Source organism: Carassius gibelio, chromosome B8, assembly GCF_023724105.1.
Source record: "Carassius gibelio isolate Cgi1373 ecotype wild population from Czech Republic chromosome B8, carGib1.2-hapl.c, whole genome shotgun sequence".
NCBI lineage: Eukaryota > Metazoa > Chordata > Actinopteri > Cypriniformes > Cyprinidae > Carassius > Carassius gibelio.
The window spans coordinates 26,216,300-26,360,478 of NC_068403.1; the positions used below are offsets into that span (position 1 = coordinate 26,216,300).

The 144,179-nt window shown below is 37.0% G+C and overlaps 5 protein-coding genes and 3 long non-coding RNA genes across 23 annotated transcripts; 4 read left to right on the forward strand and 4 right to left on the reverse strand.

The window, feature by feature from the left end:
* Positions 1-9,471: 9,471 nt before the first annotated feature.
* On the reverse strand, positions 9,472-12,482 carry LOC127963629 (nuclear factor 7, ovary-like). The gene is made up of 6 exons (XM_052563641.1): positions 11,742-12,482; positions 11,564-11,659; positions 10,518-10,748; positions 10,414-10,436; positions 10,215-10,333; positions 9,472-10,000 (listed from the first exon to the last, which is right to left on the reverse strand). Exons 1-6 carry the CDS (start codon positions 12,129-12,131, stop codon positions 9,501-9,503), a joined length of 1,359 nt encoding a protein of 452 aa, XP_052419601.1. The 5' UTR covers positions 12,132-12,482; the 3' UTR covers positions 9,472-9,500.
* Positions 12,483-24,006: 11,524 nt separating this feature from the next.
* Positions 24,007-27,838, reverse strand: LOC127963113 (uncharacterized). The gene is made up of 2 exons (XM_052562825.1): positions 25,484-27,838; positions 24,007-25,373 (listed from the first exon to the last, which is right to left on the reverse strand). Exons 1-2 carry the CDS (start codon positions 25,857-25,859, stop codon positions 24,424-24,426), a joined length of 1,326 nt encoding a protein of 441 aa, XP_052418785.1. The 5' UTR covers positions 25,860-27,838; the 3' UTR covers positions 24,007-24,423.
* Positions 27,839-28,526: 688 nt separating this feature from the next.
* On the forward strand, positions 28,527-31,459 carry LOC127963430 (uncharacterized). 3 transcript variants are annotated; one of them, XR_008154814.1, is made up of 4 exons: positions 28,527-28,772; positions 29,280-29,350; positions 29,535-29,647; positions 30,604-31,459. It is a non-coding gene; the product is annotated as an uncharacterized LOC127963430 (long non-coding RNA). The 3 variants fall into 3 exon arrangements; XR_008154812.1 differs by having other exon boundaries at positions 28,527-28,701; positions 29,006-29,350; XR_008154813.1 differs by having other exon boundaries at positions 28,527-28,701.
* Positions 31,460-34,806: 3,347 nt separating this feature from the next.
* LOC127963432 (uncharacterized protein KIAA2013 homolog) lies at positions 34,807-46,318 on the reverse strand. 8 transcript variants are annotated; one of them, XM_052563349.1, is made up of 9 exons: positions 44,610-46,316; positions 41,670-42,523; positions 37,514-39,627; positions 37,373-37,419; positions 36,557-36,627; positions 36,260-36,372; positions 35,220-35,328; positions 34,985-35,074; positions 34,807-34,870 (listed from the first exon to the last, which is right to left on the reverse strand). In XM_052563349.1, the coding sequence occupies exons 1-3, from the start codon at positions 45,592-45,594 to the stop codon at positions 39,610-39,612; spliced, it is 1,857 nt and encodes a 618-aa protein (XP_052419309.1). In that variant the 5' UTR covers positions 45,595-46,316; the 3' UTR covers positions 34,807-34,870; positions 34,985-35,074; positions 35,220-35,328; positions 36,260-36,372; positions 36,557-36,627; positions 37,373-37,419; positions 37,514-39,609. The 8 variants fall into 8 exon arrangements, with proteins under 8 accessions (XP_052419309.1, XP_052419310.1, XP_052419306.1 ...); XM_052563350.1 differs by having other exon boundaries at positions 37,367-37,419; XM_052563346.1 differs by having other exon boundaries at positions 36,557-36,901; positions 37,367-37,419.
* Positions 46,319-47,538: 1,220 nt separating this feature from the next.
* Positions 47,539-64,396, forward strand: LOC127964026 (procollagen-lysine,2-oxoglutarate 5-dioxygenase 1). Of its 2 annotated transcripts, none has more exons than XR_008154982.1 (19): positions 47,539-47,766; positions 48,569-48,660; positions 49,544-49,677; positions 49,775-49,938; positions 51,125-51,237; positions 51,421-51,484; positions 53,455-53,552; positions 53,649-53,750; positions 54,041-54,172; positions 56,639-56,760; positions 56,908-57,012; positions 57,642-57,767; positions 60,356-60,497; positions 60,586-60,699; positions 60,802-60,867; positions 61,182-61,207; positions 61,988-62,092; positions 62,182-62,328; positions 62,676-62,801. XR_008154982.1 is itself a non-coding variant. In XM_052564164.1 (19 exons), the coding sequence occupies exons 1-19, from the start codon at positions 47,682-47,684 to the stop codon at positions 63,934-63,936; spliced, it is 2,193 nt and encodes a 730-aa protein (XP_052420124.1). In that variant the 5' UTR covers positions 47,542-47,681; the 3' UTR covers positions 63,937-64,396. The 2 variants fall into 2 exon arrangements, 1 of the variants encoding a protein (XP_052420124.1); XM_052564164.1 differs by lacking the exon at positions 61,182-61,207 and adding an exon at positions 63,781-64,396 and having other exon boundaries at positions 47,542-47,766.
* Positions 64,397-64,991: 595 nt separating this feature from the next.
* Positions 64,992-89,872, forward strand: LOC127963673 (mitofusin-2). 2 transcript variants are annotated; one of them, XM_052563697.1, is made up of 18 exons: positions 64,992-65,385; positions 71,976-72,154; positions 73,296-73,431; positions 73,568-73,730; positions 77,573-77,697; positions 78,006-78,114; positions 78,341-78,448; positions 79,017-79,170; positions 80,597-80,664; positions 81,522-81,643; positions 84,017-84,143; positions 84,635-84,739; positions 85,724-85,826; positions 85,903-86,123; positions 87,134-87,289; positions 87,374-87,570; positions 87,701-87,835; positions 89,015-89,872. In XM_052563697.1, exons 2-18 carry the CDS (start codon positions 71,980-71,982, stop codon positions 89,082-89,084), a joined length of 2,274 nt encoding a protein of 757 aa, XP_052419657.1. In that variant the 5' UTR covers positions 64,992-65,385; positions 71,976-71,979; the 3' UTR covers positions 89,085-89,872. The 2 variants fall into 2 exon arrangements, with proteins under 2 accessions (XP_052419657.1, XP_052419658.1); XM_052563698.1 differs by lacking the exon at positions 64,992-65,385 and adding an exon at positions 66,031-66,396.
* A 9,305-nt stretch (positions 89,873-99,177) lies between these two features.
* LOC127962983 (uncharacterized) lies at positions 99,178-114,255 on the forward strand. Of its 4 annotated transcripts, XR_008154712.1 has the most exons (7): positions 99,178-99,394; positions 111,720-111,931; positions 112,057-112,140; positions 112,809-112,913; positions 113,000-113,096; positions 113,231-113,610; positions 113,699-114,255. It is a non-coding gene; the product is annotated as an uncharacterized LOC127962983 (long non-coding RNA). The 4 variants fall into 4 exon arrangements; XR_008154711.1 differs by lacking the exon at positions 99,178-99,394 and having other exon boundaries at positions 111,350-111,931; XR_008154713.1 differs by lacking the exon at positions 99,178-99,394 and having other exon boundaries at positions 111,350-111,931; positions 112,813-112,913.
* A 2,177-nt stretch (positions 114,256-116,432) lies between these two features.
* LOC127963872 (uncharacterized) lies at positions 116,433-119,177 on the reverse strand. 2 transcript variants are annotated; one of them, XR_008154929.1, is made up of 4 exons: positions 119,163-119,177; positions 117,944-118,155; positions 117,735-117,818; positions 116,433-117,087 (listed from the first exon to the last, which is right to left on the reverse strand). It is a non-coding gene; the product is annotated as an uncharacterized LOC127963872 (long non-coding RNA). The 2 variants fall into 2 exon arrangements; XR_008154928.1 differs by having other exon boundaries at positions 116,847-117,087; positions 117,944-118,040; positions 119,153-119,171.
* Positions 119,178-144,179: the final 25,002 nt, after the last annotated feature.

Consider the following 144,179-nt stretch of genomic DNA (forward strand, 5'->3'; position numbering starts at 1 on the left):
ATAGCAGCGTCAGGATGTTTGTTGATGTTGCCGCTGAGCGCATCGTGAAGCTCAGACAAAGCCAAGCCAGTGTCTGATTGTGGAGGGATGTAAACAGCAGTTATGATGATCGATGAAAACTCCCGAGGCAGATAGAATGGGCGGCAAATAATGGATAAAAGTTCCAGATGAGGCGAGCAGGAGCGCGACAGAGTGGAGATATTCCTGGGGTCACACCATTTCTTGTTAATCATGAAACAAACTCCTCCGCCTTTGGATTTGCCGGCCTCGGCTGTCCTGTCCATCCGTAAAACAGAGAAGTTTTCAGACGGCGTTACAGCAGCGTCCAGGACCAAGGGCGTGAGCCACGTTTCAGACAAACAAAGGATGTTACAGTCCCTAATGTCCCGTTGGAAACTTATCCTGGCTCTAAGATCGTCCATCTTATTCTCCAGAGACTGGACATTGGCGAGCAAAATGCTCGGTAAAGGAGGGCTGTGTGCTCTTTTCCTCAGTCTGTTGCGAATCCCAGCACGTTTCCCGCGGTGTTTCTTGATCCGTCGCCTTGGGTGGTTATTCAGGTGGCCATTGTTCATCTCGGCGTTCTGGAGAATCTCAGATGGCCACGATGGGTTGGAGGATAAAGTGTCCTGAAACAGGTCAGTGAAGCGGTGTCCAATGTCCAAAAGTGTTTCCTTTTCGTATATGATCAGTGCAGAGGTAATGTGTGTAAAAAGAGAAAGCAAAAGTAGGTAAAAAAGTAAATAAAAACATAATCTAAGCGGAGCGACCTGGACGGCGACCGTTTTGCACAGATATTCATTGCAGCCCACTTTGTTATTGTTCATTGACTTGAAGGGGCTGATGTCCTATTTGCAAAGTTTACAGTAGTAATAGTATGTAGACATTTCCATTTTATTTATTCTAATTTTATCTACTTTAAATATTTTTGGTTCTCTATCAAAATGTTCTTGTGTGATAACAATGTTCTTGTGTGGAAGTGTTTGTAGTAAAAGCTGTTTTGCACAGAAATTCATTGCAGCCGGCTTTGTTTTTGATGTTTATTTGTGAGTAGGTATTGTATGAATAACATAAGTCAGCGTAGCTTTGTTCATTCTTAAGCCAGACAAGAGGTGTGCAGCTATACAGCCAGGACAGACAGAAGGCCATTACTGAATCCATAAATGCAAAATACAGATATTAACTTAAAAGTAAAGCATTCTTGGTGTTTTTGTCATGTTGCAATAGCCTGTTTACACTGATTATATACCAAAATCAAAGTTGATATTGTATGCTAATAAATAGAGTTGTCATAATAACATATTACATGCTTTGAATTCCTTATATATAGCTATGCAGTGTTCTAAGCAGCTTGGATGGGTCGCTGTACGTGATGCAACATTTATTATAACCAGAGACTTAATATAATAAAGAGACTTGAGACTTGACTTGGACTCTAGCTCAGAGACTTGAGACTTGACTTGGACTCTAGCTCAGAGACTTGAGACTTGACTTGGACTCTAGCTCAGAGACTTGAGACTTGACTTGGACTCTAGCTCAGAGACTTGAGACTTGACTTGGACTCTAGCTCAGAGACTTGTGAGCATCTCTGGTTGGTACCTGACACTCCATTTCCTTAAATAATTCAGTCTCATTTGTGTTCATTAAATCAGATGCTGTAGTCATCTGTGTCACTTTCTTTTGGCTTATAACTACTTCCTGTGGAATTCCCAGCAAACTGGTTGCACACAAAATTTTGATGTAATTTTTGTCTGCTGAATGAAAAATTAATGGGTTTTCTGTTGATTCCCATTTGCTTTGTTCTGCCCTTTTCATCATTGGTCCTAAATCTTTCGCTTCCCAATTTTTTCCTACATAAACAGCAATATGCAGGACAGAGTTATTTACATTGAACCATTTTTTGACAAATTTATCTTCTGGTATGTTTAAAGCTGCTCCCTGTTTACCTATGATGATGTGCTGGGAGACTATCTCAATCCGCTGTCCTTTTGTTCCTTTTTGCCATTTCTGTTCTATATTTTCATCCCTTTCTTGATCATACATCATTGTGCAATGAAATTCAGACTTTGATAGCTGTGCTTCAGGTGTCTGTGCTTCAATAAACTTTCCCCATTTATTGACTGTCTGTCTCACATCTTGTTCTATCCGTCCTATCCAATAAACATTTGCTTTTGGCTTTGCAACCATCATTTGTGTTTCTGTTCCTATTGCATCAATATATATCCCTTCTGGAGAACACAAAATTTGTAGTCCTTATTTACATAATGCATCTCTTCCTAGCAAAATAATAGGAGTTTGATTTGATACCAGAATGGGCATTGTTATACTTTGATCTTTTGTTTGTAGACACACTGGAGCTGTTATGGGAATCAATTGCATTTTTCCCGAGAATCCTATTGTCTTTGCAAATTTTCCAGACAAGGGGAGATGTGAAGCATATTTAAATTAAGGCACATTAGATTTGCCCCCGTATCTACCATAACTGGAGTATTTTTTCCCTCTATTTTAATCTGCATAATAGGCTCTTGATCAGCTTTTGTTTATAAAATTGGAAGCTGACTCTCCACTTTAGAATTCTCTGGGCACCCCTAATAGCCTGGATTGGGACCTCCCCAAGGGTTTACTGGGCCCTGCACTGTACCCTGAGTAGGCTGTTGCCAGCTCACCTCCCTTCCACCATGAGGTTGCTGTGGCCATAGACGAGTTGGACAGTCAGCTTTATTGTGCCCGGGCTGTCCACAGGCCCAGCACAAACCTGGAGGCCTGCCTCTGCCTCTGCCTCTCTGGCTTTGCTGTAAGGGGTTTTTTCTCCATCCCATTGGTCCTGGCTGTTGAGTATAAACATTTATTATGGGCACAGAGTTCAAGTGTTCATTTGGAGGGACTGCTGTAAGTGGGCTTGACTGAAGAGTAGGTTGCAATTACTGGAGGCATTATAGTCATTTGTTCTGCTGCTGCATTTGTTACTGTAGCTTGAATATTTTTCTTTGTGAGTTCTTCAAGCTGTAATTGAGTTGGTTTACGTTGTAACTCTTTCTCTTGACTTTTAAGTTTTTGTTAATTTTTTCTGTGTTGTTCCACTGCATGCGACACATGGTCACAAAACTCTTTGTGTGTTTTAGAAGTTAAACCGACCACATCCTCCAGCTTGCTTTTTACCGCTGACGGCATAGCATCAATCACAGCTTGTCTAAACAAGGTTGCCATTAATGGGTCTCCCTCGGGATCCCCCTCAGTTTCTTGTGTCCACCTTTTCAGCTGTTTCTGAACATATGTGGTTGGATTGTCCCCCACCTCTTCTCCCTTCAGTGATTTAGGATTCAGTCTGATCGGATACTCCGCACGCAATGCCTGCCATACTGCTGGGCGGAATGCATCAAAAACAATCCCATCCATATTGTGAGAGTTCACTGCTCTGTTTAGAGTCGTTGTAAGAAGAATTTCATCCATCTTTGTCCCTCCAATAATTTTAGCCAGCAGAGCTTTAACATCTCCCACTGGCAATAGCTTTCCCATTGTTTCCTCCTCAAACATCCTAATGAATTTACCCGCCCCCTCATGAATATCAGGAAGGCGAGTGACAAGCCCCTCGAGGTCCTGTGTAGCCCAGGGGACATACTGTCCCTGCTCACCCTTGATTAAAATTGGGAGCTGTGCGGCCAGTGGTCTAAGTGTCCATTTTTCTCTGCCCTGTTTCCATTTAACGTTATCAAATAACTCCTCTGCCTGATTCTCATCCTCACTACCATAGAACAACTTACTCTTTCCTCTCTCCAACTTATTTACCTCTCTGATCTTTTTCCCTGATTCTCTAATTTTCTCTTCCATTTCTTCTTCCAAAGCCTGTACTTGTGCTACAATATATCTATCTTTCCTCCTCTTTTTTTCTAATCCTACCAGGTTTTATCTTCCTGATTAGCTTTCATTTTTATAATGCTGTACGTGCTTGCCTGTAACAATCAAGATGCAAACTTTCTGCACTTTCCTTTCTGGGTTGCCTCTGTGTTTTTACAGCTGGTTCCTCTTTATCTTCCATCTCTATCTGCCCTTCTAACTCTAGTTCTCCTGTTACTTCCACTGTTCCCTTGAGTATTGGGAACTCTCCTTGTATTGGCAAATATGGGAGAGGCTCTGAAAATAACTTTTCTTTTCTCATGTTATATTTCTTTGCCCCCTTCAGGACTTTCCTAGCCCGTTTTATACTCTTAAACATATCCTCACCTTCTTTTTCAAAACAGAGCAATTACTTATTTCTCTTTTCCCCTCTTTGTTTCTCTTTTTTGTCTTTTCATACTGATGCTTTTAGTTTTATAGTTTTTTTTATCAGAGTTTCCATTTCCTCACACAATGCTACATCAAATGTCCCTTCCTTTGGCCATTTTGTCATCATATTTTTTGTTCTCTTCTGCCATTTTTTTAGATTTTGTTTATTTGCTCTTTAAACAGTGGATATTTTAATCCAATTATTTCCACTGGTGTGGCTGCCATATCTTTATTTATATTATTACCACCAAAAATCAACTTGGTTACCATCTCTTCTTTTCCATTCACTTAATTTAACAATTTTTTTACCAATTTCACCCTACTTTTTATTCTTTACTATGTGTCATACCTTTTTGAATTTAGTTTTTTTATTTTGTCTCATGCATTTACACTTTTTTATTTATATTATTATTTGACTGTCTATTTTATTTACCCTATTTTTTTATCACTTTTTAGATAACTATTTCTAACAACAATTCTTTATTTTTATTTTTTACTTCTCTTTCCTTTTTTTGTTCACCCATGTAATTCAACTTTAATGTGGAAACTTCATCCCTTGCTCTCACTCCCACTGCACTGGGCTCAGAAAATTTTCTCCCCTTTCACACAGACATGCAAAATGCAAAAATCTATTATAGATCTTGGTTCAAACTTTATTGATACTATTTTCCTAAACTCATTCACACTTTCTACACTCTTTATTGAGCCAGAGTGCTTATTCTTCCATAGTTTTCCCTTTATCTAAGGGATAATCAGTCATTAATTTTCTTTTTTTTATCAAGGCTCATCATACATTCATCCCTCTCAAGTGGATCTGAGTTGAGTCCAATTCTGCCAGGTCATACCAAAGTGATGGTCCAGGAATGGTGCTCAACCCTTACCCACCCAATACGGAATGTATTTGTTCATACATTCATCATCGTTCACACATTCATTCGTCCCGACACAGTTACAAACACCGCTCTTCCTATAGAGTCCTTAAGGGCCCACCTATTCTGACCTTTGAGAACTTTCACTTTATACTCTTTCAAAGCGGTATCCGTGGGGCTTTTCCTCGCGATTCCTTAACTAATCTGCTCCTCCGTTTATTACTGTCCTTCCTAGGCCCAGTTCTCCAATAAACACAGACCATTGCATACAATGTCTTTCTGCCTACACCATCTTTGTTCTAAATCAAGGTTACCTTCCAAGGCTTTCCTATTAATAAACCAAATATGTGCATGCAGTTATTTCTTCTGGAGTAAAACCCCTTTTTTAATTTAGATATCCTATTATTTTTCTAAATTTGGAAGAGCAGATTTTAAGTGTCCTTACCACTCAGAACTGACCTCAACCAACATTTTTATAAGCAAAAATGCTTACCTTATTTTATGGTGGCCACCCGGTTGTGTTGAGCGGCTGTCAACTCTGCTGCCCTTTTCTGTCCCATCTGGGGTGCCAAATCTGTAGTGTCGTCTGCCGGTTCTCAGAAGAATCACACTCAGTCAGGGATTTTTCTCTCAGAAGAAAATACTTTATTTTAAGCTAAATAAAGTGAGAGTCCTTGCAAGGAGATCTCTCGAATGTTATTTGGTATCTCCTTATATACACTATATGGGGCGGTTCCACATAGTCAAACTTTTCCTTATGATTACAATTTTAATACCTCCCTAGAGAGGAGAGGCCCCCTGCTTGATTTATTCTAAAGAAAGGCCCTGTATGTATGTCTGACCATATGTTTCTCATCAGTTTTGTACATTCCAGCACGTAGGCAACTTTCTATTACCTATAGAATATAATAGAATAATACTAGCAGCCGAAATGGCTAGATTCACATTGATTATATACTTGATTAATTAAATCTTACTAATAAAAATCTTCCACACTGGGTGAATATTATATACTTGTAATTCACACAACATATGCACTAGATGGCACTGTAACAATGTTCGTTGTGTAGGAAGGAAGACGGCAGGGTCGGCTGTGACTACTGATTGCTTTATTTATAATTTCAAAACAAAAAGTGGGCAAAACAGGCATCAACAAAGGACAAAACAATCAACATAAACTCAGTCCAAATGTAGCAGCCAGCAGTCCTTCTCTCTCTCCCCTGCTCCTGTTTCTCCTGGTGTTTTATACTCTCTCCACGCCAATTAATGCAACAAGAGACAGGAGACAGTTCATTATTTGCGCTTTACCCACTCACTCACCGTGCATCTCCTGATGCTCTCCCCCACTGCAGGGTTCGCTAAACCATGCCCCCCTTGCCACATACCCCCACCGGCCGACACCCGACTGCAGCAAACCCCCCCCCCCCCCCCACCCCATTCCGGGAGAGGAAATCGGCCACAGCCATCTGGACACCCGGCCTGTGGACCACCTTGAACTTAAAAGGCTGTAAAGATAGATAACAACGGTTGATCCATGCATTGGTATCCTTCATGCGGTGGAGCCACTACAGGGGAGCATGGTCCGAACAGAGGGTGAATTCCCATCCCAGGAGATAATAGCAGAGGGTGAGGATGGCCCACTTGATGGCCAAACACTCCTTCTCTACGGTGTTGTACTTAGTCTCTCTCTTAGAGAGCTTGTGACTAATATGCAGCTCCGGCCATTCCTCCCCCTCTATCTCCTGGGACAGGACAGGACAGCACCCAGCCCCCTGTCAAATGCGTCCGTCTGCAAAAAAAAAAGGTAGAGAGAAATCAGGAGAGTGAAGCAACGGCCCACCACATAGAGCAGCCTTCACCTGAGTAAACGCCTGCTGGCATGGCTCCGTCCACTGACCCGTATCTGGTGCTTCCTTTTTTGTGAGATCAGTCAAGGGGCTGGTGAGGAATAATTAGGCACAAACCTTCTATAATATCGCGCCAGCCCCAAGAACTGTCTCACCTCCTTTTTGGTCTTGGGACACGGACAGGTCGCAACCGCTGAAGTCTTATCAATTTGGGGACACACCTGTCCATGTCCCAAGTGAAAACCTAGATACTCTACCTCCACGTGCCCAATCGCACACTTTTTCGGGTTGGCCATGAGCCCAGCCCCTTTCAGCGAACTCAGTACCGCTCTCACATGCTGCTTATGCCGCTGCAAGTCATTACTTAATATAATGATATCATCTAGATAAGCAGCAGCATATGCACCATGGGGCCGCAACAACCTGTTCATCAATCGCTGAAAAGTAGCTGGTGCGCCAAACAGCCCGGAAGGCAGTGTAACAAATTGGTGTAACCCAAACGTCGTCGTGAAAGCTGTTTTTTCTCTGGATAATGGAGACAAGAGGATCTGCCAATAACCCTTTGTTAAGTCCAAAAACGAGCCACTTTGCCACTTTGCAAGTAATTTTGAACTTGACGTTGGGAGTAATACAGGCACTTTATCTCCCAGTGCAAATTTATGCAAATTGGTTCCCCTGTTATACAGCCGGCTCTGTTTGTTCTGGTCCTGTAACAAATTCTCCATAGAAGAGCCATCCCAAAGTGTGGAGTTTTGTTCTCAGGTCCATCACAGACTGAATTTCGTTGTTAGATTGAGAAAGTCTGTCTTCCCAAGTCTCTCTTATGACGTCCAGCACCCCCCTTGGCTGGTGACCATAGAGCAACTCTAAGGGGGAAAACCCCATTGAGGCTTGTGGGACCTCTCGCACAGCGAGAATGAATTTACGAATCATTGTCTTAAGTGTGCGATTAAAACGTTCGACCAGCCCGTCCGTTTGAGGGTGAAAGACGCTGGTTCCAATTAATTTAATTCCCAATAATACGTAAAGTTTGCGTAATGACCGTGACATAAGAGAGAGAGAGAGAGAAGCTGATGGAAGAGGTTTGCCGACCCCGGGGCATGCCACCATATGCTCTGTGGAGAGGCAGACAGAAGGATGGTGAGGTTTAAGGAGTGAGACATGGAATGTGGGGTGGATCTGATACTCAGGGGAAAGGTTGAGTTTGAAGGTGACCGGGTTGATCTGCTCTGCGATGTTGAATGGGCCAATGAATCTGGGACTTAATTTGCGGCATGGTAGGTGCAGGCGGATGTCACGGGTTGACAGCCAGACCTTCTGTCCAGGTTGGTATGCTGGGGCGTCAGAGCGGCGAAGGTCGGCTGTAATCCTGCCCCTACTTAGGGCCCATTGTAGCTGGTGGTGGGCCGTGTCCCAGACAGTGGCTGGTTGCCGAGCACGCACTGGAATAAAGTGAGTCCGGTGGAAGGTTGACGTAGGGAGTTCTGCGCATACTTGGCCCACCCTAGGAACTGGTTCCAAGAGTGCTGGTGGCCATGGCAGAAGGTACGCAGGAAGCGGCCGATCTCCTGTATCTTCTTCTCCGTCTGCTCGTTGGACTGGGGATGGTATCCAGAGGACAGGCTGACGGCCACAGCTCTCCAAAAGCGGGAGATGAACTGGGGGCTTCTGTCGGAGATGATTTCCTCGGGAATGCCAAAGTAACGGAAAGTGTGGTTAAACATGTTATGATGACCCCGGGGATCCACAATAGAGGCAGAGATTCTGGGCCAGCCGTCTTTGCCATTCCATCTCCAGGACCAGCGAGCATTGGAGTAAGAATCCGCTGCAATCCTCCGCCGAACCAGAGAAGGGTGCCGGCTTGACCATGGGGCTGGCATGCACGACGGGTGAAGAAGTGGTGGTGTTGTTACAGGAAGTGCTCGTAGGTGATGGGGATGCTGGAAGGTAAGTGAGGGTGCAACACAAAGCATCAACAATGTCTTGGAAGGGGTCCGTGAGGCTCATGCTTGTGCTGATCGGTCTTGGTCCAAACTTCTGTTACGGTACAGGAGGGACAGGAGACTGTAATAACAGGAGAACACAGTTTATTTAGGCACAAGCCGAGGAGCAGGTAGTGAATGTGAGGATATGGTGCTGGAGGCTGGAGAATTGAAGGGATCCGGAGGTTGTGAGCATGAGACGCTGGAGGTAGTGTACACACACACGCACACGATGGAGACTGGGAGACGCTGGAGAGAGGTAAGCAGAGTAATGAGTTAGTCCTTAGAGTAAGCAGGTAGGTATTGACCTAATTGCGAATGGGACCGGATGGTTACTGAGTGCATGTTTTTTATGGGAGTGGCTTGATTGCAGGTGGATGAGGAGCAGGTGGGTATGATAAGTATTCTGGTGAGGGTGTGCGCTGTGATAGGTTGGTGTTGGAGCCTGGCGTGTCTGTTACATAAGGTGGCACAAGTATATGCATTTAAATTTATTAATTAACAAGATCGGATGATGCTTCAGTGATTTTTATTTTTTTTTACAGTTTAACTGGTAAAATCTGGAGACAGTTAAGTTCATCAAGATTACAGAAAAATGGAAAGATGACGTCAGTGAAGGTGGTTGTAAATGTGTGTATATGCGTGTCAGTTACAGGATCAGAGAATGATACTGTTCCTCCATCATAGTCCAGATCAACTCTCACACACTTAAGCTCCTGTTTAACAGGAAAACCAGGCCCGAGCAGTCTGTATGGATCATACTGCACACACCAGACATTAGAGTTACAGAAATCACGTCCTTTCCTTTGGTTTAATTCTGTAGTTACTCCAAGACTCCAGCATTCACTCTCTTCAACCTTGACTTCCCAGAAGTGCATTCCTGAGTTAAAACCCTCTGAACCCAGAACACACCCACAGATGTCAAATCTCTCTTGATTATCAGGAAGCTGTTGTTTATCCCAAATGTATTTGACACGCGTCAGATCATTAGACAGGATGAGATGTGGATTAGCCGTGTTTGGATCCAGAGTCACAGGAGCTGATGAGACAAAACCAACAAGTGCTTTTATTTTTTTTATTATGATGCTCATATAATGATAAAGAGTGAACTGTACAAATTATTATTATGAATATGCCACTCGACATCAAACATCTTCCTCTCACTGTGCAAAAATCAATGCGAATTTTTTTAGTCTCCCCTCATGCATCATTTCCAGTGTGTGTGCAACAGGATAGATTGCTTCCAGACTCACTCTTTTGGACAGAGTTCAGCATTTTCTTCCAGACTCTGTATGGCAGGTTGCCCAAGTAACGGGGCACATAAATTAAAACTCCAGAAGGCATCTGTGGATCTGGCTGTGAGATCTGGACTCTGGAAGAAGATTCAAGGGTCAGAACTGCAGTTGCTTTGGCTTAAGAAGCAGAGAAAACAAACACCAGCAGATCACTCACCTTTCCATCGTGACTGGAAACTTCTGCAGAACAAACATACAATTTATCATCAACAGGTCCATCATTCATCAATGAATCAGTCAACGAATTATCTGAATTCAGACCTTTAGAAAGCAGACGTCATTAGCCTTCATTGTCTCCTCCAAATCTCTGATAGTGTGTGAAAGAGCTGAGATTTGTCTGTTCATATCATCCAGCTTTTCCTTCATATTCTGCTTCTTCTGGTCCTCTTCCTCCCTCAGTGCAATAATTGTAGATGTTTCTTCATCTCTAAGAAACTGACGAAGCTTCTTAAACTGCTCTTTAATCTGATTCTCTGTGTATTCAGCTTGAGACTGAAATCAAATCACATCCAATTAATCTCAAAGATTAAACTAATTCTGTAGCAGCATGAAGAGCGAGCTTCTAAATATTAGATAGTTAACTACAACTTTACCTTTCTGAATCAATATTGTAATAGTCATTAATATCGTTTAAAACAAACTTGAAAATGTGGCAACCATGTCTGCATGAAAAGGCACATTTTCCATATTAAACAGACATTTGAGAATTGTGGACCTACAGTATGATAATAGATGAAACTACTCAACTTTATCAAATTAGCCGTTTTGAATAAAAAAATTACTATCGTTTATCATTCATGTACGTGTAATTCATAACTGAATATGAGTCAAAAGACTTTCAAAATATTATAGAAAGAGTGAGAGAAAAGAGAAAGCTAGAGTTAGAGGCTTTTATGTTGTTAACGAAAACAAGCAGTTAGAAAACGAATAGAGAGGGTCAAGTGGTTTTTTTATATAATAAAAAATAAATACAATTATAAAAGAGAATGCTAAGGTTTAAAATAGATAATTTTTTTTACAGTCGTTTACCTGACGCTTTTATCCTAAGCGACTTACAATTGCTACATATGTCAGAGGTCACACACCTCTGGAGCAACTAGGGTTAAGTGTCTTGCGCAGGGACACATAGGTTTCTCACAGTGGATTCAAACCCGGGTCTCTCACACCAAAGGCATGTGTCTTATCCACTGCACCAACACCACCCCGGTCATTAAAGAAACATGTAATTATGTCTGAAAATAATTAAGCTGTTCTATTCAATATTTAGTCATTTAATGATTTAATGTGTCAGTAGAATTAATCCTCACCCTGATATGTTGAACTGTTTTCTCAAACTCTCTTTTAAGGTTTTCTTTCTGTTTAAGTTTCTCTTGAAAGGACTTCAGTGCTGCATTGAGCTCCTCCTGAAATTCAAAGTGAAAATCTATAAGACACTCTTTCTGTAATATGATAAGTAATACTTATCCTCATGTAAACCTGTCTTACCTTGTATGATGGAACAACTTCACTGATGGGTCTGAACGTTTGATTGGCATATTTCTGTGTATTTCTGCACACTGAACACACAGGCTGTTTGTTCTCCAGACAGACGAGTTTGAGTTTCTTACCATGTAAACTGCAGATCTCTTCAGACCCTGCTAAACACCTCTTATTTCTCTCCTTCAGGAATGACTTGCACAAGTTTTTTAACACAAGATTACAGGAAGGATTTTTTGAGGATGTTCCCCCGCAGACAGGACACTCCCGAGTTTTCTTGGTTCTCCACAGCTGTTGCAGACACTCTTTACAGACATTGTGATTGCATGATAATTGAAGAGGATCCTTAAAGATTTCAAGGCACACAGGGCAAGAAAGTTCTACAGTGAGTGAATCCATTTTCACTGTTTGAGCTCCAGCAATTGAAACTTTAAGAAAAAATAAAACAAACACAATAATCACAAAATTCTGTTGTCTGTTTAGAGTCAAACTTCTACAAAATCCTTAAAGTTTTTATCATTGCTCTTCATTGATCACTGAATCTTTTTTGCTTTTGTCAAGTAGGAAGTAATAACAACACCTGTGGTATCGGTACTTGAGTACTTGTCTACCTACAGTTAATGACGCATTTCCTGTATTTTGCACAAATAAGCACAAGCTAGCATTAAAACCACAATAGTGGTTAACTTTTCATTAGAGGAACAAAGTGAGCCACTTTTTGTAAAATGTCATTTATATTCCTAAATGATTTTGTTCTTTAATTTTCTTTATTATTTTAGTTAACTTTAAGGTCCACCTTTAATATTTCAGTTTGATTACCATTCATATGATGTGTTATTTTGAAGGTGTATACCAATAAACTTTCTGAGATCAAAAAATCCAGACAAAATCCATTTCTTTCATGGTAGGCATGCCTGGGTCTGGTAAAGTGGGTCATCCCATTATTTATAAAAAATGATCCTGTATCATAAGAAAAATAAAATAAAAATAAAATAAAAAAAAAACAGAAAAAAAACAACAATAACAAAACACATGACTTATTAACCCATATAACCAAGCACACATTTTCAACAACATATGTACCCCCCCCCCTCCCAAAAAAAGCCTGTTTTGAGAAAAATTCATAATTTACCTCAGTTCATTAAACTTGAATTGAATATATGTGTAAAATTCAAAATAACTGATAGAGCATGTTTGATCAAATCTGAATAGAAATATAATAAATATTATAAACTCAAGCAACATATTAAAAAAGTAACTATAACAAATAGTCTAACAAAAGCTGAAAAAAAGTTAGAATGGTAAGCATTTCTGTCTATGTTCTCTTAACACATTAAATTAACTTTAATTGTGTGCATATTTTAAAGCTCCATATTCTCCATATACATTTTGCTCCTCTCATTCTTTATTCACTCCACAAATTGAACATGCCTTTCCTTGCCTTCTTTTCTATTCTTTTGTATCTTCCATCTCTGACTTGAATGTCCCTTTGTATGACACAATTTAATTGTGGTTATTTTTATATAACTGATAAAAAGCAATTGCAATTGGTTTGCAAAATACACACTCATCTCTGTACCAATGAAGTTATGCACACTTTACTTTTAATAAAAGAAAATTCCGGGCACATGCCTGCATTAGTGATTTCTTGAACATGATGAATAAATGGACAAGCTTAGCCTCAAATAACGTTCCAAAGAATTGATAGACGTGGTGTGGGTTTTGTGTGCATTTAGAGAACTGAACTTTGGTATTTTTATGTGCATGCACTTCCTGCCACATATGCACAAACTCAAGGGGCTAAGAACACATATGTGGTTATTGGGAAAAGCTAGACAGTGTGACAGAAAAGAGAAATAATAATTCTCAGTCTCACTTGTGCTCACTCTTCTATTGATTAAACAAGTCATTAAACAAGTCATAGTCGTTGTCTGGGTTTTTTTTCAGAAAGGTAGTTGAACCGAATAGTCAGACGCCTTCTTAACTTAACTCAGAAGAGTTTATTTAACAAAAACAGCAAAAGGGAACAAAATGTCCTTTGTTTAGAGTTAGGTTACAAAACAGAAAGATCTTCAGACCAGAAAGGGTCAAAAAGAGTAAAATAGTCTCCAAAACAAAAACTCAGAGAAAAACAACAAAACTAATCACAGGAAAACAATTCAAAAATACTTTCAAAGAATAGTCAAGTCAAGTCACCTTTATTTATATAGCGTTTTAAACAAAATAAATTGCGTCAAAGCAACTGAACAACATTCATTAGGAATACAGTGTGTCAATAATGCAAAAGACATAGATCTTGGAACTAGAGCAGACTTACGGCAGCAACTTGCTTAGGAACAATAATAACCAAGCAAAGATGCAAAGGAAGTGATCAGCTTAAATAAACAGCCCAGAATGAGAAACATGTGAAAACAATAACACTGATTATGGAAGGCACAATGTTGATGTGAGGGCACATTGGGGACCTCTAGTGGCAAAAATAATACATTGCAAAACAAAAGCTCTGACAGGACCCCTCCCTCTAGGAACAGCCCCTGACGTTCCCTCCAGGACAACTTGGCTTGCGAGCATAAAATTCTTGCACTAGTTTGGGGTCTAAGATGTCTTTGGCAGGAATCCAGGAGCGCTCCTCGGGACCATAGCCTTCCCAGTCCACAAGATACTGCTGGGACTAACGTACTTGACGGACATCTAGTATTCTGTGGACTGTGTAAGCTGGCTGGCCCCCGATGATACGAGGTGGAGGAGGTCTACCTGTCACAAGAAAAGGAGAAGACAAAACAGGTTTTAACAGGGAGACATGAAAAGTGGGATTAATTTTCAAAGACTTAGGCAAGTACAATCGATAGCTAACTGGGTTCACTTTACTGGCAATCTTGAAGGGGCCGATGAATCTCTTGGAAAGTTTGCGGGACTCCACCCACAAGGGAATGTTCTTAGTGGAGAGCCAGACTCTTTGGCCAGGGTGCAGAGTGGGGGCAGGTCTGCGTCTGTGTTTAGCCTGGCGCTGGTACTGCTGAGAGGCCCTAAGGAGCTTGAGTCTGGCTTTTTTCCATGTCTGGTGGCAGCATTTAACAAATTGACAAGCAGAGGGAACTGCAACCTCCATCTCTTGTTCAGGGAATAGTGGAGGGGTGTACCTGAACTGGCACTCCAAAGGGGACATGCTTGTAGCAGAGGAGCAAAGGGTATTGTGTGCATTTTCTGCCCACATGATGAATGAAGACCAAGAGGAAGGATTGTTAGCTGCCATACATCTCAGTGTAGTCTCAAGATCTTGATTAAGCCGCTCTGTTTGTCCATTGGACTCCGGGTGAAACCCAGAAGACAGGCTCACTGTAGCCCCCAGCGATTGACAAAAAGCCCTGTAGAACCGGGAGGAAAACTGGGGTCCTCGATCAGAGACGATGTCTTGTGGATTTCCAAAGACTCTAAACACATGGTTTATAACCAGTTCAGCAGTTTATTTTGCGGTGGGTAGTTTGGGCAGAGGAATAAATCTGGCTGCCTTGGAAAATCTATCTACTATGACCATGATAGTGGTGTTGCCTTGTGATAGTGGAAGACCAGTGATAAAATCTATGGAAAGATGGGACCAAGGTCTATGAGGTATGGAGAGAGGTTGCAATAGCCCTTGAGGAAAGCGTACATGCATTCACAAATGCAGTCACATCCTCCTTGATAGTTGGCCACCAAAATTGTCTTTGGAGGAACTCAAGAGTGCGTGAGGTACCAGGATGACAAGTGAGATGAGAGGAGTGTCCCCACTGGAGGATCTTAGGGCGGACAGCTGTTGGGAGAAACAGACAGTGGGTTGGCCCCCCTCCTGGGTCTGGTTCTCTGGCTTGGGCTTGTTTTACTGTATCTTCCAGATTCCACCTGATAGGAGCTAATATCTTGGAACTGGGGATAATTGATGCAACACAATCTTCCTGTGGAGTTTTAACATATGCTCGGGACAAAGCATTAGGCTTTAGGTTCTTAGAGCCGGGGCAGCAGGACAAGATGAACTGGAATCTATTGCAAAATTGAGGACCAACGTGCCTGGTGGGGGTTGAGTCGCTTTGCCTGCTGAATATATTTTTGTGGTCTGTGAGTACTTGAAATGGGTGTTTGGCCCCCTCAAGCCAATGTCTCCACTCTTCAAGCGCTAACTTGACTGCCAGAAACTCTAGATCCACTACATGATAGTTCCTCTAAGTTGGTGTAAGGCGGTGGGAAAGGAATGCACATGGATGCAGCATGTTGTCCTCTCCTCTCTGGGATAGTACAGCTCCAACCCCTACATCTGAAGCATCGACCTCCACAATGAATGGTCTATCTGGGTTAGGGACAATGAGAATAGGTGCAGAGGTGAAATAGTTCTTTAGTTTGTTGAAAGCCAACTCTGCTTCAGGTCCCCAAGAAAAGCTGGTTGTGTTCCCCTTGGTGAGGGCAGATAAAGGATCCGCCACAGTACTGAAGTTCCGGATGAATTTGCGATAAAAATTGGCAAAGCCAAGGAAACGCTGTACCTCTTTTACAGATTAGGGGGAGGGCCAATCCACAACAGCTTGAACCTTTTGAGGATCCATTTGTATTTGGCCAGGCTTGATGATGAACGCCAGGAACTGAACCTTGGTCACATGAAACTCACATTTCTCAGGTTTAACAAAGATGGTTATCAAGAAGGCGTCTCAGAACCTTACTGACGTGTTTAACATACTCTTGGAGGGAACTCGAGAAGATGAGGATATTGTCTAAGTAGACAAACACAAATTGGTTTAGCATGTCTCGGAGAACATCATTGATGAGAGCTTGAAATACTGCAGGAGCATTAGTGAGGCCAAAGGGCATAAACAAATATTCATAGTGCCCAGTGGGCATGTTAAAGGCAGTTTTCCACTCATCTCCTTGCCTAATGCGCACATGATAGCATTGCGCAAGTAAAGCTTAGTGAAAATGGAGGCTTCTTGCAGAATCTCAAATACAGTTGTAATTAGTGGCAAGGGATAGCGGTTTCGAATGGTCATCTTATTAACGCCCCTGCAATCAATACATGGTTGAAATCCGCCATCCATCTTCCCAACAAAAAAGAATCCCGCTCCAGCAGGGGAAGTGGATGGTTGGATGATGCCTGCCACAAGAGCTTCATTAGTGTATATGTCCATAACAGTTCGTTCAGGGGGAGACAAATAGAATATACGACCTCTGGGGGGACAGGTACCTGGGAGTAACTCAATGGCGCAGTCATAAGGCCGAAAAGATGGTGAGGAGGTGGCCTTCCTTTTACTGAACACTGCTTTGAGGTGGTGGTACTGAGCAGGGACTTGAGACAGATCTAGGGTTTCTTGGGACTCGAGAACAGGGTCAGGGAGGTTCTGGGCCAAGCATTTAGTCTGACAGGTGGGACCCCAACTGAGAACAGTGCCAGTGGACCAATCAAAGTGTGGTTTACGCTGGAGAAGCCATGGGTGACTGAGGATAACAGGGAACTCTGGAGACTGTATAAGGTGAAACCACATTCTCTCCTGGTGCTGGTAAGTGGTGAGACCAAGGAGAGAGGTGAGGTGGGTTACTTTCCCGGGAGACAATGGTCTTCCATCCAAGGCTGTCACAGTTAGGGTGCAGGAAGAGAATAAGTAGGGATCTGGAGACTCTTGGCAAGAGAAACATCCATGAAATTCCCGGCAGTGCCAGAATCAAGCAATGCCTAGAGTTGGTGTTTTTGTTCTCTCCAAGTGAGTGTGATAGGAAGGAACAGCCCAGAGTTGGAAGGTGAAGCGGTGTCTGTAACTCCCTTCACAGTCCTTCCTTGCCTGTACGGGACTGGGCGTTTCCCGAAAGCTTGGAGCAGGTGGAGCGAAAATGACCATACAAATCAACAATATAGACAACAGCACTCTGTCATACGACGGTCTCGTTCTGAGGGGGAAAGCCTAGCCCTACCCAATTGCATGGGTTCAGAAGAATCTTGGGGCACTGGTGGCATTTGAGCAAGAGCTGGACTGGCAGACAATGAGGAAACAGATGGGCAGTTCCAGCTTCTCTCTCTCAGATGATTATCCAGCCAGATTGCTTGATCCATAAGAGTTTCCAGATCAACAGCAGGTTCTCTGGTAGCTAGATCATCCTTGATTGCCTCTGACAGCCCATTCAGGAAACACACCATGAGGGCCTCATTGTTCCAACCACTCCCTGCTGCAACGGTCTGAAACTGAATGGCATATTCAACTGCACTGCCATTACCTTGATGGAGGGTGAGAAGTCTCTTTGAGGCATGTCGGCCACTGAAGGGGTGATCGAAGACTCGCTTTAACTCCTTTTCAAATGCAGAACAACTTGTACAGAAGGGGGGCTGTGCCTTCCAGACCACGGTTGCCCAAGAAAGAGCTTTGCCAGAAAGGAGGGTGAAAACATGCGATCTTGGCCTGATCTAAAGGGGAAGGACAATGGTTGTAGTTCAAACGTGAGAAAGCATTGAGTCAGGAACCCATCACATGCACTAGGGTCACCTGAGAAATGTTGTGGTGGAGGTAGGTGGGGTTCACTAAGAGGAGAGAGCACTCAAGAATCTGGAAGGGATACAGAGGCAGCAGTAGAAGCAGTAACTGAGGTAGAGGGCAGCTGGTCAAAGATCTGATGGACAGAAGTCACAAGATCAGACAGCAACTGGGAGTGTCTAGCCATCAAAGTCTCCTGCTGAACTAGTGCTGACTCATGGCGTTGGACTGTGGACTCAAACTGAGCAATAGTGGCAAGGAGTTCTTGAGGATTAGGCATCTCTGGGTTCATAATGTGGCTTGGTTATTCTGTGAGAATCGGGGCTTGAACTTGGGTCTCTGATGCCAGAGTCTTAATTTCTACCACTGAGCCACAGGAGATAGTTGAACCCAATAGTCAGACGCCTTCTTAACTTAACTCAGAAGAGTTTATTTAACAAAAACAGCAAAAGGGAACAAAATGTCCTTTGTTTAGAGTTAGGTTACAAAACAGAAAAATCTTCAGACCAGAAAGGGTCAAAAAGAGTAAAATAGTCTCCAAAACAAAACATCAGAGAAAAACAGCAAAACTAATCATATGAAAACAATTCAAAAATACTTTCAAAGAATAGATCTTGGAACTACAGCAGACTTACGGCAGCAACTTGCTTAGGAACAATAATAACCAAGCAAAGATGCAAAGGAAATAATCAGCTTAAATAGACAGCCCAGAATGAGAAACATGTGAAAACAATAACACTGATTATGAAAGGCACAATGTTGACGTGAGGGCACATTGGGGACCTCTAGTGGACAAAATAACACATTGCAAAACAAAAGCTCTGACAGGTTTTGAATTGAATATGTTGATAATTTCATCATAATACAATTTTTCGGGTGGTACAGATTTTTTTTATAGCTGTTTAGGAGATTTTATTGCAAGCATTCAGGTGCTGGATAACGTCTCTCTCTTGCAGACTTTCTCAGATTTGCTCTTGTTCTTATTTATTTATACAGCACAGTTTAATACAACACTGAGTTGTACCGACTTCATCATTCTTTCTGCTGCATTGTGGATTATCTGTAGGCGTCCACCAGAATCATTTCCAAAGTAAAGGGAGTTACAACAATCCACTCGATTGAAAATTATAGCCATAATAGCTTACTTCAAATCAGTGGTGGTGGATAGAAATGGTTTCGTCTTTTCTAATAAACGTAGATGAAAGAAACAAGATCCCACAGCTCTATGTATTTGCCTATCCATCTTCTATTCATATTCATTTCAATTCAATTAATAATGCCAGCCAGGGGCATTGAATTTAAGTGCTGAATCACTTCTTGATTCTTAGGGCCAAAAACAATAACCTCAGTTACCTTGAATGAATTAATATGTAGGCTGGCTAGTCTCTTTTTCAACAATGGCAATTTCTAATGAGTGTCCTTTTTCTCAAGGGCAGACATCTCCTTCCCTTCATGGGAGGTTAACAACATTCACACTCAGCAATGCATAGGTATCGACCTCATGCTCATACTTGGTGGGTAGTCCAGTCCCCAGGATTTCATCTGCAGTGTCTTCTGGACTTGTATGACAGATGTCCTGATCAAAGTATGCACATCAGGAAGGAGTAAGTCAAATCTGGATTTCCTCCTTGAAATCAACATCTAATCAGGTGAAAATGTTGAGTGAGGAGTAATTCTATAGTTGAACAAGAATCTTGCTATGCTTGTCTGGACAGTGTCACCTGTCATCATTTTCATCACCTTTGTGAAAGTTTGAACAATATGTTGATCTAGGCCATAACAAGGATGGCAAGGAGCTGAAGTTACATGCGATTACATACAATTCTTAACTTCTTCACTTGTAAACTATGTCCCATTGTCTGAGGCTATCAATGTGTACTGAAACACATTCTCCATTTCTCTGTGGCGATTTGTCATATGCTATTTGTGACAGAATGAACTTTGTCCACTTGGAATAAGAATCTACCACAATGGGGAACATCATTCCCTGTGTAGGGGGCCCTGCGTAGTCTACATGAAGTCTTTCCCAGGGTGAGCCTAGTCACTCCCAATTGTGCAAAGGGGATTTAGCAGGTGGCTTTTTTAAACCTTGTCTCACCTCAAATTTCTGCACTGTTCTCTCTACATCCTGATCCATACCAGGCCACCACATATTTGATCAGGCCAATCCCTTCATTCTTGACATGAGAATGGGACTCAGTAAAACAGCTTGACCTTGTGATAGTATGATGACTCTTGTTCCCCACGTCACACATCTATCTTTGACACTCAAAGCATCTTTCCTGTTATAACATGGCAACAGTTGTGTCTTTGTTGTTTCAGGTCAACCCTTCAGTACATACTCGTGAACCTTTGTGTCATGGATTATCCACTTCCCTATTTGTGCTGCACTGACAGGCGACTCATCCACTGTAATCAGCACTAGATCATTAGTGTCATCAGGTTTTCCTTCACCTGGTACTGGGAGTCTACTCAGGGCATCAGCATTTTGATGGTTCTTTCTAGACTTGTACACATTGTTGTACTAATAGACTTGAACATCAAAGTCCGCCTTTAAACTCTAAGTGGTCCCATTTGAGGAACTTAAAAAAATATTCATAAAAAATATGTTTCATTAAAAAATATTAATCAAGGGGCTAATTATCAGTGAAAATTGCAAATGCATGACCATATAAGTACTTGTGAAATCTTTGGATGCCAAAAATCACTTTTTGTTCAACTGTGAATAACGCCTCTCTGTAGGCGTTAATGTTCTTGACATTACTCCAAGGGGTCTACACATTCTGCCCATTTTTGCACTGCGAGTACCCTGCACCAATCCTATCACAAACTAGAATGAGTTCTGAATCCAGATCCATGGAACATCTTCTCTCAGCAGCATATGTAGAGTAGTAATGGGAAGTTGGGATCATTTTACCAACTCTTGACTTTTGAGTCTCGTTCAGCAAAATAAACAAATCTTTTTTAGTTCTTTGAGTTCAAGTTGTGCTTTTTTAAAGAGAGGCTTATTAAAAGCCAGTTTGAAGGTTTTGGGGACAAAACCAAATGATGATGACAAATAAATAATAGTCAGAAAAGGATCTATGAGTTCTGGAAGCACCTCTTTTAGGAGCTTAGATGGTATAGGGTCTAACATACATGTTGTTGGTTTAGATGATTTGACACGTTTATACAATTCTTCCTCTCCTAAAGTAGAGAATGATTGGAACTGTTCCTCAGGGGGTCTATAGACAAGTTTCCCGGCCACTTCCGGTTTACTTCCTGTTTCTGCCAAGAATTTCCGGCGCGGGCTGAGTAGTGGTGCAAAAATGGCGTTGGAATGGCAACATTCGACCGAAAAGCTTGTTAAAAATGGTGTTTTGACCATTCCACATCCAAGTAAGGTAACATCATGGGCGGACAACATGTCGATATGGCCAAGCATAACAACATCCAAGATCTTTTCTTATTTTATTGATTCCATGGCGGTGGATGGGAATGCAATTAATAACCTGAAAAGCTCTGAGGCGTTTCAGTATCTCCATTCAGACAAAGTGGGCTGTGTACTTTTACACGATATGGGCAGTTTAATTTACCTAAAGGCCGATGTTCAACCAAGCCAGTCCGTTAACAATTCAGCGCATAACGCCTGGGTTTTAGTTACCAAGACGGGAGATGTGGAGACTGCAGGCTGTACCTGTATCGCCGGACCCGGACGTTCCTGTAGCCATGCAGCCGCCGTGCTTTGGAAGGTACGTTAGCCCATCTTATGCTTGTATTAAGATGTTTGTATGTAACGTAATCCGTGTGTTAATCTATAACAGAACACGACGAGTAATACAAATGTGTGTGTGTGTGTGCGTATGCATGTGAGAAAGAGATTGTGTGAGAGAGTGTGAACTACCCCTGCCGTTCCCGCACAAGGTTGCAATTCTTAAATGTGATCTAACAAAGGTAAAGGTAAAATATTAACCATAAAAACTGTTTATTGCTTGTACTTGGGATGAAGTAAACATCTGTTGAGTTTTTTTTTAACATAAATTGTTTGATTATGTTGAATTAAAAACCCAGAAATGCAGCGGGTATTTTCTTTTATTATTCTTTTCATATTTTTCCAGATTTTTTTTACATAAGTCTAACTATACTCAGGCATAAAGGGGTTAAACATTGATGTTAATGTTATTTTGATTTACAAAATGTTTTCTCTAAAAGAATTGTGCTGTGATGCTCAAACCATTATTTAAAAAGTGTGTGATTTTGTTTATATCTGTCTGCAGGTAGAAAATGCTGTGAGGCAAGGGAAGACAGGGCTTGCCTGCACTGATTTGCAGAATTGCTGGAATGCCGGGACAAAAAGCAATACTGGGCAGCAAAAAATCAGAGATGTGTCTTTCCGAAGACACAGCAGAAATAACCTATACCAACCAGCATCACAGGCATCCTCCTCCAGCATAGTTTCTACACCTAGTCGCAAGGTAAAAGTCCATGAGACACTGGAAGAATGGCAAAATTACTGTCTCTCCACACCGATAGCGGCACTTTTTACTGCACCTGGCAGTGGACTAATGCAGCTCACTTTTAACACCATCCTCCCTGCTCAGTCTGCCGAGACATCAAAAGCTCCACTGCCCCTACATCATGGTGATCACAACACACAACTGGAATGTGAGAAATGTAGGGCATTCTACACCACATACATTGACATGACCACAACCCAATTTATGTACATTGAGCAGCACACAAAAGAACAGAGCAGGGAACAACTGTGGCATGACATGCGACGGGTACGGATAACAGCAAGCACAGCCAAGAATGTGCCAGTTCGGGCTACCACAGCACCAGACAAATTCTTGTCTGAACACCTCCATCCTACCTTTCAAGGTAACGCAGCAACCCGTCAAGGAGCAGAGGGTGAAGAGCACGCCAGGCAATACCTGCTAGACCAAGGTCATGACATCGATGTGAAAGGTTTGGTGGTTTGCCCGAGTGAGCCATGGCTTGCTGCGAGTCCGGATGGTGTCATGAACAGAGACACACTACTGGAGATCAAGTGCCCTGTCTTAGTCAAAAACCAGTCCCTTACTGAAGCACTTGCTGCTAAAAGCAGTGAGATCAAACGTATGCCCACAGGGGAATTCCATCTGTCCTTCAATGGGCCAAAGGGATATTACATGCAGGTGCAACTGGGCATGCACTGCACAGGGCTACGGCAAGCCTTGTTGGTGATTTGGAGTAACACTGAATGTCTGCAGCTCAACGTGCTCTACGACCAAACCTTTGTTGAGGGACATACGTATCTCAAGGCTACACTCCTTCTATTTCACCCACATGTTGCCAAAAGTTGTCGATGACTTCGATGATGGAAGGCTGGAGTTGTGTTCCAGATACATGGATGTTGTAAAATCAGCATGACCTGCTTATGTGTACTGGGGTCATTAGTCATTCATTTTTTAACCCCTTGTCCCCTGTTGTCACAAATTTGTGACAAATCCTTTCTAGCTTTTATTTATCTTTATCAAACTGATTTATTTTCTTTTACTTACTCTTATTTATTTTTATATCAGTCACTTATTTCTTTATTTATTGATTTTATTTATTTAATATTTTATTCCAGTCTTTTTCTTTTTGTGATATTGTGAGATTTTTTTCCTGTATTTACTTTGTTTTTATTTAATTATTAAAAAAAAATCATCCATTAAGGAGTTAATGAAATTGTCCCTTTGTTATGGAATAGGATCAATAAAAATTAATTCATTTCTTCTCAAATCAATTTGTTTATTGTCATGTGTCAATATTTACAATACAAGAAAAAGAATAGCACTCACATGTTTTTCTTAGTTAAAACTCTGTTTTGTCTTATCAAAAATCACCAGAAAGGGAACAATAACAATAAATGTACACAGGTTTTTCTAGCTGAAATTATTTATATTTATATATATACATAAAATAAAGGAATATGTACAATTTAAAAAAAAAAAAAAAACAACTGCAGGTAACCCAGGTTTTGATTTTCATAGGGACTTAAACCTCATGTGAAAAAGAATAGCACTCACAAGTTTTTCTTAGTTAAAACTTGTTGCCTTATCAATAATCACAACACCAGAAAGGGAACAATAAATTTACACAGGTTTTTCTAGCTGAAAGTATATATATAAAATAAAAAAGGAATATGTACAAAAAAAAAAAAACTGCAGGTAAACCAGGTTTTACTTTTCATAGGGACCTAAACCTCATGTGGCAGTCGGATGAATCTTGTCCAACCGCGGGGTCATGGAGATGGGGACAGTTTGGGACAGAATTTTGAAGACTTTAAGTCTTCGGATTGCCCTCTCCACATGTATACGGACATTGGCCACTCGTCTAGTGCGCGTTACCTCCTCATTGGTCAATTGACCACGCTTGTGGGTAAAGGCAGGAATATTCAATTTCACCTTCCTTTCATGTAGTACATCTCGAATCGTGAAACCCCTGTCAGCCATTACTTCATCACCAGGCCTTAGGGCCTCCAGAAACCCACTGTTCATAGTGATAAACTTGTCACTGCTTTTACCAGCATAGGCCTCTGATATAAACATTATCAGCCCATGAGGTGACACAGCAACAAGATATTTGGCAGTATTGGTTCCCTTGTAATGACTGAAAGTGGCACTCCTACAGTTAAGGTTTGTTGCTCTCTGAATAGCCGTTTCAGCACAATCGATGATGCAAGTGGTCTGGGGGTGGTTCTTTCTAAAGGATGGTGGCATGTTAGCACGTATAACACTTCTTGGCAGCCAGGCAACCATGGGTTCAAGCTGCTCACCCAATGTACCAATCCAGTGAGCAATCACCTTACTTGCTTCACCTTTAGACACTTTAAAGCGCTTTGCCACATCCCCTAACACAAGGTTCAGTTTAAGTTTCATGAGGGTCATCAGTATTTGGTCAACAACAGGAATACTACATGATGGTTTACTAAATGGCAACATCGTTTTCACCAAAGTAAAAAAATATACCAGACGCAGTCCTGTGTACAGCAGCGAGGTATCATCATCCAGGAGCATATCATCAGCCACAGTCTGACCCCCAGTCTGCGTCAATTTGTTCACGTGGTCCAACTTTGCCGCGTAGCTGTGGTCAGTTTTTGTTAGGTCCTCCCATTGTGTTGCAGCATCTTTAAACTTCGGCTCGATGCACACTGCTAAAAGACAAACAGCATCAACTATAAATGTATATACCAGTCTAACTAACACAGGACAGAGACACATATATCAACAGTCGAACTTATGAAAAATATCAAGATACACTTACCATCCGATTGCGTGTCACTTGTGTTTCTGTCGAGTTTACGTCTCTTTTGCTGGGGAGGTCGCTCGTATCCCAACCAAAGTTCCGGGAAAGGGTTTTCCTCTGTGGGCTTTTTATCAATGAAGTGATAAGAACAAACAAACAGTCTTTTGGGCGGATTCTTCAACTTCAAAGCCGCTAGCCACTTCCGAGATTCAACATCTGTTTTTGGTTTCTCATACAACGCATACAGGGGAGCACATCGACATTGGCGCCTTGTAGATGGTTGATGGTAGAAACATTCTCCTTCCGACCAAACATTCAGCAATCGCCACGAGTTGTTGCAACCGCGAACAGCACAATATGTCCCGGAGCCGTGTCGGCGTGTAACACCATCCATAATTTACTTTTTCTGCACGCTAACCAAAGACAGTAAAAGACGCTAACTCGCTAACCGGAAATTATCGGCAGACACAACCGGAAGACGTTGGCAGAGTGAAAGGATAATGGCGGCCCGCCTATTTCACATAGGAAACTCGTCTATAGAGCATCACAGTCCCGCCCACAGCCCGAGAGAGCTTTGGTGCCGGAAGTAAATTTCCCATTCATTTCTCCCAATTGACTTTCGAAAAAATCCTTATCTAAAGAGTTTTAGAGCATGTGTGAGGATAACCAGCTATGGCTGAACTCATATAAGCTTACATATAAGCTCAAGTGATAATGTAACATATTATTTTGAGTGAAAAAAGTAATAGAAAATCCAAAAAAAGTCAAAGGTACAAGACTGTGTACATATTTTAATTTCGAGCGAAGGAACTACTCATCCCATAAACCACCGCGCCTCACTGAATTTGACTGAATCCCACAGCCGCGAACGAGCCTTTTGAGTGACTTCCAAATCTGACGACGGCCGCACAAACTTTTTCCTCCAGTGAATTTTATTTTATATAGTAAATATGCAGTAAAAGCAGCTCTTTCAGTATTAATCGTGTAAATAAATAGTGTTTTATATAGGTTTCGTGTATTGATTTTTATATTTATCATCGTGTATTTTATATATTGTGTGCGTGTTTGAAAGAGGTTAACGATTGCATCAGCAACATGGTGCAGTGCTTTGTACCTGACTGCAATCACCGCTCAGTAGTCAACACATGTCGTTGCCATTACACAAATGTTCAGTAAATTTTTTATAATTATTTTTTATAATTATATTTTTTATAATTATTTGTATGAAAATATTCTTATAAAATGAAGCAACACCTTTCCCTATGACCTTTTGGACGTGGCTCATGTTTATAACAGTAATCTTGGGGGGTGGACTCGTTTTAAAATAATGTAATGTAATGTTTTTTTTGTATTTTCTAGTTCAGGGAACAGACACAGTCTCTATAGTGTGATATCTAAGTGAAAGAGTCTCTATGTGCTGAGAATTAACTGACCTCTGTGACGGGAGGCAGCTAGCAGACGGTCGGTTTAGCCAGTCTGTCTGCTTCCTGACCTGGGCCCCACTAAGTCAAGTATAAACTCTAATGTATGAACCTCAACAATGGGGTCGAGGTTCATATGCTGAATCTTGATATATGTGTGAGTCATGATCATGTCCAAATAATTACATAACGACTTAAAAATGACTTTAAAATGTTTAAAATATTAAAGCAGTACCACATTTCATGCAGTTGTATTCTAGGGCTACTATAATGTAAAATAATTAAATCTAAAACGATGTCCTCAGATCAAATTCTGGGTGAGATCAGGATGTGTGGGGTGTTGTGTAGAAAACGGTGCCAAACCACAGGTCAGTCATCTAGAACTGTTTAGATACAGCAGCACAGCTTTTAAAAAGACAAGACAAGGAAGGGGTTTTGCTAGGGTTATAGAAACAAAACAAAATGTTTAAATGCATTAATAACTTAAATATTCATAATTTATTACACTAATTTTACCTTAAAATATAGATTTAGAAGTTCATATTGCAAAGTGTGCACAGTAGAGAATTTAAACAGGTCATCAGGTCTCAGCAGTCATCAGTAACGCTTTATTGATGCCTGCAGCGCCACCTACTGGTCGGAACAGGTACTTTTCAACAGTGACTATATTCAACTTATTTTTCTCATTTGTACATTTTATAGGTCTGGCTTCCGGCCTCATCCGCTTCCAGTTATTTTTAGCTGTGCAAAACAGCTGGTTTTGCAAATGAGTGCTTTCCATATTATTTTAATGCATTTTCTTTATGAACACTCAGTTTTTATAGTGTAAACAGTTTTAACGTTTGTGCTTTTTAAATGGACAAATCTCAATGCGTGTTTTTAAAAGTTAAAGTGGTGCGAACAGATGAAGAAGCTGGTGCAATGGAATTGTTTACATCAAAAACCTTTCCTTTTTATTTGTATTATATATATATGTATGTGTGTGTGTGTGTGTGTGTGTGTGTGTGTGTGTTTGTGTTAATTATGTGTGAAAAAAGTGAATCTTCAAAGAGTTTCAGGTCGCCTTTAAAGTTGACCAAATGAAGTTCTTAGCAATGTATATTAATAATCAAAAATTAACTTTTCCCAAATTTGGTCATGATCTTTAGTTTTTTGCTCTTTACTTTTTTGTGAATGATTTTTGTCATTAAAGAAAAATTGGCTACTGCTACAAACATACCCGTGTAACTTAAGACTGGCTTTGTGCTTTAGGGTAACATTTGATTATTAATTAACCCTATGTTTTTTCATCAGGTTACATATTTGATCACTCAAACCCCTTTATCTAAAACTCCACTTAATTATCAGTCTCACACATCTGCCATGTGTGGAGGTTTGTGGTTAATATGCACAGGAAATCTGGGTAGGGATCCTCATTTCAACATTTAACATTTCAACATTCATAGTGTCATAAGATTTGACACTAATTCTAATTTTGAACACTATTTAGTACAGAACCAGGACGCACCGTTTGATATCAAATAGGTTGGTGCTGAACTTAAAAGGTTGTTAATTTACGCAGAACCTGAATGTGGGCTAATAAACTCTTCTCCTGAGACTGTCCTCCTCTTAAAAACGACCAAATAGGTCGTTTCTGCAAGCAGCATATTACGACCTATTATTACGTTTTAAAATCAAGCGCCCTCTAGCGGCCGTATTACGACAGTCTCGTTTGTCGGGTGTGTCGTCATCAAATGACCTTTGACTGTCGTTACCATCGTTACCACCCAAAAAAAGGAGGCGTGACCCAACATCTTACCATGCGTTGTTGTCCAGGTTTGTAAACAATTTTATTTTATGGTTTATTTTTTAAGGTACTGTTCTGATTGTCTGCAATTAATGTCAAAGTAAGTGCAGTTTGACGTTTTCTTTACAAATATGTTGTGAATGCCAGTGAACGAATGTGTGGCAATCGCAACGAATCTGAAATGACCAGTGACCACAACACTTACCATATTTTTTTTTTTACCATGATAACTGTTTTACTGTGGTATTTGTAGTTAAAAATCATTAACCACAATGCCATGCCTTTAATACCTTTTTGTAATGTAATTGTGATTCAGTGGTTTTTTTTTTTCAGTTTTGCAGTTTCTTCATATCACATACATCTCCAGCTCCTACAACAACATTCAGTGTCCAGCAGCTCTTTATGATGCTCTCTCTCTCTCTCTCTCTCTCTCTCTCTCTCTCTCTCTCTTTCTCTCTCACTCTCTCTCTCTCTCTCATTTTCGTTTCCTATTTTTCTGAACTGTAATTCATAAATAAGTCACACATATTTTTCTTTCTTTCTCTTGTTCATCATGGCATATTTTCACAGCTCAGAATCAGATTTTGATCAGTTCTTGTATTAACAGGGAACTTGTACTCGAAGCTCAACTTGAAGAAGTTTCCAGTGAAGATGAAGTCCTTCAAAGGTTCGACACAGGTAATGTTGAAGATATGTAGTTATAACTGATTTACTTTAATTAATTTATCCTTACTTTATGTTAATAACCTTCATTATAGTCCTTCCTTTCAAATATTTTGTTCACAGATCATTTCTAACACACTGTCTAAACATGTATGTATTAAAACAACAACAACAACTTGTTACTTTTTCTTTATTCCAGCTGAAAAGGAAGACCATGGGCCTGTCAAACCTTGTTTGTGGAGAGGGATGAATTTGACCATCTTGTGTGTTTACGGAGAAGACCAAAAGCTGCTAAGGCAGATATTTCCAGAGGTACGTCTGTGTTGATCTGAGCACCTCGACAGAACTTTACTGCAGTTACATTTTGCACCGAATTTTATGTTTTTTACTTTTTTAAATACCTCACGACCCCATCAGTACAAACCCTGTGCTATGTCAAAGTATTAATAATTCAAACAATTTCAGCAAATTCATATGATATTGTACAAGCGTACTCTCCAGCTTTTCCTCCTGCTGTCATTGACCATCGCCTCAGCTCTCATGCAGACTGTGTCAGGAAATGCTGTGTAACTTGTCATGTGACACAAAAGGGGCCGGTTGCGTAAACATAGCTATTATGTTAAGACTGTGACCAACTAGCAGTTAACCAAGAGATAATCATATTTCTTAGTAAAATTGGACCAATCTATGTTTTTGTAACTGACTTTAAACAATTATGACAAGTCTAGAGTAAATCAAATTATATGGCTAACTTTTTTAAAGATTAGTTTAAGCAGTTTATGCAACCGGCCCCAGGTCTTTAATTTATTTGACCAAATTAGATCATTTAAAGGTGTTTACAACAAGAACAATAACTATAATGACTATTTTAGCATCGCTACCAACAAATTATAAAGTTCTGTTTATTATTATACACGCTGCAGTTATGTTGTCTTTAACCACTAGCCCGTTGCTAGGGGGAAGTCGTGGCTTAGTGCTTAGAAAGTTTGACTCTTAACCATAAAGTTGTGGGTTTGAGTCTCGGCCCGGCAATACGACTTTTTTTGCGCTGCCCCCAACTGCTCACCGGGCACCGTAACATAAATGATCCCCACTGCTCCGTGTGTGTGTGTTCACTGCTGTGTGTGTGCACTTTGGATGGGTTAAATGCAGAACAAGAATTCTAAGTATGGGTCACCATACTTGGCTGTATGTCACGTCACTTTCATTTGTTGTCAATGTTTTAATTATTCATCATGTTATAAATTCAATTTTTTCCTGTCTTGCAGGATTTCTGACAGATTACTGAGTCCTTCTCCATCAGCTCTCCACAATAGCAGCCCTTCCAAAAGCATCCACATCACTCTCTCTTGTGTGGCACATCTGCTCTCAGTCGTTAGCATGTCTACTTGTATTATTTCTCCTCTAGTCAACACTCCCATCTCTACTGTGAACACTCCTGTCACTATCACCATCCCACCTACTGTATTCTATATGCCATATATATATATATATATATATATATATATATATATATGTGTGTGTGTGTGTGTGTGTGTGTGTGTGTGACCTTTAAGGTCATTTAATGATAGAAATGCATTTTCCAGCTGAAAATGATTTATAAAATATAATTATTAATAACCGTTTTAGTTTGTCTTGCATATGTTCACAACAGAAGCGATCAGTGATTACAAGAGATTAAGAGGTAATCATGTGAAATATTAGTCTTAACAATATTTTTCTAATTAGTTAATCACTTTTAAATGAAAGAAAAGAATATGATTTCAGCTGGTGCCTTGCAACTCCTGGTTTGTAAAAATATTATTTGGCATTTTATAAACTTCTCTGCAAACAAATTGACAATTTTTATTTATTTATTCATTTTTTTTATTTTATATATATATTTTTATATTAGCCAATTTAGTTTTAAAGGGATTTTCTATTACATAATTCTGTCTGTACCTATTAGTTACTTTATCAATCAGTAATTTTTAAAAGTTGTTATATTTCACAATAATATATTATTTTTTTGTTTTTATTTCTTCATAGTGACAAACTAGAGAGAAAGAATGGTGTTATTTGCATTGTTTGTCTGAAAAGTTTGACATATCAATAAACACTGATATGGAAATTACTAAAAAAAAATTATCCCTGTGTTTTTTAAATTGTATTTATTTATTTATTTTTATTATTATTTTCCTTTTTTTCTGTAGTTTAACTGGTAGAGCTAAAAATTGCAAGATTGTAAATACATCTCCAAAAAACACACAAGTGATTAAATGTATACATTTAATACACTATAAATATATAAATATAATATTATTTTTTCATACAGTATATGCAAAAATGTTGAGCTTAAATATTGTACATTAATATTAGGGTAAAGAATGTGTATAATCGCAAATATGAGGCCCTTGTTTGAAAATAAATAACTGTAATCAACAAATCTATTGCTGAATCAGGTTTACCCCACAATGCAAATCCGTCATTTTAGTTTTATATTTAGTGGGTGAAAATAAATTCACCACAAGAACCCGGAAAAGCCTGTCATGAATGGCCGTATATGGACAAGTAAGGGTGTCGCTTCTGCTCAACTGGATTTTCATTGGCTTTGAAATCCACTTGGCACTCGAGGACTCGCTGTGACTGGACTTTCTTTTAGCCCAAATTAAAAAACGTTTAATGTTGCAAAGTAAATTTTGCTGTAATTATTACGTCAATAGTACCTTCAGTTAACAATGGTGCATTGCTATATTTTGTGAAATTACCTCTTTACCGAGATCCTAACCTTAAACCTGAACATAACTTAATTGAACTACAAAAAACAGCGCCATGACTTTCACTTTCCATCGATAGAATGGCTAAGGCTTATGGGCAATGTAGTTTAAAATGTTTAATAATGAAATTGTGAAAAATACTTCTTTTTTTAAACAAAGGGATATCTAAGCATGTTTATTGTGCAAAGTTATATGACATATGTGAGAGGCAGGCTGACATTTTTTATTTTACTAAGAGTACTTTTATAAACACATGTATAGCACTTTTCTATGAATGTTTGAAAGCTGTGCCAAACATTATTTAGTAAACATAGCATAATGAGTTGTCCTACCAATTTTCTTTTTGAAACTATAATCAGATTTTGATTTACAGCCATTTGGAATGTTAATTGTTTTGCTCTTCAAGGGGACTCTACTGGGCCCCTGGGGATGGAAGGGCAGGAAAAAAATGCACAGCTCTATTCTCATCATTGGCAACAAACTGTTGAGACACATTTTGTAGGTTGTCTTTTCAAAAGCATACCATTATGTAAGTTGGAAGTCATAGTTATCTTAGAATTAAGACACCAGAAAATCAACATAAGTGCCCATTTGGAAAGAGCTCAATTTATTTCATAAGATCAAGAGCAATAATACAGTGCTAATAGTAAACAAAGACAACAAATACATATTCTGACATTTCATCAGACAAGGCCAATGTGTCATTCAGTAAGAAAATGTGTGACAGTGTGCAGTTTATGGTTCCATACAATTCATGCAATTTAAAGAATCATAATATAAAATACCTAATTCATAAATCTCTGTAAAGAATGTCTCATCTTTGTCCTGCTCAGGAGCTAGACATCAGTAATGTGCATGAACATCTTCATTATAATACAGAACAGGATTCATGTTGATCTTTCCTTGATTCATCACCTTCAGTTGTGCATGAAGTCCATGCAGTCTCTTCTAATGCAGCTCTTCATCTAACTGAATTTCATTAATATTACTAAATGTTCATGTCTTCATCAAAACAACCATGGTGATTATATGTGTTGTTTACAAAATTAAATGGTGTATCTACCAAAAAACCATCTCTAGTACAGAATATTCACCATACTTGATTATCCAACACCATACGCAATATTTTACTAGGATGCAGCATGAAGACAGATAAAGAAGCATATTAAGACAAATTATATTCAAGTGAAATAAAAATGGGTTACATTAAAACCATTTTATTTTAATCAGATGAAGAAACCCAGATGAAGGCATGGTGAAATGTCTTGAGCACCAAAGAATCACATCCAGTTTCCTTCTCATCATCAGAGCTCTCCTGGTTTTCTTCAAATCCATGTCTCTATCATGATCTTCTTCAATGTCATAAACAATTTGCAATTGTTATCCAGCACAACAATACAACTGATGAACAAGGCATGTGACCAATTCAAATCAAATCATTTTATTATCACAATGCAAGTATACAGGTGGTAAAATGCTTTTCTGCAAACTGCAGCATGACAATTACTGAATATATTTGCAACACATATACAGTATCAAAAATATAAACCGTATACATAAGAGCTCAATACAGGTAGAAAATATAGTGCAATACTATACTATACAGAGAGAACAAAATGAAAACAATTAACAACAATCACTGTATACTGTAGATATACCTCTGCCCACTGCTCCGGGTGTGTGTTCACAGTGTGTGTGTGTTCACTGCTCTGTGTGTGTGCACTTCGGATGGGTTAAATGCAGAGCACAAATTCTGAGTATGGGTCACCATACTTGACTGTATGTCACGTCACTTTCACTTTCAGTACAGTATGAATTAGTGCAAACAGAATATCAGGTTGCAGAATAATAGTGAGTCAGAGTCCAGTCAGTGTAGCTGATAGAGTGCAGTGCACACAGTATGAGGCTGCTGGTGTGTGTATGTGTGTGTGTGTGGTGTTACTGGTACGAGTTCAGTTCAGTCTGATTGCCTGTTGAAGGAACTTGTTTTGCAGTCTGCTGGTGCTGGTTCTGTGATAATGTCTGTCTGATGGTGATGTTGAGAGCAATCCATGGCTCGTGTGGCTGGAGTCTCTGACGGTCCTCAACAAAAGAAAAACCTTGCGTAGATGTCCTGGAGAGACAAAATCATTGTGTCAATTATATATTATTATTATTTAGAATTGTTGTAATGGACATACCATTGATTCCTGTTGAAGGTTGTTGGAGGTATGGGCTCTCAGTTGTGAAGTTTCTTTTATGGCCGTAACATCTGTGCAGTCACACAGCTGTTTGGGAATTCAGTCTTCACAGTTTCAGGCTGCAGCGCTGCATTTGGTGACCATTGACTCCTCCATCTCTGGCCTCAGACCCGCTTCTCTTTAGTCTGGAGTGAAGACAAATGTTCTCAGTACCAGCTTTCCTTCTACTGCAGTCTTTCTGTACAAGTAGAAAATAATAAAAACAGTCATAACAAATCAGTTATGTATTGAAAACTCATAGTACATATGAAGACTTCAGATGCAAAGGCATCTAAGTTCCACCTGAAGTTTTCTTCTAAAATTCTTCTTAGAAGAACATTTCATACAGAACTTAAAGGCTTTTGCATCTGAAGTCTTCATATACAACACATCTCGTTCTTCATTTCTCCATCAACTGACTTCATCCTCCTTCAAAAACTGTAAGTCCATAAGAAAAATAGTTTTGGTGAATACAGGTGCAGGTGTCAGTACTCACCATATTCAGTCATTTTCTGCCCAAATTCCAGAAATGATGCCCTGATGATTTGTTCATTCTAGGACTTATAAAAAGATGTATATGTGAAAAATGATAATTGCTGACTTGAATAGAGATCAACATCATATGCTGTACTAATGCATTGCTTGAATACAGACACATCAATGGGGATGAGCACCTTTTCACTCTTTTCTGTTTGGGCACAATAGAGCCATGTTCATTCCTCATCCCCAACAGGACTGATGTTCTTTGTGTTTTTGCTCTTCAGCTGTAAAACAAAAATATGTCTATTAACCCCATGTTTAATTACTATTGCTTATTACATATGAATTAAGACAGATATAATTACGTAAATTCACCAAAAGATTCAGGTTAGAGGATTAAATGAATATTGATTACAATTTTCTACAAACCTTTCTTGGAGAGGGCTGATCATGACAGGAACTTGCTGAGCCACACTAGTAGACATTCAGTTGACAAACCTGAAAGAGGCCATCATGCAACCATCCGCTCTGTTTGTACCTTACAACAGAGCAAGAGAGAATGTGTGAGTGAGTGGAGAGAGTAAAGGACTAAGATGAAGACAGACAAGCAAAGAAAGGCAAAATCTTGCGTTTGAGTTTAACAAAATGAGAGGGAAGAAAGCTGTATCTTCAAGCTATATTATTCTCAATTATTTTCTACACTATAACATGCAGCAGGATTGTTGTAAGCAGTTTAAAGACCTCTTCATACCAAGGATGAGTCCATACTTAATGACACAGAGGAACAACATCAGTGGAATATATTTTCCAGCTGATGAACATTAAACAGCCAATCAAAATGCACATTTCAAAAGCTTGATCATTTAAAGTGGCAGACATCAACGTCGCTGCAGTGTGTATATTAATAAACATAACTTTATCATTGGTTGATGTTGGTGTGGATGCTAAAATAGTTATTGTAGTTACTATTCTTGGTGTGAACAGCCTTAAATGATCTAATTTGGCCAAATTAACTGAAGATCTGATGTGTCACATGACAAGTTACACAGCATTTCCTGACTTGCTTTTAAACAGACGTGTTCAATTAAAATCAACATGGAAATAAAGGCAGACTGTGAGGTGCGGACAGATATCATGTACTGTTAGAACGGGTTAAGACGGTGCTAATAAAGAATACAGTGGACTCAATATAAACTTTAGGATATAACGCTCTGACTACTTAAAATGGACACAGTCTGCATGAGAGCTGAGGCGATGGTCAATGACAGCAGGAGGAAAAGCTGGAGAGTACGCTTGTACAATATCATATGAATTTGCTGAAATTGTTTGAATTATTAATACTTTGACATAGCACAGGGTTTGTACTGATGGGGTCGTGAGGTATTTAAAAAAGTAAAAAACATAAAATTCGGTGCAAAATGTAACTGCAGTAAAGTTCTGTCGAGGTGCTCAGATCAACACAGACGTACCTCTGGAAATATCTGCCTTAGCAGCTTTTGGTCTTCTCCGTAAACACACAAGATGGTCAAATTCATCCCTCTCCACAAACAAGGTTTGACAGGCCCATGGTCTTCCTTTTCAGCTGGAATAAAGAAAAAGTAACAAGTTGTTGTTGTTGTTTTAATACATACATGTTTAGACAGTGTGTTAGAAATGATCTGTGAACAAAATATTTGAAAGGAAGGACTATAAGGAAGGTTATTAACATAAAGTAAGGATAAATTAATTAAAGTAAATCAGTTATAACTACATATCTTCAACATTACCTGTGTCGAACCTTTGAAGGACTTCATCTTCACTGGAAACTTCTTCAAGTTGAGCTTCGAGTACAAGTTCCCTGTTAATACAAGAACTGATCAAAATCTGATTCTGAGCTGTGAAAATATGCCATGATGAACAAGAGAAAGAAAGAAAAATATGTGTGACTTATTTATGAATTACAGTTCAGAAAAATAGGAAAGGAAAATGAGAGAGAGAGAGAGAGAGAGAGAGAGTGAGAGAGAAAGAGAGAGAGAGAGAGAGAGAGAGAGAGAGAGCATCATAAAGAGCTGCTGGACACTGAATGTTGTTGTAGGAGCTGGAGATGTATGTGATATGAAGAAACTGCAAAACTGAAAAGAAAAAAAACACTGAATCACAATTACATTACAAAAAGGTATTAAAGGCATGGCAAATGTGTTACTTAACTAAAGAGTACACAATAAGCACAGTTACTGTGGTGAAAAGCATGGTAACGTGTTTATACTACAAATACCAAAGTAAAACTACAGTTATGACGGGAGATACATTGAGTTGTGGTTACTGAGGTTTTATAACACGTGACATGGTTCAGCGACATGTTACTATGGTAAAAACATGGTAAATGCGCGACTTTTACATGACCTCTTTCCACCACAGGCGAATTTCAAACGAATATCACAATGAAAACTAACTTTATAAAGCTGCAGATTTCGATTAAATGATTTGAACGTCAAACTGGTTTAATAGGACATACAGTGTCCAGTATCGATTTGAAAATAAAAACTCATATTATTCATAAACGATCGACTACTTTATGAGACGGGAGAAAACCTTACCTGTACATGTCTCGAAGTCATCTAAAATCCATATCATCAAAATCCACGAACATCTGGGAGAGTTTAAATCAAACAATTCAAAACGCAAATAGCAAACATGTTAAAATAAACCCACAATGCATTTAGGCGAAAGTTCATTTATCATACCTCCTGTTGCCAATAGGGGCGCTAATTTAGAGAACGCTCGTGTGGGTCGTATTTATGGATAGTGACAAACGACCCATACGGTCGTATGAGTTGGAGGACTTGTTGCTTCTCCTAATTGACATTAAAACATATAATTCAATATGTGCTCTGATGGGTTCAACCTATCAAATGATAAATCAGAAGTAAACACTGTAAACAGAAAATTCATTCATTGTCAGTTTTTACATGATTTTCTTCTTTTGCAGAAGCCAAATAAAGAAGTAATGGGTATGTAGGCCTAGTGGCTTTTCTATAAGCAAATGAGGACAATGGAAGCAATCAAAAACAACAAAAGAGCAATGATATATAAGTGCTATAATGCTATAAGTGCTATTAGTCTCAGTTAGCTTAAACCAGTACACAGAACAAATAATATTATACATCAAAATAAAACAGATAGTATAGAAAAAGAATAGAGCAAGCTAGTGTTAGAGGTCTTAAGAATAGAATTAGAATAGTGAGTGCTAAAGTTAGAGGGTCAAATAAAGATGGAAGAGATGTGTTTTAAGCTGATCCTTGAAGATTGCTCGGATTGAGTTGGGGAGGTCGTTCCACCAGAAGGGAACATTTAATTTAAAAGTCCGTAAAAGTGACTTTGTGCTTCTTTGGGATGGCACAATCAAACGATGTTCACTTGCAGAACGCAAGCTTCTAGAGGGCACATAAGTCTGAAGTAACAAATTGAGGTAAATGGATGCAGAGCCAGTGGTGGTTTCAATGCCTTGAATTTTATGAGAGCAGCTATTGGAAGCCAGTGCAAATTGATAAACAGAGGTGTGACGTGTATTCTTTTCTGCTCATTAAAAATTAATCTTGCTGCCGCGTTCTGGATTAACTGTAAAGGTTTGATAGAATTGGCTGGAAGAGCAAGAGAGCATTGCAATAGTCCAGCCTGGACAGAACAAGAGCTTGAACAAGGAGTTGTGCAGCATGTTCAGAAAGAAAGGGCTTGATCTTCTTGATGTTGAATAAAGCAAATCTGCAGGATCGGACAGTTTTAGCAATGTGGTCTGAGAAAGTCAGCTGATCATCAATCATAACTCGAAGGTTTTTGAACGAGTTATGGTTGATGTGCCTAACTTGATGGTGAAATTGTGATGAAACGATGGGTTTGCTGGAATCACAAGCAGTTCTGTCTTGGCAAGGTTGAGTTGAAGGTGATGGTCCATCATCCAGCAAGAAATGTCTGTTAGACAAGCTGAGATGTGAGCAGCTGTTGTCGGATCATCAGGATGGAATGAGAGACAGAGTTGAGAGTCATCAGCACAACATTCTGTATTCCACGTGATTAAGCATACAGTAAACAAACATGAATCAGTGATGTTAAATGATGATTTTGCAAATAAATACATACAATATTCCCTCTTCCCAGATGTTTTAATAAGGATCAGTATTTCTGCTACTGAAGTTAATTCATTTAGCGCATTTTCATAAATGTATCTAATTTTGGGCTTAAATATCACAGCTCATTATTACAGTGAAAATAAGGTGACATATGCCTGACTTCACTTATTAATCCACAATCACTACATTAATCCATTATTAATCCACACCTTGCATAGTTTTTTTTACATGTTTTTTTTTTAATGATCTGTTACACTCAGATGTTCATCACAATACAGAAGAAAAGCTCGGTCGCTACTTCCATTTCATTGTGCTTTCATACAATTTTTTTTTTTTTTTTTCCTTCTTTCACATAAAATCATTGTTTAGGAGCTGCATATCTGATTTGGTTTCCATTAAGATTTTGTTATTGTGCTTGTTTATAAAGCCAGAATAATAAATCAGTAAAGGTCTTGTTTGAATCCTTCATAATTATTGATATTTAATCACTAATTTGCACATGACTGGGCACCTTTAAATAGTCTTCATATTTTAACCTCAACAACTTACATAATCCTCGACAGAAACTAGATAATGTTCAAAATTAAATTCACACAGCAATAATGGAAAACATGTCTTGAACACATCAGTACATCTCCAGTGATTAAAATCAATCCTGAGAGGACATCCAGAGAGAGAGCCATATTTAATGTTTCTGCACACTGGATTAGGCTTCAGACAGAATCATCATCCTGTTGAAATAACAAATAGAGGGTGAATTATGCATATTTATGGTAGAAAAAAAAAGATGTGTTATGTGGATTTCAAAACACATCAAGGGATAATGGAAAGGATTTACTATTTTACTATTATTTATTATTTCATGGCATTTAGCACTCATATTTTACACTTGTTGAATTTGGTCCATCTAGTGCATCTGTTTTCTTATTTACGCTCAGTACGAATCTAAGCTAATTGTAAAATATACACTCAATCAAGTTCTCAACAGAAGTAAATTGAGTAAAGAAAAATTTCGTAAAATGTTTACGTGTACTATCTTTGGGAAATGATTTTACTCATCTGAGTTGCCTTTTAAAACCCAAAACATGTCAATTTTTTCTGCACCCACTTATAAAAAAAAAATATAAGCAATGTGTTACACACACTAATGCACACTGCAAAGGTGGCACAGAAGTGCTTCTGAAGTGGCTTTTAGGTGTCTTTACATAGACTGTTTAATACTGCTCAGAGGTGGCATAAACGCATTTCCACAGCAATTACAACTGCATGCTTGGACACTAGAGCTGAGCTGGGTTAGAGCAGGCTTAATTGCAAGGGATTGCACCTTCATACATTTTTTTTGTGAGCAGGAACAGAACAGCCTTAACTTGGCAGAGCAAAGATGCCTAAGGGACACATTTTAAGGCAACTCAGGTGATGTACTCGTTTCACTTGACTAAGGAGCAATGCTACTTGACAGGTTTTCTCTCCATGACCCCAGATTGAGGAAATCTTAAAGATCAACATGAACAAGTGTCACAATAACAGAACTCCGTCTAGCTCTTGATTGGATTAATTGAATAAAAACAGCAGAATTCTAACAAATGCAGAAGATCACTCCAACAATGGAAGAAGCTTGGAGACGCACATGGCGGACAATGCAGAATCTTCACATTAAGTAAATAATAAATGGAAAAAGAGCTTGTGTAAATGTTGGCAGAGATCTAACGGATTACAGCTCAGGTGTATGATATCAGTGCATATGCAGCAGTGATATGAATTACACATCAGATCATGTGAAACTGTATTTGATTACTTGAACATTATAAGAGGGATGATTTGATTGATTTGATTTTGTGGCAAAACAAACTTGTTCTTGATTGTTCTGTGAGGTTTATTCAAATCAGCCTATACCTTATGTTTGAAGTTCATGACAACTGCTATCAAAAATGTCACCAAAACTACCATCAGTGTTGGCTTTACCCTACTGAGATAAATTACTGTATGCGGGATGAATGTGATCAATGAATAAAAGCGAATTTGGGTTCAATTTTAAACTCAACTTTCACCTCACCAAACCAACAAGAAGATATTCAAACTTAAAACCCCTTCAGACCCCTGAATAACAAACAAAGAGTTTGCAGACAGCACATTTCAGAGAAAGAAAACCCTTAAACCAACTTGGAAGAAGAAAGACTTGAAGGCACCAGTGATAGGTTTACACACCTGCTATCATCCCATCAAAAAAACTGAATTAAATACTCTAGACAGATTATCTTGAGCTGTAAAACTACATATGAAGAAAAAAAAAAAAGTCTGCTGGAAGTCACAAGATAAATTACATTAATAATAATAATAATAAAAAAACTGTCCTTCAAACATAATTAGCAAATGGTTATTCTCCAAATTGGAATAGCATTTCATATAAAACAAAATAAATATATATATAGATTTTTTATGTTTTTGGACACAACAAAAAAAAAAAAAAAATTGTGGCGCTCACTGAATAGTGTCTTTACAGCACTGGTGCTTTCAGTTCATCAAGAGGTTCATAGAGAGAGTCACACCCAAACTGAAGACTGCAGACAACTATTTCCAGCAAGCCCAGCCCTCCAATTACAGCAGTTTGATGGGTCACCCAAACCAAGTATCATCAATTAGTTTCCAGAGGTAAAAATATCTTGCAAGGCAGGATTTGAGAGTTGCGCAGAATGAGAGCAAGAAGTAAAAAGGGAGAGGAGATTCACCCACACCACAGTTCCCACCCCTAAAAACTGTGCGTCTTCGGCTATACCTTGCTCCTGAAGAGCGGCTTGGCTCCAGGCCCGCAGTACTCATTATAGATGAGTTTGAAGAGGAAGAGGTGGAAAAGCGTGATGAGGGACGCCACACTGAACCAGAAGAGGAAGGGTAGGCCTGGGTACTGCTTGGCCATGTGGTCCTCGTGAGCCAAGATGGCCTTGACGTGCATCGTGTGCCTCAGGTCCTGCAGGTGAGTGAGATCAGTGGAGATGTACAGCAGAGGCGTGATGGGCTGGGTCACCATCACCGGAAACATGTGTCCTCGCAGCTCCGAGGTCAGCTCCACGGGCTCGTTCATGCAGCCGGCCTCGCAGGCGTACAGCTTCACGGGTTTCTCCTGGGGCTTGACGGACACGTGCAGGAAGGGCTTGCCCTCGGCGTCCTGCAGCACGGCCAGGTTGATAAGGTCTTTATTGTAATGGATGCCCCTCAAAGAGTAGCTGTTGTGAAGAACATCCGGGTCGGCCTGGAACTGAAGGTGGTTCTCGGTGAACTGCAGACCGCCGAAACTCAGGACCATGCCTTGCATCATGCCGTGAGTGCCTGCCGCCACGAGGACCTTGCATCCTCTCTTCTGGAAGGTCAGGTTCCAGAGGTTCACCAGCTGCAGGATCTGAGCCACGTTGGAGAGGCGCTCCGGCCACAGGTTCTCTGCGTGCATGGTGGCGTGGCCGCTGAAGCAGTGGTCGGCGTAGTTCAGACTGGACTCCAGGCGCTCCGTCTCTTCTGCGGTCAGTCTCTGGTCCAGGAGGGGCGCTGTGGAGGTCGACAGAATGTAGTACAGCGTGTTGTTGACTGTTCGACTGGACGGAGTATGGGCGTCGGTGATCTTTCGGATTTCCACACCTGTAAAGCAGCAAAAAAGACTATGAAACATTTCCTTTTAGGTTCTTTAAATGTTATTACACTTACATTTTCCCTGAAGTACACCAACATTTCTTTCTTTTATATTTGTGCAAAAGTAATTGTCATTGTTTACCTTTTGGCAAATTTTATTTTTATTTGTATTAAACCATATATATTTATTTATTTATTTTTTGAACTTCAAGGCAACGCAAGAGAGAAATGTTTACACGCACATTTCAGATCAAATCCTCATGAACTAAACATTATTTTAAGCTTTAAAACTTGAAAATATGAATCATAAGGGAGGCTGGTTGTTTTCATGGGATAAAATACAAAACAAACAGTGTGCAAAGTGGTATAGTATGTTTTCCAGATTTGTCTTGACATGTAAGCCTTGTACAGTAAGTTAACTCAAATCTCATTTTAATTACAGCTGCTGTGCTAGGTCTCCTGTCCTACTTGTTGTTGAAAAGACTAAAATAAATAAAGAAGGCCAAAAGAGATGTAGAATATGACTATATATAAATGACTTTTTAATAAATATAAATGACTTTTTGTAAACTATAGCTCTGTGTGGCCACTATCATCGGGAGTTGGCATATAAAACTAAAACCAGCTCACATATTTATGCAAGCATGAAGAGCACTTAATTGCATACTGTCGCATTTGAGTGACAAGACATACTGAAGCTCAACCAATCAGACTTGCATCTCAGACCTCATTCGTTTTTCCTAACTTGTTTCTAATCAGCAGCGGTTACTGTCAAAGACCAATCTGAGACAGGCTGAGATAGATTGCTGGCCACAAACTCTTAAATATACAGCAAAGTGAAGAGAAGAACTTCAATGAAGAACCTTTTAACATCCATGGAATCTTTCCACTGCATAAAAGGTTCTCTATAGTGAATGTTTTTTAGATGCTTAAAATGTACTGAAAAAAAAAACACATTTTAAAAACTGTTCACTGAAAGGTTCTTTGGGGAACCCAAAATGGATCTTTACGGCAGGTGTGTCCTAAAGAGTTTAGCTCCAACTTGCCTCAACACAACACTCTGCCATAAAGAACCATTTTGGGTTCCCCAAAGAACCTTTCAGTGAACAATTCTTAAAATAACCTTTTTTTTCTGTGTGAGTGAAAGTCATCACTGCAGAAACCACCTTCTGGAGTGCAGTGGCTGGTAGAGAAGAACCATTCACCTGACACACAATACTCATATTTGACTAATGGCGGTTTCTTGTTTCTTATCTCTGGTTTCACAGACCAGGCTTAAGACTATGCTCAGATTAAAATGCATTTCTGAGCCATTTGAACTGAAATACATTTGCATTGACTGATCTTAAAATATATCAGTGCCATTATTTTAAATCTCACCAGAAATGTTTTTTTTTTCTAAGGTGCGTTAATAAAAATGTACAAATTGAACTATGGCCTAATCCTGGTTTAATCTAAACCCTGTCTGTGAAACCAGGGGGAAGCTGCACAAACAGTGGCATAAGAAATAGTTAACTGAAGGGGAATCAGTCTTATATTTTGGACTCAGCTCAAGACTAACCTAATTATATGTAACCAAATTTAGGTTTACACTTAAAGAAAAAAAAATACTTGACTAACTTTTAAAAATAGTTTATGCAACCTGCCTTAAATTAGCAACATTTTTAATACTTATTTATTTCTTACTTTACTTTTTCCAAGGGGATTTAAATTTTTTTGAATTAAAATTAAAATGCACAGTTTGTCCTCATAACAAACTGAACACTTCTAAGATTAAGAAAAAAAATCATTTTGTGTTGATATGACCCCTAATTTTATGATTTTTTGTCTTCTGTTGAACACAGAATTTTATATTTTGATGAATGCTTGTAGCAAAAGTTGCTGGTAGCCACTGTCCTTCACAGTATGGAAAATAAAAAAATACTAATACTGTGGAAGTCAATGGTTGCCAGCAGCTGTCTGGTAACAAACATTTTTCAAAATATTTACTTTTGTGTTCAACAGAAGAAAGAAACTCATAATGAACCTGAAATGCATATACTGATATATTTTTTTAAGTGAATAATTTATGTCAGACTGTGCTCAATCAACTCGCCAGATATGAAGAGGTCCGCCCATGCTTGCTGGTGCTCTTTCATCAGTTCTTCCACATTGGCTCGGAGGACATCCACCATCTCTCTCTTGACCGCTTCTCTCAGTTTCCCGAGGGTCTCGTCCAGTTTCCCACCCTCTGTGGGCTCCGAGGTGTGAATCACGCTCACCAGGTTTTCTAAGTATTCAGATTTGGCAGAAACCTGAATCTTGGCGCTCAGCTTCTTTGTGGCCACCACCACCAGCACGGTGTCCTTCTTTTCCGTGAGCACCCGTCCTGAGGAGAGCACAAACTCCTTCTCGTCCATCTTCTCCGCGGTGCTCCTAAACGACAGAGACTCAATAGAAACCAGGTCGATGGAAACCGGACGGTCTGTGGGGTTCGTTACGTGAACCCTCTGAAGATAAACATTGGGTCGGCTGCGATGCGCAACAAACTCCTCTCGGATGACGACGCAGTCGCGAGGAGACGCTGTCAGGATGCACCTGCTGGAAAAAACAGAGCCTTTTGTGTACCTCAGCATCATTCCCCGAGCTTCCGAGCGTGTTCCCGGGATCTGCAGGCGCACTATCGGCCCGTAGTCTGTTTGGAGAACCGGCGCGGATCCAGGCTGTGAAGATGAAGCTACCCAGAGTTTGTTAGAGTCCACATCCACCAGGAAATGTCCATTACCGACCACAAACGGGACAGTTTCTGTGGTCTGGGGAGTGAGCACCACTCCCTCCCCTCGGTCCACCAATGACACCCACCTGTGAAGATCAGTCTGCAAACAAGCCCCCGCCGCTCCTCCAGAGTCTCGGGACATGCTGAGAAACCTCAGGAGCCCATCTGAGCTCAGGTACCAGTAGAAAATGAGGAGGAGCAGTAATCCCACCAGGACACGGCGGGCCCAGCTGCTCGAGAGCAGACCTGGCAGACCCTTTAACCTCTGCTGAAGCCACATGTCTGGCTGTCTTTTGCTCCAAATGCTCTTTGATGGACTGAACATAAACGCCTGCTGTTCCTCAGTCGAGGGCGATCCCTACAGGACTTCCTGACAGCAGTAAAAGCTTGGAGTGGAAACAGCTCTGACACACATAGTAGGATAACCTTATCAAGCTTGACTTGAAGAGTTGAAGTAATTTCTTCAGTCACAGAGTTGTGGATTTCCTACTTCTCCATTAAAGAGGCAAACACGCTTTTCCGTGCAAAAAACAAATCCAAAGTTTGTTAAACGAGCCACTTGTATCTGCAAAGAGTTGGCATTTATTGCAGCGCTGTAGTTGTTGTTATCAGACTCGTCAGGTGACTAAACGTTAGCCAAAACATTTCTGCTCGTCCTTTCCTCGTTTACTTTAGCGCCTCGAAGCAATGTTTGCGTTGCGTTATCGCGTGTTTCTGACAGATTTGAGTTATTTCTTCGTTTGTTTGTTGTATTTGCTGTGTGTACATGTCATCTCTCAGCCAGCTGACTTCTCTGTTTGTGGAACCGAGCAGGCTGCCGTAAAAATACCGGAAGTGTCGAAGCCCAAGAACGGTCGTAGTTCAAACTGGACTAAGCGCTGTTCAGGGATCAGCCCTTAGAAGCACGTCTAACGTCATTGTGACGTAGTAATGGAAGACAAAACTGATCCTGGACCAGCATATAAGACTGACCTGGGGACTTCGAAACGGCTTTACGGCATCGAGTGATGACTGCTGCCCTCGCTGTTTTATTTGAGCTGTGTGTGCGTGCGTGTGTGTGTGGGTGCGCGCACGCGCGTGTGCGTGTGTGTGAAAAAGTAACGTTATCTGAAAAAAGAAACGAAAAAAGGGGGTCTGTATTTACTTATTTTGCGTAACCTATTTGTAAATTATTATTTTTTTTTTTTTTTGGTGACATTCGATAAATGCACTTAATTTATTCTGATTATTTCGAAATGCTTATATCATTCTCATAATAAAAGCTTTCCTGAGAGAAGAACAGTTTATCGACTTTGAAACGGCTTTACAGCATCGAGTGATGACTGCTGCCCTCGTTGTTTTATTTGAGCTGTGTGTGCGTGCGTGTATGTGCGCGCGCGCGTGTGCACGTGTGTGAAAAAGTAACGTTATCTGAAAAAAGAAACGAAAAAAAGGGGGTCTGTATTTACTTATTTTGCATAACCTATTTGTAAATTATTATTATTATTATTATTATTATTATTATTTTTATTTATTTTTTTGGGTGAAATTCGATAAATGCACTTAATTTATTCTGATTATTTCGAAATGCTTATAATATCATTCTCATAATAAGAGCTTTCCTGAGAGAAGAACAGTTTATCTGCAATTGCAACCTGGCGTTGTTTACGTTGTATTATATATTGAATAAATATTGTTGACCCTACTGTAAATTGTAAATGTGGTCATGGAATTATTATTATTAGTTAGTCTGGCTGGCATAATGTCCAATTTACTATTAGGCTACTGTACATTAAAATTCAGATTTCAAATGGAAGGTTATAAATGTTCATAATTAAAAGGTTATAAATGTCCCTTTATGCCTAGCACGAATTGTGACGTTGTTTATTAGGACATAAGTTTAAAATGCATATTAACTACATGTAATCGTATTAATATAATATTCAAGTATTGTGTTTTAAATGACTGAAAAAGCTGAAAATTATTTACTTTTACTGCTGAAAAGCCTATGTGTCTAATTTCAAGCTTACACAGGATGACAGGTGTTCAACAAAACTTATATTTTTCTTGTTTTTAAGACAAGCTTTAACCATGAGAAATATTTACTGACGTAATTATTATTATTAACAATTTTAAGTAGCCTATTATTATTATTTCTTCCCCCAGATACATTTAAACACAAATTGGGACAGACATAGTTGTCACACACCTTCTTCTGAATTTCTCGGAATAAGTCAAAGTTTTGTCAAACAGTGGGCTCCTTCTCTGTTGTGAGGTCAGGGATCTTCCGCTGAAGCCCAGGGGTGGGGAAAGCCAAAAGTGGGCAGGCTTGGGATTGTTCGGGAATCTACAACTAACTTTCTCTCGAGGAAAGGCCTTATTTCATCAGACGCCGTTAACTGTGGAGGTCTGAAGAAGAAGAACGGGTCAGAAATGAGAGGAGTCCTGCTCGTCCTCGCGTGTTTGTTTGCGACATTTTCTCCGCTTGACTGTAATCAGCAGGGCTCGATCCCCGAGGGTAAGGCTCAACTTCAGCTCATCACAGATCAGTTAAACACACCGCTTCTGCACACGATAACTGACCTCTCTACTGCAGTTTCAGGTTGATTGTTAAGGGTCGTTGCAAACCTGACATGCTATGAAACGTTAGCGAGACTCAGCGCTGACGTGGACCCACACAGATATGATATCATATTGTAGTAAAAGAGTTTTCTTTTTTTAATTATTATTTTTTCTTTTGCGTATGGATTAGCATTTGTATAACCACAGTATATAACAAATACCATGGTTAAACTATGATTAGTGCAGCAAAACCATTAGTAATGTGTGGATATACCATGGTTTATACCAGTTTTTATTTATTTTGTTTATTTTTTTGTACTAAAACTATGGTGATAAATTACAGCAAATTAAAAAAAAAAAAGTTATTACATTTCTCTAACTGTTAATAAAAGTAACAGAAAAGCGAAATGTGAGTTCAACAAAACATTTTGTTACATTGTAGCTACACGCTGGTTTTCTCCTCGACGGATATTTTGTGAAGTAACGGACGCTGGAAGACTGCGCTGCAAGAAAGATCTGACAGACTGACAGAAAACGCCTAAAGAAGTATCACTCTTTTCCGGCAGAATTAGCTTCCTTGCGCCAGGTTTTAGTAGTGTGTAAGAGTAAGCGAATATCCCAGCTGTGCCTTGAGTTCCTGTGTGATCCTCAGAAGAAGAGCAGTGATGTGGGAGACCCATGAGGATGTGCTCGTGCAGCACGTACACACACGAGCTGACCAACACTGCTGTGTGTGTGTGTGTGTGTGTGTGTCTCAGGAGATCTTCTGGTGCTGACTGTGGCCACGCAGGAGACCGATGGCTTCAGACGCTTCCTGAGATCTGCCAAACACTTCAACTACAGCATCAAGGTGAAGCACTTCATCAGCAGCTACTGTGTGAAATAGTCATGAATAAATACAATATCTAGTAATGGGCAGTTCAACATTGAGCTTATTAATAAAGTGCAATGTTTTGTATCTATACATCACAAAATCTCATCTAAACACGTTTACTCTGAGGTTTTTTTTTTTGTGCGTGCAGTAAAAGATAAATCATTTTAATTTTTTAAGTGCTGACACAGAAGGACCCAAGTGGCACGTTGATAGTGTTTTTATTTATTTTTTAATAATTTTTGTAATCAATTATCTTAGTCTAAATGATTAAAATCGTTCAGTTTACTGTTGCTTTAATGACTAATCCTGGGGAATTAAATATGTAATTATTCATATGCCTGTAAATATGTCACAGCAAGAAAAGATTAATCTTTTTCACTTGGCTTTTGCTCTGTCTGTCAATGGTTATTCATTTATTCAACTAAATGGTCAAAATACAAGTGTAAATATAATAATAAATTTAGTATTTTAATTTCCTGTTATTACACCTTAGTTAATGCATCATCGTCCTGTATACTAAACTTGCCAAAACGGTAATTCTCAACATTGCAATACATCATATCATAAAGCATAAATCATTACCACTGTACCTTTCATTTATTCTGATGAATATAAATATATTGTATGTCTAGTATTGACCTGTCACATGCAGCAGATATTACCATGATGTATGCTTAAAAACCAAAAACTAGGCTTACTTTTAGCAACAAAAATGTTATTTCTAATGTTTTTTTGCTTCTTCTTCTTGAATTCAGGGTTAACTACGACCTTGACATTTTTGTTAGCTGCACCCTATATAACACAGTTGATGGTCTGTAATCCGCAGACTGCTGCCTGACATTCGTCTGCTGTTTTTTAGGTTCTCGGAGGGGGTGAAACATGGACAGGTGGAGATTACATGTCTCCTCCGGGTGGAGGGCAGAAGGTGCGCCTGCTGAAGTCTGCTCTGGAGGACATACAGGAGGAGAACAGAGTCATTCTTTTTGTGGACAGGTGCTTATGTCCATCATATGCCGATTCGTCTGGACTGTCTCAGCGATCAGTGTTGATCATTGACAGTAACGAGTGTTTATGCTCTGGCTTTCCACAGCTATGACGTGATCTTTTCTTCTGGTCCGAAAGAGCTGCTGAAGAAGTTTCAGCAGGCCAAGCACAGAGTTGTGTTTTCTGCCGAGACGCTCATCTGGCCGGACCGTCACCTGGAAGACAAGCATCCTCATGTCAGAGAAGGGAAGAGGTTCCTCGGGGCAGGAGGCATGTATTCCTCTCTTCTTCTCTAACTGCTACTCAAGAGCTTTAGATGCACCATTAGTTTTGGATTCATGAATGTTACCAATCATTATTTACACTAATTTCACAAGACGTCAATATCCTTTTCTACAAACATTTTATTCAACTTTTTCAAAATGATTAATGCATCACTGTTTTTGCGTTTTTATTCAATATATGAAGGTGTGTAACCTGATTTGTTGTATATTCCATCATAATTGTACAATATTATAATATTTTTTACAGGCAATTTTGCTAGTTTTATTGTAAATGAAAAAAAAAAAAAATAGTTAAACACAATTACAGTCAATACAGAAGCCGACTCAGAAACTGGAGCTCTTAAAGAAAATGAAGAGACTTCATAATTATGATGCTGATGTGCGTACATCTCATAAATACAATCTTTCCAACGTGACTTGAATGCATCAGATATTTCACCACAAAATCCAAAGAGTAAATTAATAAATGTGATTTTGTTTAAATACAAAGAGGCTCTTTTTAGGGCCATTAAGATCACATTTTAGTATTGTTATACAACAGTAAAAAAAAAAAAACATAATACCGGTAATAATTATCCTGTTCAGTGTACTATCAAAAAATGTCTTTGAAAAACAATTACCATTAAAGCTTCTTATATACAATTATATTTGACTTTTCTGATTACAGTAGGAGCTATAATTAGGTTTTCATTTATTTCAAAAGCCCTATGATTATGAAATTATTAGTTTAATAGTTTTGGAGGGAAAGGTGCATGGAACAGATTGGAAGCAAATCATTGCATATATTATAGTCCCTATATCAAATCTCACTTAAGCTTATATATTCTAGTCTTTGTAGAGAGTTAACTTTACCAAGGAAGAACTGCTTTACTAAGACATTTGAGGCTTCTTCCTTTTTTAATTTCCTTTCTCACAATCTCTCAGAAAGTCCCAGAAACACTCATACTTATAGAGTGATGTCAGAAACTAACAAACAGATGTGAAATAATCTTTATTGTCTTTATTGCCATCGGTGGTCTCTGAAAATCTGCTCTCTTCCTTCTTTTCATGACTAATAATTAAAATACACGTTTAAATCATCCGATTGCACATCTAAACCAGATACTCACAGGTTTTGGGTCTATTTATAGGCTTTTACAATTATAACGCTACACGTTTTTTGTTTTTTTTAGGCTTCATTGGCTATGCACCTAACCTTAAAAAGATGCTTTCGGACTGGTCAGGTGCAGACAGTGACAGTGACCAGCTCTATTTCACCAGGATATATATCGACCCGGAGAAAAGAGTGAGTGTTTGAGTATAGTTTGTTGGGTGTAGTGTTGTTCCCTAAAACTTTATTGCACCATTTTTAAAGATATTTAGGCTTGTTTTCAGAATGCACATTCAAGTTCACAGTTTCAGAAATGATGCATATTAAATGTGTTTATGCTGCGTTTTGACGTTTCCTTCCCTGTCATTTCCTCTTTAGAAGTCTATAAATATAACTGTGGACAGCAAGTGCAGATTGTTCCAGAATCTCCACGGAGCTCTTGGTAAGTGTATAATTTTGTGTTCTGCTTTAGAAATAAAGCTGTTTTAGGAGGCTTCTGCAAAAATCTCACTAGCATTAGCTCTGTGAAGAAAAACGTCCTTTTTTATGGTCTCCAAAAGTGCAGCGTCAGTACAGTTCTTGCTCTTTGATACCTGCTGGGAAGTTTCCTCTTTCTGTAGCCTTTCAGTTTAATGAGGATTCGCTAATGCAATGCTTTGCTGAGGGTCTCAAAAGCTGATTGGTTTCATGTGGACCGGAGCTCGTATCTGAGCTCAAAGCTGTGCTCTGCTCGGCTGCCGGCTGTAGTTTTGACTCACTCCCAGATTGTGGGAGGAGAGCGACTTTCCCAGTTGCCTGTAATGGCACATTTCTGGAATGTCGGAGCTGACTGCGAGATGTGCCTGAGCACACGTACACCATCCCAGCTGGATACTACAGCCCAGGTGGAGCTGGAGCTTCAGTCCGTTTTGTTATCACAGCACATATATATATATATATTTATGTATGCTGCCATTTGTAAGAGATTAATAACTGTAAAGTAAACAAGGGTTTGTAGACTACTAGTTCATGTAAGTTCTCATTGTGTGGATCAGTAATTCAGTTTAAAGTGTCTGATTAAAATGACCTGAGAAACTATAGCCAGATTTTTATCTTTAGATTCACTTTGCAATTGATAACAAAATTGGCTATTTCCTGGTCTCAAAGTGTATTTCCATAAATAAATAATAAATGGTGTTGTTGTACTGTAACCATTCTGTACATTAAAGTACAGAGTGGTATTAATTGACCGCATTTACTTATTAAAGGATTAGGGTTAAGATTAGGGTTTGATTTATTATGGAATGATTTACAGTTATTTATGGAAGCCTGTTTCTGTCACTGAAAAAAAAAAAAGTTTATTGTGACTTTTTAAGACAGTTGACTTTTTTCACTGAATTGCATAAACTCACAATTGCAAGTAATAAAGTCAGAATTGCGAGATAAAAACGAACAATTCTGACTTTATTCTCACGATTCCGAGTTTAAATCTCAAAACCCTGACTGTGTTTCTTGCAGTTCTTTTTTTCTTGCAATTTCCTGTTTATATCTTGCAACTCTGATTTTATCAAATGCAATTGCAAGTTAAAAGTCATAATTTTGAGATATAAACTCACAACTCTGAGAAATAAAGTCAGAATTGCATTATATAAACTCGCAGTTGTGAGTAAAAGTCCAATTTGGGGGGGGGGGGGGGGGGGCAGGTTGATATGTTCTCACACAGTTCTGAATATAACTCTTAATTGCGTTTTATAAACTCAGTATTATGAGATAAATAAATACATTTTGAGAAAAAAGTCAGAATTTTGTTAGTATCTCGCAGTTCTGACATTATTTCTCAGAATTGCAACTTTATTTTTCCTTATGTCTTTATGTTAAAGTTTGTATCACGCAATTATGAAAATCTTTTTTTTTTTATTATTCTGTGACGGAAACCGGCTTCCATAGTTATTGCATCAGTAAGTATAGATAATGTGAAACAAAGCACTGTACAACAAAGTGATACAAACCCTGTAAATACATTGCATATTAATATTGATGCAGTAAGTACAACTTTTTGTAAGAAAGCAAGAAGAAGAACATTACGAAACATTACGCTGCAATGAATCCCCCATTCATCCTCTGTTAATATCACTTTTCCCAGTTCTTCATCATCTGAAAAGTTCACTGTTTCAGCTTCAAAAGGCTGTTTAAAAAGCCTCCTTTCTCTTTCTAGATCAGAAGTATCCATTACAGAGACCCAAGAGAGATTCTTTCAAACATTTATGGAGGAAATCCTTTATAAGTGGGCCAGTGGATACTTATGGCCATTTAACTGACCATATAACTACTGCACAATGATTCAAGCAGAATTCAGCCTCAGCACTGAATGATTATGTTTGTGTAATTTTAATCAGAATGCTAATGCTAATCATTTTTTAATCAAATGAACAGATGAGGTGGTGCTGAAGTTTGAAGATGGACGTGTGCGAGCCAGAAATGTGCTTTATGACACGCTGCCTGTTATTATTCATGGCAATGGACCCACCAAAGTAAAACCATTTACTGTTATGATCTAAATAACTGTAATGCGAAAGCTTTCTGCCTTCTTCAGTTGAATCATCTTCATGACATGCTGTTTCTTTCAGCTTCAGATAAACTACCTAGGGAACTATATCCCAAATCTTTGGACGTTTGAGACTGGCTGCACAATTTGTAATGAGAATCTGCGACCGCTTTCTGGACTCCAGGTGGGCCTTACGTTTACTAGTATTATTATTATTATTATTTATTTTTTCTGCATGTTATGCAAGGGACTCCATACAATTTCATTATTAAATATTGTTATGAAAATAGATATAAAAAAAGAAATAAATCATTATATGTAAATTAACAAAAGTCTAATAGATGCCCATTTTTCACTGTCATAAGCATTCATAGACACTTCTATAAGTAGCGAAAACATATACATTTCAACTGAAATGAAGCTTTAGGTGAATTATTGTTTGGTTCATGAATTGTTTGTCTTTATGGTCTGCAGGAGAGTGAATATCCCGTGGTGGTCATCGGGATCTTCATCCAGCAGCCCACACCCTTTGTCACTGTGTTCTTTGAGCGCTTACTTAACCTCAAATACCCCAAAAACCGGATCCAATTATTCATCTATAATCAGGTAAAATTTTATGTTCAGATTTATAACTCTATGCATTTTTTAACAGTTAAGCAGTAACACTTTATAATAGCTATGTTTTCATTTGAAGTTACACATTAAGGCCTTTTCACACTGAACGTGGTGCGATGACGTCACAAAAAAACGGCAACAAAAATCTAAGGTTTTTTTTCGTCCTGACTGATGATTTTTTTTTTTCATCACTCTACGGTGAAATGGGCCGTCCAATGAGATTTGAGCTTAGATCACATGCCCAGAGCAGCTGATGTTGGTCTAAAGGGCGAGAAGTGTGGCGCTGTCTCGAAAACCAGTGTAAACAAACACCAAAGAAGAGTATCCTGCAAGAGATTATCTTTGGTATCCGAAAACAAATTAATTTCTCTTAAATATCAAATGTCCTAAATATCATTTTTAAGTTTATGTGATCTGGCGAGCACTGTCTGTTTTCTTCCATGTGCGCGAGTGTTATGAGTCCAAGCACGTTCAATCTCAACATCTAACATATTTAAAAAAAAATTTAGTGAAACATTTTTCTACACATTAAATATGAGAGCAAATAGACATATGATTATGACGATATATTTACTGTATGCTTTGTATATTCTTGTAAGCATTATAGATAGTTTGGTTATGCTGTATATTGAGCAGTGGATGATGTGAAATCCATATAGAAAATAGATATCTGAGGAAAATTGCGTTGTTGCTCAGCGTCACCAAGTGTGCAGGCGAGAATACAATCATTTCACGCTCGATGTGAAAACACTAGGGCTGTGAATCTTTGGGTAGATAGCAATTACTTTCGATTCACGATTCATAGATTTTCGATTCGATACAAGAACGATTTTTATGATTTTAGAAAGATTAAATTTTATTTGATTCGATTATAACAATTTGATTCTGCATTCTTTAAGTGCATTCACAGGATTGATTCTTTGCTTAGGTAATGCTTAGGGGGCAAATTACTCTAATTACTACTAATTTCTATTAGCCTTTATGTTTAGAGAAGCACAGGTTAGAGGGGAAAAATACTTTTGTCCATCGTTAGATGCTAGTTTAATGATGCTATGGCATGACATGTCAAATGTGAACATGTATTTAAGCCAAGATTTTAAAAATGAGCTTTGAAAGTAATATGCATAGGCTAACATTTTTTCACACCAGAGGCATAGACATCATTTTAGAACTGACAGAAATGAAAAATACAATAATTTTGTGTATGTATTATTATTATAATAATTATTATTATTATTTACAAGGAATTATTTTCTTATCTATTACTTTACATTTGCTGTTAGAAATCAATCAATCATTTGTAATCTGTAATTTTTCCTAATGGCAAATTTATGATTGTTTTATATACTACAAACAATTATAAAAATGGTACCAAAACTTTCATGCATCTGATTGTCAGATAAACCTTGTGCTCTTTTTTCAAGGTTGTTGTTAATGATGTGGTTATTTTACCAGTTTCCTTGGAACATTCGGTTCACCACTATTGTTAAAACACATTTATCATTCAATGGAGCTGTGCGTATGCTTTAGACTCTTACATTTCTGCTCCGTCCATGCAATAAATACGCAGCTTTCGACTGCTCAGGTAACGCCGTCAGTAAGATGCCAAGAGCGAATGAAAAGATACAGAAAAGTAAAGCTACTTCACTTTGGCATTACTGATCAAAAGTCCTAAGAAGAGATCACACATTATCTGCTCAGAAAATGTGTCAGTGAGACAATCCTGTGACAGTCATGAGCACTAAACAGTGGAGCGCGTGAAGGAGAGATGCGAGGCACAAACACTGTTTAAGATCTCCATTAATTTGTGCGTGTAGTAATTTACTGTGTATATATTTTGAAAGCATTGCATTGCTATAAAAATCTTGATTCATTCGACTCTTAGCGTTTTAAATCGATTACTGTCTGAAATCGCAATTCACGATTCAAAAATCATGTTTAAAGATCACTTCATTGAATCTTCAGGGTTTGTAATCGATGCAGAAAACGAGTTAATCGTTACACCCCTAGAAAGCACCGTTCGTCTGCGATTTGCATCGTTTTTTTCGTATCGCTTTTTAGCATCGCGCTCAGTATGAAACAGCCTTTAAAATTCCCAATTGTCCTTATTGGAGTTTATTTTTAAAGGCACAATGAGGTAATTATATATAAAATGAGCATTACATGTACCTTAGAGTTATGTGAATCAGGAAATTGATACGACTGTCTTGTTCTGTTTAATACATTGTGCCTGACTGTTGAGTATCATATGATATTCCTTTCATAAATTGAGTCTTTATTGTTAAAGGCGTATCAGATCAGATTGAATGTCATTAAACACCAGTTTTTCACATGAACCTTTTGTTTATTAATGAATCGGGTTGCCTACGTTGTTCGTTATTGTCGTTCTTCATAGATGTTTTTGTATGTTGAATACATATAATGAGGGACAATACTTTAGATTGATATCTTTTGCAGGAATCACACCACGAACCCCACGTACGCACGTTTCTAGAGGATCACGAGTCCGAATACCAGGGAGTGAAGCTGATTGGACCAGAGGAGGATATAGATCCTGTGACCTCACGTAACATCGGCTTGTAAGTGGGCTTTTCAATATTTATTTTTTATTAAAGTATTCAATAATGACCATATCAAACAGCATATAGTTTGTCATTGCACACACTAAGCTCCTCTGTGCTTTGAATATTCCATTGATCTCTTTTTTTCTATTTCTATTTCTGCAGCGATATGTGTCGAGATAACATTGACTGTGAATACTTCTTCAGCATAGACGTGGATGTGGTTTTAAAGAATGAAGACGCACTTCGAATCCTTATTGAGCTCAATAAGTAAGTGAAGAAGTAAGACTTGAAGTGTAGAATGAACTTGACCAATGAAGGCAATCATGTTTTCTTTGCTGAGTTTATGTTCTCTATTGAAATATAGCAATGTAACTGGTGCCTTTAAAGGAATATTACAGATACTTAACAAGTGCATGCACAAATACTACAGGTACAGTAATGCACTTAAAATGAAAACTGGTGGGTCACATTAAAAGTATAAATATGAATGTGTTTTATTACATGGCTTACATGAATTATACTACTTTCTAATGAAATTTCTGCATCATTACTGCAGTTGTCAGTGTCACATGATCCTCAAAAATCATTCTTATCATGGTAAACATTAGTTATTAGTATTAATGTTGAAAACGGTTTTATAAATATATTTATTTGTGTAAATTAATTGTATAATTGTAATTGCATAATGTGACTTTCAAAAGCTGGAATTTATTTGTTAGAATATGTAAACTCAATATTCTAACTAATTGCAAAAGCTGAATAATTAATAAATGTCTACTTAATAATCAGTGAAATAATCGATGATGATTAATCTTTCTAATAAACGTTACATTAATTGATTATCAAAATAATATTTTGTTGCATCTCTAATTGGAATTTATTTTTGTTTTTCATAGGCCTTTCATTGCACCAATGATGACCAAACCCGGGCGTCTGTGGACAAACTTCTGGGGCGCTCTCAGTGCGGATGGGTACTACGCCAGATCAGAGGACTACGTGGACATAGTTCAAGGACACCGCGTGTAAGATGGTGTTTAGTTCATTTCATTTGTTCTGTGATATGATTGGGAATCCACAGAGATACACTGCCAGTCAAAAGTTGTTTTACAATATATATATATATTTTTTTGGAAGAATTCTCTTCTGCTCACCAAGCCTGCATTTATGCACAGCAAAACATTAATAATGTGAAATATATTATTACTATTTAAAACAACTGGTTTCTAATTTAATATATTTAAAAATGTAATTTACTCCTGTGAGTCAAAGCTGTATTTTCAGCATCATTATTCCAGTCCTCAGTGTCACATGATCCTTCAGACATCATTCTAATAGGCTGATTTGCTGCTCAAGCAATTTTTTTTATTACTAATATTATCAATGTTTAAAAAAGTTGAGTACATTTTTTCAGGATTCTTTGATGAATAGAAAGATCCAAAGATCAGCATTTATCGGAAATAAAACGATTTTGTAACAGTATACACTATTTTCAAAAGCTATTTTTTTGGGGGGATGCTTAATTTAGCATCCATGCTAAATTAATTTAGCATGGATGCTTTGAATTGATCAATAGAGCCCGACTGATAAGGGTTTTTGGGGGCTAATGCCGATACCGATATTATGGAGTAAAAAAAAAAAAACTAATACCGATATGTCAGCTGATATTCTTTATGTGTAAGCTACATTTTAGTAAAGTATAGTCAAAAGTTTGGACACTTCCCAAGCGTTTGTCCAAACTTTTGACTGGTATTGTATATATAATACAGTATATAGCCTACGTAAACATAATATAAACACAATCTTTTGCAATGTTAACTCAAATGTGGTGATCAAACACTGATGTGACAAATATAGACCTATGTAGTGGAGGCAGGCTATTTAACAATAAACTTTATTATTCAAAATGAGTGACATCAGTGCACTCAACAGTAAACTTCACTTCACTTATTATAAATAACTTAACACAAATAGAACTAAATGTATATAACTTGAGTTAAGAAATCAAAAAAGGTTACTGTGTAAGGCAAGCAAGCTACTGCCAAACCAACAGGGGCATTTTCCAAATGTAAACACCAAAAATGAATAAATAATAATAATGAATAATATATTTTTTTTTTTTTCACAAACTCTGTATTGTGTATTTTCTGGTTATCTAATGAACATGCAGAAAATGGGTATTTAAATCGTCTTTTTGCAGTTTTAATATTCACAGACACAGTCTATATTGATATATTTACTGGCCTGTTTTTTTTTTTTTTATTCATCAAAAATAAGACAAATTTTACGAAATTAGCGTTTATGTCCATCTTTATGACTGGATTCCGCTATTCCATCCATGTTTTCTGCATCGGTGAAATCATAGGGCCCTACTAATGTAGCAAACGAATATGATAAGCTCATTGTGAGAGTAAAAAAAAAAAAACGTAGCGTTGAATCACAACTCAAATGGACTCAAGCCACCACAACACCACCGTCTACTGAACTGCTGAAAGATACTAACTTTTCAATCTGCTACGTTACTGACTGTGTACTGACACACTATGCTGACACCATGTCTGTACTGCAACAGGACGCGACAAAATGACCACTGAAAATCATTTGAACTTCTGTCAGCACATCATGAATAGAACAAGGCATCGGTTTACTGAATCCGGTGTAGACAACATCACTTATCATACATGATTAAAATGGGTTCTATTCTACACCAGCCACTAGCGACGCGACAAAATACAATATAATTCTAATTTGCTGCGCGATGTGAAGGATGTGATAAGCATGAGTTCAGCTCAGATGTGCAGATCAACTCTATTCTCTAACGTCACTGAATCTGCTGTTAAAATGAGCCATCCATTCATCATACCATCATAAAAAACTACGAATTAGGATAATTGTAATAATTGTAATGTGATGATCAAATATAGGCAGCGGACTTGGGTGAAGATTTGTATCCCTACACTACACTGACCTGGGTCGCCAGTAGCAAACAATGCAGCACGCTCTGCTGGACAAACTAAGTGATTACACATGAAACATTTAATTTGCATTATAGGTTCTGTAAAATAGGATAATAATATCAGCATCATATTTGCTGATACAGATTTATCGGCGACAGGCTCATATCGGCCGATAATATCGGCTAAACGAAATATCAGTCGGGCTTAATAAATACACACACACACACACACACACACACACACACACATATATATATATATATATATATATATAATGTTACAAAAGATTTCTATTTCAGATAAATGCTGTTCTTCTGAACTTTCTATTCATCAAAGAAACCTAAAAAATATATATATACTCTGCTGTTTAAAATAGTAATCATATAAAATAATAATGATATTTTGTTTCTTGGGGAGCTAACTTAATATATTAAAATAGAAAACAGTTATTTCAAATAGTAAAAGTATTTCAGAATGTACTGTTTTTTTTGCTGTACTTTGGAACAAATAAATGCAGGCTTGGTTAACAGAAGAGGAAAAAACATTACGGTGGTCTAGAACGATTAGTATATATATTACTGCTCAGAAAATATGAAGCAGTTTTTGAAATGCATCAAACCGGGGCGGATGGCAAACGTGACGCTTCTCTTCCACAGGGGTTTGTGGAATGTGCCATACGTCTCTCACATATTCCTGATAAAAGCTGATGCATTGAGGACTGACCTCAAAGATCCTGACCTGTTTGAATCCTCGACGCTAGATCCGGATATGGCCTTCTGCTCCAGAGTTCGGAACAAGGTCAGACATTAAACTCAAGAAATAAACAATATATCTTACATCCTGTAAGTATGTATTGCTGATTGATATCTATAAATTTCGTTCCTAGGGTGTTTTCATGTTTGTAACAAATATGCACACCTACGGTCGAGTTTTATCGACTGAAAATTACCAGACAAACCATTTGCACAATGATCTCTGGCAGATCTTTGAAAATCCCGTGGTAAGATAAAATCCCATCATTTCATTGAATATTATACAAGACATCCTTGCTTTGTTGTTAGTTGAATCTTAATGTTCTTCTCTAATGTTTTCTCTGCAACAGGAATGGGAGGAAAGATACATTCATGAGAATTATTCCAAAGTTTTGAAAGAAGCTTTCATAGAAACGGTGAGTTCTCAAACAAGGCATTGGATCAGAGGCGTCATACACGTGCCCCCCTCAGATTTTTGAGCAAAGTGGATTTTGAATGCAGCTTAATAGCCGAATAATATTTTTATGTTTGATACAATCACACAGGCGTGATTAGAACAGCTGCTAAATACAAATCTGCTTTCGCTGCGAGAGACAGACGCGTTTTTACAGTGTTGCGCATTATAACCAATCACACACTATTCTGTTGAGCTTATGAATGCAAGGACCAATCAGAGACGTTCAGATGAGTCAAAAACCTGACTGAATTCTCTGTGTAATTCTCTCATCAGAAACAACAAAATGCAGATGTTCGAATGTAAGTAGATATTCATTTCACAGTGTAAACAGCTTCAGTGATTATAACGAGAGTTTTATAATGAGAGCGCTTGAAATATTCTTTGGTAATGGAAATGTTTTTTGCTTTCTTTCTCTAGTAAATAACAATGTTTTTATCAAATTCACATTAAATGCATAGTCAGTTGTATTAAAAATACGGGTTTTTATGCATAGCTAATAGATTACAGTATTAGGCTACTTTGCCCATCGCCCATTATAGATCAACTAACATAATCTACAAAGGTGCTAAATACATTTACTTTTAAATATTTGAGAATCGAGAGAATCGATATTTTGAATAAAAAAGGAGCAAAAAATACATAAAAAGTAAGCCTATATCACTTCTGCTGTGTCACATGACAAGCATGATGAGCCTCACCAAAGCATTGGGTGCCATAACAGCAGTATTTTCGAAAGATTACAGTTTTTAATATTACATAATACTTTTAAAGTGTTACAAAACATTTTTATTTTAAACTTGTATGTTCTATTCACCAAATAAACATAGTTTCCACAAAATATTGAGTAGCATAACTGTTTTCAACACGTGTCACATGATTTCTGAAGATCATGTGACACTGAAGACTGGAGGAACTTTTTAAAATTACATTTATTAAACAGTTATTTAATATTTGAATATGGTTTCACAATATTGCTGTATTTTACTGTACTTCTGATGTTATTTTATTTTTCAATGGTGAGCATCAGGAAAAACATATTTTGGTGAAGTCATTCTGCGTGTGTGCTCTTCTGTGTGTAGCCGTGTCCTGATGTGTACTGGTTCCCTGTGTTCACTGATGTGGCCTGCAAACATCTCATTGAAGAGATGGAGCACTTTGGCCAGTGGTCAGGAGGAGGAAATGTGGTATGTTGATGTGTCCCTGTGTCATCCCCATGCTATTTACCTTACTTTATGATTTATGTAAGCATAATTATGATTTATTTTGCTTTTAGGACACTAGGATCCAAGGTGGATATGAAAATGTCCCAACTATTGATATCCACATGAATCAGGTGGGCTACGAAAAAGAGTGGCACAAGTTCCTGTTGGATTATGTAGCGCCGGTCACTGAGCAAATGTATCCAGGATACTACACAAGGGTAAGACTTGCTCTGTTACTTTTGTTACTGTTTTATCGATCGAATAAATGCAGCCTTGGTGAGCAGAAGACACTTTCAGAAAACTAAAAAATAAATCTTATTTTAATTAGATTAACTTTTGACTAGTAGTGTAAAAAGGAAGACATTCCTGACTGGGTGATGTTTGCATGTCAACATGAAGCAGCATTCACAGTCTATTTCATGAATATTTCATAAAGATATGATGAGATGTAATATTTTTATTCTCGTGGTCTTGAAACATGGGCATTGTAATATGTACCGGAGTGGAGGTGTTTTCCTTGAATGATGACTCTGCATCTGTGTGTGTGTGTGTGTGTGTCCCGCAGGCTCAGTTTGATCTGGCGTTTGTAGTCAGATATAAACCTGATGAACAACCCGCACTGAGACCACATCATGACGCCTCTACTTTCACCATCAATATAGCGCTCAATCAAGTGGGCATTGACTATCAGGTGAGTGAAAATACTTCACTGCACACCGTTATCTTTTTGTTAAATGCTTGTTTGTTACACTAAAAAAAAAAGTTCAACGACTGTGTCTTATTTAAAGTGCATTTTTATATTGTTCTAATCAAAAACCTTGTTTTCCTGGTTACCGTGAATCATGGTGTCGGATTAGTTTCTTGTCTAAAAGCAAATAACACTCCTCATAAACAATTAAAATAAATTTTGCTTACTATTTTGATAACATTATGCTATCGTTGTTGTGCAGAATGAGTGTAGAAATTATTACGGGTTTTATTTATTTATTTATTAACATTGATTTACAAAATTCACATGGTCTTTAGTTTTCTTAATTTTCTAAATTGTAATTATTTGCTTTTGGTTGATTTAATTATTTGAATTGTTGAAATACCTGAAACTGTTTTTCCAGCTTGCTTTGCATAGGACTTAAAGCTGGGGTAAAATAGTTGCTTTTTTGTTTGTTTTGGAGTATAATGAGAAATAAACTTGATAGTTTAATGTTATGTTTGGATTTAGAGACACTTCACTTACTTTTCTTAGGGCTGAGGATGTGTATATTAAGAGCAGAGCAGACTTATTAAACAGTTCAATCATATAATTCACTGAAGTGACCGAAAATGGAAATATTATATATATAGATTGGCTGTAACAAATTCAAGTATTTAAGTTGGCTAAAGTATAATTAGTAGTATAAAGAACCTAATCTACAGCAATATAAATACATGGTTTCTTCATATCTTGAATCTAAGGCATGCAAACTATTGTTTGGTGAAGTGTAAATGTTGTAAGACAGCAGCATGTCTTGACCTGCAGCGCTCCTGAAAGCATGAGATGTGGAGATACAGAAACTGGAAGGCCTTTCTGTTCTTCTTTGCATCCCAATTCTCTCCAATATGTGTCTGTTATTGTGAAGCGGTTTGACAGAGCAAGAGCCGTCAGTGTTAACGCTCAGTGATCTTGTGTTCAGGGCGGTGGCTGCCGGTTCCTCAGGTACGACTGCTCCATCAGAGCTCCCCGGAGAGGCTGGGCGCTCATGCACCCCGGACGCCTCACTCACTACCACGAGGGTCTGCCCACCGTACAGGGCGTACGATACATCGTGGTCTCATTTGTGGACCCTTGAACTACTTTTGATTGGAAACTTGGGTTTGCTTTGAATTCAGGAGACTCTAGAATAATCAAATCATGTTGACACAGTGCCTTACGTTGTGAATAATATGCCAGTGTGTATATACTTCCCATGTTTTATGTTAGGTAAAGGCATCTTTTGATAACGATCAGTGAATGTTGAAAGCAGTGACTTCTGCGCAGTGACATTTACTCATTTATTTATTGTCATATATTGACGGGATTATTCCATAAAATTACGTGGATTTTGAAAATCTTATCTGTCTTTGCTTTGACATTCACAGTTGTTTTCTGATGCCCTTCAAGCGACTGATGCTGCGTTTGAAAACAGTCTGTTTGGTCTGTTTTTCTCTCTGCATAATGTTGCTTCTTTAGAGATGTATGTCCTTGTTTTGTTATGGATAAGAAATGTCATGGATTTTGGAAGAAAACAATAAAGAAAAAAAAAATGATGGTTGATGGTATGTAATTACATCATCAAAAAAGTCTGTCAATTTTGTACCTATATGATTTTCACAAAAGAATCAATAGTAGCCTAACTTGTGTTTTGTGTCTGCATTTTGATTGCATTTTTAAAGCAGAGTTCTGTCATTTATCATCTCAAAATATGTTTTTGTTATGAAAGCTCTGTTATGAAACCAAATCCCCTCATAATCCATACATTTAAAATTTAGAAAATAATTAAAGTAGCATAACAATGTGTACAAGCTTTTGGCAAAAAATCAGGCCTTGGTACGTCTAAAGTTTAATTGGTTAAGAACAATGGGTCTAAATTAGGATATTTAAAATATTTATGCGTGTTATTTTAGAAAATGTATACCTATATGTAAGTAGTCACGTGTTTAGCTGACTTTTCTCTTCACAGTTGGTTAAATTAATACAAATTATTAATATTAATTGTAAATATTAAAATGCAAGAATGCATGATGTGGATTTATGTTTGTAGGCTTTTTTTTTAACAAACACAGAATAAAAACCATTGCGTTGCGCGCCCCCGCGAGGGAGGACAGAAATAAACCGACGCAGTTAGATGACGTGAAACACCTCGCCAGCCAACCTTAGCTTTTTGCTAAGATAATGGCGGTCACCAAATAATAGCGGAGCTGTCAGATAGGCAAGAATACATGGTTGAAACGCATATTTATGTTAAACGTCAGGCTAAAACACATTATACTGATGTGGAAAACGTATAGCGGCTTTTTGACAAACTTTCATTGGTAACGTTATTTATTAACCCTGCCTTCACGCCCATGTTTGACGGTTAACATTTATTTGGTTGTTATCACGGATCTGCTTTCGGTTTCGCTCGGCCTGCAGTGTCTCCGTTAGCAGCTGTTTTCAGAGAAAGCTCTTCCAGAAGAGGATTTTGGGATTTATTACGAGGACATCGCTGGATCAACATGCTTGAGGACTGTTTAAAGATATAACCCCTCCGCTCTTGCTGGTAAACATGTTTTATTACAAACTGTACAATAACGATTTTTAAAAACAGTTGATGTGCATGTTAGGTTTATCATTTTACCGGGTCTTCTTCAGTTTCTTAGGATTTATTTTTTACGTTTTCAACGTTAGATAAGTGGAAGGTGATAGTAGGATTACATCACTAGCCGGGTCTGTCTGATCCATTTAATATATATATATATATATATATATATATATATATATATATATATATATATATATATATATATATATATATATATATATATATATGTCTTTATGACAGACAGTCTCTACCATAGAGGGGGAGTGTGTCGCACTTTTTAACCAATCAAAATTGCGCTTCCGCTGTCCATCATTTTCCTCTTTCTCTATTATTGATATGGGATTGGCTGACATGTCTTAGTGGGCGGGATTTTGTAGTGAGAGCGTGTGGTTAATGCTAGAAAAACGACGGAAATATTTTTTATATCGTATATTATTATATTTAATTATATTGTGCTGTACATATACTATACCACACTGCATATTATTATTATTATTATTATTATACTATATTTTATGTTTTACGTGTTCAGGCTTGTTGAATGGTTGAATTCAGTCACGTGGTCACGGCATTGGCTCGAGTAGTACCATAGGCGTGGAGTGGAGCCGAATGCACTTGAATGCATTGACATTGAAAGTGCTCTTCTCTGGATCTGTTCCTCGGATAGGAGTCTGTGTCCGATCCTGTTAAATATGAGCTAAAGACACCGAATGTGCTGCTGGTGTTTGTCTCGGGATGCTTGATTCGCTTAGACTCGTTTAACCCACTGCTGCTGTCGGTGACATTGGTCTCGTGGAAGTCGTGACTCTGATATTAGTGTGTGTTATGGGTCATAAAACCATGATTACATTTGATCAAGACTCCGCTTTGAGTTAACCCTGATCGTTCACTGAAAAAGCAAATGCTGGGCAGCTGATAGGGCTTATCTGATCTTCACTATTTTACACAAGCTCCCACACACATCGTCAGGTAAGACTGTTTTATCAGGAACCTGAGTGTGTTTTTATTCTGTTTAAACCGTTGTTATCTGCTGGAACCTGTGTGTGTGTGTGTTCAAAACATTTTGACAACGTTCAGTTAAGCAGATGTCCCAATCAGATCATCATTACCATCAATATATCCAAAGTGTGTTGTATAATTAATAGACACTGAGTGAATGTTAGTGTAAGTGTGCACTAGTAAGAATGCTTGCATAGTATTAAAGGGAGTGTATGGGAGTGTTTCTTCTGCTTATCAAGAGCCTGATTAAGGAAACACAGATCTTTACGCAGCACCTGTAGTAGCTATGGTGGTTTGGCAGACACTGTTGTTACCATGGTACATTTTTTTTATGGTGCAATTATTTATAGAGAACACCCTTTGTTGACTTTGGTGGCCTAGTTGTTATTTTGGCAAATGCTTTTATATGCACTTGCATGACATTACCAATAATGTGTTGCTGGATTACATTCTATGTTATCTATCTATTTTCAAACTTTTTTTTCTATAATTCTAGTATAATTATTATGCATGCATTGCAAGTGTAATGATCTCATTACTTGAGAGATATGGAATATTTTCTATGGATTTCACTCAAAGAAACAAAGGTTAGTAAAATGATTAAAATTGGGAAATATTGGTAATTGAATTAGCACTTTATTGTTTACTTCAAACAAGATTGTTTTTCTGAACTATGTTGCAGGAAATATATATATATATATATATATCTATAGCTATATATTTTATATATCTATAGCTTTAGAAGCAACCTGGTAATATCTTGGGCTGCACAGGCAGAATGCTGTTTTCTACACACAGCTGATGAGGTCCAGATTATTGTCATATAGCAGAGGGTTTGAGGTTGAGTCAACCTCTGATGTCTGGTTGCCTTATTTTAAGTGCAGACAGACATCTGGACGCATTATTGATGTTGCATTTGTTTTTTTAATATGTGCAGTGAAGGTGACTTTCCAGAGCGCGAGCGCTTGATCTCGCACGTACTAACTGCAGCTCCAGACTCTTTAATATGACACCACTCAGATGTTCAGAAGGACCCTGACATCCCAGCGCTGAATGTTAATAGTGCACCGTACGGCTGACGTTACGCTCATTAACTGATGGCCAAATTTAGCTGGGTTTGAACAAGTGATGTGGGTCTCAAGGTCTTTAGTAATTTTTTCCCTAAATTTCATTTAATTACATTTCTTGAATGTATGAAGGCCTGATTTAAGTGAGGATTTCTTGTACACTTCTGTGGACACTACTGAAATTGGCTGAAATCTCACAAATTGATTTTGAATCATTTAAAACATTCCAAATGATCCTGAATGAAGTTTTACAGTAAGGCCGTATAAGCTCCTTCCACAAATAAAGAGAGAATATTAGTGGGTGACTGATATCAGCCAATGCAGGTATATACATGTATATATATTTTTTTTTTGAGCTTTTTTGAATTATCGGCATTGATCAATACATTTTCTGTAGTCAGACTCAGAATCCGGACTTGCCGAGAACAGGTGCAAAAAACTTGAAATCACTGATTTTAAAGTTAGTGGACAGTGGTGCCATATATTCATTTTCCGTGTCATAATATATTCAAATCATATTTACTATGCACTGTATGTAAAGTTAGCAGTAAATGTTTATTTGAGAAAAGATGTTTCCCAGTGCACACAAATTTATCGGAGTGGCTATGTCCTTTTAGCTCGTGTTTTTAACAGCTTCTTTATTTGTGAAAATACCTTAATAGGATTAATTATAGAACCAACCATCAAATTATTCTATAATTAAAAATACAGTGTATATATATATATATATATATATATATAATTTCTTTATACCTATAAGCTTTAATGTAGAGATAGTCATGCATGTATTATCTAATATCTTCAAACAGTGTAATATCCATATGGGTTATTAATAATATATTCTTAAAGGTGTCAGTTCAGTGACCTCGAGCAGAAGGGACTGACTGAAGTGTGAGTGTCCAGTAATGTTTTCAAGGCAGGTGTTAATAAATGGTCAGATGGTTTAAATGGATTGTTCCTGACCATCAAATTAATTGCAATAATGTCCGAGTTCAGTAAGGGAAGGCAGTTCCCTTTTGGCTAACACCCAACTCTTCTAGAATCTGTAGTAAGCACATTGTGATGTGTTGTTGACACTCGGCTCTTTTGGGCAATGCAGCGTTTCCCATCAACACACGTGGGACTTAACAATAGCTCAGCCACAGCAAGACAGTTAGACAGCAACGTAGCTGAATTATGTCTTTTCCTTTTCTTCAGAGCAGTTCTCAGGGTGTGTTGTGTTTGTGTTTAAGACCAAGGGTTTGTAAGGCTGTGTTGCATATTTCATTTGCAGAACATGTCTTGTAAATGTCTTATCCCTTTGTTTTACCTCTTTACAAGATTAAACAGCTAGAATTTGTGTACTTTAAATCCTGCAGCTCCTAACAAGGTGATTTGTTACTTTACTTGGGGCTTTGTTGGTTTGATGCCAGTAGAAACTGAATGCAGCAGCACACGATTAGAGATTAGTTGTCCTTAAATGCTGTCATTAAGATTTTGAATGCACATGATCAATGTTTTTTTTAACTAATGTTGAGCAATGTAGATTTCTTTGATTGCTGTCCCAATGTCTTAGAGAGAATGTTGATATGAAGCTGATATATATGATATTGTACTGTTGTAGTAAATAACATGCAATGAAATTTATATTTATTTTAAATATTTACTAAATTAGAAGCAGTTAAAAAATAAATTACTATGACTAATTTGAACTGATGAGATATTCAAACACTATCTGAATGCTGATGGTATTTGGGAAAGTATTACTTTCTGTGTTTAACACTTTGGTGTAATAGTTTATTACACAGCACTGTTTAAAAGACTAGAAGACTGGGAAGACACAAATGAAGAATGAGAACACAGCCATTTTGCAAAGTGTTAAAACTAGTGGTCGACCGATATTGTTTTTTTGACAGCTGATGCCGATATCTTGGAAAGCAGGGGGACCGATAGCCAATATGTATATTATTCATATTTAAGAAATTTTAAATCATTTGACAACGGATTAAAAAATTTACTGTGTAAAATAAACATACTTATACTTTGTGATACTTTACATGAAATAGTATTTTTCACAAATAAATACATATTTAATAAAACTATAATTAAAAAGGTTGTAAAAACTGTAACCGACAGGGCACTCTGTATTCTGGGAAGTTTGTGTGCACTGGGAATCATATTTTTCAAATAAAGCCAAGGTAACCCTCAATTTACATACAGCACACAGTGAAAATGACATAAATATGACAATGGGCAAATGCATGAAGTGCAGCATAATTTGAAATCACTTTCAAAGATAAAGCATTCAATTAACACGGGCCGACCGTCACACAGAGAACACGTGATAATGCTGGATACACGTACACACTTCACACGATCTCACAGCTGGATTCGGCTAAGTTTGCAAGGTTTGTGAAATTAAATATTAATTAGTCATTCAAAGATTTGTTTAAATTACTTAAATGCATATTTGCTTAATGCTGATGGCAAACAAAAAAGTATTATAATGTTTGCCTTTCTATTACTGATAATATAAAATCAATCGTTATAATACTCTTTGTATACATTAATTCCTTTGTTTATCCATTATATCTGATTATTAGACCGACTACTATTCGTATTAGACAGAACTGTTAACAACAGTAACGAAGAGAGAGAGTGTGAGCTAGGGCTGCAACTAACGATTATTTTGATAATCGATTAATCTGTCGATTATTTTTACGATTAATCGATTAATCGGTTTATGTACTTATATTTTAGTTTTTTCCATTTTTCCCCCCCAAGTAAATTATTAATAAAGGGTCTTTATCATTCAGCATAGATTTTAAAGAGATTTTAACCATTTTGCATTGTCATATCCTCATCAAAAATATACCTGGAGTTGTTTTATTATGTTAGTAATCCTTTGTCGAACTCTTCTGCAATCAAAACACTGATCCATACTCTAGCAAAATTCACAAGGAGATTTCAAATATTGTTTTCACCATGGCAGTCCTTAGAGCTCCTAAAGTAGTTTAACATCCCAAACAAAGCTTAAGGAATCTTTGAGAACATATTTTCACGAAGTATAAGGATAAAACAGAATAAAATTGCAGTGCATTGTATTTTATTATTTACTGGGAAAAAGCTTTATAGCTTATGCTGTGAAATTGTAAACAATCCTTCGAAAAAAAGTGCCAATGGCATGAAACCTGAATGGAACTCACAATTTAAAGTAAAATCCATCAGAAGGTTGTCCAGAAAAAAAAAATTGGGACACACACAAAAAACCTGCTGTGTGAAAAAGAGCAGTGAATACTTAGAAAAGAAGTGCATTTTAAATATACTCAAACATTTACCTCTCTCATTCAGTCATAATTAGGCTGCAAGTCTGAATTATGAACTGGTAAACGACAAACTGATCACATAACATGTTTGTAAAGCTTTAAATGTTAACTGTTAAAAAGCAATGTTATCAGCTTTTACGACTAAACATTTGCAAACAACCTTGTACTGGAGAATCTGCACAAATAAAATTCTTAGGGGCCGTTCACATATCGCACCTAAAAACGCGTGGAAAACGCTAGTCGCGCCGCTTTCTCCTTCTTTCCAAAGCGCTCGGGCAGAAACGCCCCTGAGGCGTCTGCCTTTGCTAAGCAACCATGACGTGCTCTCTCCATGACGTGCTCTCTCCATGAAGTGCCCTCTCCATGAAGACCCGGAAATTTCAGCAAAGGATAAATGGATGCGGTGTGGACGCGCCTGGAAAAACGGGCGCATCGCACCGCGTGCGTGTCGCGACCGCGTCGCTTCCATTATGAGAGTGCATAATGCGCGCCTACATAGGAAATAACGAACTTGAGCACGCAAAAGACACGATATGTGAACGGCCCCTTAAACAGTTCAGTAGTGCAGAGTTTACAGGTTACTCTTCATTTTAAAGGCTCAAAGTAAAGTACTCCCACTTCCCGCTGAATGCTGCAGAGACGCTGTTCGGGAAGCACGTGACATAAAACGAGGCCAGCTATTGGCTCTTCGCTACTTCACCTGCTGTACTGGCTGAGTAAAACCTCCGGTGGCTCATTACTGCCACACTTTGGTCACCGCAGATTTGAAATATGCACGAAATGAGCCGCTTATGGCAAATAAAATTTATTTAGCGACGAATCGATTACTAAATTAGTTGACAACTATTTTAATAATCGATTTTAATCGATTAAATCGATTCGTTGTTTCAGCTCTAGTGTGAGCACAGTGTGCGCTCATGCGCTGCCTTTTTAGCGCCGTCAAAATAAAAGTCCTACCTCGAACACATCGGCCAAGCAGAAAAATTTATCGGCCCATGCCGATATTTAAAAAAATGCCAAATATCGGCCGATATATCGGCCTTGGCTAATATCGGTCGCCCACTAGTTAAAACCACTCTCATCAACCTAGCAAGACCTTCATAACTACTCAAAACTGTTTTGTGGCTGTGAGTTTTTTTTTTTTTTTTTTTGACTTATCTCCATCTTTATTTACTAGTGAGATGTCTCTGGTTTTCCCGCGACCCAATACCAGTGTGATCGGCAAGAAGGACAAGCGACTCATGGCTGAGGCGAACGCCTCCCCGCTCAAACACTTCGTCACCGCCAAGAAGAAGATCAACGGCATCTTTGAACAGCTTGGTGCCTACATCAAAGAGAGTTCAGCCTTTCTAGAAGGTGTCTGCTTTCATTACTCCTGGCCATTAGTGTGTTCCACTCCTTGTCTAAGGAGCTCAAAGCACACTGGTGCATGCTGCTCATCTGTCAAGCTGATAAGAGAAACCTGGTTGATTGTGACTAGCATAGATCAGATAGCAAAGACAGGTTACGTAATAAACAGGGAGACGGGTGAAGGCTCAGGGAAAAGCATGGCTTAGTCAGCATATCGTGTGTCAGGCTTTTTTCTATGAACATCTCAGGTTTTCTTTAGGCATGGTCTTACAAATTTACCCTGGCAGCTCATAAGCTCATAGGATTTTACTTAAAGGATTTTGGTCTCATGTTAGGTTTAACTGAGGTCAGTCACATTTTGGCAAAATTGCCAAAGCTTACTTAGTTTACACTGAAAACCAGTTCTGTCTCTAACCCTGAGATATTTAATTTAACCATTTTTTATTTCAATGCTGAATGATACCTCAAATCATTGAGGAGAGGTTTATAATTACTTTTCTTAGTGATTTAACATTGAGTTATTAATTCATAGACAATAAAACTGTAAAATATACAATATTTACATTTAAATATTTACAATGAGAAATACTGAGAGACTAAAAATCATCTAAATCATCTTTCTTTAGATAAATTCTGAGAAGTTCTTAAGAATGTTCCAAATTGCAGTTTTTGACCAATCCTTTAGATAGAGGCACCGATACTAAATTGCTCAACCGATACCGATAACCAGTTATTCAGAATGATATCTGCCGATACAAGAAACCGATACTTTAGTTTTCCTAAGGAAAAAATCTCCCTCAACTAATGTTGTAAACTGTAAAATAAATGCATTAAGTGATACAGTTGTACTGTATCTTTCAGCATACCTTCTGATGTTCATTTGTGTATATTTTGTGCTTGTATTAAAGCAGAAGAGACAAGTGTTGCTTCTTGAACTGAAGCTGCTACAGCGATCTGTCATGCAAAACGGGCACAATGTTTATTGTAGTGATAAAATGTACTGGATTTGTATAGCAACTGAATAGCAATGCCCTGATAACCTCAAAGATAGTGGTCTTTAATTTTGAATATCAAAGCATTTTGATGTTGCAGATGTTGGTGAAGTATTAAAATCAAGTGTAGTTGAACTGGTCTCTTTTGTTGACAGAAACCTACAGCAATGAGGAACTGGATCCGGTCACTACAGAGGAGCAGGTGGCGGAGGTGCGGGGATACCTGTCTAAAGTAGCAGGGATCGGGGAGGTCCTGTCCCGCAGACACATGAAGGTGGTCTTCTTCGGCAGGTACAGTGAATACGTATTGTCTTTCACATCACCAACACAAATATTATGTTCATTGTCTTCAGTTTTTAGGCATTCAGCCACTTGCTATAAATTGGAACGATAATTTGAGATTTAGTCACACCATTTGTGTTAACAGGACAAGTAACGGGAAGAGCTCTGTGATTAACGCCATGCTCTGGGACAAAGTGCTGCCGTCTGGAATCGGACACACCACCAACTGCTTCCTGCGAGTGGAAGGCACTGATGGCAATGAGGCCTTCCTGCTCACCGAGGGATCGGATGAAAGAAAGAGTGTTAAAGTAAATTGCTTAATCATCATAAATGCATTCCTAAGTGATCTTGGATGCCTGTTTCTTTTGTTTGAGTGTTTGGGTGTGTCTGACATGTTGAGTCAGATAAGGTCCATGTTGTGGGATTGGGAAATGGAAATTGGCCTCTTGTGTAACTTGGTGTATCTCTCTCTATAGCAACCATAAATGAGCTTTGCACACCATAGGTGTTAAAGAGGGTGTGTAATCGCTTTAGACCGCCCTGAAAGGAGGCACCCTGTAGAGCTGCACTTGGGCCAACAGATTTCAGGAACACACCGACCAAAACACCCGGCTGTGTGTTGGCTGATCTTTTCCAAAACCTTGTGAGCTGTCTATAGAGCTTGGGAAACTACGTCACTGCGCATTGCATTCTGGGTAGTCGCGGCCATTTTTGGGGACACGCTTATCAGTGAAAGTGAAAGTGACATGACGTACAGATCAAGTGTAAGATTACATATAAAGAAAAAACTCAACAAGGAAGCAAAGATGCGGTATTTAGAAAAAAATCAAGACAATCAACGAACTCAATCTGCACGAACACAAAGAGTGGTCGGATGATCTTAAAGAGCTGCCGCTCGTAACCTTCCCCAATGTGTTTTCTTACCTTGTTTGTAGTGTCAGAGCTAACACCTCTGAATCAGTTTAAAAATGATAAATCTCTCGAGTCTCACCTGCAATTTACAAATGGATGGGTGCAGAACCTACACATTTTCCGCGTCAACGAGCGAGTTACACTGCCCCTTTACTTTTTAATATGCGTTATTGTAAACTGTACAAATTAACCTAAGTGTGTTATGATGCACAAATAAAGAGATCCAGAATTGATCAATTTTGCTGTTTATTACTGTAACAGGTGGTATGCAATATGCATAACACTGATAATGCAGGAGATGTGGTTCATGCATAGGTAACATTTAATGTAACGTTAAGTCTGTCAAATCAATTAATCACATCCAAAAAAAAGTTGTTTATACAACGTACATTACTGTATATATATATATATATTAGGGGTGTAACGATACGCGTATTCGTATTGAACCGTTCGGTACGACGCTTTCGGTTCGGTACGCGGTACGCATTATGTATACCGAACGGTTCGTTGGAGTAATTAATTATATTTGAAAAAAAAAAAAAAAGAGAGAGAGAGAAATATAATGATATGCGTTCAACAAGGTAGCCCAATAACCCAAACAACGTAACAGGCAACGCCCCTGACACTCCCGAAGAAGAAAAAAACACCATCTTATATGTTTATGTTAGGCTACTCAGCAGGCGCTCGCTCACTCAGTACGCGCTGAAGGCTCGTTGCAAAATAGCCAATGCGTTTAACAGACTAGAAATGAGAAGATCCTCCAATAACCAACAGGTCTGGTGTTTGGGTGCACTTTGGATTCCCTTTAAGCTATAATGGTGATGGCAAGAGAGTGGTGGATAAAAAAACAACGGTATGTCGCATCTGCAACATGACAGTGTACACCAGCGGGATTACAAAAAAAAAAAAAAAAAAAACCAGCGGGAATATCTGGGATATATGCGTCAGTACTATCTGGGAAAAGACGAAAAAAAGGAGAAACATGCACGCAGCAAACTATCCCTGCAGCATTTAGAAACTATAGCTTACAGGGAATCCAACCCAAACACCAGACCTGTTGGTTATTTTAGGATCTTATATTTCTGGTCTGTTAAAGGCATTAGACATTTTGCAACGAGCCTTCAGCGCGTGCTGAGTGAGCGAGCGCCTTAGGGGCCGTTCACATATCGTGCCTAAAAACGCATGGAAAACGCTAAGCGCGTCTTTCTCCTCCTTTCCAAAGCGCTCGGGCAGAAGCGCTCATGAGGCGTCTGTCTTTGCTAAGCAACAATGACGTGCTCTCTCCATGAGACGCGGAAATTTCAGCGAAGGATAAATGGATTTGCAGCTCTAAAAATCGCTTGCAGTAGCTCTGCTACTAAATTTATTTCAAAATTGCAATCCATATACAACTATGATCAGCTGTTCCTTCATCTTGGCTGAGCTCTCAACGTTGTTACGGGAAAGGATGAAGCTGATTGGTTAGTTCTTGTCACATGACCCGCGGTGCGCTTGCGGCATTCTGAAAAGTTGAGATGTTTTTACATTTTGCTGTATCTAAAACGTATCGAACCGAACCGAACCGAACCGTGACATCAGTGTATCGTATCGAACCGAACCGTGAATTTTGTGAACCGTTACACCCCTAATATATATATATAAATGCACATACATACGTGTGTATATATCAGACCAAAGGGACAATCCTTCTTTTCCTTCTTACTGCTACTAACCAAGCTATGTAAATTGTGCATCCTTTTTGTTCTTACAGTGTGTTCAAATGGAAAAATAATGAGCAGGTAATGTCAGTGACAAGTAATAAGTCAAAAAGCGACACAATACGCTGTTTAGGAAGCACGCAGGAGGCATGAGTAAACATAAACAGTCTTTAATCCACGGAGCTCAGGGGAAATCCAGGGGAAACACAGGTGCAAACTAAAGGAGGACAGGAACAAGACCAAATAAGTCAAACAGAAACAGGCAAAACACAGCACAGACCATCCAAAATCCTGAAAAAAAGCTATGTTGTCTGTTTGCCTGTGCTAAATGAACGTCTCTGGATCTTGCCTGACTGAACATGTGCTCCTGTCTATAATTACACCCACATGAGTCAGGGGCTTTTTCCTACCAGCTGTCACAAGGTCACACATTTTTGTCATTTGCGACTTGTCTCATGACCTTTCCTCTGCAGTGATAGGGCGGAGGAAACATGTACATGCACACTTCACAGCACATTGTCTGCTGTAGAGGAATGCTGGGAATGAACATGTTCTTACCGGTTTTTCTAGAGGCGTGCATAAAAAGACAAGAAAAGTTTTATTTAATTCTTGCATCTAGAAATTTAGAACTGATATTAATGGGGGGGGGGGGGGGTGGGCAAGACATATAGATGATTTTTATTTTATTATTATTCATCAGAAATGTTGACTGTTCTTTTCCGCTCTAGATCTCACTACGAGAAACATTGTGTCTCCGTGATTGATCACTGTTTGTGTGTTTATTCAGTGTTTGGTAAGCATTGTGAGAATGCCAGGTGTCCTGTTGTGACGTCTGGGATTTGCCTGCAGGTCTATCTGGTTTCTGATGACTTGCATACACACAGAACAATGGTGCGCAGCTAAATAAAGCCTGCAGACAGTGTGAACAGAGCAGCTGGCTGATGGACGTGTGTGCACGCATCAGGATGTGAGACCCAGCCGTTCTCTTAATGCGTTTCCCAGCGTGTCTCTCTCTTTCTGAAAGAGGCCATTTCCGTCCGCCCTGACTGCATGTACACGCCATGATGACATAAACAAATGCTCTCCATTCCTAAGAGTGGGCCAAAGGTCATACTGTGCCTCCTGAAATTTTAAGTTAATATTTAAATAATTGAATGTCTCCTTGACGTGATCAAAGTTCTCTGATCGCAGACACTGGTCACATTGCATGCAGTCAAATAAACCAAACACAAAAAATTAAGCTATTTTTTTATTTTATTTTACAGTTGTTTATACATAGTACAGCACGACACAGCCAAAAATTATACACCAGTGTGAGTTATTTGTCTTGTATTGCAATTCTAACTAAAATATGACTTTGTAGTTGTTATACAGATTCACACTAGTAATAATAATAATAACAATAGTTATTAATATCATTACTGTTATCATTTCTAACTCTAATTCTAATAAGTCTAATGCTCCTTTAATTTCAATTTCAATTTTAAAATAGTTTAGTTAAGAGTACTTGGTAATGCTCGTGTTTGTGTGCGTATCGGCAGACGGTGAACCAGCTGGCCCATGCTTTACACCAGGACGAGGATTTGGACGCAGGCAGTCTGGTGTGTGTCATGTGGCCGAAAGCGAAGTGTGCGCTGCTGCGTGATGACCTGGTGCTTGTGGACAGGTAAACACACACTCTGTGAGGCCCCAGACTGTTAGGAGATATTCACTCTCCTTAAACACTGCATCCAACACATCGTCTGTCGTAATATACAAGTCTAAAAATTCTGCACATATTTGTTTGTTTGCATGCATTTTTTACATATTATGACACTTTGCTTGCTAGATGTTGTTTTTAACATTAATATGACATACAAGGAGACCATTGCAATGGTTTTATAAGCTTACTGCATGAAATGACTACTTTACTTAATTAGAAGTCATATTAGGAATATTTTGTTTTTGGAAATTTATGAAATGTTTCTTTTTAAGCCCTGGCATCGATGTCACAACAGAGCTGGACAGCTGGATCGACAAGTTCTGCCTTGACGCTGACGTTTTTGTGCTGGTGGCCAATTCAGAGTCCACTTTAATGCAAACAGTGAGTTTAATATGAACTTCAGTTTGTGAAAAAGGGCTGATGGACTTACAGCATTATGGACTGATAAATTGCAGTAGTATTTGTTTACTCATTCCTTTACAGTTAAAGTTTGTCTTTTGATTTAGCTTTTATTTTTGAGGTTTCACTCATTTTAGATGGCACAGTTGTCATGTGACCTCACTTGTGTCAGCTTATTAAAACATGTCTCCCCTCTGCCCTCGAAAAGGAAAAGTCATTCTTTCACAAAGTGAACGAGCGCCTCTCCAGCCCCAATATCTTCATCCTGAACAACCGCTGGGACGCCTCCGCCAACGAGCCCGAGTACATGGAAGAGGTGTGACCTACACGACACAACAAACAACACACATCCTCTGACTCTCACCACCCTCAGATGCATTTCAAACCACTAGCATCCCTGATAGTTACACATAATACTGTAAGCAAGGTTTTTTGTTTTACACAAAATTCGGGATGAGGTGAAATTCTATGAATTTTTTTTGTCTGATTTACAAACAGCCAAGTAAACAAATTGGAGTAGCACTTTAGTAAATGGACCAGGTCACACTATTTACTTTTTTGTTTTTTGTTTTTTACTAGCATATTTATTTAGCATAATAAATTACTTTTACTAGCATAGTCATTTATTATTAATTTTAAATCACATACTAATGCCTTATTATGCATGAGCATAGTGTAGATCCCTTTCTCCTGCCTTATACCTGCACTTAACATCTACCTTTACTAAATATAAGCAGCAAATAGGAGTTTGAGTTAAAAGTAGTTAATAGTGAGAATTGGTTCTTTAATTAAAGTGTGACCAAATTGGATCTTGTATTGATCTGAAACCAAGGTGAATGATGCATGGAGTGTTTGCAGTGTTATAATGTGAGGTGTGTTTGCAGGTGAGACGGCAGCACATGGACCGCTGCACTAGTTTTTTAGTGGATGAGCTGAGGGTTGTGGATCGCGCTCAGGCCAGCGACCGGATCTTCTTCGTCTCTGCTAAAGAAGCTCTTCAGGCGCGTGTGCAGAAGGCCCAGGGAATGCCCGAAGCAGGTAGATACATTTACATAAAGTGTTCACAAACTTTTTTTGTCAGCCGAACCCCTTAGACTTAAAATGTTTACTTATGTAACTTAATATTTCAAAATGTTAACAACACATACTCATGTTCATGGGTTTCTGATTATGGTGACATGCAAGTAAACTGAAAAAAATATATATATTTTATTTGAATTGTTTTTATGATTAATGATCATTTGCCAGGCCAAAAAAATATTTTACAGTATTGCAATTATTTTGTCATATAATAATAATTAGGGGTGCTCCGATCACGATCGGCCGATCGTTATGCGCATCTCGTCAGTAAAGCCGGTTTTCTAATCAGCGGATAATTCCATCAGGTGCGTGATTTCTTATAGAGCAGCTGTTACTACACAGAGCCGTTGTTAATAGAGAAGCTGCGCAAATCCACTTCATTTTCAGCGTTTATTGGCGCATCTTTTCAGTTAACAACGGCTCTGTGTAGTAACAGCTGCTCTATGTGAAATCACGCACCTGAGGGAATTAACCGCTGATTAGAGAACCGGCTTTACTGACGAGATGCGCATTAACGATCGGCCGATCGTGATTGGAGCACCCCTAATAATAATAAACCTTTCACCTTCTAACTGGACTCTTAAGTGGACCCAGACATCTTTGTAGTTGTTGTGTGCCAGTCCACATTATATTCACACTGATATTTTTAGGAACCCTATTCATTTTTATAATAATAATAGTTATTATTCTAATGTTAACAATGTGATAATATTACTATTTTTAGTATTAAGTTGATTTATATATATTTATGTGTGTGTGTGTGTGTGTGTGTGTGTGTGTGTATATGTATAAAACAAAAAATGTTGTAAATAAAAAAAATAATAAGTGATAATATTTTCATTTTTATAAAAAAAAAAAATGAATGTTATAATCCATTTTTTTTTATTTTTTATAAGTAATAAGTACTTTCCAAACCTGTTCAAAAAGCTTTTTACGTTTCAAATTCAAGCTTTCATTATGGTGTAATATTGGAGGAATGCTGTAAACTTTTGTCCTCAATTTCTTTTTTTTTTTTGATGATGTGAATGTGGAAATAAAGTGATTGTAGTGTACAATGCATTCCCAAATGCATGTTAAATTCAATACATGCAGATACAAAAAACTCGCTACATTTACTGTAATGCAATTCCAGTTTTTTTTCTTATTAATTTTGTTCACTGATTTTAATATCACATTATATTTAGTTTTTCATTAACTCACAAACACTCTGCAGATCCCTCACAAAACCATTTGGGAAACCCTGCATTACAGCATCATCTCAAGTCAAATATTCGTTCATATGGTGATCCAAGCATTGTGAAATTTAGTTTGTTAAACATCAAACTCTTATCTTTCCTCTTTTCCCTTATATGACCCCTGTAAAGAGGTTGTTTTTGGATTTCAGGTGGTGCTCTGGCTGAAGGTTTTCAAGCGAGAATGTTTGAGTTTCAGAATTTTGAGAGACGGTTTGAGGTGAGTGTTGTGGGCTTTCAGTGTTGTGTCATCGGTTTAAATTAGGGCTGAGCAAATTAACGGCGACAATTATTTGGTTTATTTACATTTTACATTTATGCATTTAGCAGACACTTTTATCCAAAGCAACTTACAGTGCATTCAGGCTAAATTTTTTTTTTTTTTTACCTAACATGTGTTCCCTGGGAATCAAACCCACAACCTTGCGCTGCTGATACAATGCTCTACCAATTGAGCTACAGGAACTTATTAATAGCAGTCACTTTGCTGCGTGATGCATCCAGTCATTGTATACCTGACTTTAGATGTTGCTGTGTGGCGTAACAACTCGCATGCAATGTAGGATCGCAATGAATGACAGCACTTATGATTTGTGTCACGACGCACCGCATCCGGTGAAGACAGAATCACTGATTATAATAGGTTTTATAGTATATTGTCACACCGCGCCACTCGCATCCAGCGTAGACATGTTGACAATAAAGACGCACCATCACAAGAATACACAAGTTATATAAAAAGGTTATTTTAATTTGATTACATTAATGTTTTAAGTTGAGATTTTCACAAAATAGTTTAACTGCTACTATGTAAAGGGAATACTACTGTAAAAAAGCACCTTATTTGTTTAAAGTGTATGCAAACCAAATGTTATTACACTTGCAGTATTTTTTAAATAGATGCTCAATACAGTACTTTTGAATTCATTATTACATTTTGTTCATACCAATCGATTAATCGCGATTAATCACAGACACTCATGCGATTAATCACGATTATAAAATCTTAAGCATTGCCCCGCACTAGTTGAAATGCATCTGTGTGTGTCTGACTCTCATATACCTGTGTCTTTATAGGAATGCATCTCTCAGTCAGCCGTGAAGACTAAGTTTGAGCAGCACACGATGAGGGCCAAGCAGATTTCTGAAGCTCTGCGTCTGATAATGGATTCGGTGCACATTGCAGCTCAAGAGCAGAGGTGAGCACAAAGACGCCTGCTTTTCTTAGCGGTAATCCATTACACCGAGCACTGATCCACTGGTGACATTGGAATAAGCTTAAAAGCCTGACTGTGCTGTTATAGTCTGAGGAGATAGAGATCAAATGTTGGAATTAGGGATAAAATCTTCAATGTATTGGAATTTGAGCTAGCGATATAAAATTAACACTTTAATTGTGCATGAATTTCTGGAGCTTAAAGACATCCTGTCAGACAGTTTTAGGGATGTAACGGTTCACTCAACTCACAATTTGATTCAATTCATGTTTTTTTTTTTTTTACAAAATAAGATTTAACCAATTATAAAATTAAATGTTTGCTGTACATTTAATTAAATGCTGCACATTTCTTTGTGCGACAGTAAGTTCCCTCAGACATACATTCATATAAACTTGATTTGTTTAGCATTTAACTGATTTGAATCGTCACATATTTGAATCGATTTTCAACCGTCTCACGGTTAATCGTTACATCCCTAGTTTTGTGATCCTTTATTGTCTCACAGTCCACAACTATCAGATTGTTAAGAAAAATATATTAGGGGTGTGCATGGATAGTCAAACATTCGAATATTCGTTCTGCTCTAATTATTCGATAAATAAAAATGATATTCGAATTTCGCTATATTTTTGCTTGCCATAAAAAAAAAAAAAAAAGACACAATAAAACCTAATTCGGTCACTTTCTGTGATTCTCCATGGCATATTTGAAGATGTATTCAAGCAAAAAAATATTAATGAATGAATAAGAACTGCGGTCTTCTACAGTACCTCAAATATGCCGTGGAGAATCACAGAAAGTGACCAAATTAAAGAACATTGTTCCGGCGTCTCTCAAGCAACGAATAAACACCGCTAACTTGGAGAATGCAATGAAAACTCCTCTTCTCGCATCCGCCCTAGACCCTCGGCCCAAACATCTCAGATTTCTTGATGAAAACATGAGAGAAGTAAGAAAAAAAACATTATCAGAACATTTTCCTTGATGCGAGTGGTGCGGATGCAGCTTGCCGTCACCAACGATGAAGAGGATGCAATGCCCACTCGTCAGAAAAAGGCTGAGCCAGTTCTACAGCAATGATTACAGAGAGTCCAGCCGAGACGAGTGTGAACAGTTCTTGCTGAAACCATGTATTCCACCAGATGAGGATCCCATTTAGTGGTGAAACCAAAACACGAAGCGCTTCACCAAAACTTATTAGCTTAGCACACCGTTATTTGTGAGTCCCGCCAACGTCTGTGCCGTCAGAGCGCGTTTTCTCTGCAGCCGGCCTTATTGTTAACAGACTAATGAGCTGACTTTCCCCCGATCATGTTGACATGCCCGTGTTTCTTAACAAGAACATGTAAAACAATAGAAAAAAAGCAAAAAAGATTTGCTGACAGTTTAAAAGTTAAGTGTAAGCATTCTGTACAATATAATTGCTGCAGGCTGCTTTACGTTTTTTATTTGTTCCATATTATTTTTATTTTTTGCTTTTAATCTGTACTTTTGTTTGTTTGCACGCATTGTAAAAGGTTTTAAGCTACAAAACACGATGTGTAATGTTCAAGCTTATTGTGTGTAAGCTTGTTCAAAAATGACGGAAACAATAAATGTTGCTGAAAAATAACGTCTGTCTTATTAAACTTAAACAAATATTGGAATATTCGTTTTTGGTGAGCTCAAATATTTGAATGGGATATTTGCGGAAAACACCCATCCCTAAAATATATTTCGATAGCAACTCTTCATTTAAAATTCAGTAGCAAACACAATGTTTGAGTTAAGTTCAGGTCATGTGAAATATGAGGAAATTCTATATGTATATAATCAAATAGATTTGTATTACTAAATACCGATATATTAGTGCATACAAATAAAATATTTCGTATTAAAAGCACTGCTGTTCAAAAGTCGGACTTATTTATTTATTTATCACCAACACTGCATTTGTTTGATTGAAGTACAGTTAAAATTATTATTACATTATTAATAATAATTAGTAGTATTATTAACATTTTTATTCATTGTTTTATATTTTAATATATATTGACATTACTCCAGTCTTCAGTGTCACATTCTTCAGCCATATTTGTAAACTGTAGAATATTTTAGTACAAATATTATAATCCATTGTGTTGTCAGTGTGTTTATAAGGAAGGATGCCCAACACGGCTGAACAAGACCAAACGACCTTCAAAACAGTGCTTTGCGTCTTGCATCACACATGGTTAGGATACAGTGATTAGGAATCGTAGCTAATCAAGCTAACGGTCTTAGATCAGCTTTATTAAAAAATAATCTGGGTTTTTAGATTTGAAGGATAGCCGACTGTGCACAGACTGAAATGCAGATTTTTGTGTTGTTCAGGATTCATTGTTTGGAGATGAAAGAGGAGAGGGAGGACAGGCTGGAGTTCATTGATAAACAGCTGGATCTGCTCACTCTGGACTGCAAGAGCAAGATCAAGAAGATCACAGAGGAGGTGGAGAAACAGGTGAGGCTCACTTGGCTTTTTCAGTTTAATATATATAGTTCAGTTTCGCCAAAATCAGGTTGGTGCCGTTTTAGCTGGACTAAAGCCCATAAATGAGATTTTAAAAGAAGTTTAGTTCTGTTTATGTAAACATTCATAATGTCACACTTTCTTTTTGGGGACATCTTGTGAAGTCTAATGTTGTATATTAAAGTGGTTTCCTTTCACTAGTTGTTTATAGGTGTGTTTTTCTTTTAGAAGTTTAAAGATTGTAATTTCCTTTTGAAATTGGTAGAAATGCTATAGAGTTTTTAAGACGACTGGATTAAAATACCATTTTTCTATCTTGGTCCCTTTTTAAAAAAATTTTTTTAGGTCTTTTATCTTTTGTTTTAGCAATTTTAAGTTTTAAATGTGAATGTGGATTATTGAGACAAGTAGGGATTTCAGGGACTTTAAGTTTCACTTCTGAGTGTGTTTTAATGTGTCGTCCTGTTGGTCTGTCTGTACAGGTTTCTAACGCTATGGCAGAGGAGATCCGGAGACTGGCTGTGCTTGTGGACGACTTCCACTTGGACTTTCATCCTTCACAAGTGGTGCTCAAAGTATACAAGAACGTGAGTTGGACTTGAATTGGTCTTCCTCCAGTCACCCGGCCATGTCTTCTCCTCCTTCTCCTTTATTTTTATGATCTTTTATCAGCTGATGTTTAATGTTTAGTGTCAACATGCAACTCTCCACAAGGAAAGTCCCCAGCTAACCAGAAACATCACATGATCTCATCTGTGCGCTTGTCTCCTTTATCTTCTTTACTTTCAGGTTTAAACAGGGCTGTATCAAGAATAAACCAAACAACTTTTAGTATATATATATATATATATATATATATATATATATATATATATATATATATATATATATATATATATATATATATATATATATATATATATATATATATATATATATATATACAGAAAATGTTTCTTGATCCGCTAATCAGCATATTAGACTGATTTCTGAAGGATCGTGTGACACTGAAGACTGGAGTAATGATGCTGAAAATACAGCTTTGCATCACAGGAATAAATTTAATTTTAAAATATATTGAAATAGAAACCAGTTATTTTACATAGTTAAACAATTTCACAATATTTCTGCCTTTGCTGTATTTTAGATTATATAAATGCAGGCTTGGTGAGCAGAAGACAATTCTTAAAAACATTACAAATCTTACTGTGTTTGCACTTTATTTTACAGTACGTGTACTTACATGTACTTTACAGTCTATTTATCTAAGAAAGTTCTGGTAACACAAGGTATCTACATGGGTTAGGGTTAGGTTTAGGGGTAGGTTCAGGGTTAGTACCTAGTTATTACATAGTTGTTATAATTAATACTATAAGAAGTACATAGTATGTACATGAGGAATAGGACTGTAAAATAAAGTGCTACCCTTACTGTTCAAAACTGGTAGTTTATATGTTATATATGTTTATATGTATCAGCATTTAATCATAGCTTTAATGTGTAATCTTTGGAAGCGGGAATACATGAAAAAAGCTAATCTGGTTTGTGTCATGTTATGATGATGGTTTCAGGAGCTGCACAAGCACATAGAGGAGGGTCTGGGCAGGAATATGTCTGACAGATGCTCCAATGCCATAACTGCAGCGCTGCACACCACACAGACCGAGATGATAGGTCAGTATCTCTCTCATGCGGTGCGTCTCCATACAGTAAGAGCAGCAGCTCACAGAGACGCTTCTGATCATTGCAGACGGCCTGAAGCCCCTGCTGCCCATCGGGATTCGAGAGCAGGTGGATCTGATGGTGCCCAGACAGTGCTTCGCCCTCAGCTACGACCTCAACTGTGACAAACTCTGCAGCGACTTCCAGGAGGACATCGGCTTCCACTTCTCCCTGGGCTGGACCATGCTGGTCAACCGCTTCCTGGGTCCCAAAAACACACGCCGCGCTCTCATGGGCTACAGTGACCAGGTAATCATGTCACCCAAGGACTTTTAATAACAAGCAGAGTTTAGCTCTAACTTCGAAGCTTCTAGCGATCCTGAAGAGCTTGATTACGGTGTTTCAGGTGAGTGTGACTGGGTTTGGGGCTAAACTCTGCAGCGCAGCCCCGATCTAAAGCAGATTTAGGACAGAAATCTAATTTATTTTTTCTGGATTGCATTTTAATGGTTCAATTTAGTTTTAGTGCACAAAAAAGCATGTCTAATTAATTTAAATTATGTAAATAAACAATTGAACAACTACTTCAAATATTTTAATTAAAATGTGGTATTTATTATTTTAATATGATATTTTAATAACAAGAACAATTTATTACAGTATTTTTAGGGTCTACTGAAATAAAGTTTCCTTTGATCTTGAGCTAGTTTTTATTTTCCGTGTTTTCTGGTAAGTTTTTTCTGGATTCTGTTTTAAAGGTTTATTAAATAAATAAATGTTAATGAAAAGCCATGGCTAAATAATCAAATTCATAAAACTTAAAACATTTTTTCTACATTTAATAACAAACATTAAGCATAAAACATGAAAATTTAAATTAGCCTTTTAAAATTGTGTCAATATTCATTATATTTTTGTCCAAACATATTATTATACACGGGCCATTAAAACATGGAAGAAAAACAAACAAACTGATATTCCTTAAAATATAATCAAGAAACAAATATGAATTAGTATTGATTCTAGAATAATAATTATAATAAAAAACTGCAATAGTTAATTAGAATGATTTTCCTCACTCGTGTATATATATTTGTCACACTTGAAGAAAGTCATCATATAGTGAGACTACAGTGAATCACACAGACACTAGTCCATGTCTCCATTTGAATAACTGTACTGCTTCCAGATTTTGACAGATTCTGTGACGTTCCACTTCATACTGTAAATATAATATGTATGACCAGATTCCATCTGATAGAGCCCTGCGTCCCGTGTTGGGTCCTACATGATCAGTTGTGTGTGTGTTGTGTGGTCAGGTTCCCAGGCCTCTGGCCATCACTCCGGTCAGCACCAGTATGCCTCCTTTCCCTCAGGGGTCCATGACCCAGGAAGAGCTGATGGTTTCGATGGTAACAGGGCTGGCATCGCTCACCTCTCGGACATCTATGGGCATTATAGTCGTCGGAGGAGTGGTGAGAGCACGGCAGATACTGTATCTCTATTAAACCGCATGCCTGCCTGTGTTCATTGACCACTGTGATGTGTTTGTGTCTCAGATCTGGAAGGCGGTGGGCTGGAGGCTCATCGCCCTCTCTGTGGGTCTCTATGGGCTGCTGTATGTGTACGAGAGACTCACCTGGACCACCAGGGCCAAAGAGAGAGCTTTTAAAAGACAGTTCGTGGAGTACGCCAGCGAGAAGCTGCAGCTCATCGTCAGCTACACCGGATCTAACTGCAGCCATCAGGTTCAGCAGTAAGTCTGAGTCTCTCTGTCTGTTATGCTGTTGTGATTCAGACCTTATACAAGCTGTGTGACCTGAACAGCACGACTGCTCTCTAGTGGACAAACGATGAGAGATTTGTGTTCTCCTTCCCTGTCCCAGGGAGCTGGCCGGCACCTTCTCTCAGCTCTGTCAGCAGGTGGACGTCACCAGACAGCAGCTGGAGGACCAAATTCAGGATCTGAACAGCAAGATCGAACAGCTGGACGGCCTGCAGAGTAAAGCCAAGCTGCTCAGGTCTGTGATGTCACACGTGACTGGAGAGATCATGTTCGGTTGCAGTCCACACACTGTGACAATGTGTGACCCCGGACCACAAAACCAGTCTTAAGTCTCAGCTTTTCAAAACCGAGTTTTATACAGCATCTGAAAGCTGAATAAATAAGCTTTCCAGTGATGTATGGTTTGTTAGGATCTGACAATATTTAGCAACTATTTGAAAATCTGGAATCTGAGGGTGCAAAAAAAATCTAAATACTGAGAAAATCACATTGGAAGCTGTCCGAATGAAGATCTTAACAATGAATATTACTAATCAAAACTAAAGTTTCTATATATTTATGGTAGGAGATTCACAAAGTATCTTCATGGAACATGATCTTTCCTTAATATCTTAATGATTTATGGCATAAGAGGAAAAATCTATAATTTTGACCTATTGCTACACATATACCTGTGCTACTGATGACTGCTTCTGTGCTCCGGCGTCACATATATACACTACGGTTGAACACTTTTGGGTCGGTAAAAGCTTCACGCTTTCAGAGAGGATGCATTCAAATGTTCAGAAGTGACACTAAAGACATTTATGATGTTACAAAGATTTCCAAACAAATAAATGCTGTTCTTATCAAAGAAATCCTGACAAAATGTGGAGTAATGCTTTATCACCACCGGAATAAATTACATTTTAAAAATATGGTAAAATAAAGTGTTGACTGTTTTTGAATAAATTAATACAGCTGGAGAACATAAAAGACTTCTTTTTAAAATCATTATTTTTAAAAATTCTTACAAACCCCAAATTCAATTGAAGTTCAAATTGACTAAAATTGGAGGATTTCTTTCTTTCTTGCCATCAGAACCATTTCAGCTAAACGGAAATCAAAATGATATCTGCAAAATGATATCTAAACATTGTTACTTACCAAACGCTCAAGTATACTAATACATATCAGTATTTACTTACATCTATGTTTTGAAAATGCTGCAAATAAGTTGTTGAACTGATTTGCAGAAATTCTTCTTTAATGCAAGCTAGCAGGGGTAAAACTAGTTCACTGGCCTTTGCAAAGCTTATTGGCCAAAATAAATGAAACAAAGCAGGTTAAAATAATTGTATTGTTCACAGTGTTTGTTAATCTTATTTAGTTAACGAAGTAGAAATGCTAACTCCATGTTTTGTGTTTGCTCCAGGAATAAAGCTGGCTGGCTGGACAGTGAGCTCAACATGTTTACCCAGCAGTACCTTCAACAGAGTCGATAGAGATCCGGCTCAACAGATCTAACACACAGCCATGCTTTCAGACATTTGTTTGAGCGCAACAAATATTGCTCATCGCATTTCTTTTTTTTTTTTTTTTTGAGACTACAGTGTCCTGCCACTTTGAAGAGAGCTTTCTTTAGTTTTGTACACTTTGTTTCTTTTGTATTTAATACAGGGTAATTATTTATTGAGTTGAGAGGTCATGTCAAGAGCTTGGCCTCTGTGTAGATTGTGTTATAGAGATCCCACAGAGATTTAAACAGTAAAGATCAAATTGTTTTGCATTAAATCAGCAATATGTTTTTTCTAGTGCCTCTTACAGCACTGTTTTACTGCTATTAATTTGTTTTGGGACAAATGAACATTAATCTCTTATTGTTAATGTATGAATTGGATGGGAAAACCAGATTTATGTAAACCTGGATGCCAGTTATGCATATAATTGCATTCTACATGTATTCCACTACTGTCATCCGCATCTGAAATGTAATCCGACTGTAATTGTGTGTGATGCACTACTAACCTGTTCGTTCCTGCATATGTACGATCTAGTGTATGCTAACCTGTTTCGTTTGGATTACGACTTGTGCCAAGTGTTCGAGAACGTCATCGGGAGAAGCTCTTGTGATGTGCACTTTATATTTTGCTGCTTTTTTTGCATTTGTTTCCAGAAGCTCCATTAGAAAGAGTCAACAGTAATGTAAAGATGAGCATGCAGACCGGTGTCATTTATTGTCATTCACTATTACTGTTAGATGAAATAATAAAGTGACACTGTTGAAAAATGATTTGTCTCTGTAAAGGTTAAGATAAATGTCAGTTTTTCTTTCTTACAAAGCATGAGTCGCTGATTCATTCTTTTATTGGCACATTCACACATACAAATAAAATCAAATACATCTTCAGTTCACTTTACTTTTGTTTTTATTTTTATAATTTTTTTTAATGAATGGCAATGATGGCCATTAATAGATGAAGTCAAGGATCCCACAGATCTGGATATATAAGGGAAGTTCCTTGGAAAATCATGGAAATTAGTAAATTTTAAAAGCCAACGAAATAGTCGATCAAGATACAGTGAAACCAAAAATCAAGTACTTGTAATTAAGAGTATATTACATTTTAAAATACTCCTAATGAGATTACATTTATGTTTTATGGATTACTTTGTTACATAATTTTTTTTATTTTATTTTATAAGCTCTCTATGAGTCTAATGTAATGTGCTCATTTTTAATTTTTTGATGTCTATATATATATATGCGTGTGTGTGTGTGTGTGTGTGTATGTATAAGGAATGTTTCCTTTCTCTCCAAAAGGTTTTTCTATGCTTTAGTCTTTAGCTAGACCTACTTTAGATATTTGTGTGATCCCAATCAATAATAATAATAATAATAATAATAAATGTAAGTATGGGATCTCTTTAAAGTGTTTTCATTATTATTATTATTATTATTATTATTATTTTAGCTTAATCTGTTCACCAAGCTCTCTGAAACTATATCACATAAACACTTTCTTACATTTGAAAAATTCACGAAAACAGCATCTAAATATGTGACATGATTTCTGACATGCTTGTGATCGTAGACTCGGATGTCTCTTAACTGTATAAATAAATAAAGTTTTTATTATTATTATTTTTTTTCACCTCTAGTTGCTTCGTGATTGGCTGTTGATGCTTATTGAGAAATTAGGATCCATGATCATCTATTATGATAATGGTACAATAACTTCACTTTCTGACAGACACAATACATTTTAATGTAGGCTACTGCTTAATTAAAGGAAACTAATTAAAGGCCCTTTAACTTGGACATTTATTTATTTTTATATTTATTGTTTAATTAATCATACTATTTTGGAGACTTCTGCAATAATTAATACTTTTTGGAGTAGTCCTCAAAGTGTATCTGTTGGGCAGATATCGTTTAGTTCATTTGACAAGTATAAAGATCATTTTTGACAAACTTTATTCGTTTTTAAACATGTTAGAAGTGTATTGGTGAGGAAAGCCAAGGTTTGGAGCTGCTGTCCGTCCGTAAGACCGTCCGAAACATCAGTTATAAGAGCTTGTTCAAGCCTTGGTTATTATCCAGCCATTAAATGAACAACCTCCATTCATAACCCTGATGTTTCAGTTTTCAAACAGTAATTAAGGCCTTAATGAACAGAGCTCTGCTGCCCCCTCCTCACATCCCTGAGCTCATTTGCATGTTAATTATCATTAGCGTCATGGCGGGAAAGGGCCCATAAGAGCTAAATTAGCAGCTCGATCATGTTTTTGGCTCCTCAGAGTGTCACTGAAGCACAACAGGCCCTACTAATATTCAACCCCCCTCAGTCTAAAACCATCTTGTGCTCTTTTTCCGTAGTTTTAGAGTCTTTCTGAAAAGGACAAAGTTTTGCAAACTTTTTAAAGCCCGATTTTTTTTTCTTTCACAAATCTCAGTAGTCTTTAGGCTATTACTACAGCTGCTGCTTCTGCTATTAATAAACTTATATTAAAATATTAAAACGGCTGTTTAATAAAAGAGACTTTACTGAAGAGTCGAGTGGTGAATGTGCAGCTGTTAATAACGAATCTGAACTGTTACCAGAAGAGGGCGACAGAGCATCACATTTCACCAATCAGCTACACGTTCAATGCTAATAGCTTATTAAAATGAGTTATTTGTTTATTTAAACAAGTGTACTGGGTATATCTTTTAAAATGGGATAATTTGAGGGTGCTTGTTTGTTGTAGATCACAGTAGACGATTGATTTCAATAGGTATGTGTATTTTATTTTGTATTTGTATTTATTTTAATGCTTTTTAATGCTAGACTCATGGATCCAATATATTTATATCATATTTGTTGGTCATATTTTGAGTCGGTGTAAAGAAATGAATTGGGGCTTGGTTCCAATGATAACAGGACTCTCATAAAAGGCTATTATAATAATATAACACTGTTCATATTTACCATACCAGTGTAGATGCAGCACCTCTTTCATGCAACTTTATCTTAGATTGAGCTTTAAATAGGAGGGCGAACTGATAATGAAGTCGTTTTAGAAACTATATCATGCATGGATGTATTTTAGAAGATTTGATTTGAATGAATTTGATCTCACAGATTTTGCAGTGCACTCTCATCCATGTCCTGACAGATGTGGAAATGAGCTCATGGTCATGTGACTGCAGTCCTGTAGACCAGATGCTTGTGATGATGTGAGATAAATCACAAGCCTGATCTATGGATGTTTCATACATCCAGTCATCCTGTGACTGATATAATACTAGATACAGTCCACCGAGCTGAATTTTTACCTACATTGCAATACCTAATAAACCTTAAACAGCATTTCTACAGCAGTTATCGACATCTGACCGATAGATTTCTGCCCTTGTGAAAAATAAGTGCACTCGTAATGTGTTTTTTTTTTTTTTTTTAAACTGATAATCAATCAATCAATCACCTTTATTTATATAGTGCTTTAAACAAAATACATTGCGCCAAAGCACTGAACAACATTCATTTGGAAAACAGTGTCTCAATAATGCAAAATGATAGTTAAAGGCAGTTCATCATTGAATTCAGTTATGTAATCTCTGTTCAGTTTAAATAGTGTCTGTTTTAATTTGCAATCAAGTCAATGATATCGCTGTAGATGAAGTGTCCCCAACTAAGCAAGCCAGAGGCTTATTTGCTTAATAAGAAATAATTGATGCAATAAAAGGCCACTTAAAGACACTTTCATGACAGTTTCTAAACACACTTTTAAATCGTACACTTTGTATAAGCACCAAATTAACAGTTTTACCTTAAAACTAAATCATATTTGAATAATTTTTTCATGCATTAAGGAAGTTCACACATTTTAAACACTTTTATTTAAGCACGTATATTAAAAAGCATTCTTAAGTTGAACTAATTGAAACTAATTAAAATAAAATAATTAAATGATTTTTTGTTTTTGTTTTTGTTTAATTGCTAATACAACGTCCACAAGCATTTTCTTAATGCTTTGATATATTCTTTTAAGGTAATATATTCCTGTAATAATATACTTCCATACTATGGAAGTCAAATGTTTGGTTACCAACATTTTTGGAACAACGTAATGAGTAAATGATGACAGAATTGTCTTTTTTGGGAGAACAATATTGCATCTTAGTCTTAGCCCTTGCCATCAAGATAACAGTAAATAAAATAAACATTGCTCTGCTAAAATCATTGTTAATATATCATAACTCCATAATTCCCCAGACACTACGGTTGTCTTATTTCTGATTGTTATGCAAAGCTTTAGTGCTGTATATTAAGGCTGAATGTAAAACCCTAAGGGTGGTCTCATCATTCCAGATTTATGAACCTATTTTCCCACCTAACGGCCTAATTAAGTGGGGCTGACATTAAATGGGTGTAATTTAGTCCAGGGCTGTGCCAGATCTACGACCGCTGTGGATCATCAGTGTGGATGTTGATGCTGCTCACCAAACCCAGACTCCACTGGACGGATGAATAGATGGAGGACAGGGAAATTTGATTTGGAATAAGAGCATGTCTTCCTGGAGCGAGATGTGCACACACAGCTGTGTAAATAACAGAGTTTATCCTGCATCACCTGCAAGCAATGAAAGCAGTGCTTCAGCATTCTGCTCAGAAAAGAGTGCGCCAGAGCTAAAGAACACACGGATGAACGCCATCCAACACATTCCAATAACTATGCACAATAATAATCAATAAGATCAACTTTTAAGCAGTATTAAACAATATTAACAAGCATTAATAGTCATTAATAATCATTATTTATCTGATTTTCCTGGATGAAGCGATGACATATCAATGTTCTGGCATGGCCAGCTCATGCGTGAATCATGCACAGCATAAATATACTGTTCAAACATTTGAATGCTTTTATTCAGCATGGATGCATTAAAGCCTACTGTAAAAAAAAAAAAAACAACAACAACCAAGTATCTAATAATTACTCATCTTTGCACCTTCTAATCTTCATCATCATCATAAGAAAAAAAAAGCATTGCAGGTTCCACAAAAGGTGAGTTTTAGACTGATTTCTGAAGGATCATGTGACACTGAAGACTGGAGTATTGATGCTGAAAATTCAGCTGCATTTCACAGAAATAAATTACATTTTACAATATATTCACATTAAAAAATCAGTTGTTTTTTACTGTATTTTAAATCAAATAAATGCAGCCTTAATGCGCATAAGAGACTTCTTTCAAACTTAAAAAAATACTAACCCTAGATTTATAGTATACATTATATTAACTGTATTATATATTTTTACCTGTTTATCCTGACATTTTCCTGTTATCATGTTCTGCATTAAAAAAAAAAATCATTTTTACATTATTACTTATTTATTTCAAACTATTTTCTTCCTTTGTAGCTACTTATAGATTGTGTTTGATTTATAATAAACTCTAGCAATCTTCGTAACAGCGTTCCTCCTCACAGATTCCCTCTTATTATTAATAACCCTGAAAACTTCAGAAACTCCAGAACAACTGCAGGGAGTTTATTTATGCAAAATTATAAATCAATAAGGGGTAGTTCACTCCAAAACCTACATTACTCGCCCTCATGTTGTTCCAAACCTGTATACATCTCTTTCTTGTGTTGAACACAAAAGTAGAGAAAAGTAGAAGCAAACACTTGCTGGTAGCCACTGACTCATTTTTGGCTAAACTTTCCTTTTAATTTGACCAAACTCCTGCATTATCTTCAGTGGGATGCGAAACAGACTTATATAGCCTATGTATGTAGGCCTATTTAATCGATTTCTAAACCAGCTATTAAATTAATATCATAGAACTTTTCCTCATCCATTATTTAGCTACAGCCAAAACTGTGCTTGTGGTTATATCTGTCTGTGGTGTCAAGACGCTTCGAGGGGTTTTATCCAATGATATCAGTTCCCACAGAAATATTGAAGCTTTTACAAGCGTTGCTGTCTGAGGTTTTATATTCCATTAACCCGATGTGTGTGTAATAGCCCTCGTTTGCTTGTTTCGCTGTGTTTTATCCGCTAGCCGTATGAGCGCTAGCTTACTAGCTCACAGTGCTTGGCTTGGCTTGGCCCTCTTTGATCTCACATCTTGGCTATCGTTTAAGCGCAGCCTGGTCATTGCGGTTGGATTTTACAGCCGTGAGCCGGTGCAGACAGACTAATGTCTATTAAAACCGTGCCACTGAAGATAAGCACGAGGACAGATAGGCAGCAGTGATTGGTCAATAACAGGACGCGCTATTAAAGCCAAACATGCCAGCCGGAGCCGCGCTGAGCTCATATATGAGCTGAGGGAGGATAATGTGCTCTTTATACATGCTGCTGCCCTCCAAGACAGAAACATTGTTCTGCAATAAAACATTCAGGAATCAAAACCACATGCTCCGAAGTGTAGGACACGCTTTACATCGCACTGCGAAGCTGTTGCTCGACCGGGGACCGAGTCATGCCACGCTGGTGTTGGACATTGCACATTTTCATTTGTATCAGGAAGCCCAAATGAAGAGCAGACCCTCTCTGAGACGGGCTGCAGGGGTTTGTGGAGATCCCGGGCGCTTTGACTCCACTGTTTTGACAGCTTCACAATTTGCTGCGTTTTGTTAAACTACCGTTAACACAAAACAGAGGTTTTTCTTTGACTTTCTTTCTCCTAATGCTGACTTTTGAGCAGAATCGTTAAGTCACTTGTGCATTAATAAACTTGATTAGAAAAAATATATATTTATAAACTAAATGTAATGTTTTTGTACACTTAGGGGCGGGCCTAATTGCATGTGGAGATTTAAATACATATAGATTATAGTTTAAATTGATATTCAGTGCAATGTGAACTTTTTACCCACTTAAGTAGAACATACACATAATTTCATAATGAATGTCCTGACAAGTATTTATGTTGAATTAAAATATAGGCTACTTTAAAGTAGTTTCCATGTAATTTGTAAGTAATGTGTTTGTAATGATAAAGTTGTGATTCAGTGCATTTACCGACATTAAATATAACATTGAATAACACACTTCAGATAAAATGTACTTTACAACATATTGATTTAAAAGTTTTAATTTGAGATTTTTACAAAGTGCCATTTTTAAAAGTATATTTAAGTGTGTTAAGGAATGGTCATGAGAGACTACTCTCTTTTATTTTTGTGAATATTATTTTATAAGCAAGAACACTGTAAAAAAATAGAAACAACAACAACAAAAAAAACATGTACAGACAATTTTTGCTTAGAAATTGCTAAAAATAATTACATTAAATCAAATAAATAAAGAAATAATTACAAAGAAAAAACAAGTAAAATTGCATTAAATATGCAATTTTAAAGTAAAAAAAGCAAATATACTGTAAAAAAATGATAAAAAACATGTATAGACAGTTTTTACTTAGAAATTGCAAAAAAAAAAAAAAAAAATTACATTAAATAAAATAATTAAATAAATAAATAATTACAAAGAAAAAGCAAGTAACACATTGCATTAAATGTGCAATTTTAACGTAAAACAATGTACATAGTATTTTCTTGCAAAGTTTACTGCAATAATCTTTTTTTATTTGTTTAATGATTTATTTACAGTGTACAAGTAAAAAAATAATAATTTCAATACAATTTAACACAATTAAGTACCATTTTTCATAAGGGAATTTCATTTTGTTTTAATTTAATTTGCTTTTGTTTTAATTTAATTTTTTCCTATTTATTATTATTTATTTTTTTGCTTGCATGTTTAGTGCACTGCACTGCATACAAATTTGCTGAAGTTTCTAATTGCAAATAATCACCTCACTTCTGTTTGCACACATACAACATTCAGCTTTTGCAGTATTGCTTGTTTATAGCATTTTTCATTCATTGGATGCATATTTGCATAACATGCAAAGAAGCATTTGAAATGTTTGTTTTCTGAACAAGATGCAGGAGACAAAGAGGTGACCAAGTGCATCTGTGTCTCCTGCCAGCTGTTGCTCCGCAGCCAATGCATTTATCCCTCTGCGATAGGCTCGTTGTTAAACAGCCTGGAAAAAAAGCCCAGAACTTAGAGAAGGGTTTCAGAATGAAAATATTTTACTACTCTTATTTAAAGATGCCTGTAAGTGCAGGCGTAGTTTACACGATGTGGAATTGCATGCTTTCTCAAAAGTGGCTGGCATTCAAGACACACAATTAAAGTGGGAGTGGGAGGCAGGGGCCCCTCGTTAAAACCAGAGCTAGCGCGCGCCTGTTAGCCATGCATGGAGATACAGTCAAACAGGTAACAGAATTGTACGTCACACGCCCCGAGCCATGCCTGAACCCCTGACCTCTGGGCCGCCCAGCCGTGTTTGGGTTTCTGAGCAACCGCCGCAGGTTTGTATTAAGTTATGAATAATCAGGTTTTCCTTTCCCGAAGCCACTGCTCTGACATGGCTGTCGCTGAGCTTCACGGGAAGAGTTTACAGAGTTTGACTGCTCAGACACAAGAAAGACTTTGTTGACAACGACAACGACATTTTCTGAATTCAGTGAATCAAATGCAATATTTGCATTAGCATTTCAAGGGAGAAGTTTGTGATGCTTCTCTTTCGTTTTTCAGATGTACAAATAAACGGCAAGACTTTAGTTTAGGGACCAGTTCTCACTATTAACTAGTTGCTTATTAGCATGCATATCACTAGCATATTGGCTGTTTATTAGTACTTATTAATGTTTTATTTTGCATGACAGATCCATTAATCCAAACTATTACTAAGCAGCAAATCAGGAGCTTATTGAGGCATTGAGAATTGGTCTCTAAACTAAAGTGTGACCGAGAAAGAAAGAATACGAGGCCAAAGCTGTTAAAATGTTCAAGTATGAACTCTGAGGTTTATAATGAATTTTAAAACAATTTATTTGGCAGGATGCTAAGGTACATGCAAGCACAAACATTACACGTCTGTGTACAGTGGATATAAACAATCTTTTAAATGTAACATCCAGATATGTTAGCCAATTAACACTAATAGAGGCTTAACTATATCCTTAAATGCTGTATGAAGCTTTTGTACACTGAGAGGAAAAAAGTTAAACAGAAATCTGAGAAAAAAATAAGAAAAGAAAAAGAAACCTACAAATTGTAACTAAAAATATATGTATCTAAAATAACTGGTTTTATTCAGGTCATAAAATATTATTTAACATTAATGACTTGAACCAAACTATATACTGTACATCAATGTTATTCACAAAGATCATTTTTAATGGGTCAAATTGGGTAATAGCTACCGGTTACCACATGTACAGTGTATAAATATGTCATATATTTAAAAATATATTTGGTTGAGCAGGAGATAACCTTAAAAAGAGAATCACCTAAAAAGGAAAATGCTGATCAGAAGACGTTTTCAACAGAGATAACAATTATGGCAACACGTTCGATTACAGAACACCTTAAGGTAGCCTCTGTATATGTTTAAGTTTAGGTTAAGGGATCTAAATTATGGTCATGCAGAATAAGGCATTAATATTTGCTTTATGAGTACTAATAAACAGCCAGTATGCTAGTAATATGCACGCTATAAGCAACTAGTTAATAATAAATAGTGTTTTCTAATCTAAAGTGTTTTCAACAGTCTTATTGGTCAGAGATCACCATTAAATAATACGCACTGTACAGAACATTAAAACACTTTATAAATAAACAATTTCCCTTACCTTTCTCATCAATGATCCTTTGCATACTTATCCTGGAAGAGGATTCAGAGTTTTTCTTGGCCGTTTCATATTTGACAAAGTTCTGAGGAAGTTCTGCTGATCTTGGAGGCTGTTAGCGAAGCGTCATTAAAATGTGCATTCATTCTGTTGCTGTTTTATGAAGCTGGAGTGAGACAAGGAGTCAACTATAAACCATACAGATCAGAATTAATAGGGAACATTCCTGAAATCAGGGGTGTTTTGATGTTTCGAACTGATTTTCTCAAGATTATTCCAGCAGGTTACATTCCTTCATTTCCTTTCCGAAGAATGTATTTCATTTAACAAAGTGATGGCTTGTTCAAGTCTAAAATTTGAGATCAAGTTGAGTCAAAGTGAGTTAATTGGACCCGTTCTCATCAGTCTGCGTATAAATAACACGACTTTACACTTTCTATTTGCGTGTAATGCATACGCCAAATGCCATTTTTGCGTGCATATGATACGCCAATCCTTCCCATTAATTTCGGTGGAGAGCAGATGCGTCCAAATAACACGCATCATCTTCAGCGGCAGTGACGTCACCAGCGAGGCTCGTTCAGTTCACCTGATGCGCTTACACCTTCAAACAGGTAAGCAAGGGTAAATATATTTTTTTTCTTCTTCTTTTTGTAATGATATCACGTGGTTAAGCGTATTGTTTTAATTATTTCAGTATTTCTGCATCACGTTAGACAGGGTCGTGTTTTTAAAGGGCAGTTTATGCTCAAATTATGGGTCAGTGGGCTGCTCAGCTAGCCTACTATTGTCATTAGCCTAAGCTAACCTGTACTGTTTATAGACCTGTTGCAGTTTTAAATAAATAATGATGTGACATATGGGTCTTCAGCTTTTAGACATGACTAATACAAGCACACCAAAGCACCCAACCCAATATCGCGTGATAATCGTGATCGTGTAAAAAGTCCACACATTTAGCATATTTTTACAATACTAGCCTAACTTTTGCTTGACCACGTCATGTGTAGCCAATACACACACAGTAACTACAGCATATTTACCATGCTTCTCCTACTGTAACCGTAGTTTTACTGTGGTATTTGTAGTTACTAACACACAATAACCACCACATTTACTATGGGTTTACCATAGTAACCATAGTTTTACTCTGGACTTTGTAACGCACATAACCACGACATTTACTATGGGTTTACCATAGTAACCATAGTTTTACTCTGGTATTTGTATTTACTAACACACAATAACCACGACATTTACTATGGGTTTACTATAGTAACCATAGTTTTACTCTGGTATTTGTATTTACTAACACACAATAGCCACGACATTTACTATGGGTTTACTATAGTAACCATAGTTTTACTCTGGTATTTGTATTTACTAACACACAATAACCACGACATTTACTATGGGTTTACCATAGTAACCATAGTTTTACTCTGGTATTTGTATTTACTAACACACAATAACCACGACATTTACTATGGGTTTACTATAGTAACCATAGTTTTACTCTGGTATTTGTATTTACTAACACACAATAGCCACGACATTTACTATGGGTTTACTATAGTAACCATAGTTTTGCTCTGGTATTTGTATTTACTAACACACAATAACCACGACATTTACTATGGGTTTACTATAGTAACCATAGTTTTACTCTGGTATTTGTAGTTACTAACACACAATAACCACGACATTTACTATGGGTTTACTATAGTAACCATAGTTTTACTCTGGTATTTGTAGTTACTAACACACAATAACCACGACATTTACTATGGGTTTACTATAGTAACCATAGTTTTACTCTGGTATTTGTAGTTACTAACACACAATAACCACGACATTTACTATGGGTTTACTATAGTAACCATAGTTTTACTCTGGTATTTGTATTTACTAACACACAATAACCACGACATTCACTATGGGTTTACCATAGTAACCATAGTTTTACTCTGGTATTTGTATTTACTAACACACAATAACCACGACATTTACTATGGGTTTACTATAGTAACCATAGTTTTACTCTGGTATTTGTATTTACTAACACACAATAACCACGACATTTACTATGGGTTTACCATAGTAACCATAGTTTTACTCTGGTATTTGTATTTACTAACACACAATAACCACGACATTTACTATGGGTTTACCATAGTAACCATAGTTTTACTCTGGTATTTGTAGTTACTAACGAACAATAACCACGACATTTACTATGGGTTTACCATAGTAACCATAGTTTTACTCTGGTATTTGTATTTACTAACACACAATAGCCACGACATTCACTATGGGTTTACCATAGTAACCATAGTTTTACTCTGGTATTTGTAGTTACTAACACACAATAGCCACGACATTTACTATGGGTTTACCATAGTAACCATAGTTTTACTCTGGTATTTGTATTTACTAACACACAATAACCACGACATTTACTATGGGTTTACCATAGTAACCATAGTTTTACTCTGGTATTTGTAGTTACTAACGAACAATAACCACGACATTTACTATGGGTTTACCATAGTAACCATAGTTTTACTCTGGTATTTGTATTTACTAACACACAATAACCACGACATTCACTATGGGTTTACCATAGTAACCATAGTTTTACTCTGGTATTTGTATTTACTAACACACAATAGCCACGACATTTACTATGGGTTTACCATAGTAACCATAGTTTTACTCTGGTATTTGTATTTACTAACACACAATAACCACGACATTTACTATGGGTTTACTATAGTAACCATAGTTTTGCTCTGGTATTTGTATTTACTAACACACAATAGCCACGACATTTACTATGGGTTTACCATAGTAACCATAGTTTTGCTCTGGTATTTGTATTTACTAACACACAATAACCACGACATTTACTATGGGTTTACTATAGTAACCATAGTTTTGCTCTGGTATTTGTATTTACTAACACACAATAACCACGACATTTACTATGGGTTTACTATAGTAACCATAGTTTTGCTCTGGTATTTGTATTTACTAACACACAATAACCACGACATTTACTATGGGTTTACTATAGTAACCATAGTTTTACTCTGGTATTTGTATTTACTAACACACAATAACCACGACATTCACTATGGGTTTACCATAGTAACCATAGTTTTACTCTGGTATTTGTATTTACTAACACACAATAACCACGACATTTACTATGGGTTTACTATAGTAACCATAGTTTTACTCTGGTATTTGTATTTACTAACACACAATAACCACGACATTTACTATGGGTTTACCATAGTAACCATAGTTTTACTCTGGTATTTGTAGTTACTAACACACAATAGCCACGACATTTACTATGGGTTTACCATAGTAACCATAGTTTTACTCTGGTATTTGTATTTACTAACACACAATAACCACGACATTCACTATGGGTTTACCATAGTAACCATAGTTTTACTCTGGTATTTGTATTTACTAACACACAATAACCACGACATTCACTATGGGTTTACCATAGTAACCATAGTTTTACTCTGGTATTTGTATTTACTAACACACAATAACCACGACATTCACTATGGGTTTACCATAGTAACCATAGTTTTACTCTGGTATTTGTATTTACTAACACACAATAGCCACGACATTTACTATGGGTTTACCATAGTAACCATAGTTTTACTCTGGTATTTGTATTTACTAACGAACAATAACCACGACATTTACTATGGGTTTACCATAGTAACCATAGTTTTACTCTGGTATTTGTATTTACTAACACACAATAACCACGACATTCACTATGGGTTTACCATAGTAACCATAGTTTTACTCTGGTATTTGTATTTACTAACACACAATAACCACGACATTTACTATGGGTTTACCATAGTAACCATAGTTTTACTCTGGTATTTGTATTTACTAACGAACAATAACCACGACATTTACTATGGGTTTACCATAGTAACCATAGTTTTACTCTGGTATTTGTATTTACTAACACACAATAGCCACGACATTCACTATGGGTTTACCATAGTAACCATAGTTTTACTCTGGTATTTGTAGTTACTAACGAACAATAACCACGACATTTACTATGGGTTTACCATAGTAACCATAGTTTTACTCTGGTATTTGTAGTTACTAACACACAATAACCACGACATTTACTATGGGTTTACCATAGTAACCATAGTTTTACTCTGGTATTTGTATTTACTAACACACAATAGCCACGACATTTACTATGGGTTTACCATAGTAACCATAGTTTTACTCTGGTATTTGTAGTTACTAACGAACAATAACCACGACATTTACTATGGGTTTACCATAGTAACCATAGTTTTACTCTGGTATTTGTATTTACTAACACACAATAGCCACGACATTTACTATGGGTTTACCATAGTAACCATAGTTTTACTCTGGTATTTGTAGTTACTAACGAACAATAACCACGACATTTACTATGGGTTTACCATAGTAACCATAGTTTTACTCTGGTATTTGTAGTTACTAACACACAATAACCACGACATTTACTATGGGTTTACCATAGTAACCATAGTTTTACTCTGGTATTTGTATTTACTAACACACAATAACCACGACATTCACTATGGGTTTACCATAGTAACCATAGTTTTACTCTGGTATTTGTAGTTACTAACACACAATAACCACGACATTCACTATGGGTTTACCATAGTAACCATAGTTTTACTCTGGTATTTGTATTTACTAACACACAATAACCACGACATTTACTATGGGTTTACCATAGTAACCATAGTTTTACTCTGGTATTTGTATTTACTAACACACAATAGCCACGACATTTACTATGGGTTTACCATAGTAACCATAGTTTTACTCTGGTATTTGTAGTTACTAACACACAATAGCCACGACATTTACTATGGGTTTACCATAGTAACCATAGTTTTACTCTGGTATTTGTATTTACTAACACACAATAACCACGACATTTACTATGGGTTTACCATAGTAACCATAGTTTTACTCTGGTATTTGTATTTACTAACACACAATAACCACGACATTCACTATGGGTTTACCATAGTAACCATAGTTTTACTCTGGTATTTGTAGTTACTAACGAACAATAACCACGACATTTACTATGGGTTTACCATAGTAACCATAGTTTTACTCTGGTATTTGTATTTACTAACACACAATAACCACGACATTTACTATGGGTTTACCATAGTAACCATAGTTTTACTCTGGTATTTGTATTTACTAACACACAATAACCACGACATTTACTATGGGTTTACCATAGTAACCATAGTTTTACTCTGGTATTTGTAGTTACTAACACACAATAGCCACGACATTTACTATGGGTTTACCATAGTAACCATAGTTTTACTCTGGTATTTGTATTTACTAACACACAATAACCACGACATTTACTATGGGTTTACCATAGTAACCATAGTTTTACTCTGGTATTTGTATTTACTAACACACAATAACCACGACATTCACTATGGGTTTACCATAGTAACCATAGTTTTACTCTGGTATTTGTAGTTACTAACACACAATAACCACGACATTTACTATGGGTTTACCATAGTAACCATAGTTTTACTCTGGTATTTGTATTTACTAACGAACAATAACCACGACATTTACTATGGGTTTACCATAGTAACCATAGTTTTACTCTGGTATTTGTAGTTACTAACACACAATAACCACGACATTTACTATGGGTTTACCATAGTAACCATAGTTTTACTCTGGTATTTGTATTTACTAACACACAATAACCACGACATTTACTATGGGTTTACCATAGTAACCATAGTTTTACTCTGGTATTTGTATTTACTAACACACAATAACCACGACATTTACTATGGGTTTACCATAGTAACCATAGTTTTACTCTGGTATTTGTATTTACTAACACACAATAACCACGACATTCACTATGGGTTTACCATAGTAACCATAGTTTTACTCTGGTATTTGTAGTTACTAACACACAATAGCCACGACATTTACTATGGGTTTACCATAGTAACCATAGTTTTACTCTGGTATTTGTATTTACTAACACACAATAGCCACGACATTTACTATGGGTTTACCATAGTAACCATAGTTTTACTCTGGTATTTGTAGTTACTAACACACAATAGCCACGACATTTACTATGGGTTTACCATAGTAACCATAGTTTTACTCTGGTATTTGTATTTACTAACACACAATAACCACGACATTTACTATGGGTTTACCATAGTAACCATAGTTTTACTCTGGTATTTGTATTTACTAACACACAATAACCACGACATTCACTATGGGTTTACCATAGTAACCATAGTTTTACTCTGGTATTTGTAGTTACTAACACACAATAACCACGACATTTACTATGGGTTTACCATAGTAACCATAGTTTTACTCTGGTATTTGTATTTACTAACGAACAATAACCACGACATTTACTATGGGTTTACCATAGTAACCATAGTTTTACTCTGGTATTTGTAGTTACTAACACACAATAACCACGACATTTACTATGGGTTTACCATAGTAACCATAGTTTTACTCTGGTATTTGTATTTACTAACACACAATAACCACGACATTTACTATGGGTTTACCATAGTAACCATAGTTTTACTCTGGTATTTGTATTTACTAACACACAATAACCACGACATTTACTATGGGTTTACCATAGTAACCATAGTTTTACTCTGGTATTTGTATTTACTAACACACAATAACCACGACATTCACTATGGGTTTACCATAGTAACCATAGTTTTACTCTGGTATTTGTAGTTACTAACACACAATAGCCACGACATTCACTATGGGTTTACCATAGTAACCATAGTTTTACTCTGGTATTTGTATTTACTAACACACAATAACCACGACATTTACTATGGGTTTACCATAGTAACCATAGTTTTACTCTGGTATTTGTAGTTACTAACACACAATAGCCACGACATTTACTATGGGTTTACCATAGTAACCATAGTTTTACTCTGGTATTTGTATTTACTAACACACAATAACCACGACATTTACTATGGGTTTACCATAGTAACCATAGTTTTACTCTGGTATTTGTATTTACTAACACACAATAACCACGACATTCACTATGGGTTTACCATAGTAACCATAGTTTTACTCTGGTATTTGTAGTTACTAACACACAATAACCACGACATTTACTATGGGTTTACCATAGTAACCATAGTTTTACTCTGGTATTTGTATTTACTAACGAACAATAACCACGACATTTACTATGGGTTTACCATAGTAACCATAGTTTTACTCTGGTATTTGTAGTTACTAACACACAATAACCACGACATTTACTATGGGTTTACCATAGTAACCATAGTTTTACTCTGGTATTTGTATTTACTAACACACAATAACCACGACATTTACTATGGGTTTACCATAGTAACCATAGTTTTACTCTGGTATTTGTATTTACTAACACACAATAACCACGACATTTACTATGGGTTTACCATAGTAACCATAGTTTTACTCTGGTATTTGTATTTACTAACACACAATAACCACGACATTCACTATGGGTTTACCATAGTAACCATAGTTTTACTCTGGTATTTGTAGTTACTAACACACAATAGCCACGACATTTACTATGGGTTTACCATAGTAACCATAGTTTTACTCTGGTATTTGTATTTACTAACACACAATAACCACGACATTTACTATGGGTTTACTATAGTAACCATAGTTTTACTCTGGTATTTGTATTTACTAACACACAATAGCCACGACATTTACTATGGGTTTACTATAGTAACCATAGTTTTGCTCTGGTATTTGTATTTACTAACACACAATAACCACGACATTTACTATGGGTTTACTATAGTAACCATAGTTTTACTCTGGTATTTGTAGTTACTAACACACAATAACCACGACATTTACTATGGGTTTACTATAGTAACCATAGTTTTACTCTGGTATTTGTAGTTACTAACACACAATAACCACGACATTTACTATGGGTTTACTATAGTAACCATAGTTTTACTCTGGTATTTGTAGTTACTAACACACAATAACCACGACATTTACTATGGGTTTACTATAGTAACCATAGTTTTACTCTGGTATTTGTATTTACTAACACACAATAACCACGACATTCACTATGGGTTTACCATAGTAACCATAGTTTTACTCTGGTATTTGTATTTACTAACACACAATAACCACGACATTTACTATGGGTTTACTATAGTAACCATAGTTTTACTCTGGTATTTGTATTTACTAACACACAATAACCACGACATTTACTATGGGTTTACCATAGTAACCATAGTTTTACTCTGGTATTTGTATTTACTAACACACAATAACCACGACATTTACTATGGGTTTACCATAGTAACCATAGTTTTACTCTGGTATTTGTAGTTACTAACGAACAATAACCACGACATTTACTATGGGTTTACCATAGTAACCATAGTTTTACTCTGGTATTTGTATTTACTAACACACAATAGCCACGACATTCACTATGGGTTTACCATAGTAACCATAGTTTTACTCTGGTATTTGTAGTTACTAACACACAATAGCCACGACATTCACTATGGGTTTACCATAGTAACCATAGTTTTACTCTGGTATTTGTATTTACTAACACACAATAACCACGACATTTACTATGGGTTTACCATAGTAACCATAGTTTTACTCTGGTATTTGTATTTACTAACACACAATAACCACGACATTCACTATGGGTTTACCATAGTAACCATAGTTTTACTCTGGTATTTGTATTTACTAACACACAATAGCCACGACATTTACTATGGGTTTACCATAGTAACCATAGTTTTACTCTGGTATTTGTATTTACTAACACACAATAACCACGACATTTACTATGGGTTTACTATAGTAACCATAGTTTTGCTCTGGTATTTGTATTTACTAACACACAATAGCCACGACATTTACTATGGGTTTACTATAGTAACCATAGTTTTACTCTGGTATTTGTATTTACTAACACACAATAACCACGACATTTACTATGGGTTTACCATAGTAACCATAGTTTTGCTCTGGTATTTGTATTTACTAACACACAATAACCACGACATTTACTATGGGTTTACTATAGTAACCATAGTTTTGCTCTGGTATTTGTATTTACTAACACACAATAACCACGACATTTACTATGGGTTTACTATAGTAACCATAGTTTTACTCTGGTATTTGTATTTACTAACACACAATAACCACGACATTCACTATGGGTTTACCATAGTAACCATAGTTTTACTCTGGTATTTGTATTTACTAACACACAATAACCACGACATTTACTATGGGTTTACTATAGTAACCATAGTTTTACTCTGGTATTTGTATTTACTAACACACAATAACCACGACATTCACTATGGGTTTACCATAGTAACCATAGTTTTACTCTGGTATTTGTATTTACTAACACACAATAACCACGACATTTACTATGGGTTTACTATAGTAACCATAGTTTTACTCTGGTATTTGTATTTACTAACACACAATAACCACGACATTTACTATGGGTTTACCATAGTAACCATAGTTTTACTCTGGTATTTGTAGTTACTAACACACAATAGCCACGACATTTACTATGGGTTTACCATAGTAACCATAGTTTTACTCTGGTATTTGTATTTACTAACACACAATAACCACGACATTCACTATGGGTTTACCATAGTAACCATAGTTTTACTCTGGTATTTGTATTTACTAACACACAATAACCACGACATTCACTATGGGTTTACCATAGTAACCATAGTTTTACTCTGGTATTTGTATTTACTAACACACAATAACCACGACATTCACTATGGGTTTACCATAGTAACCATAGTTTTACTCTGGTATTTGTATTTACTAACACACAATAGCCACGACATTTACTATGGGTTTACCATAGTAACCATAGTTTTACTCTGGTATTTGTATTTACTAACGAACAATAACCACGACATTTACTATGGGTTTACCATAGTAACCATAGTTTTACTCTGGTATTTGTATTTACTAACACACAATAACCACGACATTCACTATGGGTTTACCATAGTAACCATAGTTTTACTCTGGTATTTGTATTTACTAACACACAATAACCACGACATTTACTATGGGTTTACCATAGTAACCATAGTTTTACTCTGGTATTTGTATTTACTAACGAACAATAACCACGACATTTACTATGGGTTTACCATAGTAACCATAGTTTTACTCTGGTATTTGTATTTACTAACACACAATAGCCACGACATTCACTATGGGTTTACCATAGTAACCATAGTTTTACTCTGGTATTTGTAGTTACTAACGAACAATAACCACGACATTTACTATGGGTTTACCATAGTAACCATAGTTTTACTCTGGTATTTGTAGTTACTAACACACAATAACCACGACATTTACTATGGGTTTACCATAGTAACCATAGTTTTACTCTGGTATTTGTATTTACTAACACACAATAGCCACGACATTTACTATGGGTTTACCATAGTAACCATAGTTTTACTCTGGTATTTGTAGTTACTAACGAACAATAACCACGACATTTACTATGGGTTTACCATAGTAACCATAGTTTTACTCTGGTATTTGTAGTTACTAACACACAATAACCACGACATTTACTATGGGTTTACCATAGTAACCATAGTTTTACTCTGGTATTTGTAGTTACTAACACACAATAACCACGACATTTACTATGGGTTTACCATAGTAACCATAGTTTTACTCTGGTATTTGTAGTTACTAACGAACAATAACCACGACATTTACTATGGGTTTACCATAGTAACCATAGTTTTACTCTGGTATTTGTAGTTACTTACACACAATAACCACGACATTTACTATGGGTTTACCATAGTAACCATAGTTTTACTCTGGTATTTGTATTTACTAACACACAATAACCACGACATTCACTATGGGTTTACCATAGTAACCATAGTTTTACTCTGGTATTTGTAGTTACTAACACACAATAACCACGACATTCACTATGGGTTTACCATAGTAACCATAGTTTTACTCTGGTATTTGTAGTTACTAACGAACAATAACCACGACATTCACTATGGGTTTACCATAGTAACCATAGTTTTACTCTGGTATTTGTATTTACTAACACACAATAACCACGACATTTACTATGGGTTTACCATAGTAACCATAGTTTTACTCTGGTATTTGTATTTACTAACGAACAATAACCACGACATTTACTATGGGTTTACCATAGTAACCATAGTTTTACTCTGGTATTTGTAGTTACTAACACACAATAACCACGACATTTACTATGGGTTTACCATAGTAATCATAGTTTTACTCTGGTATTTGTAGTTACTAACGAACAATAACCACGACATTTACTATGGGTTTACCATAGTAACCATAGTTTTACTCTGGTATTTGTATTTACTAACACACAATAACCACGACATTTACTATGGGTTTACCATAGTAACCATAGTTTTACTCTGGTATTTGTATTTACTAACACACAATAACCACGACATTTACTATGGGTTTACCATAGTAACCATAGTTTTACTCTGGTATTTGTAGTTACTAACACACAATAGCCACGACATTTACTATGGGTTTACCATAGTAACCATAGTTTTACTCTGGTATTTGTATTTACTAACACACAATAACCACGACATTCACTATGGGTTTACCATAGTAACCATAGTTTTACTCTGGTATTTGTATTTACTAACACACAATAACCACGACATTTACTATGGGTTTACCATAGTAACCATAGTTTTACTCTGGTATTTGTAGTTACTAACGAACAATAACCACGACATTTACTATGGGTTTACCATAGTAACCATAGTTTTACTCTGGTATTTGTATTTACTAACACACAATAACCACGACATTTACTATGGGTTTACCATAGTAACCATAGTTTTACTCTGGTATTTGTATTTACTAACACACAATAACCACGACATTTACTATGGGTTTACCATAGTAACCATAGTTTTACTCTGGTATTTGTAGTTACTAACACACAATAGCCACGACATTTACTATGGGTTTACCATAGTAACCATAGTTTTACTCTGGTATTTGTATTTACTAACACACAATAACCACGACATTCACTATGGGTTTACCATAGTAACCATAGTTTTACTCTGGTATTTGTAGTTACTAACACACAATAACCACGACATTCACTATGGGTTTACCATAGTAACCATAGTTTTACTCTGGTATTTGTATTTACTAACGAACAATAACCACGACATTTACTATGGGTTTACCATAGTAACCATAGTTTTACTCTGGTATTTGTATTTACTAACACACAATAACCACGACATTCACTATGGGTTTACCATAGTAACCATAGTTTTACTCTGGTATTTGTAGTTACTAACACACAATAGCCACGACATTTACTATGGGTTTACCATAGTAACCATAGTTTTACTCTGGTATTTGTATTTACTAACACACAATAACCACGACATTTACTATGGGTTTACCATAGTAACCATAGTTTTACTCTGGTATTTGTAGTTACTAACACACAATAACCACGACATTTACTATGGGTTTACCATAGTAACCATAGTTTTACTCTGGTATTTGTAGTTACTAACACACAATAACCACGACACTTACCAGGATTTTACCACAGTAACTGTGTTTTTACTCTACACTATTTGTAAAGCACAGTAACCACTAAGTTTGCCATGCCTTTAATATCTTTTTGTGATGTAATTGTAATTCAGTGTTTTTTCTGTCTTGCAGTTACGTCGGATTACATACTCCACAACAACCTGTAATCCAGCAGATCTTTAAAGAAGCCATCTCTTGTAAAATCTCTCTCTCTCTCTCTCTCTCTCTCTCGCTCTCGCTCTGCTAGAATTAACAGGGAACTTCAACTCCACGCTCCCAATGCTGATATTGAAGAAGCTGTCAAGGGGGCTGAACAAGTCCTTCAAAGGATCAACCCTTCACAGGTAATGTTGAAGACTCTTAGTTATAACTGATTTGCTTTAATGAACGCATCCTTATATTATGTGTTAATCAAATATTTTGGTCACAGATCATTTTAACACACTGTCTCAACATGTTTATATTTCAGGAAGGCCTGTCATGAGATTTGAATTTGACCATCTTGTGCATTTATGAAGAAGACCAAAAGCTGCAAAGGCAAACACTTCCAATGGTACGTCAGATACATTTTTCTCAGCATTTGATATTTCTTAAATTTTGGTTCACTTAGCCCATCAGGAAGAACACTCAACAAAGAGCATGTTGTAGTAGTAATAATTCATCCAATAATCATATTATATTGCACAAGCGTACTTGTACAAAATTCTACAACTTTTACTCCTACTGCTGTTATTGGCCATCACCACAATTCCCATCAGATTGTGCCCATTGTAAGAGTGTTTATATTATGAAGTTTAAATGAAGTCCATTGTATTCTTTATTAATCTTTACAAATTGGTGCCGCCTCTTCCTGTTTCAACAGTACATGATATCTGTCCACACCTCATAGTCTGCCTTTCTTTCTATGGTGATGTTACTGAACACATCTGTCTTAGAAGCAAGAGAATGGAAATCCTAGTTTAACTTTTCAAGTGCTACACATCAGATCTTCAATGAATTTGGGCAATCAGATCACTTAAAGTTGTTCACACAAAGATCAATAACTATAATGAGAAGTATTTTAGCATCCACACCAACAGACAGTACTGTTCTCTTAAATCTCTTAAATGTTCCTCTCATTCTGTTAAATTTATACACACAATTCTGCCTTTCTCTACCTTTTTCACTTCATCTTCATGCTGTACTCCCTCACTCACACATTCTTTTATGCTCTGTTGTAAGGCAGAAACTGAGAGTTTGCATGATGGCATTTTCTCAGACGCTGAATCTGATGTGTACAGATGAACTCAGGAGCCTACTAGAGTTGCCAAGGAACTTGTGCTTGAAGTATATAATTATATCTGCCTTATTTATATTTTTAAACAACAATAATGATTAAACATGGGGTCAATAAGTATTTTCTTGTTTTACAGCTGAAGACCAGAAACGCAAAGAAAATCAGTCAAACCAGTCCTAAAGAAATGAGGAATGAACATGGACTTCTTGTGCCCCAAAAGAAAAGACAGAAAGGTGAAAAGTTTCACATTTCCATTTTGTATGTCTGAATTCAGTGCAGTTATGTGTGGTACAACATTGATGTTGATCTCTCAAAAGACTTTTCAAGTCCGCAGTTATAGTTTTTCACATATACATCTTTTTTATAGCTCCTAAAATGAGCAAATAAGCTGTGCATCATCTCTGTGATTTGGGAAGGAAATGACTGAATATGGCGAGTACTGACACCTGCAACTGTATTCACCAACACTATTACTCTAGAATGGTTATTGCTGTTATTGCTGACTTATTGTTTTGTCTGTTTGTTTGAATTAAGATGGAGCCAGTTGATGAAGATATCAATTGAATGGCCACCGAGTGCATCACTGCTACCTGAACCCATCAGTTATCTTCTGTGAAGACTGCATTCACAAACCGCTCTACTGCGACAGCTCAGATGTTACGGCCTGTAAAAGTAAACATCACTGCTAAACAACGAGAGCTAGTTGTGGTGGGATTCTTTTGGCCAATATCCCCAACAAGAATCAATGTTAAGTCCAGTGCAACAATTATAAATAAAAATACTATATATTGTTTATTGATTTACCATACCCTAAATACTTGTTTTGGCCCTCCAGGACATCTAGACCAGGTGGAGTGTGAGGAGGACCGTCAGAGACTCCAGCCAGCCGAGCCATGGATTGCTCTCACTGTTACCATCAGGCATGCGTTATCACAGAACCTACACCAGCAGACAGTGAGACAAGTTCCTTTCACAGGCAATCAGACTGAACTGAACTCATACCAGTAAAACCATACACACCCCACCAACCTCATATGCCCTGCACTCTTATCAGTTATGCTGACTGGACTCAATATTATTATGCACCCTGACATTCTGTTTGCACTAATTCATACCGTGCTGCACTGCAGAGATGTATGTGTACTGTGATTATTATTGTTTTCAATTCATGCTCTCTGTATAGCATAATTTTTAACATATATTGTTCTCTACCTGAATTGAGTCCCTTATATATGTGTGTTGCATATATATATTCAGAATTTGTATTTCATATATATTCATGAATTAATTCATTTGTCATCCATACTGTCACGCTGCAGTCTGCACCCAAGACTTTCATCACCTGTATACTTGTGTTCATTGTATTGTGACAATAAAGATATTTGATTTAAATTAGTTACATGTCTTTTGTTCATCAGTTGTGCAGGGTGCTGCATAAGAACTGCAAAAAAAAATTTATGACATGGAAGATTATGATATGTCCAGGACATGGACAAGCAAGAAGAGGAAGAAAAGCAGGAGAGCTCTAAAAACTTGATGTGATTCTTTGGGGCTCAAGACATTTCACCATACATGCATTTGCATGGCTTCATTTGATTAGAAAAACATGGTTTTAACATAACCCATTTTTAATATTGTTAAAAATTGTATATCATTTGTCTTAATACACTACTTTAGTTGTCTTTATGTTGTATCCTCCAGTAAAGTACTGCACATGGTGTTGGATAATAAAGTAGGGTGAATATTCTATATTAAGAATGGTGTTTGGTATATACACCATTTAATTTTGTAAACAATAGATAAATGTGTTTTAATTAAGAAATGAACATTTGGTTACATTAATGACATTCAGTTAGATGAAGGGCAGGCTGAAAGCTGCATTAGAAGATACTGCATGGACTATAATGCTGCAGGAATTTCATGCACAACTGAAGGTGATGGACAAGGGAAAGATCAACATGAATCCAGTACTGTATAATAAGCAAGATGAGCATGCACATTACTGATGTTTAGTACCCGAGGAGGACAAATATGAGGAGTATTTTACACAGAGACACAAATTAGCTCTTAATATTATGATTCTTTGCATTGCATGAATTGTATGGCTTTGCACTATAAACTACACACTCTCTGTACCTTGTCTTACTGAATGACACATTGACACTGTGAAAGTACAATCAAGTGTCACAGTATGTATTGGTTGTTTAAATTGGTGTCTTTGTTTACTTTCAATACTGTATCCTTGCATCTGATGTAATTCAATATTTGGCGCCTATTCCAAATAGGCACTGATGTATATTTTTATGGTTCCATTCTTATTCTAAGATAAACATGACTTACAACTTACATATTGGCAATTTGTTGAAAAGAAAATCTTAAAAATTATGACTCAGCACAGTCTGTTGTCCATGATGAGAAAAGGTATGTGTATGTTTTACTGCCCTTCCATCTTCAAGGGCCCAGTAGAGTCCTCTAGAAGAGCAAAAAAATGTAAATTTCAAATGGCTGTAAATCAAAGTCTGATTATAGTGTCAAAGAAAAAATTGGCAGGACAACTACTTATGCTATGCTAATTAAATAATGTTGAACAGAGTTTTCAAACATATATGGAAAGGTGGTATAAAGGTGTTTAAAAAAGTGCACTTAGTAAAATATCGAATTTCAGCCTGCCTCTTAAATATGTCATTAATGTTTACACAATGAACATGTTTAGATGACCCTTTGTTAAAAAAGATTGCATTTTCCCATTTTTTTAATTATTAAACATTTTAAACTACATTACTCATAAGCCTCTGCCATTCTATCGTTTGAACGCGAGTAATATTAGCACTGGTATTTGGAGTTTATTGGAGTTGTGCTTAGGGTAAGGGTTACGATTTCGGTAAAGAGGTAATTTCTCACGACATAGCAACACTGCATTGTTAACTGAAGGTGTTACTGACGTAATAATTACAGTCAAACGGACTTTGCAACATTAAGCGGTATATAATTTGGGTTAAAAGATAGTCCAATCACAGCGAGTTCTGCGAGAGCCAAGGGAACGTCAAAGCCAATGGCAACCCAGTTGAGCACAGGCGTCACACTAACTTGTACATATATGGTCATTTATGCCGGGAGCTTCCGGGTTCCTGTAGTGAATGGACAGAAGCTGCAGTTACCCTGATGCAGCAAGAAATACGTTGATTAAAGGTTTTTTTGTTTTGTGTTTTAACGAAGGTATAATGATTCCCATTGTATTGAATAGGCTACATTGTTTACACTAATATTAGTGTACAGTACTTAAACTCAAAAGTTTGCATATACTGTGTGAAAAATAAATGTCAAAATGTTTCATTTGCTTAAAAAAACACCTCTGAAGATTATTTAAACACAATATTTTTCTACTACTCAATTTTCCTTCTGTAATATTTACAATGTATTTATAGTGTATTAAAGGTAAACAATTTATCACATCTAGGTTTCATGGAAATGGACCCTAAAAACTTGCCATTCTTAGATCCACCAGTTGAACTATAGGAATAGAAAACAAACAAACAAACATCATGACATCAATCACTCGTTGTCTAGTCATTTTACAGTGTTTATTGATATGTCAAACTTTTCGCAGATAAACATAGTGCCCAGAACAGTCTCTCTCCAGTTTATTCCACTATGAAAAAAAAGAAAAGTTGATTAAAAAAAATGCATAGAGGTAACTAAGTGAAAACAAACAAACAAAATTGCAACAGAAACTCCCTTCAAAAAACACAAGTTTAATATTCAAAAATAAAAAGGGAATTTGTTTACAGAAATCCTGACAAAAGATGCCAAAGAATAATCAAGGCTACAGTTGAAAATATATTGTTTTCTTCCCTTTATCAACCAAATAGGCAAAAATGATTAAGAACAATGCTCCAATATTTTACAATTATCACCTTTAAAATTATATATCCTGTAATCATTGTTTGATTCTATTGTGAATAAATGCAAAACAAATAAATGGTTAATAATAATAATTATTATTATGTGTATATATATATATATATATACAGGAGTGCTTATAGTAGAGATTGGAGTGATGAATGTAGAGGAAAAATGAATACAAGCAGAAATGCTAAGACTGGAGGTTGGCAGTAAAGGACTGAGAGCAGATGTGTCACACAAGAGAGGAAGATCTGGAAGCTTTTGAATGGGCTGATATTGTGAAGAGCTGATGAAGAATGATTAAGTAATCTGTGAGAAATCCTGCAAGAAGAAACAAAGATAATTTATCACATGATGAACAACAAAAACACTGACAACAACAATTGGCAGAATACAACATACTGTAACTGCAGTGTGCATAGAAGTAATTGTACAGTATTGTCTGTTGGTGTGGATGCTAAAATACTTCTCATTATAGTTATTGGTCTTTGTGTGAACAACTTTAAGTGATCTGATTGCCCAAATTCATTGAAGATCTGATTTGTAGCACTTGAAAAGTTAAACTAGGATTTCCATTCTCTTGCTTCTAAGACAGATGTGTTCAGTAACATCACCATAGAAAGAAAGGCAGACTATGAGATGTGGACAGATATCATGTACTGTTGAAACAGGAAGAGGCGGCACCAATTTGTAAAGATTAATAAAGAATACAATGGACTTCATTTAAACTTCATAATATAAACACTCTTACAATGGGCACAATCTGATGGGAGCTGTGGTGATGGCCAATAACAGCAGTAGGAGTAAAAGTTGTAGAATTTTGTACAAGTACGCTTGTGCAATATAATATGATTATTGGATGAATTATTACTACTACAACATGCTCTTTGTTGAGTGTTCTTCCTGATGGGCTAAGTGAACCAAAATTTAAGAAATATCAAATGCTGAGAAAAATGTATCTGACGTACCATTGGAAGTGTTTGCCTTTGCAGCTTTTGGTCTTCTTCATAAATGCACAAGATGGTCAAATTCAAATCTCATGACAGGCCTTCCTGAAATATAAACATGTTGAGACAGTGTGTTAAAATGATCTGTGACCAAAATATTTGATTAACACATAATATAAGGATGCGTTCATTAAAGCAAATCAGTTATAACTAAGAGTCTTCAACATTACCTGTGAAGGGTTGATCCTTTGAAGGACTTGTTCAGCCCCCTTGACAGCTTCTTCAATATCAGCATTGGGAGCGTGGAGTTGAAGTTCCCTGTTAATTCTAGCAGAGCGAGAGCGAGAGAGAGAGAGAGAGAGAGAGAGAGATTTTACAAGAGATGGCTTCTTTAAAGATCTGCTGGATTACAGGTTGTTGTGGAGTATGTAATCCGACGTAACTGCAAGACAGAAAAAACACTGAATTACAATTACATCACAAAAAGATATTAAAGGCATGGCAAACTTAGTGGTTACTGTGCTTTACAAATAGTGTAGAGTAAAAACACAGTTACTGTGGTAAAATCCTGGTAAGTGTCGTGGTTATTGTGTGTTAGTAACTACAAATACCAGAGTAAAACTATGGTTACTATGGTAAACCCATAGTAAATGTCGTGGTTATTGTGTGTTAGTAAATACAAATACCAGAGTAAAACTATGGTTACTATGGTAAACCCATAGTGAATGTCGTGGCTATTGTGTGTTAGTAAATACAAATACCAGAGTAAAACTATGGTTACTATGGTAAACCCATAGTAAATGTCGTGGTTATTGTGTGTTAGTAAATACAAATACCAGAGTAAAACTATGGTTACTATGGTAAACCCATAGTAAATGTCGTGGCTATTGTGTGTTAGTAACTACAAATACCAGAGTAAAACTATGGTTACTATGGTAAACCCATAGTAAATGTCGTGGTTATTGTGTGTTAGTAACTACAAATACCACAGTAAAACTACGGTTACAGTAGGAGAAGCATGGTAAATATGCTGTAGTTACTGTGTGTGTATTGGCTACACATGACGTGGTCAAGCAAAAGTTAGGCTAGTATTGTAAAAATATGCTAAATGTGTGGACTTTTTACACGATCGCGATTATCACGCGATATTGGGTTGGGTGCTTTGGTGTGCTTGTATTAGTCATGTCTAAAAGCTGAAGACCCATATGTCACATCATTATTTATTTAAAACTGCAACAGGTCTATAAACAGTACAGGTTAGCTTAGGCTAATGACAATAGTAGGCTAGCTGAGCAGCCCACTGACCCATAATTTGAGCATAAACTGCCCTTTAAAAACACGACCCTGTCTAACGTGATGCAGAAATACTGAAATAATTAAAACAATACGCTTAACCACGTGATATCATTACAAAAAGAAGAAGAAAAAAATATATTTACCCTTGCTTACCTGTTTGAAGGTGTAAGCGCATCAGGTGAACTGAACGAGCCTCGCTTGTGACGTCACTGCCGCTGAAGATGATGCGTGTTATTTGGACGCATCTGCTCTCCACCGAAATTAATGGGAAGGATTGGCGTATCATATGCACGCAAAAATGGCATTTGGCGTATGCATTACACGCAAATAGAAAGTGTAAAGTCGTGTTATTTATACGCAGACTGATGAGAACGGGTTGGGATAAGAGTCTATGTTGAATCACAAGTCTGTTCTCAGATTTACAAATAAATAAATAAATAAAAATAAACATCATGGGTGCTATATGTACATGTACTTATTGTAGTATTTACAAAACATATATAATTTAAAAGATGTCTTTTCAGTAAAAGCAGTTTTTTTTTCTCAGAGAAGGTATGTCACATTAAAAATCCAGATTACCTTTGATGCAGTCATGAATTAAATGTGACAAAGGGTTGTTTATTGAACTGTCATTTATAAAGTAGGATGCATTAAGCAATATTTTGTGCATATGGACGTTTTATATATAATTTATAGGAACACTGATTGCGGTAATTGTTGTATGTTCACATTCAGAGGCCCCAGGTACTTTTTTGTACAGTGTAAAAAATAAAATAGGTTTACCTTACAGTTGTGGGTTGATTAAGAGCATTAGATGTTTTGACATCACAAAACCTGTTCTTCAAACACATTTTGGCCAAAAATGTTTGGCCATAATATGTCCGGTGGGTCCGGTGTGATTTTATATCACACCAGACTATTTAACACATCTGATCTGGCTCCGAGCTGAAATATTTGTCCAGATATGAAATATATTCAAAATGTGCATTGCTGAGAAACCTTAAAGACCACAATTAAGGACCACTGGATTGTTTGAATCAGTTAACTCTCTCTCATTTTTGCTCATTATGATGAAAACTTCATGCCAAACAGAACATTTTGTTGAATGGATATCTGAACAAGCAAAAGAAAAACTAGATCCATGCATTTTTTTCAGCACATTTCTTTTTCTTTTCTTTTTTTTTTTTTTTTAGCAAAAAGCTAAGAAACTCTTATTTTTGTTAAAGACCACATGTGGATCAGATTCAGAATGATCAAAATATAGATGGAGTAAATCTCTTCCATCAACACCCGCGAAGCTTGTACAGTCATATACCTCTTCCTGGGTCGACATTTAATTTAGTAATATTAAGTTTTTTGATCAATTATTATATAGTTTTGATTTAAATGCTGTTTAGGACCTTATCATACACCCGGTGCAATGTGACACAAGGTGCAGCGCAAGTGTGTTTGTTATTCTCAGTCCGGCGCCTTTCACATTTTCCAGCGCCATGTCGTTTAATTCGCAAATGCTCTCATTTGTGCGCCCATGGGTGTGCTGGTCTAAAAAAGAGGTGTGTTCAGGAGCATTGCTGGCGCATTGCTATTTTAAGGAGCTGAAAATAGACTGCGTCATAGACCAACTCAAACCAGGTGTAAAGTCTGGCGCAATGTTTTTTCTTTGTTACTTAAAGAGCGTACACGTGGAGTGATTGGAGTCCGGTGGAGTGATTGGAAATGAGCGACACCTGCTCGACCCACCGTTCTCGAGTCCCACGGAGGAGATGAAAGGATATAAAACAGGAGTGATGACAGTGAAGGACGAGAGAGGACCAGGCCTGGATTATTTTGTGTTTTGATTTTGTTTGTGTGCGGCAGTCGTCTGTTAGGGGCTGTCGTCAACAGCACCCTCTACAGTGTAACAGTGAAAACACAGAAAGCAGGACAATTATGTCAGTGGTGGGGAAGTTGAGCCTATCTTTAGTGTAAAATTGTTCACCTATGAGTGTCCAATAGGAAAACTTTCTTTTTTTGTGTGGTTGTGTTTGTGTGTGTGTGTGTGTGTGTTTGTTTAGGTTTTTTCAACTTGAAGATAAAAAGTCCCTAAACAGAGTTATTTGATTATGGGCTATGAACTTCCATCATTGAGCAGAAGTTCAATAATAATAATAATAATAATAATAATAATAATAATAATAATAATAATAAAAACGTTTTTGACTCTCTTCCAGAAGTGGACTATTGGAATTTCTGTAAAAGTAAGAACTGTTTGTCTTGTCTTGACTGTTAGAAGGAACTCCAAGAATCCCTTAAGCACTTCACAGCTTCTTCTTTCATATATATATATATATATATATATATATATATATGTATTACCTTACAGCTTGCCAGTGACATACCTCTAAATGTCTGTCTGTCCAAAACAAACACCAGTAGATCCTCTCTCGTTCTATTCTTTATGCTGAAGCAACCCCCCCACCCCTGCCTTGTCTCCTCTTCCATATTCCAGAATTGCCAATCCCAATCTAATTTATGGAATATTTTCAAGGTAACCATATACGCAGAGCATTGGCGATAACATCTCCAGGCCCCCGTGACAGGCAGGAACTGTGCAGTGTGTAGTTAATAACATAAACTCCTGCACAGGCCAGTCGAAGAGAGAGGGCTAGTGAGGAGAGAGAGAGAGAGGCAGTCAGAGAAATGTAATTGGGACCATGTGAGCTTCCCCCAGCGGAGGATTAGCAAAGAAACGGAACTCTGCTAGGCCTCGAGATCGCTTTCAATTAGATGCGCCCAGGGCAAGTGAGACAGAGGCGCTTGGTGAAAGATTCGCCATGAGGAGAGCATGAAGAGTCCCTGGCTGGAGGAACCCTGGCTGGGGTGAGCATGGGGTCACGTCCAAGTGTTGCTAATAGAAGATAATGTGCTACGTTCATGCATCATGCAAGGCTGGGGGTATTTTTGGCTACCCAAGACTCATTGGAAATACATATCTCTGCTTACATTTCTGCAAAACAACAACAACAACAAAAACTTATCTATGCATATGAAACACAACAGTCTGCAGTTGAAACATTGGAGGCAGTGAAAAAATTATATCTCATTGCATAAAGTATGATTTACATGGCGAGAGTCTAATTTTCACACAGTTCCTGGCACATTCTGATAACTTGATCATGCAAGATTGCAAGACCTGTACTTCTGAACATTAGCATCACATATACTGCTTTATACGTATGGGTTTTAAAGTGTGGTAAGTTTGCTCTGTAGCTCACCCGATACAGAGTTGCACTAGCAAGGTGAAGTGCTCCAGGATGAATCCTGTGAACCTGCAGTTTAATCGAAAATGGCACTAGCGTGTTTTCAAACTTTCCATGCCAATCTTATCAGTCAAAGCTGGCTTTCAAAAACTAAAACGGATTCAACATGTGTTGGACTTTCAGAACCAATCATCCGATGTCTGAAGCAATACTCCTGCCAAAATGCCTCGAGTCATTACTTGAAACCCAATGAAAAGAAAGGTGGCTTACTTGTTTATGTAACATCTGCGAGTAGTCTGTAAGAAATGCATTTCATCACACATGATGAATAAAGGGGCTTGTCAGAGACTACATGCTAATGTTATTTCTTAATCGGAGCTGTGTCATTGACATTGAGTAGATGTGCTTTCAGTCAATCGGTACTGAATAGATGTACAGGAGGGTTCTGCTTATATCTGGCTCTGCATGGACACAGATGGCTGAAAGTAGCTCTGTTCTGATAATGGCTCAATTATTACACGCACAGCCTGGCATTGGCCCAACAGGTGGGCTTAGCGAGTCCCCATTGGCGAGCCAGTTATGACTACTGCAAATGGAAAAACCAAGAACCCATTATGATGTTTCATTGGTAATTAAAAAAGTTAGGAGGTGCATTAAAAAGGTTCATTGTATGAAAACTCCACTTTAATGGTCTAACTTTTTAAAGAGACTTTGAAGGAGAAAATAATCTGAAAAAAGATTTCTCTTCACAAAAGGATGCATTACAACATCAGTACAGACATTTTTAAATGTACACTTTTATGGAAAGAAAAACTCCTACTATGCAAGTAGGCAAACACAGACAAGTATGATCGGTAACACACTGCAAATGCTTTCTCCAAATTTTACACTCTTAAAGGAAAGTTTGCTGATGTTCAACCAGCTTTGTATTGTTGCAATGCAGTGTATATTTAGTATAGTGTATATACTGTAGTATCTTTCTGTATTATTCATGTGTGATTTATGAATACAGCCCAGATTTTCTACATTCACCATTCTATTATGAGATTTACTATATTACTTACTTAAAGCTGCAGTAGGTAACTTTTGTAAAAATATATTTTTTACATATTTATTAAACCTGTCATTATGTCCTGACAGTAGAATATGAGACAGATAATCTGTGAAAAAATCAAGCTCCTCTGGCTCCTTCCAGTGTCCTATCGCCATTTGCAGAGATCCATCGCTCCCGGTAAGAAAACAACCAATCAGAGCTGCGGTCCGTAACTTTGTTTGTGTTCAAAATGTAGAAAAATGTATATAATAAGTTAGAACACCATGAATCCATTTTCCAAACCGTGTTTTTAGCTTGTCCTGAATCACTAGGGTGCACCTATAATAAGTGTTTATATTCGGACTATTTTAGATTGCTTCGGGGGTACCGCGGCGGAGTAACCCAGTACCTTTGTGATTCTTCATAGACATAAACAGAGAGAAGTAGTTCCGGCTACGATGTTCTTCCGCAAGACGCAAGCAGTTCTGTTTATTAACTGCTAGAGCATCAAAAGTTCCCTACCGCAGCTTTAATATTGAATCTGAATATTTTAATGTAATCGTTTCAGACACTACATTGCATTTTAATTTAAATTCAATGACAACACATTTTAACTTACATTTACATTTAATGCAATTGGTTACATTTTTGAGTGCTTTTTGGTACACTTAAGTAGGAATTACGTACATCGTTAAATGTCATTTCATAATTAATGTAAACATAATTATATGCAGTTTTATAAATGGTGCTAAAATATGGTAAAGTGCACTGCTGAATGTACTGACAAACAGCTATGGTAACTAAAATAGGCATTAATGTATTTTCTAATGAAACATATGTCATGCATTTATTTTTATAATTACATATTTGTGATGTTGGTGGGTGGGGCTAAACAGGCAGTGATGTAGAAGCAGGTGTTGATCTTCCTCCATGGAGGCGGAGTTTAGCCACAATATTACATCATAGAGTAAAAGTGTGTTATCTGTTTCTGATGCAGAAAAGCTAGTTCATGCATTCATGACCTCTAGACTGGACTATTATAATGCACTTCTAGGTGGTTGTCCTGCTTCGTCAATAAACAAGCTACAGGTAGTCCAAAATGCAGCAGCTAGAGTCCTTACCAGGTCAAGAAAATATGATCATATTACCCCAATTTTACAGTAGCTGCACTGGCTACCTATTAAGTTCCTTATCAGTAACAAATTATCATTACTTACCTATAAGGCACTAAATGGTTTAGCTCCTGCGCACCTAACTAGCCTTCTACCACGTTACAACCCATCACGCACCCTAAGGTCACAAAATGCTGGACTTTTGGTCGTTCCTAGGATAGCAAAGTCCACTAAAGGAGGTAGAGCATTCTCACATTTGGCTCCCAAACTCTGGAATAGCCTTCCTGATAATGTTCGGGGTTCAGACACACTCTCTCTGTTTAAATCTAGATTAAAAACGCATCTCTTTCGCCAAGCATTCGAATAATGTATCTTTTTAATTGTGAGTGTAGTTGCATCTGATCAAATGTGCATCTTTATTCATTAGCTTGGGTTAAACTAATTTTACTTTGTTGGATCAGCAGCTATGCTAATGATGTCTGTATTTTGTTTCTATGTTTCACAAATCCCGTGGTAACTAGGATTTAAACAAGCTCCAGTCTGGATCCAGAACACCTGAGAAGAGATGATGCCAACCCCTCAGAGGACCTCAGATGATGCTAACCCTGAATCAACAAACAGAACTAACAATTATTGCTAAATGTGTGACTGAATCATATAATAACTTAATTAATAATATTGATAGTTCATCGTCTAGCTGACTACATCTTGTATTATTATTATTATTTTTATTTTTTCTAAAATCCTGTCAAATGTGCACAAACTACTAGCTACTACTAAATATTGTAGAAACATAATTTTCTGTAAAGTTGCTTTGTAACGATTTGTTTTGTAAAAAGCGCTATACAAATAAACTTGAATTGAATTGAATTGAATTAAAACATTCCACAAACTGTCATTTTGGCTGTTTTTAGACTAACGAAAAAGATTTCAGTTCTGAAACTTACAGGATGTTTTAATAGTTCAGTGACCTCTTATGTGTCGAAAGCTCAAAGGCATTTTGTTTTCTCAGTTTATGACCCCTTTAAAGCATAACTTATACTTTAAGCTTAAACTTTTGATTTTAGAGTGCACCTTTAAATATTTAAATACAATTTCAGTAATATTATCCGAAAGTGCAGATTAAAAAAATACATTTTTAAGATTTAAATACACTACTTTAAATTGTACAATGCATATCCAATCAATATTCAATGCAAAAATATAGAAATGTTTTACTGCCTCTAGTGTTTCAACTACAAACTACAGCAATTTATTCAAATTTTTTGGACATACTATCCATTTCACATAATGCTCTTCATGTACTATATAGAGAAGTATGCATATTCAGATTCTGGGCTTAAACTGCAAACGTTTATAGCAAGCTGACTTAAGTTCAAAGGTAACTTTTACCCTTGAAGTTAGTGACAGAAATGTATAGTATGTTCAATGCGACAGTTAATTATCAACATGTTGGTCAAGTGTTTGTGAATGCACGCTTGCATCACGCCCACATGTCTTGACTGCTAAACATACGATATGTGGAACCCTGCTGTGACAGTTGTATACGAAGTGCCACAAAAGTTTACTTTATGCAGCCTCCATCATCTCTCAAGCAGCTTTATGCACACTGTTACCAGAGTTTTCTTTTCTTTTTTTTTTTTTTAACTTGGACCTGCAATGCTTTGTTTATTTTCAGAAAATCAATAGAGATCTAGTGACCCCCTGTATTCTATATCCTTTCTGCATCATTTAGTTTAAACTGAGTGCTTTATATAGAGATATGCATGCCATAACGCGCTCAGTGTGTTTAGCGTATTGAAATCTGAGTCGAGACGTGACATGCAGCATATTTTTTTCATAACCCTTAAATCAACGCATGTACTTGGATGAAATCTAAATACCGCTGAGATTTATTTCAGATAAATTTGTCAGGAAACAGCTTTCGCTAGGGATAAATATGCTCGAAGTTAACTTAACTTTTTACGATGAAATGGGAGAAATGGAAGCTTCACGTTTGTGAGGTTAAAGTCATTGCCTTCACCGATGAGGTAATTATGTCTGTGTGTTTAGAGTATGTCGACTGCCCACTTTCCCTTTGCGTCTCTCTTTCTATATCCATCTCTCTCTCCCTCCCCCAGTCCTCGCGTTAGACGTCTCCCTGTGGGAAGAGGTGCCTGAGATGTTGGCCGGCCCATACATCTCTGTCAAAATCTCTATGAATAAATTAACCTTTTAAAGATTAGTGCACCCTAATACCGCAGGGTTTTTACACAGAACAAACACTGAAAAATGTTTTGGGTCCCCGCTCACCAAATTGGCGTTAGCAACGCTTTTAAAACTTTAAAGGCACAGACGTCGCATTTTCATTCTCTTCTGTGCGGTTGGGTATGTTATTATAACACAGGCCTCTTTAGCACAGTTTACCGGCTAATGAATTTGCAATATTTGCGAGTGCCACTATTGCTGGCTAGAGTCTGATATATTTATTTATAGCATGTGATTCCTCAAAATCTGGTTAAAAGTGATGCTGTGCAGCTGTTCTTGTTGGAAATGACCTATTAAGTTCCCGTTTGACATCGCATGGCTGTGTTTTTCTAGATTACACTTTAGCAGATAACAGAATTTTGGTTCGTTCCAAAGAGAGAGGTGAAAAAAGAAAGGGGGAATGGGATTTTATAGCCAATTTAAACCTTTCAGTTGTACCCGTTTAAAAATGTTTCCTACAATACGGTTCACCACAGCGCTGGGACATTACCCAGTTTTAAGAATGGAAGTAATATTTGCGGTTCCTCCGCTGAGCTGCTCAGAGATGGCTGAGATATTTATCCAGAGCTGGCAGTATTTGGGATTTAACAGCGCTCATCCACTGACTGGGGTTATTTAGGCCAGGAACCACACCTGGATGAGCTCCAAACAGCCTCCGGCTCCGAGAAGGAATCTCGCTCTCGCTGTGGTCGGGATTATGGGGCTTTCTGTTTTACGGGAATTCTTCATCCACCATCTTGAACGCGTTTATGCCTACACTTGATTGTGTTGGCTGTAGTTAGCATATTAGCGGCGTCAGAAACATTAATAGTCGGAGACATTGTTTTATCAATTAGGGAAAATTTATGTAATTTGGTGTGGGATGTATCTGTTTTTCCCTGGAGCTACAACAGTGGTCTGTTGTCGAGGAGCGTTCAGCTGGGTTTTAAACAAATCAGGGTAATTGTGAGAGACAGGTTTTAGGTTGAAAAATAAACTCTTCATGTGTACTGAGGGAATATGACATGCATTGGCTGTGTCACTGGTTTTGGGTTACACTCTCAGGACCGGCAGGAGGCGTCTCCTATATTTCCTGACCTCTCACTTGTGCCAGCTAATGTACTGGAGCTTTCTGGACCCCCTCCTTCTCGAACTTGGGGTTTGGGACCAGGCCGGAGTGGCGAGGCGGGTGCTTCTCCATCGGTCCCCAAACTCCTGAATCTCCCCTGCTCGACCTCATCGCTCAATCTTCGTTTAACCCTGACAGTTTAGGTAAGCACACTCAGGTTAATTTATGTTTGCCGAGACAAGCTTGGCAACAGAAGTCTCTAAAAAAGACCACTGCTGGAGTGGTTCATTTAATTCCTAGAGAGGAAGTGTTTTTTTTTTTTTTTTTTTTTTTTTTTTATGTTCATTGCAAACCTCCATTTTTAGGGAAAAGACTTAAAGAAGATATTTAAAGTTGTTTACATTTTTCATAAAAAATAAAAAAATATGGTCACTCTTTATCTTAAGGTCCAATTCTCACTATTAAATAACTTTTAGCTACGACCTTTGCCTCAATAAACACCTACTTTGCTGCATATTAATAATTAGTAAGGTACTTGTTAAGTTTAGGTATGGGCAGGATTAAGGATGTTGAATATGATCGTTCAGAATCAGACATTATTATGTGCTTTATAAGTACTAATACGCAGCCAATATGCTAGTAACATTCATGTTATTGAGAAACTAGTTAATAGTGACAATTGGTTCCTAAACCAAGTGTTACCAAAAATTATAGTGGGACATTATATATATATATATATACAATTTTATGTGTATTTATTATACTTTTTCAGTCACATCAAATAATGAATTTATTGAAATATTTAAATAATTATTACATTTATATTTAGTATAACATGTCTATAATAATGATTACAAGTATTTTTTTCCAGTTTATTTCTAAGAACACCACAGTTATATTATGAGATAAGTTATATAAGATAATCTAACATTTATTATACATAATAGAAAGTGCAGGCTGAAGTCAGTCTGCTGTAGAAAGGTTTCTCTTCACTCCTCACAGTAGGTGGCTCCATAAGCCATCATATGTGCTCCCTGAGCCTCTCTCTCTCTCACACACACACACACACACACACACACACACACACACACACACACACACACAGGCTACTGTGGCTACAACCAACATGTGGAAATGCTTGATTTGATGTAGTGTCACTTTACATTGCAGAAATGAGTATACGTCTTTTTTTAGTCCTCTAACCGATGAAGTGAGAAATGTGATCCAGATTTACTACAAGTGTTAAAAACAGACATATTATTAAACCATTAACAGTCTAACGGAGAAGCGTCTATATCTATCTATCTATCTATCTATCTATCTATCTATCTATCTATCTATCTATCTATCTATCTATCTATCTATCTATCTATCTATCTATAGACTGTAATGCAGTCTTATTTTCTCAGAGTTTTTCTTCACTACCCTCGTCTGGTCGAGCTGTTTCTGTCCTCACAGTGAGGGATCAGGGACAGAGAGCAGGCGGATTATGAGTCTTTGACAGACGATGAAAAAGCCAATGTGTGTTACAGCGCTGAGCCGTAAAGAGCTCGTGAGGGCTGCTGGGAGTCTGTTTGGTCTGTTTCCAGGGTCAGGACCGGACCAGAGAAGAAGCGGAGTAACTCTCCTGTTATGATGTTGCCATGAATTTTACGTGTTATGTGTCAGGATGTTTTGTTCATTATTATTCATGATGGTGTTTGCTGATGTCTGTTGTTTAACACAGCTGTGTGAAAGCCTCTCTCTCTCTCTCTCTCTCTCTGTCTCTGTGTGTGTGTGTGTGTGTGTGTGTGTGTGTGTGAAGAGAGCGGTCATCGACACCAGAGCTTCTGTGTGGTGTTTGCGGAAAGAGAAGTAAACACAATAACCCAACTGCAATTCGAAAACCAGACCAACAAACCACAAACTGAACTTCAGACATAAGTGTTTATAAACCACTATTTAAAAAAGTATTATTTTGGGTGTGTTTGTGTATTTGTTTTCTTTTTTGTTTTTCATGTAGTGTTTTTTCTTTAAAAAAAATATGGATACATTTTATTTTACAGTACGTGTACATTCTGTGTACTTACCAAAGAAAGTACTGTGCTACAAAATAACTACATGTGTAAGGTTAAGTTTAGGGGTAGGTTCAGAGTTAGTAACTAGTTATTACCCAGTTATAGCAATTCTATAATAAGTGCTTAGTATGTACACACGAAACAGGATTTTAAAATAAATTGCTACCAAAAAAAATATGCAGTACTTTTTGGTCAATTTCACATTCCATACTTAACAATATAGTAAAAATAATGTTACTTTTATCAGAAATAACAATCAGAATAAACAAGTATTCTACCAAGTTATAAAGTTCACCTTCAGCATAACTGTGTACGGTTGCCAGAAATGAACACATTTATCACAACCTTATAATTTTAAATAGTAAAACTATTATTTAAATTGTATCTATTTTAAGATACATTTTTAACAATTTTTTTTTTGCTTTTTTATAATTTCCTCAAAATTCAATAGATGAAAAATATATTCAGAATCAGTATTCACACTGTGGTTATGGTTTAAATTAAAGGACTAATTCACCCCAAAATAAAACTCAGCCTGATTGCTTTAGAACACAAAAGAAGATATTTTGTAGAATGTTCAAGTCATTCTTTTCAGTGCAATTAAAGCAAATAATGTAGATGCCAAACTTTGCCATATAATAGCATTGTGTGATAAGCATCAATGTGACCAAAATTTAAACCGTTCTTTCAACACCCTTTCAGGGCAATTTGTACCAAATTTACATTTTGTAGAATTGGTGTCTTTGATTTTGCACACTTCACTTACAACCTTCATACTTCAGCAATGGATTCAGGATTCATACAAAATTGGCACCTTGTAAAACAGTTAAATTTTTACTGATGAGATCGAGTTGCATTATCCACTGAAAATATTGCCTTGCAAATTTTGATTGACAGCTAGCTGTGTTCTCCATTCAACCGAAATAAGCAGAGCACCAGTTCATATAGAAATCTGTTAATATTCTTTGTATTTAAAAAAAAAAAAAAAACGTTTTTAAAATTGTGGTTTGATAACAGTAATATGGAACTAGGGAAAATAAAATACCTTTTTAATTCACACATTTGTTAGGACACTAAGAAGGGACTTCCACAGTCACACTATAGATCTGTGTGTGTCCAGAGTTTATTACATTGTAACTGCAACCATGAAAGTGAACACAACACAAACGCGTGCTTCTACAGCAAGAGACCAAATGGATCTGTCTGTAGCTTAACTATAAAATGCCGCGCAAACCTTCTCCGCCTCTGAAGCAAGTGCTAGAGCTGTTCCAACACGGTTGCCATTTTGCTGGCTGTTTTGTCATTTCCTCTGGGGCTAGGTTGGCCCCGGCTCTCCTAATCTCGCACCGGTTGAGACTTGAAGCGCCTGTCACCTCGCTCGTAACGCTCGGCTGCCTGCCGCTGATTGGCTGGAGGCAGATTTATTTCGGCCTGTCACAGCCAATCGCGTGATGGCGCGGCTCAGGGTTCTGTTTAGTTACAGTGACAAACATGCTGATTAGAGGCGGGACATGATGGATGGATGCTGGCCGAGGAGTTTTTATCAGCTCATAATGGGCCTGATGTTGCACAGACACACACTCACATAAAGACTGGCCTCAGGGGTCACACACAAACACACACACACAGGGGGTCAGGAGCTAACAAAGCATCTCCTGCCAGACCACACTCCTTAATGAAACGGCCCTGCTTTAAGTCATATACAGATACTTCATCATCATCATCATCCTCATCTTTGTCATTACACGTTTCCAGGCTTCGCCGCACCTCCCTTTTGACACACAGAGTGATTGAGACCCATTTTGGGCTGAAGAAAATAAAGCAAACCATAATGATGGGAACTCGCAGAAACCCTTGATTATGTCAAAGCGTAAGCAATATGCATTCGCTCTGAAGCACGGCATTGATGGTGGTTTCCATCTGCGTTGTATCCAGTGTGTTTGTGCCAATTTAAGGAGAATGCGGCCTGTAAAGTGTGACAACTTGGCATGAAGTCATGCCTGAGATTGGAGTCACTCCTGCTTCAATCCGCCAGGACTCCTGTGCTGAACTATCCAAAAAGCCGGAGCAGTCAAGGCTGAGCCCGAGCGTCTGATAAAGTGTTTTCTCATTGTGATGACCTTGTTCTGAGGTACCGGACCTCAACTACATGCATACTGTCAATGGATTCTGAAAATAAACATTTTCGGTCTTGTTATCCAATTTCCAAATGAGCAGTCATAAGCAAATTGTGGTTGTCAGTTTAATTAAGTTAGGTCAGTTATCAAAATTTAGCATAATTAGTCCCATTAATTATATTTCAGAGAAAGAAGCTCTATTATTATTTTGTTATAATAATATTGCGATCAGAGCAAGTAAACTTGGAGAGAGTTATCTGTTAGCATTTCGAGTCATCTCAGTGGCACTTCTGCTATCTTTGTTAGTCTATTGTTATATAATATACCAGTGAGGGTGTGCTCATCTACCAATATATCTATTGACTTATGAATGGTCATTAACTTATAAACATTCTCTCTGCTACCAGATGGTGTAATTACAGCATTTACCAGCAGGGGCTAATTAGCCCATGCAAACCTTGGATCAGGCTTACGATTTTCACTGTGTTGGAAATAAAACAGGCAAAAACCCCTGCAGACTTACACTGAAGGGGGGACCAGAGCATTACAGTGTCTAGCACTTGGTGTTGGACTCTTTTGACCTGAAAACCTTTGCATGTGCATAGCAACATGCTAAAAACGATTCAAAACACGCTAATACAGTAGCATGATGCTGGCAACAACCCACAACATCACTGTGTCACTCTTGCATAGGAAAAATTTCCCAGAGGTTTACATTTTTCCCGAAGGCAAAAAGTGTGACCATATGAAATACATTTTTTCCCCTCTTCATTCAATTCAGTATGGCATTTATGAGATAACATCAGTCATTATGCGATAACATCAGACGTCAAATCACAGAACCAGATGTAAAAGAGAAACTGCTGTTAGGAGCCAATCAGCTGAAGCGGGCGCTGATTGAGTCGGAAGCTCGAGGCGGCCTCTCATTTGCATTCTTTGGGAAACAGATGCTAACCAGCATTAATTGTGTTCATAAAGACTTACTGGACTTTAAATAGCAGGGTTAAGAAGTGTCTGGGATGCATTCTCCCTCTGTGGCCTCTCCTCAGAGGTGGGACTGTTGGGTTGGATCACTGGGAGTAGTGGCTCTAAATTGGATGCAGAGAGTGAGAAGTTCAGCGCTACCCTGGGGCAAGGAATATTTTTCCATTTATTTGGGAGAAGAATGAAAGAGTGGAAGGAGGGAAGTGAGGAGCAGACAAAGGGGGCGGAACGTATTACAGGTTAAGTAATGAGTAATCAACAACAGCTCCCTTTTTGTACACCTACACTCAATCTTGCATGCAACTCAAGCATGGCAGAGCGCAAAACAGGGCAGAAGGATCTCCACCCCATCCTCACGAGAGAGCAACGAATTATAATTAACATTGCTATAACAATGTAACAACACAGTGAATACATATTGAATTATTCTGTAAATTATAAATTATATAATATGTAAATTATTATAGTTGCAATGTCACAATGCTTGTTTGCAATAAAGGATCTTTTAGATAGTTTTTTATGTAAAAATGTTCAGCTTTATTAACTTCATATGCAGAAGTAAACTCAGAAAAAGTAAAAACGTAATCTAAAAGTACTCAGAATGTATTGTAGTGTCTAATAGATGTTAAAATACGTTACTAACTAAAATTTTCATCATGCAATTTGTAATCAGCAAGCACAAACTCGTAAACCCGTAAGAGTACAATATAGTTAATGTACTTTACTATGTTCACTAACATACAAATTCATAATTTGATACAATGCACTTCTTGTAAAAACTGAAATTCATTCTGTGGTTACATCTAATTGCAGTATTGACCTTGTTCCTATTCTTAGCTTAAAATGTGATTTGTGCAATGCTAAAAAAAATCTCATTCTCATCACCATCCCGCATAATACCACATGTTTTTAATGCACAGGCCACAACACCAGCAGAAACAAGTCATGTAAGATTACATCCATAAAGTGTGGGCTATGATTTGCAAGTTGAGTGTTTGCATTTGTGGTTGTGTTTTTTTTGAATATATTTGTATTCAGACTGATACCTGGACTGAGACTGAGCGTTACAGTTTCCTAGAGTCTCTACAGTGTTTGAGTGTGAATTCACTGCACGTTTTTCTCATATCAACACTTCTCACTTCAGACTTTCCCAATACACAGACTAAAATCAGGTTTGCTGCTAATCACCTGATCATTGGCTATATTAACACCTCCTGCCACCATCAGATCCAAGTGTCATGACCAGTCATACGCAACCACAACCATGATTTTCACAGCTGATCATTACTCACCAGCTCCGACGCTTGTCATTCTAGCAGATGGGCCTGTGTAAATGATTTGATTTTGGCCTGGTGCTCTTGAAGCGCTGTGACTGTAATCTAGTGAAGGCGAGAGTGCTAAGCCACCATGAAATAGAGGTTGGAGTCTGGGCCCGGGTCCAGTTTGCTTTGTCACTCTGCCAAACCATCTGTATGGACCAGAGGGAAGCCCAGACATTTACAGAGCGCCCCATACTACTTGAATTTATTTTCAACTAATATTGTGAATGTGGAAGTCAAGCACTTTTGATTGTGGGTTCAAGACCTCCTAGTATCTACAGATTTAGGGCAGTATTTTGCCTGAGTGCTTGGATAAATTCCAAGCATGAGAACCGAGTTTATACAATTTCTATAACCATAAAATGTATTTGCTTAAACTGACATTTCATACATCTGATTGTTGAGGCACTGGCATTTTATCATTGGCTACTGTACTAGCCGCATGACTCAAAAGTTGGTCAAATGTGTAATGTTTTTAAAGAAGTTTCTTTTGCGCATAAAGGCTTCATTTTTTAAAATAAAAAATACAAAAGAAAGACACTAGTATTGTAAAATAGTAATGCGCTTTAAAATACTGTATAGTCTTTCTATTTTAATATGCTCCTTTCCGTTATTTATTACTGTGATTTTTAGCATCATTACTCCAGTTTTCAGTCTCACATGATCCTTCAGAAACATTTTAATATACTGATTTATTACCAATGTTGTTTTGAAGCTTACTTTTTTTTTTTTTTTTTTTTTGGTACTTGTGATACTTTTTTTGGGATTCTTTGATGAATAAAAAGTATTCATTAGAAACAGCATTCATTAGAATCAGAAATCTTTTGTAACAATATGACTGTGTTATACACATAAAATCCTGTTTTTGGATGCGATTAATCACGATTGTTTGACAGCACTAATATATACACACACACTAATAAAACGTAGGTAGTAAATGGTAAATTTTCCCATTAACAACCTACACTTTGCACTTTATTTTACAGTATGTGTACTAACATGTACTTATAGTGTACTTACAGTGTATTTATCTAAGAAAGTTCTGGTAATACAAGGTAACTACATGGGGTAGGGTTAGGTTTAGGGGTAGGTTCAGGGTTAGTACCTAGTTATTACATAGTTATTTTAACTACTATAATAAGTACATAGTATGTACATGAGGAACAGGACTGTCAAATAAAGTGCTACCAATTTTTCTTAGTGAAGGCTTAGCAACTAGCAGTTCAACTACAAATTAAAAAGAAAAACATTTAAACAAGTTTGGAATGACTTGGGTGAAATTATTAGTATCCAAATACACTTTCAGAAATAAAAAGGTACAAAAGCTGTCACTGGGATGCTACATTCATCAAATGGCCCCTTTGTACCTTATTTACCCCTGAAGGGTGCATATTGCTGCATACCTTAAAGGTAAATATTAGTACCTAAAGTCTACATATTAATACCTAAAAGGTAAAAAAGCTTACTATTTGAAAGTGTACTGTCCCAGTGACAGCTTTTGTACCTTTTGTTTTTCCATCAGTGTCCCTCATGCACTTTTCCCACTGCAGTGGCATTCATGTGTATCATCAGCAAGAGTGATGGGCTCTTGATAAGAGCATTAGATCCTGTCTCGCGCCTCAGGCTCGGTTTTCTTAAGGTGTTGGTGTCCTTTGAATTCCCCGTCCTCTCCCTCTCCCATGTTTTGATTTCTACTTAAAGTCTGATGTCTTTGCCCTCCCTCTGGGGCACCATTAGCTTGTATGCTAATAGGGGTATGCATATTCTATTAGTGCTGTCATTGCGGGATGGGGGACATATGTGGTAAGGGGCACTTTGGGGGCAATAAACCCAGCGTGGGGCTCTGGCTGCTCTCGTACCATCAGTCATCTTCCTGTCTTGAATGCGGGTGACTTATAGACTTCCTTCCAGCCATGACTTGGCACAGTCTCTCAGTTTAATCACTGACTGCACAGCGATTGCTGAACACCAATTTCAGAACACAAGCTCTGAACCAAATCCCAGTGAGTTGCCTACACAGACAGCTTTTCAAGGCATCAGATGTGCACTCGCAACAAGAAGACTAATCTAAACAGTCAGTTCAGAGCTTTTGTATGTGCTTTGTTAAATATGGAGTTGTTTTACACAAGATGTCTTCAAAGGAGCTAACAAAGATGATCATGACCGATGTCCATCACATATTGTATATAACTGAATTATGACCAGTGCTATAAGAAAGGCTTTAAAGCTGCTATCTGTCTGCACGTTCTCTCCCGTATGGATCCAACCAATAAAGTGCACCTCAAAATTGGAAAAACATGTCGGAAATAAAGTCTGCTTGCACATATAAGAAGCTGAATTAAACCAGAGCTGAGCTGAAGTGGCAATTTAGCCAGAGAATGCGAGCTGTGTTCTGTTCTATCCATGAATCACTTTAAGTACTTTAGACAACACAAAAGTTTGGAGATGATGTCGCGATACGACTGATTTGTTTGCGTCGGTTCTTGATGATGTGCAGAGGTCATTGTTCTGGCCTGTTAAGAATGTTTGCACTGCTTTCGTTTTTCATTTCCGTCTGGCCGTTTCAGTGACATCCTACGACGCTCTCGAAAGAACGAATAAATCATGGTTTAGATAAAACCAGCACTGAATCATATGCCACAAAGAGACAGCAAGCTAAAATATATATCTATATATATATATATATATCTTGTTATGTTTCTACCTAAAACAGATGAAGCTTTTATGGAAATGTGGAAACAATTAGTTTTAGGGTCCTCTTTTAGAGTAATTCCCAAATGAAACTCGCTGGCCCTGTATTTATGAAGCCCATTGCAGAGGACTCTAATGAGGCTATTAAGGAAAAGGTTGGCCGACTTTGATCTAAATGTGGTGATTTTTACCAAAACATCTCATCGTGATAGATACTCATAACTCAGAGGCCTTAATTGTGCTTAATTTGTTTGGAATAGGAATGTGCTTTCAATTAGACTGTGCATTCTGCCCATATGTTTAAAGCAGCCTGTCAGGGAAAATTAAGAACTAGTTTGCTTTGGAAGTGACTGCTTTTTATCACGTTTAAGAGAGTCTCGAACAGAAGGCAAAGGATAATTAGACTCTAAACAGAGGCCTGGGCGAAGAATGAGGAAGAGACGGGGATGGAATGAGAGGGCAAATTAAAAATGTATGTGCTCCGGTGGCAGCCTATAGATCTAGAGGCTAACAATGTTATTGCTGCGACTGCTTTTAACCGGTCACGCCGTTTTGCACGCTTAAGGGCTAGAAGAGACTGTAATTCCACCGCGATGTGCTGTATCAAACTCTGCGGAAGCCGAGAAACACACAGTTTATACAGAAAGCACAGCCTGAGATCTTTTTGACGTCACGTAGATGTAGATTAGAGTCTGAATTTATTTGCTATACCAACTATCAAACTAGAAAGCACAAGCAAGCACACTTTTCACGTAAAACATTTCAACATTTAGGTTCTGCATGATAAACTGTTCAAAATGAAGGGAAATATTGTTGTCAAATGTAAGTGCAACAATTGGAATTACACCTGTACAAACACCTCGCCTGCGAGAATCTATTTACTAAAAATCATAATCATACAAAAATTGGTAACACTTTATTTTATGGTGTCCTTTTACACAGGTTACATGCACTTACTATTATAATAACAATACATTATGCATCATTGCATGCAAGTAACCCTAACCCTAAACCTAACCCTAACCCTAACCATATATCAAGTATATGTAGCTAATTAATATTGCTCAGTATTTATATGAATGATTACACTTAAAATAAAGTTTAGCCAAAAATTGTTCTGAGAAAATATCCTTTTGCATTTGTTTGCAGATGCCTTTTGGTTTTGTCATCTAATGCAACAACATTTTAAGTGTAGCTTAAATGTCCATCTACATTTGGTACAAATAGTATGCATATATGTTTGGCATTTTTATGTTTTTGGGAAAAGTCTCTTATGTTCAACAAGGTTGATAATTTATTTGATCAAATATAGTGTTGAAAACAGTAATACTGTGGAATATTTTCTATGTAAACATATTTGAATATATTATTTATTCCTGTGATGTGCAGCTGAATGTTCAGCATCATTACTCAGTCTTCAGTGTCACATGATCCTTCAGAAATCATTCTAATATGATGATTTACTGCTCAAGAAACATTTATTATCAGAGTTAAATAACAATGTCACTAAAAGTTTTCCCTCCTAAATTTCTGCTAATTAAAATTTAGTAAGGTAGTTGTTAAGTTTAGGTATTGGGTCAGGTTAAGGGATGTAGATTCTGGTCATTCAGAATAAGCCAATAATATGTGCTTTATAAAGTACTAATGAGCAGCCAATATGGTAGTAATATGCACGCAAATAAGATACAGAGAATTGGACCTTTAAATACATTTTTACCATTATTAATATCAATATTAAAATATTTATATTTTGCGGAAACCATATAAATCAGCATATTAAGATGATTTCTGAAAGATCATGTGACCCGGAAAACTGGAGTAAAAATTCAGCTTTACCAATGCAGGAATAAATTACATATTAAAATTATTTGGTTTAAATGGTTTATTGTATTTTTAATCAAATAAATGCCAAAGAGACTCCATTCAAAAACATTAAAAAATCTTTATTATTCAAAACTTCATACATATTTTAATCTAATTTTCCGCCTTATATAACATATTGTTGACAAAATATGACTATTGTCAAGTCATTATTCTCTAAATGCATCATTCTGGAATTTCTTCCATGTTTTCATATTATTACCAGTATGTATTATGAATTAAGCTGCTTATACAGTCAGACTGATTACTGTGTGTCATTAAATCACTGCACTGTGACACATACACTGCACACACATATTGTAAGATTCCCCCTCTGTCTCTGTCTGTCTCTGTCTCTCGAGGTCTCCGGCGTTCTGCTCCATTAGACGTGTCTCATCATATCTGCTGTGTGTCAGTGCATCAGAGCTCATGTGTCTGCTCACATCCTCTGAGCCCTCCACGTCTGATGGCTTGAGAGAGATACTGTGGATTTATGAGACATCACATCACCCCTGCGGCACCAGGATGCATTGAGCAGAGATGTCCCACTCTGTGGCCATAATACAACAGTGTCCTAACATCTTCAGGGAGCCACAGATGTCATGTCACACTTGTTTCTGTTTTACAAGGCCTTAATATGTGAAAAACAAAAAAATGCATACAGAAAGTGAATAAAACTGGTAGCACTTTAGTTAAGGGACCAATTCTAAGTATTAAGTTATTTATTAGCATACATTACTAGCACATATTAATGCCTTATTCTGCCTGACCATATTTTAGATTCATTAAACCTAAACTTAAAAAATGAACTATTAATTAGAAACAGTTAATTTAGGCAAAAACTACTCTATCTTTTAGCATTGTCATTCATCTCAATAGCAGTTGCTTGGCTGACGCATTCACCGCGAACAGTCTACGTTTTAAATTCAAATTATTATACTTTTTTTTTTTACATTTTCTGTGAAAATGTCTTGGCAAAATTGCATTTATGTCACTTCTGGCTCATTACTACTCATGTACACACACATGATGATTGTGTTTAAATATGCTGCTTTTGCACTAGCAACATGAAATATACGTTATACTGTACACTATTTTATTTAATCCAGAAATAGTAATATTCTAATCATAACCAATTAGGATTGTTGCTAAAATGGGAACACAAGTCATTTCATTTTGTTACACACACACACACACACACACACACACACACACACACACACACACACACACACACACACACACACACACACACACAGACACACACACACACACACATATAATTTTGGTACATTTACAGGAATGTTTTATTAATGTACAATGTCCCTGTCAAGTAAATAAAGTGATGTATTTAATGTAATAATATGTGAATACTTAGTGAGTAATTTAATTTTGCATTTGTGACAGCAAATAAGCCAGTACATTGTAATTATACTAATTTAAGAGTCAACAAACTTGGAGTGAAACTGAATTAAGTAGCTGTAGTTCGACTAACCTTCATGGATCATGTTGAACCAAGTAGGAAGGATAGAATTAATGAATTTTTTTAAAAACTGATTGAAGGAGCACATGGTTTGCATTAGAATCATCTTTAGGAGCCATGGTTTGTATTGTGGTTTGTCAAGAAAGGGGGATTAATAAACTCTGAAAAAATAATACGCCAAAGGAAAGTGCATATTAATATCTCCTACTCAGAATCCAGGCACCCCAAAGCTATTAAGCTGTTCCTGCTCCCCTTTTCGCTTTGTTCTTGGGAAATCATGCCAAAAGACTTAATTAGGCTGAATAATAGCCAAGCATGCGCGGGGCGTAATCCCTTCCACTGACGGCGTGTGTTAATGCTTTCCTTGTCACTCACTGGACTTATAAGAAAACTTGTTTCCTTTCAGTGCTCTGATCTGCTCTCCGCAGGCCCTCTCCACTTCTCCTTTTCTTCTCTCACTCTCGCTCTTTCTCCTTCTCCCTGGCGTTTTGATTCAGCTGAAGGGAGCTATGATGAATCCAGCTAAAGTCTGGCACAAAGTCCACCTTCAAGTTCTCAAATGAGAGAACAAATTACTCACTTCCTGTCCTCATATTAAGTAGGTTTCTCGGTTTTTCTGCTTCTTTTTTGTGCAGTAAATGAAAAGTTGTTGTTTGCACTGGAACACATCATTTTCTTAATCCAGGAAAACATCCAAACACTTTTAAAATAAGATCACTTTTCTCAAGAAGCTGCGTTTCGTATAACAAGACTTGTTTTGCAGGGTTGTGCATTCTTCAGAAATGAAGTGAGAATGCAATTCCTGAATTTGATTGATTTGTAGTTCATTTGATTTGAGTTAAATGTAAAACAATTTTGAGTTAAATTTGGTTTTAACTAAAAGAAAAAGAAAAAAAACTGATGAATGATGGGTTTTCAGAGGCTTGCTTGAATGTACATCTTGCAACCTGTACATCTTTCATTTAACATGCATTTTAACATGCATTACCCCAGAATGCCATTACCTGTTGAATATCTGCTTACTACTGCAATACATCTAGCAAAAAAAATAAAAATAACATTTTAATTTACATTTAAAAAAAGATAAAATAAAGGAAAGAAAGAAAATAAAACATGTACCAAAACCTATATCAAAATGTATTTCTGGGGCAAGATAACACATTTCCAATCTTACAGAAGCCTTTATTCAATATTTGTATTTATTTAAATATGTTATATTTTATGGAACATGTATGGATTAAAGTATATGATGGCAAAATTTTCAAATTAACAATAATAACAAAAAAGGCATTCATAAATTAAAGTATTGTGAACAAATTCTTAAATGATACAATTTCTCTTCAAGTTCTCATTATAATATTTTTTGTAAAACTGCACAAATTAAAGGCAGTGCAAGAAATACTACCATTTAAAATTTAAATGATGCTATTTTATGTTTTTATATAATGCTAATTAAATAAAAACAAATGAGATAATTTACCATATTCACCATAATGAAGATTATAGGGGAGCTATAAAAGAAATCTCATTTTTAAAACTTGTTTTGGTGTGAAACGAGCCCTTTTTTTTTCTTTTTGAAAGGTTTCACCCAACATATTACACAAAGTGATCTTAGCTTGTTTAAATGATAACTTTCTTATTTGTGGACATTTTATAATGTCACTTTTATGTAACGTCATATTTATAATAACACTGCTGTTTACTTATAAATGCAATCATGTAAAAACCTTACACCGAAATGGCTCTAGCACTGATCAGTGAATGAGGGTGAATGGTTTGTCCTTCTGCAGCAGCCATCACACTGTCCTCCAGCACATATAGAGATCACAGGAGCGTGATGTGAGTCATTTGCTGGTGTGTCTGCATCTGAGAGCGAAAAGAACTTGTTTTAGATAGAAATCAATAAGTGGAGCTAGTAGACTGGGCACAGCCATGCATTTTCATTGCGGAGCGACAGCCAGAATCAACTGAGCATGACCTGCTATAGGCAAAGCTACTGCGCACAAACAGCATGAATATTGAAAACGGACTCCAAGCATGTCGATCTCTCAGAATTGAGCGACAGAGGGGGCTAGATTTGACACTCGCTGGAATAAATGGCACCTGACATATCTTATAGGTGAAAGTCATTCTAGCAGTTTTTAAGTGCCAAGTATAAATCTTTTAAATTATAAATCAATGAATAGTTAATAGAATAATAAGAATCTTTATAAATATTTAAGTGGATTAGGACTGGCATGTATGTGTGTGAATGTGAGAAGGAGAGAGGCTTATACGGAAGAGTTATAGCAAACGCACACACTGCTGTTCTCCACAGCTTTTAACTGCAATTATATGCTGTCTTTAAACACAAATCCTTTCAGCATTCAGTTAATAATAGAAATGAGCTCAGTGGCCTCTGAACTTAAGAAAACCAATGATTCACTAACAAAAAATTAGCATGTTTTGTCAGTTAAAACATTTTTAAAAACATTTAAAACAGTATCAACACATTTTAAAATTGTGATATCATTTTAAAAGTTTAAATAAAATTAAGTACCTTGAAGTATCATGCAAATCACATGCTATATGAAATTCATGAAAAGTCATTTAGCGCTACAACATGGCATTATCAAACAATTCAGTCATTACTCCATAATGCTGCTACAACACCATTTTTGCCTTTTCATAATAATCTCATTTTAGATTTTATCTGGTTATATACTGTTTATACATTTGGGCATACTTAATAATAATAATAATAATAATAATAATAATAAGACACCCCAAATCACTGTGAAAAATGTTTTCAGGCAATTTATTTAATGTTAATTACAAAAATAATATGCACTAGTTTAAACATTTATTAAAACTTAAAAGTGCTTGTTTAACCCACTTAAATACAACTTAAGTACATATTTATATTTAATATCATAAATACTTCTGTTGTCTTCAAAATATGGATAAAATATGGCCAAATGTATTGAAGAACATTTATGGCAAACAAAAATATACTTTAAAAAAATTACAATAATTAACTGATCTTACAATAATTACATTTAAAATAAATAAATAAAATGTGTATGTTATGTATTTAAATATATTAATAATAATAGATCTGTAATGAAGCTGTCATTTATGTAAAATAAATAAACTTTAAATGTAATATCAGATAACAAACTACAGTTAAAATTGTAAAGTGCACTCCTTAAAAATTTACTTAAGCGTGTTTAGAAACAGTCATGAAAGTGACTTTCTTTAATGCATTGAAGCCTATGGCCTATTATTTTAATAATAATAATAATAATAATAATAATAGTAATAGTAATAATATATACAAGTGTACATTCAGTACAATTATACAACTTTTTTAATATACAATTATTATTTTGGCATTGGATTTTGGCTTGTGATTGGCCTCTTTACAGTCAACAATGACAATCCCTATATAAATAAATTTCTGTCTGTGCATTTGTGTGTATAATATGCATCATTTGTGTATCAGTATGATCATTGTTTTCATTTTAGCTCACTGATGGAGACACAACGTAGTGTTAGCGCTGTTGTCATTTGTCGTGCCAAATGAGTTGTTATGGTCACAGTCACTGTGATTTGGAGAATAAGCCGAGTCGTTAGTTTTTCTGACATCGCCTGCTTTCCCAGAGGATAAATTATCTCCATTTATTTAGGGAGGGATGACAAACCCTGTCACATTAACAAAGGAGGGCTGCTGAATAGATCACTACAGACGTAAACAGGCCCCGCGAGACTGTTTCCACACAGAGAGTCTTTATCTGTTTGATGTCTCCACGTCTCTTTCTCCCACCAGGAATTAATTTTGCGGAACATTACCGCCACGCGGTTGTCTTTTTCATCTACTCGGCTGGAAAAGTGACACTAAAGGTGACAGTTCAATTTGCGCACAATGGATGGCTGCTATCAGCGCCTTGCCGAGATGTTGATTTTTATTTTGCCTGCCAGTGCTGTTATGAGTTCACCAG

Bases quoted from the DNA above. Each gene is read 5' to 3' on its own strand.
- LOC127963629 (XM_052563641.1), bottom strand. From the start codon at position 12,131: ATGGATTCACTCACTGTAGAACTTTCTTGCCCTGTGTGCCTTGAAATC. The intron at 11,660-11,741 runs GTAAGACAGGTT...TTTGAATTTCAG, and splicing joins AAGTTGTTCCATCATACAAG to GAGGAGCTCAATGCAGCACT. The intron at 10,001-10,214 runs GTGAGTCTGGAA...TTGTCTCATCAG, and splicing joins GCTGAACTCTGTCCAAAAGA to CTCCTGTGACTCTGGATCCA.
- LOC127963113 (XM_052562825.1), bottom strand. From the start codon at position 25,859: ATGGATGGTGTTACACGCCGACACGGCTCCGGGACATATTGTGCTGTT. The intron at 25,374-25,483 runs GTAAGTGTATCT...TTTGTCTTTTAG, and splicing joins AAGTGACACGCAATCGGATG to CAGTGTGCATCGAGCCGAAG.
- LOC127963432 (XM_052563352.1), bottom strand. From the start codon at position 45,594: ATGTTCAGTCCATCAAAGAGCATTTGGAGCAAAAGACAGCCAGACATG. The intron at 42,524-44,609 runs GCGAGTTGATTG...GCTGCTTTACAG, and splicing joins GGCGGACCTCTTCATATCTG to GTGTGGAAATCCGAAAGATC.
- LOC127964026 (XM_052564164.1), top strand. From the start codon at position 47,682: ATGAGAGGAGTCCTGCTCGTCCTCGCGTGTTTGTTTGCGACATTTTCT. The intron at 56,761-56,907 runs GTAAGTGGGCTT...CTATTTCTGCAG, and splicing joins ACCTCACGTAACATCGGCTT to CGATATGTGTCGAGATAACA. The intron at 62,093-62,181 runs GTATGTTGATGT...TTTTGCTTTTAG, and splicing joins GGTCAGGAGGAGGAAATGTG to GACACTAGGATCCAAGGTGG.
- LOC127963673 (XM_052563697.1), top strand. From the start codon at position 71,980: ATGTCTCTGGTTTTCCCGCGACCCAATACCAGTGTGATCGGCAAGAAG. The intron at 73,432-73,567 runs GTACAGTGAATA...TTGTGTTAACAG, and splicing joins AAGGTGGTCTTCTTCGGCAG to GACAAGTAACGGGAAGAGCT. The intron at 80,665-81,521 runs GTGAGTGTTGTG...GTGTCTTTATAG, and splicing joins ATTTTGAGAGACGGTTTGAG to GAATGCATCTCTCAGTCAGC.